General features: G+C 40.7%; 1 protein-coding gene across 2 annotated transcripts; it reads left to right on the forward strand.

Moving 5' to 3' along the window:
• The first annotated feature begins 1,729 nt into the window (after window positions 1–1,729).
• On the forward strand, window positions 1,730–83,288 carry sorl1 (sortilin-related receptor, L(DLR class) A repeats containing). Of its 2 annotated transcripts, none has more exons than XM_061046034.1 (48): window positions 1,730–2,080; window positions 16,286–16,402; window positions 16,996–17,130; window positions 18,914–19,075; window positions 20,888–20,955; window positions 29,104–29,284; window positions 40,812–40,913; window positions 41,653–41,822; window positions 43,507–43,699; window positions 44,120–44,237; window positions 51,084–51,157; window positions 51,466–51,554; window positions 52,126–52,304; window positions 52,940–53,126; window positions 55,291–55,419; window positions 56,576–56,661; window positions 57,575–57,747; window positions 57,863–57,994; window positions 58,652–58,743; window positions 60,843–61,089; window positions 61,548–61,686; window positions 62,044–62,217; window positions 62,358–62,471; window positions 63,073–63,195; window positions 63,473–63,592; window positions 63,804–63,929; window positions 64,300–64,410; window positions 64,670–64,801; window positions 64,962–65,093; window positions 65,267–65,401; window positions 65,772–65,924; window positions 66,142–66,321; window positions 67,300–67,428; window positions 67,658–67,784; window positions 68,749–68,918; window positions 69,722–69,834; window positions 71,457–71,561; window positions 71,864–71,930; window positions 73,148–73,230; window positions 73,600–73,690; window positions 73,779–73,969; window positions 74,063–74,182; window positions 75,196–75,360; window positions 75,548–75,722; window positions 76,456–76,562; window positions 76,977–77,169; window positions 77,293–77,505; window positions 78,329–83,288. In XM_061046034.1, exons 1-48 carry the CDS (start codon window positions 1,760–1,762, stop codon window positions 78,394–78,396), a joined length of 6,711 nt encoding a protein of 2,236 aa, XP_060902017.1. In that variant the 5' UTR covers window positions 1,730–1,759; the 3' UTR covers window positions 78,397–83,288. The 2 variants fall into 2 exon arrangements, with proteins under 2 accessions (XP_060902017.1, XP_060902018.1); XM_061046035.1 differs by having other exon boundaries at window positions 66,145–66,321.
• Window positions 83,289–144,179: the final 60,891 nt, after the last annotated feature.

Here is a 144,179-nt window from a genome sequence, read left to right on the forward strand (position 1 = left end):
TAACCCGTAATGAAATCTCCAGAGCTCACATTGAGGCAGTGGTGTTGGTGCAACATGGAGAAAACTTTGTTTTGCTTTGGAGATAGGGGAGGCTCAATCAATATCTCACTAATTCAAAGGTTTCGCCGGAAATAATGTGATTCTTTGAGGAAGTTTGTGAATGCAACCCCCGAAGAGAACAATCGATAGAAATAAAGTAGACTGAATCTTCCTTGCAGTAGAGAAACCGCAGGACTGAAACTGTTAGAGCTGCTTTGAGTTAGACTGAGAACGTATTTATTGATTTAATAACATTTTTGGATGTTCAAAATCTCATGCACTGATAGACCTTGTTGGCAGAATACTGTTGCTCTTTATGCCCTTTAAATATTTAACAGGCCCTTAAAACACATCTGAGTCAATGTTTTACAACTAATTAAATAGAGCTCGTCAACCAAAACCCAATAATCCTGCATGAATATACTGTAGCTCGGACTTATTTCCATGTACTTATATTTATTTAAACTTTTTTCCGTCAGGATAAGGAGTAACAATTTGTCCTGAAATTCAATATTTTTTTATGAATTGTCAATAAAAACTCAGACAGATGGAAGTTAAAGTCAGAGAAGAAGGAGGTTGAAGTTGTTTTGCTTGCGAGAGGTAAGATGGTTGATGTAAAGCTAACAAAGCAGACTTGTGTACATCAGTGTACTTCTAGTGATGAAAGACACCACAGAAAACTCAAAGTTCTTGGTCATTTTTTCAGACTACAAACAAAGGACTGGATGGATCATTTCACATGTTGTGGGTCAGTAGACACTCAGGTTACCCAAATATACGCTCAAAAACACTGTAAAAGTGGATTTTTCATAATATGTCCCCTTTAAGACATTTAATGAAATTCCCTGCAATCTTTTTTTTATCAAATATGTTTTCTAAAGTGAAATAATTCAAATCTATGCCATATAGTTAGCATAAACAAAATTGACAGCCTGTATAGTGCAATTTAAGAACGTGTGACAGAAAGTTAACTTGTCCTAATGACTGAGGACGACTGACTATTGTAGACTTTGCATTGACTTTGAATAGGCAATTAAATTGTTTTTGAGTGTATTCTCGATATCTCAGCTTATTATAGTATTCTCTGTATAACAATGCTGGTTTTCCATGATAACCAGTAGCTATATTTCAGTCATTTTCTTGAGAACTCAAGACATGAACTCGTTATCTTAGAAAAACCAGCATTGTAGCCTACTCAGAGAAAGCTAGATAAATAAGGGTAGCTATTGAGAGAACAATTAAAATGTACATGTTATCACAGGTAAAACAGAGTAAATACTGTATAATGCATGGATGAATGTCTGCTTAGGTCGTGCATATAATAATAATAATAATACTTATTATTATTGTTATTATTATTATTGTTGTTGTTGTTGTTGTTGTTGTTGTTGTTGTTGTTGTAGTAGGCTAATTGTTTTTTTTTACGTGTTGGTAAGCTGTCCTTTCAAAAATAAATCAAATTAAATTAAAAGCTTTTAATACCTTTTGTTATTTATTTTTTTGCGGTTGACACTGTGTCCTTTGTTCACTTTATAAAAGACGTGTTGTGTGGCGCAGTGGTGGCTTGTTAACTGCCTTTGTTTACCGCAAAGCATATGAAAAGAGAAGTCTCGTATTTCCCGACATTCCCATGGTCCAGAAACGCAGCATGAACCAGCTCCACTGCCAGTAGAAGGAGCCCTTCAGTCTTACCTAATCCAGAAGCGAAACATACACAAACATGGCGATATTACAAGCAGTCAAGATGCAGCCCTCTCTTCGCTCTTCGTTATATTTATTAGTCTTCTGGGTTGCTGGATTTAATGCGTCGACCCTTCGTCTTCACCCGGAGCAGCGTTACATGCTGCCGCAGAACAGAGGATTTTTCACAATAGAAGCAAATGAGGATTTACCGTGGGGAGATGGAGGAGGCGCCGAGGATCCGGAGCTGCCTCTGTCCGCTCGGAGCGTCGCTGAAGGCGGGTCGGACTCCGGCGCCTTCCCGCTGCAGCGAAGCCGCCGGAGCGCAGGAGATTCGCCCATGCCAAAGGTGTACGGGCAGGTAATGTAGCCTACATCCTAGTGCTTACTGCCCTCTAAAATATGAACACTGTGCATCACCTCGGGTTGCCCTTAGCTGATTAGGATGTCTTGAAGAAAATTACGCAAGCATCTGTGTTTTTAGTCATATCATTGCTTGCATCTTTTACTGAAGATTGTGTTTTTGGAGGGGAAAACATCGAAAATGAGTGACCTGTTTCACCTCAAAGCAACACACCCAGTGCACATAATATACAGTGGGTCAGTCGTTACAGCTTGCTTTTATGTGTTTCAGTTATCAGCTCAAACCCTTGTTTACCTATAGGTCGATAAATGGCAACCTGCCGTGGCATCTTCTGAAAGTCAGCCATAAATGACAAAAAAATAGAGAGTTATGTGGCTGCTACGTCGTGTTAATTCCGGCCGAAGTTACCAGAAAGCTGTGGAGATTCTGCCAATGTTTTCGGTTTTGTTTTACCAGGTGTGTCGTGTACTTCTATACACAAGGAACCCAAATAATGCGTTTTCATAATGGAAGTTCTCCATAGAGGGGCACTCGGGGAGAGAAGGGTGATGCTAGGGCCCGATAGGTGTGAAACATATGGCTCCAGCTGTTGTTTCCTTTTAACCTCTGTGACTGACAGAGTTGAAAAAGAATGAAAAGTTGATGTCAGGATACCAGCTTCACAGATCCCATACATGCAAAGTAGCTCCGGTGAGCTGCTCAACCAAACTCCAGTCAGCATTAAGGGGATTTAGTGGGTCTGCTTGCCCTCATGAGAGAGAACACACTTTGTTGAAAAAGAGTCAGGACAGTGGCTTTTGTCAAATCAAAATTGTGGATGTCTTTTGTGCATTTGGTGAAAACAAGAGCAAAGATGTCATATATATCTTGACACATACAGTACTGAAGAAATATCACAAAATTACAATGCAGCAGCTTGTGTAATTAATTTTCTGCTGAGATGCAAAATCATTTTTTAATGTGCGCCGTTAGAACTCTCCAAATAACTCAGAAGGCTGTACACTGTATTACATTGAAGTGTCAACTAATTCTGCAGCAGTCCACTGTCTGTTTAGCTGTGATGCTCTGCTACATGTGCTGCAGACAGTGTGTAGATGATCGTGAACTAAGTCAGGGTGCACTCTGCTATTCGAGGACACCATTTCTAAATTACCCCAGGCATATTTGCATCGGTGCATATCGAAAAACATTTACTCCTGATAACAATTTACCTGTGCGATGACCATATATGGTAATTCAAGCCGACCAACATGTCATTTGGCCTCAGATATTTTTAGAAGAATACACTAATCATCAAGCATTTTAAGCATGATACATGAATAAGCAAATTTCTGCAGGAGTGCATGTGTAAAAACGGCAAGTAAAACACAAGGGATAACATTTCACCTCCGAGTGGAGACAGAAAGTGAGAGACGCAGCAGTCATTGTCAAACTTCCTGAACTGTTCTGGGAACTTGTGTGATGATTATGTCATACACAAATTATGTAGAACTGTAAAGGGAACTGTTCCTCAAAGGTCAAGGTTCCTCTACAAATGTTTCAGTAGGTGTGGAACTACACATTCAGAAATACTTTAAACTTTATTTATACAGGAAGAATTGTGGAGTACAATATTTTTTCTAAGTTGACCAAAAAAAAAGATACTTATTACAACCAAGAGGCAACCTCCAGTGTTGAAAAATAAAGCTAATGCTGAAGTGCAAAAAACAGTGCATACCAGCAGACAACGGAAGTCTGATATTTGTAAAAGGGAAACCGAAAGATACAAATGGCAGCGTTTTTTTTACATTTGTTCATCATTTTTCTGCTGAACGTGTTTAATTACCTCGACTTGAGAAATTGTGAAAAGTTACAAAGACAGTACTAGCGTTACATGAGGAAAGACTTCTGTGCGTGCCCTCTTGACTTGTTGTTTGTTTTCCTTCATCGCTTCTGTTTCTCTTCTCGTTACCCGAGGCGCTGGCTGAGAGCCAATCAAGAGTGATTTCTCTCCCAGACTGGCTGATTCTACATGTTGAATCTGGCAAAAAAAGCTTCTGACAAGCCCCAAGCAGTACCAACGCTGCTGTTCACACCACAGCGACCATAACCACTGACTCTGTGACAGCCATGACAAGCCTCCACCTCCCAAACAGTCGGCCCATGTGTACCTACCTTTTAGGGCATTAAATTACCAAGCAATACTTAAGTTATCTGACAGGTCAAGGGTCAGATGAAAGAGTGAACAAGGGTGAAAAAAAAAACCTCTGTACAAATGCAGACAAAGCATCCAGCGAGAGCAAACAAGAAAAACAGTGTGGGTGTTTGTCACTGCATGAGTTGGTGTCTGTGGTTGACAATCCCACAATGAGCACTGTAGAGGAGGTGAAGTAAGCAAAGAGGAGGGAGGAGTGTTTGTCTCTCCATCACACATCAGGTCTCACACTGACTGCCTGTCTTGTCTGCTGACACCCAGCGTCCGAAACACAGCAGACAGGACAAACAGACTCCAGAGAGTCACATCAGGATCAGGTTTCTCGGCTTGTAAAGGGGGGGGGGACGCGTGGAGGTTGTTATTTAGTGCTTAGCATGTCGTGTGTGTTTGCTCGAGCTGGCTTGTTGTCGAGGGATGACTGGCCTTGTTAAGAAGCAGAGCACAGTGGTTATTGGAGAGATAATGTCTCGGTCTGAGTGGGGGCACTGTTTGCATACTTAATCATGTTGAACTAAGATGAGGGTTAACTGGTTTAGTGTGAGGGTAATGGTGGCTCAGAAGACTGCAATACAACTCGGATGAAATAATCTACATGCTTGGATTTAGTTGGAATGATTTCAGTGACAAATGTCTCCTCTATAGATGGATGTTTGGAAGGGTTTTTTTTTCACTGTCAAGGGTCCCTCTTTCTTGGGTGGGGGGGGGGGGGGGGTGTAGGGGGGGTTCTCAGGAAGCAGGAAGTGACATATCTACAGAAGTGGTGGACACAAGGAAACAGAGTCCGATTCAGTAATGACACTATCTGCTTTTGTATCAATGCTACGTGAAGTTCGACATGTTCACAATATCGACAACAGATCGGTCAAAGAACAAACTGGCAAACAGACAACAAAATTAAGCTGTTTTTATTACGTGCAGGGAGATTGACTATAAGTTGCTGCAAACAAAATTTTAAGAAACTTACCATGTTCATTTTGATTGCTGTAATGGCAGCAATTAAGGCCTTATGTTTTGTTCTCTATATGTCTTCAGATAAGATGTCTATATGGACTGTTGTTTATATTAAGTGTGATGAGATTTTGACTGAAAATGAGACAAATACACTTTGTAAATTTTGAGTTTTTGCAGTGTGTTCAGAACCCGCACTATGCATCTTTTCTCTTAACTCTTGCGTGCAGAGTCTTGATTCAAAAAGCCTCCTTAAAATTCATCACTGACTCTCACTCTTAGCACCCGTCTGAGTGTGTGTGTGTGTGTGTGTGTGTATGTGTGTGTATCTTGAACGCAGCACTTAGCTCCAGTATGAAAACATGTTTCTTGGTATTTGTCTGGTTGAGTTTGTGCAGCTGCTGTTGAGACATTTCAAGCGGGGCTGTCGTGTGGTGGAGCAACTTTAAGCCTACTTGTCATTCTTAAAGAAATGATGTTGATATCCACCGTTTCCCATTGATTGCCTTGTTTGTACACAATAATAATAATCTACACAAATAACAAAGAACCCCAAAGAGCAGGTCTGCTGTCACAATTTGAGCACAGAGGATAAATTGTGTGTCCTCCCTGTAGCCAGAAATATGCTAACAGCACATGCCAACTTACACATGCAAAGTGTAGAGCATGCCAGTCCTGCAGAGATGATGTCATTGTTTGAGACTGGGCTTGGCCGCCGATGCTCTCCTGACTACGATGCTATCCCCTCCAGCCACAGTTGAATAATGGAGAACTCAGAGCTGAGGAGAGGGGAGGGTGGAGTGGGAGAGTGTAGGCTAAATGCCCAGGCGTATTGTTGCTCTGTTCTGCTCCTTGGTAGTACCAGACACAGAGCCAAACTTCTCCACGCTACCAACAGGACATCAAAGTGTCAGAAGGGAGTAAAGAGGAATGCAGCATGAAGAAGTATTTCTTCATTCTGCTGTAGGGCTGGGTGACCCTGCAAAAAAAGATTCTCATTTTTCATATATGATTTGATAATGTTGCCACTTTGACGAGCATCTCGATTGGGACATAAACTAAATGGCTCATTAGAAAAACTTCAGAAGTTTGTTTACATGTGCAAGAGTTGGCTATCACATATTTTTATGCCTTGTTCTAGTTTTGAAGTAAAATCAACCAAATCAGTGAAAAAAATATGAATAAAGTGGTATGAGGTTATAAATCAGCATGTCAGGATGGGCTGTGAGCCGAGCTGCAGCTCTGAAATCATCTCAGCTTGTTTTTTTCTTTTGGATATAATTCTTTCAGTGTTCATCGTTCATGAAGTATTTTTGGCAGCAACATAATTATCTTCAGAGACATGCCCAGTCGTAAAAAATAACAATACACTTAAATCAAGCAGTCACAGGTAATAAATCGGTGTCCTGCTAAAACTCTTTGGTGGAAACAGGATGTTCTGAGGGGGCTGCCAGCTGAGCTGTCACTCACATTAGCTGAGATTATTATTATTTAAGATTTATTTTTGGGCTTAGAAATCAGAGAGAGAGAGTGGAATGATATGCGGCAAAAGAGCCACATGTGGAGTTCGATCCCAGGCTGCCCACTAAGAGGACTGTAGCATCTGTACATGGGTCACGCAAACTGAGCCCCTACTCAGCTTGTTTTTATTTAAGTCAGGATTCTTACGATCTTCATCATTTAGAAGATTTTAAATCAGACTTGAATTATTTGAAGAGGTCTCTTATTCTAAAGTAAAACAGTCCCTGTAATTGAAAACATTATCACATCACTTGAAAAAAGTATCTCTGATGCTCTTAGAGGGGGCTGCTGGCTGAGCTGACATAAACACTAGCTTAGCTATTCCTCCCGATTTCAAATTTTTCAACATTTTTAACAGAAGCCCAATTATCTGCAAAGGTCTCATTTCTCCCTAAAACTAACAGCACGTGATATTTAAAACCACTAAACACATGAAATAGTTTGTGCTTTGTAGTAAACAGTGGTGCCTCTCACAGGCTGTTCTGCCATGGATGTTAAAGCAGGGGGCTGCTAGCCGAGCTGCCACTGACTTGTCATGAATGTTCTGAAGATGGGATGGAATATGTTCTCCCTGACAGAAGTCACACTTTCCTTACTGACACAGTGGCACCTCAAATATGCGTTGCAGTGAGAAGTGGGCACATGCTCCATTCACCTGCAAGCAAGAAGTAACTGTGGACCAACTGGCTTTTTGCACTTTGTATGTTAGGACGTCTGATGGATTACATTTTTATTAAAAACTCTACAATCTACTATGATGATCGTTACATTGTACAGCCTGTCATTGTAGAGAAGAAATGTGATTATTTCTGCCTCCTTTTGATTCTTGTTTCCAGAAAAATCTGAAACCTGCTTTACAAAAGGTTCTTTCTCTAACTGTGCTGTAAAAAATAATATTTTTTGGTTGGATAAAAATATGCACAGGCTTGGAACGGCTAAGACTTGAAATGAGCTGCTCTTCCAGTGGGATGATGACAAATAGCACAGGCTGTTCATGTGCCCATTCTCACCCAGGGAAGGATTTTCTAGCATGTTCTAATAGGTGAGATCAGTAGCTTTGTCTGGAGTTTATTTAATTGTGTTCAAGTTTCACTTTGCTAATCCTCCGACGAAGCTCTGTCTGGCCTGCACTTGTCTGCTCGGTATGACTAATGCTGTGTCACATCCAGGCCTGGTCATGCTTTTTATCAACACTCTCATATGGCAATTAATCTGCTCTGTGAATATTAAACACATTTCTGTCCAGTGGTTCTGATTCCATCCCAAGTAATCAATACATCGATGAGGCTTTTAAACTGTTGTCAGGCAGCCAGTAGAAACCCCTGCAGCGACAAGACCAGAGGCCTTTTTTATTTGGATCCAAGCGCCGATGAGGAATGCGGCCAGTTCTTTCTCAGTCGCATGTTTTGGCTTGTTGTTTAAAGAAACGGCCTCATCGCCTGCCGGCCGGGGGATATGACACAAATAAGTGTGTTCGGGGAAAACACATGATGCCATTTGAAGGGATTGTAAACTGTTCATTTTGGCACCAGATGACAATTTCGTTTCAGTCTTTAAGGTTGTATTCTAGTAAGCTTGTTTAACCAAAATGAACACTGTATGCAAACAAAAGCAACGCCTGCCGTATTCCAGCCAGCTTATTTTGCCTACTGTATAACAGAATGCAAAGTTCTGCAGCATGCAACTTCTCAAGCTAGCCAACCTGTCACAATGCTTTACACTATACGCCATAACACAGGAGACTTGTGATACATTTTGTCATGTATTTTGATGAAGTTAGGCTGCTATGGCCATGGATGACTTATGTCCAAGTAGAAGGGTGTGTCATTAGTTGCACAATAATAAACTAACCAACCAAAATGATGTAATGGTAGACCAGCAACTCCCATGTTCTGCAAGTTTCAATTACGCCAATGGATTCTGGTGGCTTTGAGGAGAGTGATTTAACGGCTGTTTCTGGTTACAAAGAATAGCACCTATAAGATGAATGAAGAGTTTAATCTCTGTAGGAATCCTCTTCATAACGTTGTCACATTACACATGATCTCAGTTGTAAATACAAGCACATTCAGTGGCTTGTTTCTGCAGCCTGTCCTTAGTTTACAGACAATAGTAAGACAGACAGGTTTGTTTATTTTGTTCTTTGTTGCATGGTGGTTCCACTGTTAGTAAAAAAAAAAGACACTTCGAGGTTTGGCATTTATTGAAATTCTCTCTTTTTACCGTTTTATATTATGATAAATAGGGCTGCTCAGTAAATTTCAATATTTACATTATGGCGATGAGCATTGACAGTCTGAATTTGTTGAATGAATTTCACTTGTTTGCACCAGAACAATGTGCTGCTGCAAACAATTTAAAAGACAATTCAAATGTCATGTCTCAACAAATATTTGCTAAAAGCTTTAATCTCCCAGTTGGAGTTTTTGTGTGGTTTCCTTTTTTTTTTTTTTTTACAATGACAGTTCTTTTTTTTGCATTTGGGTATTTGAGCAGAATGAGGCAGTGCACACATGAATCTCCCCCTCCTCGCTACAGAGGGAACTATAAAGATGGCGATAAACTCGCTGTTCCAGTCTGTTGCCTCTCAAGGTCTGGCAGAGGAGCGACCCATCAGGAAAAGAGAGAAATCCTCCGCTGCTGCTCCTTCTGACTCGTTTGCTGTGTTTACTGAATCCTTTTCTGCTCGCTCAGGTGTGAAGGCTTTGCACACGATCGCTTCTGGTGACTTCTGGTGACTTAGAATGCATTATACATGTGAGATCGAGAGAGAAAGACAGAGACAGTGACAGTACAGTAGCCTTGATGGCTGTCTGTGATGCTCTTGACTCCGCCCCCCCCTACCCTCCCTCCCCCAGCCTCCCCCAGCCTCCCCCAGCCTCCCCAAGTGACCACAAAGCTGTCTCAGAGATTGATGGATGGTAGCAGTCTGGGTTTACACCTTTTTTAAAACCAGCCGCCATGTTGCTTTGCAGAGTATGTGAGGGGAGAGAAGAAGAAATAAAAACAGAGCAGCACAGGAAATACGTTAAACAGGAATTATAGCATGAAATCTTGTTAGCCTGAAGGTGTCCATTATTCTCAGATGAACGTACGGCTGTGACACAGCAGCTGTCCTAAATGAAGTCTGAGGTGGGAGGTGTCTGTTCAGCTGTTACTAGGCTACAGCTTCTCTTCCTTCATGTAATGTTTACAAGCCTGATCAAGGTAGTGGTTATATAGAGGAAGTGGCTCCATGCATGATCAAGCAACACTTTGTAACAGACTATCAAACTGAAACCCCACATCTGTGTTTCCAGGCATGGTTAAAGTGTGAAATGATGATTAAACAAACACAGCATTAGGATGATATTAATATAACAATATTTAATATTTATTTTAATTGATTTTAGGAAAATATGACCGTTAAAGGATGATAACGTCTCTATTTCAGTGTGCAAGAGTTTGCCTGCAGTTGTGTGAATGAAAAAAACAAGAAATGACCAATGCACCGGTGTATAAGGTGCTGTCTGTTTTTAGGTGTCTCCCATAGAGAAAACAAGGTTTATACTAGGGCTGTGCTCAAACAATCACCATGGCAATATATCGTCATGTGCTCCTTGTAAATACATGTATGGATGCAGATGTTACAGAATCAATACAGCTGCAAAGCTGTGATGACAGTTGACAACTGGCAAATTAGCTGCACAGACGCAGCCTCCTTTTTAGATGAGGTCTATTACACCTGATTTTACTTTTTATAGCAGGAGATGGTTTCAAGCTGTTAGCTAATGTTAGCTTATAGCTAGGCTAATGTACCCAGAAGTTTTACAAGTTTTAATCATTGGCTCATTTGAATTTTTTTCTTTGGACAATTCAGCTCAAAACGAACAAAAAATCTCATGACAGATGAACACTGAAAGGTCCTTTTGTTGCTGTGTTTGTTAAATGTATAACAGTCTGTTTGTTGCTCATGCGTTGCTCTGTATGACGCGGCTAAATTAGAAACTACGTTGCAGAGATACGACGGTCAATTTGAGTCTTCTTGACTGATGATAGTAATCTTAGACTTTTAGTGGGCAGCCCAAGAGGAAGCCAACATTAAATGGTAGTGCTGCCCTTCATTTGGAGCCACTACCTGTGAACAGAGGGGGCAATCATCATACAGATGGACCCTCCAAGCTTTGACTTTAATGATGCACTCTGCCGCAACCTGGCAAATAGTTTTTATCACCGTCATCACCATTCCCTAGATTCAGCTGCAGAGCCGCCGGCGAACTTCTTGGCCCCGCTCGCACCGCGACCCAATGAGGCCTAAAATGCAGAGATTTACTGCTGCAACACCTCGGCTGGAGAGGGAGAGACAGCAGTGGCTTTTTACTGAGGTGGCCCTGAGGGAGGAGGACTGAGGAAGATGGAGAGGAGGAGGAGGAGGCTGATGACTAAAGCAAGAAATGGAAAAGCAAGTTGTGTATCAGCGAGGCTGGCTTCATGACAGCAGCTCATATAGCCATCCCTTTGTTGAGGAAAAGGTTAAACTTGTGTCTTGCAGGCGACACTCAGTCTGGTTCCTGCAGGATGTTGGCTTTTGCAGACAACTTTAGCATCGTGCTAACGGGGAAAAATCAACACTTGGGTCGTCTTGCATTTAAATATCATCAGTCTCTGGTGATTTAGGATGCCTTCAAGGAGTTTTTTTTGTTGTGATAAACGGTTGTAATTTTCAATAAATACCCACTGCCTCATCCAGAACACAATATGTGCTGTTGCTGCTGTGCTTTTATAGATTTGTGAGGCCTCTGTGGGTGGTGATATTAGCGTCTCAGCCTTTTTCTGCTGCATGTTTTCTCCTTGCAAGATTATTGTTGAATCCAAACCCTGATGTTAACCACACCACAGGCCCAGCAATGCACGCCGCACTGCCAGCAGCTCTTCATAAGTGCTGAAATATTTCGAGCCAAATATTGTATTAAACTCCACTTCCCCCATGCTTTCACAATAACAACGTTTTGGCCCTGTCATCCACCATCAGCGCAGCGATAGTAGAAGTTGCAAACGAGAAGTGGGTCCAGGGTTGTCTGATCACGGCTGACAGGGGAAGCGGGGAGACATTTGCTGTTTACTCCACAGTGTGAAGAGCAAAGGAACAAAAAAAGAAAAGACTTTGAAGCAAAAAGCAGAGCTCCTTCAGACGCCTGCCCCCTCGCAGAATCATCAATAAAAGATAAGAGAAGAACGGCAGCACGGCGGGTGAGGCAGTGACAATGAAAAAGATGAAATAGCCTATTTCTTTTCATTGATCTACGAGCCCTGTGGGAGGTGCACTGAGCAGGGGAATCAGTATGTGTTCCAGAAAGTCATTACATTAGCCCTCCTCTACATGGACGGAGACCGGCTGAACTACGGCATATGCACACACTATGCAAGCCTGATCGGGCCAGGTGTTAATGTGAGTGTTCAACCACTCTGAATACCACACTAATTCCATGTATGTCATTCCTTGAGCTCACTCTGTGGTTGGTAAAAGTGCTTTTAATGACTTTGCCCCCTCATCCTGGAAGCTGCGGAGTCACCTTAAACTACAGCCTTTGAGGACTTAAAAAACAGGATTAAGGATCATGTACAAGTGGATGAACCTGCTTTTAATGCTGAAAGCTGCTAATGTTTTATTTGATGAAATGTTCTACTGTTTATTGTCTGTTGTTTCTTCTTTGGATGAAACGTCATGCTGCTGTCTAGGCCAGGACTCCCTCGCAAAAGAGATTTTGTTTGTTAATGGGAATATTCCTGGTAAAATAAAAAGAAGGCAACATTACGCCCATCTATGCATTAGTGATCTCCAGCAGCAGAAAAGTTATTGACCCATTCTTTGTAGCACTGACTTTTAAATATGAGTCAAAATGTGCTTTTAAACTTTCAGGTTGAGCTTCACTTGTGAACACAAACAGACAAACTTTTCACCCCGACTTTACCTGGAAGTTTATCCCGCTGCCTGCCTCCTTGTAGGTTTTTCTGTCTGAAGACACTTTGAGCTGATGTGAGAATTATATATTCAGGGAAATTCACAGCAAGCAAGTGGAAGGCGGTGTTGATGTTTATATTCTGCTACCGGTGCACAACCCGTTACCGGTCGTGCATATAATGTATGAATGTGACCGGTTGCCATCTCTGCTCACGTAATAACACCACTTCATTATGTTTTTTCATTCTAAATTCAAACCTGGGGGATTTGAACCGTAATGAGCTGTTCAAAATTCAAACTCTACAGTCTAGCAGTGCATCATACGAGGCTTCTGAAGTCCCAAAAATACAAAAATATATATATATCTTGTGTGTAGATATGAACATGGACAGCCTGGAGCAGTATGATCCTTTACGCTCTTGTTTACATTGTGAATGTGTCGATCTACAGGTGGCATTGATATAAATGCTAAAAATCTCATAATAGCGTCAGACTTTGTTGCTTCATCCACCACTTCCACATCGTTCTTTTTTATGTCTTGTTTGGCCTCCTGAGACCCCCCCCCCCTCCTGTCTGACACAGTCTCCCGATGTGAAAGACATGCGTGAAAAACCAACTCAGGAAGATTTCATGGGCAGCCTCCCTGAAATTTTCTAGACATTTTCAGATTTTCATTATTCAACTCCTCGGTGTTGAGACAAATGTAAGAATGAAAATGAGATTAACTTTCATATTATAAAAGTGAATGTGATAATGTTTCGCTCTGGGGAAGAAGGATGACTGTAACAAATCAGTGTGATCTGCTAACTGTCTCGAGAATAGATTTAGACATCAGTTCAGCTCAACACATGGTTTATATCTGAGGCTTCAGCAGACAGCCATGACTTTCTGCTTCACAGTAAAACCTCAGACATAATGCTGCAAATCTGTCCTGATTTAAAGAGCAGGGCAGCTAGACGAGCTCATTTCTCTTCCTTCATTTTAAAAGCATGAAGACTCAATTACTTTGTCTCTTCCATGTCCCGTCTGTCAAACTTAAACAATGAAGATAAAGATCAAGGAAGAGAAGCCTTCAGGGCTTCATGACAACTCATTACGGTTTGCAAACAAACACGGCTGACACCTGAGAGAACCTCCCGCTGTAGAGCCCAAATCTGTCAGAGCACATCTAAAAAACAAGTCGCATAACAGATAATAAACAAGTTAACCAAGATAGTGTTCACCTTGAGGGCTAATTCTGAGTTTAAAGCTGCACTCCTAAATAATGAAGTATGAAGGAACTGTTCACATCACTATGGTTAAAGATAATTGTGTCACTTGTAGATACAAACCATGCCCATAAACTCCACTCTTTTACTCTTTTCACACATGCAAAACTCCTGAACATTTCAGAGGGATCTGCATGTGTCAATGACATTTTCACCCAAATTTAACCCAGACATGTTGCAGCCAATTCTTTAGAACATTTCTGCAAGAAGTCATGGTTAGCACTCGGGGCGTGCGGAAAACCGATATCAATACCGTCACCGGTTTTACATTCTGCCAAGACATGGGTTTGTGCGATACCGTTATCACCGATTTTAAAACCACACTTTTGGTTGTAGCGCACACTTGAGCCGACACCAATTGCTAAACCTACCTGCAACAGTGACGCGTAAATTAAAGTAGCGTCAAATAGTGATTTGTGATAGACAACAGCTCGGAGTGAGTGCAGAAGTCTTCTGCTTGTTTAGCTCTGACACCCAGAGCAGAGCCAGCGGCCTCACACGCTCACTGACCAAACGGCACCGCCCACTCTTCGTGCCAGAGCAGGTGAAATGTTGAGTGAAATGTGGCACAGCAATCCTGTTTTCTCCCCTCTCCATTTTCAGCACATAACAGCAACATTAAGCCAGTGTGTTCACTCAGGATCAAGAGATTGGCTGTAAATACAGTAACTCCCTTCGGTGTTATTGAAAAACCTCTGCTAAATCTCAGTTAATTCAATGATAAACACTCCCTTCACAATACAAGTCCCCCGCTAACAACTGAACACAGTGACTTAGAAAGGTATCTTTCTCTTGTCTGATGCACAGAAATGATTATCACATCACAGGCTTGTTTGACGGGGAGAAGGGGGGATCTAGGGTGTGTGGCTATGCATTCATATGCACAATCTGTTTTCCAATCCGAAGTTATCACCAAGCTTTTCTTGTTTCTGTTGTTGCTAACCTTTAGTAATAAACTTAATTGTTTTTTAGAAATAAACACTACATTTAATAAAAAGGATAACAAAAATGACAAAGATGATTGGAAAGTACCAATCAGATGTCCTGCACCAGCCGGCGCTCAAAGCTTCCCTGCCGTCTGAGCTATTCCACATTTACCGTAGGATGGCAGAGAAAGCTCAGCTCAAATGACCACCGCCACGTTTACTGGTGACCGCACGTCACGTCACACATCCTGCTAAACAAGGGAAAGAAAAGACAGACAGAAGCAGAGAAGGCCGCAACGAGAAAGAGTTTTGATAAAGCAAGAGGACAAACCAGAGGAAGCACTCGTAACACTTTTGAAGTAACATTTGAGGGAGCGCTGAGGGGAGCGTGTGGGCTAAGACGGAGCCCTGAGGCGATGCTACTTTTCAAATCTTGCTAGCTTTCAATAATTACCACCCTGCCTTTAAAAGGAACCAATGCTTAATCCAGATACGGTGTAAAAGCAGCTGCAAGGCATTTAATGCTGCTTACTCAAGCTGTCCCTGTTTATGCCACACCACCAGCCCTTTATTACATTACATTTTCTAACAGTGCTGATAAGGAAGCTCCACCATCATTATCAGCTTTGTACATATACATTGAATCCACAATCGATTGCATGATTTAACGGAAGAAAGAGCAGCACAACATGTAAACAAACAGCGGGAGCTTCACTCAGTTAGCACCTCAAACAGCCCTGTAAGAGTGGGGTCGTAAAAGTTCTGCCTTGAGCTGACAATGTGAAAGGGGCTTGTGACTCTGTAGCTAAGACAGATGAATGAAAAGTAGCAAAAAGAGCTCTCAATTTTCACTTACATTTCCATGTTTCACAGGGATCTTTATTGAGCTGTTTGCATACTGCCTGGTCGATTCAAATTTCAAAGTCAAAATGTGTTTTTGCAACGTGAGCAGCTGTTGTTGTTTAAAATAAAGACTTAATTGTGCAGCACACCGGGAGCTGACGGGACAGTTGGAGAATAAAATGTTATGTTCACTCTTGTTTTATTTTTATCACAACACATTAAACTGTGCTGGAAGCAGGTTGTTTAGGTTTGCTTGACATCCTCTGCAGCTGGAGTCTCAATCACTATAGTGCACGATTGAGGTTAATGAACCTACCTTGACCTCAAAACAACAACAAGGCAGATAAAAAAAAACTGATTCATAGAAACATTCAGTTTGACTCCAGATTTGATTTTAAAGCTTTGCTCAACTGACCCTTCAGTCCTTGTTAATGTTTCGTTTCTTATTTGTCCTGTTCTCTCGCTTTGCACCAAACCAGTATCTCCGTGGTGAAGTGTGAATCAGCGTGTTTGCCTTTTTCCCTGATGCACATCTTTAATTCATCTCATTTTGTCCTGCAGGCCAACCTGAACGACTCTCATAACCAGATGGTGGTCCACTGGGCTGGAGAGAAGAGCAATGTGATCGTCGCGTTGGCCCGAGACAGCGCAGGAGCCACCGGGCCCAAAACCAGCTCGGTACGTTCAGCTAGAACATAAATGAGAGATTATCTTGTTGCCTGAAACTCCTCGCATATTGTCCATGTTGTCTCCCCAGTCTTACCGTCCCTTTTGAATTGAAACTCCATCAGTAAGTAACCTCAATAAGTGAGCAGTGCAGCAGAAGGTGTGTTTGCTCACACTCGTCTAACATGTTTCTCATGTTTCTGGTGATGTTTTGATTGTAGGGCCACAGATTGAGTCCTCCATCTGTCATCTAATAACACAAACACACAAACACAAGCACACACTTGTGAGAAACTGAAAGCCTAAAGCTCAGTCATTGAACCTGCTCCTCTTTATCTTTCTGTTCTAACTTCCCCACCGGCACTGCTTTTGATTAATTCCCTTCCCGAACTTACTTGAAAACAATGGAAGATAACAGGCAGACTATATCTCCAATGGATTATGCATTAGGGTGTTTTTTGTTTGTTGAGAAACCTTGGTTCCTGTTTTTACACATTTTGGGGGTTTTAATGACTGATAGACACACAACATTTGGAATTGCAGTTATCACAGACCACAAAGTGAAGTCATTGATTTTTTTCCCTCTTCTGCTTTTTCTCCTCCAGGTCTATGTGTCGTACGACTACGGGACCACCTTCACGCTCGTCTCAGAGAAATTCCAGCTCTCAGGGGTGAAGTTCAAAGAGGGAGCAAAGCAGGTCATCTCCCAGTTCTACCACAGTCCTGCAGACAACAGACGGGTAGGTCACAGTCAGGTCTGCAATGTAACAGTTTGAAGCAAATGAATTCAGCTCTTCCTGGTGTAAGGAGGGATTGCAGTGATAGTGAAAATAAGACTGGAAGAACAGTAGAGGAATCAGAAACTCTGGAAATACTCTGAAAACGTCTAACGTCAGGTATAATCAGTTGATGAGTGTGGAAAAACTATCAGGAGGGATATGAGGGCTGTTTCCGCCTCACAGAGACTCTGTCAGGATCCTTTCTGTAATGTTGTCAGACACTACAGTAAAAGAATCTGAGCTTGTTAGTGACAGACACAAGAACTGTAAGTGGACTTACTTTGATCCAGCATGCTTTGCCAACAGGGATTATGATGCAGCTTTGTTTCACTGAAGCTGGAGCACCACCAAAACTTTCTGTACCTTGTACTTTAGACCCCCAGAGAAATAAAATAATGATGGTATCAAAGTTTAAAATACCAGTATTCCCCTTTAATGCGTTTGCAGTGGATGTCTGTCTTGCTTGGAACTGGAATAGACGGAGATGCAGAAAGAAAGAGACGGATAGAGACAAAAAAACAACAATTAATAAGATCTATCTATATAGCTGCAATGTCAAAAACAATTAGGGACTGACCAATATGGAATTTTTGGGTCCGATACCGATATTATGAAGAGAGAAAAATGTGATAAATAAATATCGGTTGATATCTTCTTCAGATCTATCTGAGATCATAGAGATAAATATAGATATAGATACACACTTGTATTGTGTTGATCACTCAAATGCAGTTATCACACACTTGTGGAAAAGATTTATAATGAAGACAAGATGGTCACTTAACTGGAAAGTAGCTGCGCATGTACGTGCTTGACACTCTGGAGAGTGATGATGTTTGTTATAATCCATATAGCGCCCTCTGCTGGTGAAAGAGAACTGCTAGTTTAAAACAATGAAACTCAAATTAAAAGTTTGTTGACTGGTGAATAAATCTCGGAAAATCACAGCATGTCTGTGATCAAATTAGCCGATACCGATGGTCACTGCGTATGCCAATATCGGCCAATATTATCGGTCGATAATATTCAGTGATAATGGTGAAAGTATGTGTAGTATTAGTAAGCGCTAAGTATGATAATGAGATTGAACAGTCTAATAATAACATTGTTGAATTTGAGCAGCTCTAAGATTCACTGTAATATTTATAATAATGATCACAGATGAAAGACTGATATTAATAGTTTTAAGAATCTAAAAAAGTGCGAACATGAAATAAAACTGAATCAAATATTAATTAAGGAAATTCAACTGCTCCTAGAATTTCTTCTTTCTTGTTCGTAGATATTATTCAGATGCTATCCTCTGAACACTTGAACGGCCCCCTGATCCCAGCAGGCATGACTTAGGGAAGCTTCCTCTGTGCATTAGTGATCCTCCACCCTTGACTTTCTGTTCAAACACTGCAGTCAGAAATCACTGAAGCACCTGTGAAAGCCTTCCTGCTTCAGTAACTTGTGTTTTCTGCTTCGCTCTGCCCTGCTTATGGAGAACTGAGTGGTTATTGGGGAAAACAGTGACGCAGCACATCAAAGCGAGCTGAGAAACGTGGGATTAGCTCAGTGCAATTACATAATCAAACTGTGTAATGCCACTGGGGAATGCAAAGTGTTGATGGAGCACTGAGCTGTAAGACTTCCTAGCTTGAAAAAAATGCAATATTTCAGCTCCAAGTGAGGTTTAAAATTCAGTCGTATGTGTTTTTTTGTTTGTTTCTAATGAGCTTGTTTTCTTCCTCTCCATCAGTACCTTTTTGTGGACTCCACCAACAACTACCTGTGGAACACCTTTGACTTCTGTAAGAGTGTGCAAGGCTTCTCTCTGCCCTTCAAACCCACAGACCTGCTGCTCCACAACAGAAGATCCAACCTGGTGCTGGGCTACGATGGCTCACACCCGAACAAGCAGGTACAGACAGACCCGCTCCCCCAGTAACAGAAAGTGTATCATCATCACAAGGTGTACGCTAGATTCACATAGATTTATTAGCTAACCTTTTGTGTTACTTCAAGAATGACACCTGCAGAGCATCAACTGAAAGAATAGAAATGTAACAAATGTATTTTTGCTCCTACTATTTTTTTACAAGTTAAATCAAAAGATCTAAAACCTTTAAAGTCAAACCAAATGCTTGTTTCTCTCAATTATGTTCACAAAGTCGTAAAACCCATTTAACTCAGGTTAGTCATGATTGACAGCTCTGTTGACAGCGTCCTCAACTGATTTAGCAGAGGAGAGAAAGAGTAATAAAAACTACCACAGAAGTCATAACTGTGAGTGTGTGTTTTGAAATGACACAAAAATCTGTTCTGCTGTGGACTGTACCCACCAGAGTGATCTTTGACGTTTAATCTGTGAGTTAAATGTGTGCTTCGGTTAGCGGAAAAGGGGCATGGCGCTAATTTCCGCGGATCCAACAACCAGCTCTCTTCTGCCCGTTTTGAGGCGCTAAATTGGGTCACCAGCGCAATACATGTCATCATCGAACATGGAGGTATTTTGGCTTCAATTTTATTCAATGAAAGGAGACAAAGACGTGCTGTCCATATTTATATACGGTTAATAACACCAACCTAATGTTCCTTAGTGTAGCTTTTAAGTTTAAGTTATTAAGTTAGAACAATTCTGGTTTCATTAATTTAGACTTCATGATGAAAACAACAATCTCTGTTGGCTATCTCGCAGCCCTGTCATGCATTTTTCACGATAGGGAGCTGCTGTAATGAGGTCAACTAGGAGGAAGGTTGTTTTTATAGAGTTACGGGAAGTAGAAGTCATATAACACTTTTACCTGACCGTACTTCCAACCGACGGGTCGGGTGTATCAAGATGCTGCTTAAACAGCAGGAGTGTCTGAACAGGTTTTTGTTGGTTGCTGTTAACACTTTAATGTGCAGTTTCATTCAACCAAACAAAGCCTGGGAATTTGACATCACACTCATCTAGCCAGTACGACTAGATTCCCCCTGCAAGATAGTCTCAGACCAGCCACACGCAGGTATGTGTGTCCTGGTGTTGTGTGGTTGACAACACATTATAAAGCCAGCTTTTGTTGCCAGCTGCAGTCCAGACACACCTGGGTAAATAATGACTATGTTTATCCTGCTACAGGGATTTCAAGTTATAAAAAATGAGAGAAAAAAGCCATTTGAGTGTCTTATTTTTTCTGTAACGTCATAAATAATAGAAGCAAAAACAAAAAGTGGTGTTATTGTGTTATTGTTGCATTTCACTGCTCACATGTGGACCAAGAGGCTACTTTTCCATCAGTTATGCCCTCAAACTTCAACTCATAGTCACATTCTGATACAATATTTTTAAATTCAGATACTTCTAATGCACATATGTAATACATCAAATCATCAATTTCCTCATGATTGGGTCTATTTAGAAATGCTTAAGCTTCTGTGCACCTCATGAGCTGATTTTAGATTTTATGCACTTTTCTGATGTTGAATACAGAATAAATGGTAACTGAGAGCAGAGAGTGTCTGTGCCAAGGTTTCACCATGGAAGGTTTTTTTTTGTTTTCTTGAAGCACAATAGCGCCAAACGGCTCTTCAGTGTTCTCATGTCACATGTGCAAGAGCCAAAACGAAAGGAATGAGCATGACCTACATTTTTACAGTTCACCATCCCCCTCCTCCTTTTTCTTTTTCTTCCTCTTCTTCCTCCTCCTCGTCCTCCTCCTCCTCACACCGCATCTCTCCCCTCCTGCAGCTGTGGAAATCAGACGACTTTGGGGAGACATGGGTGTTGATCCAAGAGCACGTGAAGACCTACTTTTGGTAAGACACATCCACTGTCTCAGGATTGTATATATACTTCAGATGACAAATGTCCTGAACTCTGTGCTGCATTCAGGGCCCCCGGTATGTGCAGGAAATAGCAAATATAACCTTCCAGAAATTCCAGTTCAGCCCTTGCTACAAAATAATACTCTGCTTTCAGACAGAAAGGACCATGAAACTGTTCACAAATGGTATGGGTTAAAAATACTGTAATGCTTTATTACATGCATGGCTGTAATATATATGAAATCACAAGTTGTTAAAGTGTAATGATATATCAGTTTATCAGACCTCTAGGGCCTTATATTTATATTTTAATATTAAAAATAGGACTCTCTAATCAGATTCTGGTGCCAGTTCAGTCACTGCGTCACTATTTAACGACTCCTGACGATGGCACTCATGACTGTAATGACGATAACTTGAACAGAAGTGATCCAAATAAGAAGTGGATTAAAGTGAGATAAAAGATGAAAAAGAGAACCCACTTTACCTTTTGAGGGGCTTTTTGTGTTCTTCAGTGAATCATAAATAGTGATTAATCCTACATGATGGGCTTGCAGTACACGATCATCGCAGAATCGCTGAGTCATGATATTATATATGATATTGTAAACGTGGGACATCGTATTGTGTGGTACCCTGTGGTTCTTTCCTAATATTAATGTGATATTGATGAACGTTTATTGAAAGATTTCCAAAAACAACAACAACAAAAAATCAACCTTAATGCATTCTTATCAGCTTTGTTTGACATTAAAGAGTCTAGAGCCAAACGACGCTCCCCTGACAGCTGTAAATGAGTCAAAAGAATCCAGTTGGATTGGGATGTGTGTTCTTGAGAGGTTTTAAACACGTTTACACAACATGACGGTGAAACACTGTGTTTGTCTTTAAGGAGGGGCGAGTGAAAGGCTTCATTATTTGAGTAGCTGAACAGGATCAGACACGAGGGCTGACCTGGTTCATATTTACTTTATCAATTTCTCACTTTGACTGTGTGTGTGTGTGTGTGTGTTTGTGCGTGCGTGCGTGCGTGCGTGCGTGCGTGCGTGTGAGCTGTTAACAGGGGCTCTATTGCTTCTTGTTTATTCTCACAGCATTTAAAAGAGCTGGAATCGAAGGAGTGGCAAGTGCTCGTATGTGTTTGTGTCTCATTGCCTATAGTCAGCTCACAGATTCAGTTGTGTGTTTGATGAATATGTAATGATCAAACATGTCAGTTGTAACTGCCATCCATACTATCAATATGATGTAAATAATTGGGATTTGTGGCACGAGTCGTTAGACCGCTGTTGGTGCTCCGTTCAGCAGAAGAGTTAAAACACTGTTTGAAGCACAAACCGAGCTTGGATTGTTAAAGGATAATAAAGAATGACCAGGATAAAAGTCTGTTGGCTTTTTCCTCGGAAACCTGGTTTAAATCATTCCTCTTCTTCACAAACATCAAACTTTCATAACTACCAGGTTGTGACAAAACGAGTTCAACCTGACATCTCACACCTCTCAGGCTCATTAACAGAAATATAGACTGTTACACAAGAGGTTTCTAACAACAAAGTGTAGTGTTACTGGAAGTTAGTCTAAATGAAAAATGGGATTAACGTGTGGCTGTTTGACTCTAGTGGTGAGTAAAAAGATGTTCTACTGGTCAGGAGGCGGGAATCTTTGCAGAAAAAATGCACAAAAGAGCAAAAACAAAAGCAAAACCCCACACACTATGGCTGAGTCTACTGTCATTACTCTCTTCGCCCCGCCCTGATCCGAGCAAACCATTTCAGGAGTCAAAGCCAAAGAACAAAATTCCCCGTGAAACGACAGTTAATCATCAAACAGAAAAATAACATGACAAGTTGGAAGCTAAAGAAAAACACAAACCGCCAATGATGTGGGGCAATAACTGGGGAGGCAGTAGCTCAGTCTGTAGGGACTCAAACAGGTTCAAGTCATGGTGTGGACCAAGTATGGAAGTTGGTCTGGTACCTGGAGAGGTACTGCCCAGGTGCCCTTGCGCAAGGCACTGAACCCACATCCACACTCTGACATCTCTCCACCAACGCATGTCCACAGGTCAAGTTTGTGCATGTGTGTATTTTCAGGCCTGTGTGTGTGAGAAGCAGGTCTCTCAATGACAGAGTGTGAAACCAGAATTTCCCCCCAGGGATTAATAAAGTATATAAGAATGATATTTTAACTAGTTAAGTACAGGTGGCCTCACTCTGCTGGCTGCAGTAAGTGTAGGGGATGTAGGGGCAGGTGAAAAAAGTATGGAGGAACCTTTTCACAGAACATTTCAAACCAGTACACACTTTACACAACCCTCAAGTTTGGGAGCCTCTCCAGAAGTGTCTGTTTTTTTGAGGCTCTTAAAGGCCCATCCAGAATAAATGTTATATAACAAAATCTTATTGGTTTGATGCTTTAGGCGTGAGCACTGTGTGGTGTGTAGCTGCTTCTTTGAACAGACGTTGTGAGGTAACTCTTATGAACAACACAGAAGGACCACTGACAGGCAGGAGAAGAAAATAGGATTCTTTTAAGCCCTGCTTTTTCATTTAAGACTTCTGTGATGTATTTGTTTTAATTGCCTTAAACCTTACAAGATCTATTTCCTTCATGTGATGTTAATAATTGACATAATCGACGTGAATGTAACATCCTTGAGCTTACTGATTTCTGGCGTCTATAAAAGTCGGCCTGTTGCTCAGGTCTGATGAATACAGTTCGGTTGTGTTGAATTTCCTGCCTGAATCAAAGAGAAAAGGACTCTCCTGCTTTGAATGAAAACATATTGATTCATATTCTTTTTTTAAACTCAGATTGACAAAAGCTTGTAAATAGCTTAGCTGTTAAAGTAGTGAAAGTTGTGGCACTGCTGCCAGCAGCCACACACTGAAGGCAGTGATTGCATATCTACGTTCATGCCAAATACTTCCTCAGTCTGTTGCTTTAAATTGAAATGAAGGCGGGGCTTAAGACTCTACAAAACAACTTGTGAGGAAAAAAACAGCTCTAAACAAGGCCTTAGTGCTGATATCTGCTCGTTGATAAATTAGTATCAAGATCAAAATCAAAATAACTTTTTTTTCTGGATTCTGTCACCGATAACACACACACACACACACACACACACACACACACACACACACACACACACACACACACACACACACACACACACCTACATACCTTGTTTAAGTGAAAAGTGCCTGATTTGTTTAGTAATACAGTTAAAGCTTACTGTAGTGTTGATATTTGAATAATAAAACTGAGGAAAAAGAAAATCCCCCAAAAATCAGTTAAAATGTTTTAAAAGTACATTCATCCACAACATGGAGATATACACTAGACAACCAAAAAAAAAAGAATAATGAATCAGCAGTTACAGCACTCCTTTAATTTGAGAGAAGCCAACCTACAGAAGATCATTTCATTATAAGGATTATGGTAGTTGAATTGTTGCAGAGTTAATAGCAGAGAAAAAGAAAGAAGTGACAGAATGTTAAAAATGTATAGCCTCAAATGAAATCTCTGACTCTCTAAACTCCAGATAAACAAGTTGTTCGCCCTGGTAAAATGTGTTCTCAACACTTTCTCATCGCCCCAGTCGTATTTTATGTACACATGATCATTCCTCATTATTCATTAATAGACACTAGCTCTGAAGTCTTTAATGAATTCAGGAAGCTCTACTGAAGACAGCTAGGTCAGCCTTATTTATTAATGTGATCAGATAGTTAAAAATATCTGCTCACTTTTATGTAGAGGCTTTAAATTTGTGACTATGCATCCGATGTTTGTTAAAAAACAATGATGGCTCACTTTTTAAATCTCACAAGATATCATTTATTCCTCCTCACAAAATGTCCTTTATGTGTTCATCCACCAGGGCTGGAAATTAGCACCCGTCACCTGCTGAATACGGGTGTTTATTTTGCAGTGACGGGTGAATTTGCTCAAATTACCAGTGACGGTGGCTGTTAAATAACAGTGAGGTAACAGAGATATTTTAAAACGTATTCTTTTGAAAGAACAAATTGATTATCTTGCCTTTCAGTCGATTTGCAGCTGAATCAGCTAAATTAGTTAGCCTTTGAGAACATGGCTGCAATGGAAACTCTTACCAGCCTCTTTTTAATGATCTAATAAAATCACAAAGATATTCTTTTTTTATAGCGAGACAAAAAGCATGTCAGTATTTTCTTTAATAGTTGAAACATTTCCCTTCATAAAATAGCCGATTACTTGAGTACTGTTAGCCTTGATCTTATACGTCATTACATTATGCTGCCAGTTAAAAAAAAAAAAGTGGCAGGTAAAAAAAAAAGAGTAACTGGTACATTTTTGAATCCACCAGTCAGAGTAGCAGGTAGGTGAAAACGTTCATTTCCATCCCCGTCATCCCCACACCCTGAAATCACTCCAAAACTGATTTAAAAAGTCATCCCAACATCACAGCAGCCCAAAGACTGATGTGTATATTTCCCTGTAGCCTCCCAGCAATATACAGCCTCTAACAGAATCTGTAGTTTAAGCTTTCTCTCTCATAGATTGCCTGATTATTTAATCATTGATGGCATGCAGCGGTCAGCCAGCAAGACTTGATAGAGTCTGTTAAAGCTACCCCTCTGCAGAGCTACACCCGCCAAGAAAAACTGCAAATAATCTGGGGACAAAGGCAGCACAAATAAAGATTGATCTGAACCCGAACTCTAGCCCCCGAAGGCCCGCCGTGGCTCCATCCAATTTGGGTCTAATCCTGTTTGTTCTGGCTTTAGGAAGAGGGGGGGCCTCTGTCATGCTGCAGATCAGTCTAAAGGCTCTGCTACTGGATGCGTTTAAAACCCAATCTGATGTGTCGATCCCCCACCCGACTCTTAATCTTCTGATCTCAGCGCTCTGAGACGTGCTACAATCCTCTGTGTATACAATGAGAAGTACAATCCCCTTTTCTTCTACGGATTACAGATGTAAAGCAAATCCTGCAGAAGCTTCTTTGAAATGCATCGAGGCGAATAAAAGAGGGTTAACAAGAAAACACAAGGAAGGAGTAAACGTCATGGCTAAGAAAGTAAATGCACAGGTTAAAGTTGTCTTTTGGAGTTTATTTTTGTTTTATAAAGCAGAACTATTAATATGTTATAAGTAGGGATGTGCACATTTATTTCACTAAACGTCGTCTCCCCTTCTAGTTGGCACCAGAGTGGGTAAAAAGAATGATTATTTGACCTTTGATTGAGGTGAAATGTTTTGCTGCGTAACATAGCATAACATCCATCGACTGGCTGTAGCTCCGGTTAATGGGTCTGCTCTTCCAGCTCTACTACCTGGATGTAAACAAGCACAGTGAACTGGTAGCATCTCGCAGGACCAGCGCTGTTTGCTGTATTTTGATCTAAAAAAACAGAGACAAAAGTGGTGTCTCTGAACATCCCTAATTATTAGGACTGTTACTCAGATTCAAAACCAGAAAAGACCGGGTCCTGTCATTTCTATCTGTTATGTACTTGTTGTCCTTCGAGAGAGAACTTGGCTATTGGTGTCGTTTGACATTGACATGTCATGCAAAAAGATAATTTTCAAAACAAGGTTTCTAAGAGCCAATGAGTGGAAGCGTTCTTCATTGGGCACTTCAGGTCCAAACTGATTTGATTCAGATTTTCTTCTGATATGAGATTTTCCGACCAGAAATATTTACCTCATTCATTATCATCAATGAGGATGTTAGATTCTGTTCAGTTTAAAGTAAACCTGCACATTTTAAAAGGACAGATTTGAGGACATCTTGACTCTTTGTGTTTGTTTACCCTGCTGTGAATGTACTCCAAAATAAAGTACGGCAACAAGCGACCGTTAGCCGACAGCTAACGACTCAGATGTGTTGAAGGGTTAAAGTACGAGGACATTTTAACAGGCACAGTGTAAAGCGCCTTCCTTTCTTTTTAAAAACCTTGCAAGGACACCCAAATCAAATGACAAACACAACTGTCAGAAAATGGGACCCTAGCAGACGGAGGGGGGATTTTTTTGAAGTGTTTAGAGTGTGCAGAGATGAATCTAAAGGAAGGGACAGAGACGGACTGCCAATGGCCTTCTGTGCACTCTCAGCCCAGACAGCGTCCATCAGCTGAACAGGAACCTTTGAAAGAATGCCACAGAGGCCGAGCAGAGTGGAGACACACTGCTCCCTCTGTTCGGCTCCCCAGAGTCTGCAGGAAAACACACTGATTTAGAAGGCAAGACGATAAGACGCAGTGAACCTCCTCCATTCATTCAGGCTGACTCTCTGTGCAACTGTGTCAGAACAGCCTGGCCGTACACTTGAGGCCACAAATAGTTTGAACACACTTGTTTTAAAGGTTCACACATAGACATGTGCTTTTAATTTGGACATCCTGATGCTCCCCTTTTTGAAATTCTGCTATTTGATACAGCAAAAGAAATGACGAATGCTGTGCCATTGAAACAGCAAGAAGCAAGAATAATTCCGATGTTTTAGAAGGTGTAGCAGCAGAGTCCTCAGGCTGAATTCAGTACATGTTTTTCACAGACTGACACCTCTTAAGATGTTGGATAAAAGTCTCCACATTTAGATGATTTCTGAAATGAGACCTGGAGGAAAAGCCCACTGAATAGCAGGATTAAAGCTGAGTTTGTCCTGAATATCAAAACAGTTACCATTGCAGTGCATATCCAAAGATATGGATCTTCTGTGTGCTGTTTGGAGTCCTAAGCTCACCTTCCCTTAATTTCCGGGAAATGTGGGGGGAAAAAATCTCTCTATGGGAAAAAAGACCACTGGGAGTGCATGTGAACTCCTCACAGACAGAACAGGGGTGTGATTCAAACTCTAAACGTCTCCATGAGAAGTGACAGAGGCTGAAAATGTACGCCCTGGTAAGTGTTGTACGTAGTGAATGAAGGCAGAACGGTAAATCAGCCAACACACAGTGGAAGCACCAAGACCAAGAATACAACTAATGGAGCAGTATTCACATGGGCTATAGGACACCACCACAAAGCATCACCAATGGTGCTTTTACAGTTTCACAACACTACTGTGAACTTCTGGGATTTTGTCAGGGGCTGCATGTGTGAATGCAAACAGGCACATTTTTCACTCCGACTTTTGCACCCACAATTTTGTCCTGCCAGCTCCCCCTAGTACATTTTCCCTGTGAAATCAGGTCGAGCTGATGTGAGAACACAACAGGAAATATGGGAATTCACAGCGAGTTTGCAGGAGTTTTTGGTGATGTTTTTTAGCTGTTTGTCAGGAGGCTTAAGGCCTGCCTCTGCTCCATCTCTTTGACTGTTATTATAGAGGGATTAAACATTAGGTGAAGCATTTCCAAAATGGGGGGAATGCTTTTACAGAGGACGATGCCTAAATGGTGAAAGAAGCTACAGTATTGATGCTGTGATGACAGAATATTGTCAGGCTTGCTAAGTGTGAAAAAACATCAATAATCACTCATCATTCATAAACTGATTTAAGGATGACATTTGTGGGGCCACTTTCTGGTTTGACTGTGTTTAAAAAGCAGTTAAAGTTGATGTACGTAGTACATAGTATACTTTTGGTTCAATTAGATGGATTGATTAATGAAGATTGATTGGATTACAATAAAATAACACCTGCTTTTTTAGAGAATAAGATCTCGTAAACTTACCTCTGCAACAAAAATACTATGTTATTATACAGTTACACTTTTGTCCAGCCATAAATCCAATAAAATTCACGATTAATAACAATATTTCTGGTGAGTTAATAAAGCTACAGAGAAATCTTTAAGCAGTGAGACATAAACTACAGGCTTAGGTAGAAGAGGATTTCCTCTTTGATGTGAAGTAGGTCTAAGTGGGTTAGTTAGATGGAGGACAAAGTGTTAAAAATTTGATGTAGGCCTACTTTTACTCCATTAATTTACCACTAAAGTACTGTGTTTGGACAGATAGGAGGACTTACAAGAAATGTGCAAGAATACAAGAATGTTTTGGTTCCTATAACATCTGTTATATTTCAAGAAGGGACGGCTCACTAATTGTTCTTATGTTTTTTTGTTTTTTTTATCCTTCCTGCTTTCTCATCCTCCTGTATCTCTTTTCTTTTCCTCCTTATCTTTCGTTGCTCCCCTATTCTAGGGGCGTGGATCCCTACGACCCCCCGACCACAGTGCTGGTCCAGAGACACGAGCCCCAGGGTGTCTCCACCATACTGAGCAGCACCGACTTCTTCCAGAGTGAACTGAACCGCCGGGTGATCCTGGAGCAGGTGGACAGCTTCCAGCTCCGAGAGAAGTACATGTTTGCTACCACCACTCGGGTAAGTGACCGGGGGAGGGGGGGTTGGGCTGACCACTGAAGTGTTTGAATGTGTGCGTTAATAATCATTTTGATTCAACTTGGAAGGGTGAAGCATCGACCAATTTTGCGATCTTTAACTTGAAACCTGCAAATTATTATTTTAATTCTTTCTTTTTAGGCCATTTTTGCCTTCATCATATAGGACAGCTAAAAAGAGACGGGGAATGTTGGGAGTAGAGAGGGGGGGATGACATGCAGCAAAGGGCTGAGGTCAGATTTGCACCCATGGCCGCTGTGGCGAGAACTACAGACCTCAACACATGGGACGCACAACATAACTGCTAGGCTACCGGCGCCCAGAAACCTGCGATTTTTAAACTTTTTTTTTTATTGCACTTAAACCTCAAATTGCCTGTAGAGATGACCTTAATGGAGGGTTAAAACTATTGACCTTAGCTGCATATACCTGTACATGTGTTTACAACTAATTAGCACTACTTTGGAGTCAGCTAAATGTCTGTCACACAAGAATCCAAGTCAAGTCAAATTTCACATCAAATCTAGATACTTTTGCCTAAAGGCTTGGTGAATGTCTAAACCCAACAATAAAAACATATCCCATATAACCTCTGCTGAAAAAACTCGGACTGTCCTTTGTTTTATGTCACCAAAAACATCATTAAAAAAAAGAAAACAAGGCTCAGGGTATTTTAGGATTCATTTGAAATGTCATCTGTGAGTGCTGTTATGTTTTCTGTGGTTTCTTCTTGATTGCATAAACATCATTCCCCACATAAAGAAGTTACCAGGCACCTTTACACAGAGATGTAATGGAGCAACTGAAAAAAAAGTGTGTTCCTGCTGTGCACCGACATTCAGTTTGAAAGCTGACATTGTATTACAGCAGAGTTAAGCAAGTGAGTAGTCGGTTTCCACCTCAGCATAATGCGCTAAGTCGAACAGACGTTGGATCAATATCTGGCAGGCGGTCACACGAGGCTTCTCTGTGTTTGTCACTTTTTAGTCTCGAGTGTTTGTGCACAGAAAGCCTCAATCAGGCAGCAGACAAACAGACAGCAGAGCAGATGGAGAGGATAGTTTGAATCTCATGTCCTGTGTTGTTTCACAGGCTGCCCAGGACAGATTTCCTGCAGCTTTAGAAACGGTCGATATGCAAAAGAGAGGTCGGCTGTGAGTGATTCATCTGATCTGATCATTGCTATCAGATGGTTCATGATGCAGAGTTAATGTATGTAACTGTACGTTAAATCAGCAGGGGAAACAAAGGAATTACAAGCAGCATCCTTCATTGTTATGAAATCAAAACCAATCAACAAATTGCAAAAAAATGCATTTCCTTAAATAGCCACTTGAGGCTGCTTGTAAAATCCCTATCAAGCATCTTAAATGGCCCAACTTCAAAGTCAAATTATACATTTCTAGTGCCTGAAACAAAATACAATTTTTGGTCTTTGAAGCTCTTTTGAGATTTTTGCTAACGCTGTAGGAAGAGATTTACAGATGCTCCTTTCACCATGAGTCAGCATTACAGCCCGCTTCTTTTAATCACCTTGGTCTTCAGACAAGAATGACTTCAGTTTAAACACAACCACAACTGCTATGATTTAGCGGCTCTTTGCATGCTGCTTACATGCTTTAGTCAGTTCTGTTCATCTGTGCTTCGGTTAAAGATTGATGTTCCTCAGCGTTATCATTTTCAGCGCAACACTTAAAGCATTATATGAGTGATTTAAATGACTATGGCTCGGCTGCTCTCTGCTCTGGTACTCGCAAAGCAAGATCATGATATATCTATAAACTCTGAGTGTGTTGTCATCTGTTGGTGCAGATGCATGTGGTGCAATTGAGTGTGTACACAGCACACAGGCGGTGTTTAACACTGAGCTAATGAAATCAGAGCAATATAGACCAGCCTTTAATAAATCCCAGTGGCTAATGTGGTTAAAACTAATGAGTAAATCCTCATTTCCAATTACTTATGTGGTCCCATAAAACACAGAGTTTAACCTCAAAGTGTTTAGAAGCAAACAGCTGCTGAGTGTGTTTTTTCTTTTTTTTTTAAAGACTGCTCAGAGTTGGGGAAGAAAAGGCCTGGTGAAAAGAAGCATGTGCAGGGTTCTAGTAAGAGACATTGACCTGCTTTAATTAAAACGTTGGGTCAGTACCATCGACCTGCAAGTAAATATTGTCCAGAAAGGTTTTTTTTTTTTGGGTCATTTTTTTTTGCCTTTATTGGAGAGGACAGCTGAAGAGAGACATGATATGTTGGGGATGACATGCAGCAAAGAGCGTAGGTTGGATTCAAACCCACAGCAGCTGCAACGAGGACTAAAGCCTCTGTACATGCGGCACAGAAAGGCTTCCTACTGCTGCACACTATGGAGAAGCTGCTGGTCTCTGTTGCTAGCTACGGGTTTATACCAGTTTTTAAATATTCTACAATTCTACAATTCACTTAGCAGACGCTTTTATCCAAAGCAACATATTAATAATATATAATAAATATAATTTTTTTTTTAACCAAAGTTTGCTGTTGTTTAACTGTATGCAATAGACCAGTGGTGCTCAACTGGTCGAGCCTCAGAACCCACCAACCACTCCTTCAAGAAAAATTGCCACCCAAATGTCTTAGATGTTTCAATCAATCAATTATATTTTAAAAAAAAAGTGCAGTTTGGACCTCAGACAGTACAAAGTGTGATAGAACAAGAAGCTGAATGAAACCATCTTGTTAAAAAAGCGCTTCAGTTCATAGACTTCTTGACAGCATTTTTCTTCCAGACACACATTACCGACCCACTGAAAACGACTCCGCGACCCACTTTTGGGTCCCGGCCCACCAGTTGAGAACCCTCTGGATTTGACGGCTTGTACTTCAGTGGAAATATGATGTTATCTTGATCGAAATATTACTGCCCCAGATCACAGAGTGAAAGTGACAGCGGCAGGACAGGGACCCTGATACTATCGTTAGGTAACATATCATTAACTAGCGATTGTAAGCTAATTAGGCTCAGCTACGCTTTGATGATAAAGAATGTCTTGCCCTTCTCTTCCTTAACGACAGCGTTATTGAGCGAGCCACATGGAAAATCCATAGAGCTCAACTATTTCCCTTGATCGTGGTTTGCTCTCATTTGATTGTCTCCACTCTTAGAGAATAACGAGAGCTGCTGTGCTGAATCGCATCAAACCCAAAAACACATGGAGAACAAAACCTCCTAAAATAAGTCTGTGACCTAAAACTGATCCATCAGGGGCTATCTGACATGGGAAGACAGAGAGAGAGGCTCTGAGCACAAGAGGGCAAATTAATGCCAGTGCCAACGCTTGGCCGATTTGTTTGGATCTTTTCTTCCTCTGGTGTTTCTTCAGAGACGGTCGTTTCTAGAAGAATCCATCATTGCTGCTGCATGTGATGACAGAAGTCGAAACTCTAAACATCTGTGATATCCAGATACAGAGGGAGTTTTAAATTGACTGAACAATAAACAGGCTGATTCAGAGAGATGATGGATGGTTATTGAGAAGTGCCTTCAAACACTCCTCTAAATACTACTGACCTGTTGTTGTTGTTGTTTGTTGTTGTTGTTGTTGTTAGAAAAACACATTGAGTTAAGACCCAGCAGCAAGCTCTGATGTTCACAAATCAAGCCAATAAGGAAGTACAAAAAACTGTAGTACCTCGAGTGTCCACTTGAGACTGTCTGCAAAAACCAAGGAATTCTCATAAGGTCTCATATTAAAATGTCCACACACACACACACACACACACACACACACACACACACACACACACACACACACACACACACACACACACACACACACACACTGGACAGCAGGGTTTGCCTGTAGGTGTTGTGACTGACCCGCCTGTGCCCTTCCTCCTGTCTGAACTCCAGAGCTGATGTGAGCATACACACACACCATTATCATCCTCAGCTGAGACGCCTCCTCTGACAATGTGCAGAAAATGAGTGTGTGTGTGTGTGTGTGTGTGTGTGTGTGTGTAGAGGAATGAAACAGATACAGGCTGACCCGTCACAAAGCATCAGCTCTATTAGCCACTCTCTGCTAGCAGAGTTCTGCCGTGTTCATTAGCTATAAAAAGATGGTTCCTTTAGTGCAGTCCCACTTTCTCTCTCTGCTCTTCTGTCTTTGCTCTTGTGCTAATAGGATTAGAATAATGGAATATCACAAGCGCTTTTGGCAGCACCAAGCTGCTTAAGCTAATTAAAGAGCCAGAAATGGAGAGTTTTATCTAACAATAGGGATCCTGAGGAAAAGCGTGTTAATCAGACCTTAAAGAGCCCGGCCTTTCTTCCTCAGAGGGGACCCGGGGAAGATAACGGGCTAAGAAGATGTAATGGGGGTGTCGATAAGGCCCATCCCTTCTCCCCACTTTTATCTGTCAGCCATATTCCTTCTCATTTAGATCAGAGATTCTCTGTGAAGAACGTCTGAGACAGACAGAAAAAAACACAAAAAAAAACAGGAAGAGGGGATTGAAGGAGGAATGATTCACAGTCACAGTGCCGCATGCCTCCAAGCTTCTGAAGTATTTTGTTTACTTTCAGTTCCTTAAACAATCCAGTTAAGTTCCTCAGACAGCTTTGAATTCCTGGCAGTGCCCTCTTTTTATGTTTTGGTATTTCACAGGAAATTCTCAAGAGATGTAAGTTGTTGTTAAGAGCGTCATGCTCCGACACTGAAAATTCCTGCTTTTCTGTGGCCGCTCAATACAGAAAGTTTTATTTACTCCAGACACTTACAGTTTCAGTTTGAGTAAGTCACCAGAAAGAGTCAATAAAAATGTAGAACTGCTTTTCTTCAGTGCCTCAGGGAGGGTTTTTTTTTTACCCTGAGTGTTGCCTTAGAGGCTCGCTCACACTCCTACAACTTTATTTTAAATGCCTTTTTATAATGTTTGATGTCTGCTCGACTGTTTTAGGGCTGTTTCAGGATTCATCTACTACCTGCTAACTCGCATAGTACATGACAGAAACACTGATGTAATGGTGAAGCCCAGGCCTCGCTTCAGACTGGACGCTGTGGTTGGACCTTTAGCAGCTAAATGCTAAACCGTGTTCAAAAGTTACCCATTCATTTTGTCTCCTTGTTATTTATCCCTCATCAGAGAAAAACAATAACAGTACAACAATAAACCTTTTCTATCTTACCATTGAAACAAATGATACCAAACCATTCTTCTTTAAAGTTACAGACTATTGGAGAATGGGGATGAAGTGCGCTGGTTGACTTTGTCACATTTCTAGAAATTAAAGAATTAGGCATTTTGCATTTTTGATCTTGGATTCCAGTAGATTCTTATTCCTGAATACCTTTCTTGAATCTCAGTGTAGTTCTTTGAACAGACGTCAAGATTTAAGACCTAAATCTGAGCAGTAGAATCACAAAAAATGAAGGGTGGAGGAGTAACAAACATAATGGGAAATAGTAACTAAGATGTGCTCTCCACTGAACCATTGTTTCTTAGATTTACAACCATTCGTTGAACTTAAAGAGGGGGGGAAAACGACTCAGCTAGTGTGTTGATCTAGGAAATGTAGGCAACTGTTTGCAACCATTTTTACTTCCTAAAGAACCTCCATGTGCATGCCAAATGACAGAATCACGTTAAATGTACGTCTACATGAGCAGCTGAGATCGACTCGAACACAGATCTAAAAGAAAAAAAAAGATGTGTTGCCTTCATGCTGTAATAAAGCTATTTGAATAACATGCCTCACGCATGCCTGAGGTGCAGCGTCAGGCTAGTGGGTCATGAATATGTAACAGATGATGCCTGAGTCTTAGGCATGGATCGAGCAAACAGGGAGTCTCACTGCACTGACTGTGAAGCACATGAAGGTCTGAGAGGGCAGGACTGTGCAGCAGAAGGCACTCTGCCCCCGAGGATTTGACCTGTGGCATTTCCAGCTTGTTGTGGTATGAGTGCACGTACCTTTGGTTGTATTAAAATGTCAGCCTTTAAAGAAGATACAGCAGCAGTTAACATGCGCTCTTCCTCTGGGGCGAGTCATTAACCAATGTCACCTTGCAGCAGTTTGCTATGTGGGCATAGAGCTCTTACTGTGCAGACTTTGTGGGTTATTAAATATATAAATCCTGGGAAACATATGCAGGAGTTGGCCTTAGTTTTGCTTAAGATACTGGCAATGTACCATGGCTTTAGGTGCCACTACAACTTGCAATAGGATTTAGTGTTACATTATTATTTAACACAGGGTAACTAGCAGGCTGAGGCGTCGGTGGACCTGCATCTCCATCGTTCTGAGACGTAAAATTATCGTTTTTTTGTAAAGGAGTGTAGTGGCTTTGAAGACTGGGATGTCTCATCCCATTTATAAACATCCTACTCTTTCACCCTGCTCTGTGTGAAATGATTCATACAGAGCTGAAGTCTAGCTCTGCATGAATCATTTCCCCTGCTGTTAAATAGTTACAATAACACTTTAATGCTTTCAGTAGCCAATACAAGCTCTGTGCTGTGGCATGATTTCATCTCAGAAATGACTTCCAACAATGACATTGTAGCAGTTTCTGCCTGTTTTAACTGCTACTGGCTGAAGCAAACCTAAACTTTTTCTTAATCTTTAAGCCAGTCAGAGCCCAAAATATGAACAACTAGGACCCCATGATTCAAAAATACCTCAATTCCCCTCTAATCTACCTGTCCCTTGAGAACCACCATGGAGATACTGGTACACAGTCTGGACCTGCATGGCAGCACTGAGGGTTGCCGAAACATTGCCAACATATTTGTGCACTTTAGACAGTGTCATCTCTGCTGTAACCTCCTCTGCTGTCTGTTTTTCTGACAAAAACGTTACTTTAGCATCTTTATGAGACGCCAAAAGGACTTTACTAAAAATCAGTATTTGCAGACTTGAGAATTTAACTTGACCACCGCTGCTCTCTCTCTCTCTCTCTCTCTATCTCTCTCTCTCTCTCTCTCTCTCTCTCTCTCTCTCTCTCTCTCTCTCTCTCTCGATTCAATTCAAAGGGCTTTATTAGCATGGAAAACATCCGTTAACATTGCTAAAGCTTAAGTCGAAATAGAACACAAAATTGCGTACAATTAAAGAATACCAAAGATGAAATATTTAATTAACAGAGCTGTGCAGGTTTATTTATTCATTTTTTTAATATAAGAAGAAAGAAAATAAATTAATAATAATAATTTCATTTAGCTTTTTAAAATATGTACAGATGACTACAGATTACTTACAGAAATATAAAATAAAGAATCAAATAAATAAAAAATCGATCTCTCTCGCAGCAGCTTTAGGTAAAATAAATGTAAAATAAATCCTCTGATGTCATATTTCATTGTTTCATTTCAATCTTAGGTAACATAATTGCATGACCAACTCTCTGTTATATTGGCTTGTATTATTATTGAGTGTGTTTGCCACCCAGGCTGAGTTGATCCCAGGCCTGGAAACCACATCTCAACTCAGGGGTTTAAGATGTTAGTGAGGATCAGTATGAGCGAACAGGAGCACAGTGGAATGTGTGGCTCTCTTACAGTTGCCATTGCAGTGCAATCTGTGGTCTCTCCGGAAAATTATAAAAAATTGTCTCGCCACTTACATATGAAAATACATGGAAGACATTTTCCTGTCCGTTTTCCCCCTTGACTCATAAAGTCAACTGACCTCACTTTGTCTACGTCTGAGAAAGTCTATTTGTGTTTCAGGTGATTTCTTACCATAGAGACTTTTCACATGCCCTTTTTTTTGTAAACTCCATACAATCTATATTCTTTATTATCTCTTTGCTCTACCTCAAATGGCCCTCATCTCCGTCCCCCTCTCTTTCTCTGAGTGTTGTAGCTGCTTTGCTTTCACATCACGACACACAGTCGATCGCGGGCACTACGCTAGATAAATCAATAGACAGAACGGGAAAGGCTGAAATGCTCTGCTGGAGTCGAGGGATTCTCAGGCTCTCAGGGATGGAAACAAATCCTCCTTTCCAAGGCACACACACACACACACACACACACACACACACACACACACACACACACACACACACACACACACACACACACACACACACAAAACAGGATTGTAAAAGCCAGCACCAGTATGTTAAAATTGCAGGAGCTTTAAATTGTACACACAGTGACTGATATCTTCGATTGTTTTCACTGCCTGTGGCAAACAGCTTGCTCTCTCTAATAACTGATTGTCTTTGAAAACTGCGAAACAAAAGCAAAGATGCTAACAGCTCAAAAGAAAGGGTTACGATTAAAAACAGACCACGGTCCGTCTTCCAACTCAGCGGCAAGGAAGAGTGGACAACAGGCACGAGAGGAATGCAAAGGAGAAATCCTTCCTGCAACTTATCCCATCTCCCCCCTGTCCTGTTTTTCTAAACCATGAGTAAGCTATTTTACCTGCTCTTTGTAAAGCGCCTTGTGATAACACTTGTTGTGAATTGGCACTATACAAATAATGAATGATTAATTGTGCATTATCCTCATGTTTTTTTTTTTCTTTACAATTCGTCGTTTCTATTTTATGAACGACATGGGAGTGTGAGCGATCTGACTGCAAATGACCGTGTTGTAGAGGTCTGTCAGGAGGAGGCTTAAAGCCCGCCTGAACTCCAGCGTATTGCCTGTTGTTGTAGGTTGACTGAAAGTTTAATAAAGACTTTTCCAATATGGCAACCACTTTCAAAATTGCCCTTCAAAAGCCGATGAGTGACGTCACTGAGACGTTGTCCATGTTTATATACAGTCTATGGGTGACACTGTAGCACCCCTTGTCTCGCGCCCCTTACTCACAAATGTTACAAGCTAAACCTGATTAGACTCTAAGAGACTCTACTAAGAGATTGAATAGAATTTAAATTTGATGAACACATTCAGTACTGCTCTCAGATGCATTATGATGCCTCTAAACCCCTCTGACTTCAGAAGTGTGACACATAATGGCTTTGATAGGACATTGATAAATGCTCTTTTTATTAATCTAATCTTTATAAAAATTGAATTGAAGACACATAATGAACACAGGTTGTGCAGCTCGCCTCTCTGAATTTCAGTCTCTACCTTTGTTCAACTTCAATTATAGTTTTCTAAAGCCTCCTGCCTGTTGGATTCTCTCTCCTGATCTCTCTCTGTTTAACTCCCTGATGGATTTGTCTTCTTTCTCTGCCTTTTTATTCTCACTATCTCTCTCTCTCTCATCTCTCTCTCTCCTCTCTCTGTCTGTCTCTCTCTCTCTCTGTTTGATTCTCTCTCCCTCTCTCTCCTCTCTCTCTCTCCTCTCTCTCTCTCTCTCTCCTCTGTCTCTCTCTCCTCTCTCTGTCTCTCTCTGTCTCTCTCTCTCTCTCTCTCTGTTTGATTCTCTCTCCCTCTCTCTCTCTCTGTCTCTCTCTCCTCTGTCTTTCTCTCCTCTCTCTCTCTGTCTCTCTCTCCTCTGTCTCTCTCTCCTCTCTCTCTCTCTCCTCTCTCTCTCTGTCTCTCTCTCTCTGTCTCTCTCTCCTCTCTCTCTCTGTCTCTCTCTCCTCTGTCTCTCTCTCCTCTCTCTCTCCTCTGTCTCTCTCTCCTCTCTCTCTCTCCTCTGTCTCTCTCTCCCCCCTCTCTCTCTCTCTCTCTCTCTCTCTCTCTCTCTCTCTCTCTCTCTCTGGAGGGAATAGCTGTTGAAGCATGGAGCAGGGTGGTCTGAATTAATCGGGAGTAAAATAAATAACAAAGCAGCTCGGCTCTCTGTTAGTTTGGATCGAACAACATCACAAAATATATTTACGGCTGGGAGAGCGACGCAGAGCGAGAGGGGAGAGGAAATAGGAGAGAAAACTGTGAGACTGTTAAATTAGAGTACATAGAAGAGATTTAACAAGCAGAGAGAGCGGGTTTATCCACAGAGAGGAAACTGACACATTTGGTCTGTTGCTCTGACTGTAGATTAGGACAGGGAGGGGGTTTCTCAGGAGGGAAGACATTACTCTGACATTTTTTTTATCTCAATGTTATGTGTAATTGGATGGATTCACGAGTGGAGGAGAAAAGAGTATGAAGCTAAGCTACTTCATTATGTGCAGGAGTATTTCACCAACATGAATAAGTCATGTATATAAAAAGCATCACCTCGGCCCTCTTGATCACGCTGGAGATACCTGAATGTCTACTTCTGACTTCTCACCAGGGATGGGTCATGATTTGTGAATATTGGAATAAACTCAGACTGGATTTGTTTGCCTGATCCTGAAATGAGTTTGGTCTGCTGTTCTGAAAAAAACATTTTTTTTGGTTGAGGATTCAGCACCCATATAGGTTACTGAGGGTGAGCACGTTTTTTGGCAAGCATTATCAGATGGTGAAAAAAAAAAAAATGAGTCACTGGCAATAATTAGAATTTAATACTAATAATATCGAGAGATTTTCAAATAGTACATTTACTTGTTATTCACACCCCTAGTTCTCACGCTGGCTCATCCAGCCTTCAAGCGCTTATTTTGCTGGCAGGAAAAAAGTCATGGTTAAAAAATGTGGCCCTGTTCGTGCACATTTGATAACACTAAAAGAACCACGCAAAGAGGGAACTCAATAGAAGAAGAACAACAAGAGGGAATTAATGATATTTGTCACAGCTTTGTTTGTGCATTGTTGTTTTAACAATGTAAATTAGTCATAATAGGAGACAAAAAAACTTCAATTCCAGTGTATGAAATGTCACCATTGTGCACCTGCATTGTGGGTAGTCAATATTTCAGGGTTCAAAAGAAAATAAGAGTCACTCATCTAAAAACAAAACCTCATGTATATACCTCCTTCAAACACTCTGTCACACAAACACACACACACACACACACACACACACACACACACACACACACACACACACACACACACACACACACACACACACACACACACACACACACACACACACACACACAGCCACACATGTACACACAGACAGACATGGGATATGCTCCAGCTATGTCTGGTCTGCACACTTGTAATTCATAAAAGATCAGAGCTCGGCTCCCTCCAGCAGCCAGGCTTCTAATGCATAGGTAATGACAATGAAGACGTGTCCTCTGAGTACCTCTCTCACATACACGCACACACACACACACACACACATTATTGCACCCCACTGGGAGTCCTTTTAAGTCTGGCCTTTTAATGTTTTCTGACTCAGCTGTCGGGCTCTGTACAGCTGGGATATTAGGACAGAAAAACATAACCAGGAGAGTCTGAGTAACTGAAGTCTGGAGTCTTTAACCTCACTTATCTGGGGACAGCGCCGTCCAGATGTCTGCTTTGTCATTATCTTTGTCTCTCAGTGTCATGGGATTCTTTAATAAAGTTCTTTGCCTGTTTGTTTTGGAAGGTTTTTCATAAAGCGTGTGTTTTATTTTGAAGTTGGAGCAGCTGAGAAATGTTTCCAGATTGGCTGTCTGTGAAATGTTGAAGTGTTTGACATAAATGATGGGCGGCTGACTGAACTGTGCCGTCTCTGTGTCCTCTTCAGAAACTGTTTGGCAGCCATGAACCTTCATCTGTTCAGCTCTGGGTCTCCTACAACCGCCAACCAATGAAAAATGCCAGGTTCATGACCAGACATCCAATCACAGTGAGTCTCTTTTACACACACTGCAGCAATAATTCAGAAATGAAGAGTCTATGAAAGCTTAAGTGATACATTTACGATGAAGTAGGGCTTAATATGCACCACAAAGGTTGTTGTATTGGAAAGTGTTGCATTTGCAAAATTGTTTGAATTTGTATTTTAAGGCTGAAACTAATTTCAGAGGGAAAGAAAAACAACATCTGATTTAACAGTCATTTTGTCTCTGTGTGGATTTGCAACAAATTTGTACAGACATGACAACATGACCATTGCAGACGTACCGATAGGCCAGTGCTTCTTTTTCAACATATAACTTCATTAAGAACATTTGAAATTTGAATTGCAAAATCACATTGTGAAATACAATTTAAGTGCAGGTTGGAAACATGGCAACTAGCTCACATCAATGCATCTGTCTTTGTCCCCAGTGCCCAGTTTGTTGTCTGGACACAGACTTGGACTTGATTCTCTCAAAACATGAAACCTTTATGATCCTGAAAGCTTTCTAGGTTCATGTACCTGCTTTTGGTTGAATGTTCAAGATAAGTTCTCTGAACTCAGCAAACTGCGTCAGAACAGTGTGCTTCTTATTTCTAAAAATATGTGAAACAATCGACTTCTTGGTTTTGCTGGAAGAACCACCTACACCTCCCTGCACAGACTTTGTTTGAGCGCTGATATCCAGTATTTTCTCACTGTGATTGTCAAGATGATTCTCCTCTCTTCTTTCTTTCCCTAACAGGAGTACTACATTGCCGACGCTTCAGAGGACCAGGTGTTTGTGTGTGTGAACCACCTGAACAATGTCACACACCTTTACATCTCGGACACACAGGGCCTGTCCTTCTCTCTGTCATTGGAGAATGTGCTGTACTACAGTCCGGAGGGCTCTGGCAGCAACACACTGATCAGGTAACACACACACACACGCATCTGTAGCTAAGGTTAATCATTTCCCTGTTGGTTAAGCAAAAATTAAAATTCACAACGGCAAGTTAAGAAAACAGTCCAAATGATTTAACACTACTAAACACAGGATCACAGAGTCTGCAGGTAAATCACCTCTGATTGGTTTTGATGAGTCGGGCTAATGTTAGCGGTTCTAGCACTACCAGCCTTCAGTCCTCCTGGCAGGTAAACATCCACATGCGTGTGCTGACTGGTTTCACATTTCTCCGTTTGATATGCCACTTGAACCTGACACAGCCTTCATCTCTGTTGTCTGGATTGAAATACTGCCAGACTGCTCCGCTCCTACGAGATGCTGATTCACATCCAGGGAGTGGAGTGAGGAGATCAGCCCCATCTAGTGGTGGGTGGCTGCATTACAGCTTAGACACAACATTTAACGAGCATTGTGGGCCTACATTAATAATAATAAAAAAAAGAATAATTAGTTAAACCGACTTGTAATTCAGGTGCTAACTAGCAGAGTGCAGCGTTGACAAATGCTGTATTATTTGACCAGTTCAGAAGTTTTGTCACTTTTTGTGTATTCAGATCCTTCTCAAAAGTTTTGAACAACAAACACCAAAGATTTGATACAAATTGAACCAAAAAGCTTAATTATGTACTGTAATATTATCCACCATCCCTTTTTCTAATAACAAGCCATTTAAAGATTTTATACAATCCTCTAAACAAAATGGTTTCTCAGATTTCTTTCTTTCTACAGAGTCATTGTGATACAGTCAAAAGCTGCAGGAATAGTCTGCTTAGTTTTTAAAACTCCTATTTTTAGGTCATTAATTCCCTTCTGCCTTCATGAAAGCAATTCATCGTACCAGGATATAGAATTCATCTGATGTGTACGCACAGGACAATTAAACCCAACCACTTATGCAGATGTAATAATAAAGCAGCTTCTTTAGCATCCTCAGGAAGTGTCAGGAATGTGTCTATGTCCCATTAAAAACAGCTCATATCTCTGATAATCTAAAGACTCAGCAAACACTGACACATAATGCCGCTGTATCTAATAACAGACAATCTGTTGATGTGACGCTGTCTGACCTTTCCGCGCTGTATTCATTGTTCATCTGCTCTGGTTTTTTAGTTGCTTTGTTGTTTTGGCAGGATCAGTCAGAGTGTTGACTCAGGTGTTTGTCTGCCAATGATGATTTTGTCTGTTTGTGTGACACTATGTCTTCTCTAATGAAATTATCTGTGGATCCCCCCCCCGCCGTCTGTTCCTGTGCAGATCTGATCAAACATGTTTTTTTGTTTGTTTGCATACATGCTGATTTCCTGCTCTATTTGGGTTCATAAAGTTCAAATTTGAATTTACCTCTCTCTGTGGTGCAAAAATTTGACTCTAACAGCCAGATTTTTAAAATGCTGATGCGTATAATTTGCCTGTATTTGTCCTTCAGTGTTCTTGAACCAAGCTAAGATGAGCATGAACAGGGATTATGGCGATAACAAAAAGAAGCTCTATGCAAGACATGAATCAGCAAAACCTCTTTAAGCCATATTGAATATGAAATAACTGCACTTTTTTTAATAACAGATTTTTTTTTATTACATTTAGGAATATACAACCCTATCATCAGCCCCCTGAGCCTGCTGATAATGACATTTCTCCTCTGTCTTTCAGGTACTTTGCCAATGAGCCTTTTGCAGATCTTCACAGAGTGGAGGGACTGCGAGGAGTCTTCATCGCCACGCTCAACAACGGCTCGGTCAGCGAGGACAACATGCGCTCCGTCATCACGTTTGACAAAGGGGGGACATGGGAGCTGCTGCAGCCACCCGCTGCAGACAGCCTGGGAGGATCTGTGGACTGCCAGGTACGCCTACACTCTTCAATAATGTCTGTTTGCATGCAGAAGAAATTGCTTCCTTATTGTCACCCATTATTTTTAATGGTTGACATGATTTCATTGGTTATTTTTGTGGTCATATCTGTTAACGCGGTATGTTTGCTCTGATGCTGATGTTTTTACTCAGCTGTGCAGCCAAAGAAAGTGCTCGACCTCTTCTCAAAAACAATGTGGGGTTTCTGTAGAGAGGAATATGGCTCAGTTTGGTTTCTGTCTTGGGAAGAAAAAAACTTTGTTCCATTGCTGCGTCTGCTGCACATGTGCTGACCTGCTCACACAGTCGGTTAAAAGAAAAATATGTCTGACTGATTATTAATTTAGCAGGAAGCGCTGAAAGACAAGTGAGAAATGTGAAAAACCTGAAAGAAGCTCCCCTCTCTGTTTCAGCTCAGTAAAGGTTGCTCTCTGCACTTGGCTCAGCGCTGGAGTCAGCTGTTCAACATCCAGCTGAGGAGGATGCCCATTCTATCCAAAGACTCTGCCCCGGGACTCATCATGGCCACAGGTGGGACTACAAGCAGCAACACCAGGGGACCCATAAACACCTCTTTTCAAACCTCAAATCATGCAGTTCTCATTCATTTGCAAAGGATAAAGATATAGAGATAGATAGAGAGAAATGCAGCATTGAAACAAATCAAAATAACATAATAGATTAATGATAGCTCTCTTTTCTTGCACTCTGACCTGAACTGGTTTGAGATCACCATCCTCATTTAAACGTGAAACAAAAATGCTTCGATCTTGAGGTCGTGCTGTAAATAATTCTACATGTTTGGTGAAAATACACAAAGAGGAAATGAGCAAATTCAGGATACACTTTGCGGACTAGAAGCATTGGACAATTTTGGTATTGTCTTGTTTTCCCGTTGAACATTGTAAACAGTGTTCATCTCACCTCCATGGCAGAGAACACTAACTTAGTGTAGTTTATAAACGTGATACAGAGTGTCATAGAGATCTCCCGCAATGAATTTGATGGATTTTGAGTCCAGGGACTGGAGTTTGGAAGCAGCAGCATGTTTTCAGGTTATATCATTTCATCAAGGACTGATAGAAATACTGTTTCAATGAGACGTCTCTCGTTCCTGTAAAACCATCTGATATTGCTTGCCTGGAGGCGAGGAGGGGGGGTGGGGTCTAGGGAGAAGGGGCATCTGGTATAAAGTAAGCCTCCGATGTAATATTTACAAGATATCCAAGATGGCAGGTGAAGCAGAGTCCAATGGCACAATTATAGTTTGTTCATTTATATCAATGCTATGTGTAATTTGACGTAATCACAGTATCAACAAAAGAATGGTTAAAGAGCAGCTTCATTACGTGCATTCCCATTACACCTGTCGAGATATAAAGTAAGCATCATTACCCTATTCTGCACAGATCTGCTGCAGAATTTTCTGCTGCGTTCACACATCCACTCACCCTGATTTTAGCTGAATGTCGGGGGAGGGGGGGATTTTGCCATTTGCGTTCACACATACATTTTTTGGGGGGGATGAATTAAGTGCCTGTGATAGAACTGACAAAGAGTATACTTGTAGAAGTCAAAATCCTCTTAACACAAATGTTTTACAGTCAGGGATGACTCCATATGAGCACCAGACTCTCTTTGGCCTAATTTGAATCCACACTGTGCACAGAGGACAGGCACAAAAAGTATTTTTTAGGCAAAATAATTGAGTGAAATTTCAGAGATTTGCATCACAGATGGTGTCTGTAAACTTTTTTTAACTGTCCTCAATCAGTTTCATCTCATCCCTACAGTCCTCTGTACTTCTTAATATCCCTGAAACAAACACACAGAAAAAGTCTTGTTTTTTTTAAAATTTCACCATGTTGGCAGGACTTTGTCTGTCTGAGTGTCTCTTAGTCATGGCCGATGAAGGGATTGTGGGGGCCATCTGTCGGAGGGTGAACTCACTGTCAGAGCTGGAGCCAGGCGAGCTCAGGCAACTTCCTTTTGTTCTGATAAGGCAGATTAGTTTGCTCTGCACAGGAAACAAGCGATACAAACGCACAATTGTTCCTCTGTGGTAACAAGCTGAGCTTCCTTTCTTTCTTTCTCAGTAAATATACACTTCCTGTATAGCCCTTAGCATAGGAAATGCTGTTTTGGACCTGCAGAGAAGGTGCTGAAACTGTCTGCTTCAGTGTGTTGGTGTTTTGAGGTTTGATGTTTCATGAGCCATACCGATCACCCGTCCCCCATGGTTATATGATCCTGCTAGTTTACCATCAATATGTTTAATACCTTTAATAATAATTATTGTTATTTAAAGGCACCTTTCAAAGCACTCAAGCCGATATGGGATTTTTGTGTCCGATACCGATATTGATATTGGTGAGAGAAAAAATCTGATACCGATATATCGACCCATATCTTTCTGAGATCTATCTTCGATCTGTAGAGAATGATAGATATAGATACACACATTTATTGTGTTGATCCCTCAAATGCACTTCATCAAACACTTGTGATATATAATGAGGAAAAGATGGTCACTCAGCTGGAAAGTAAGTGCTCACATCGAGCATCACCACTTGACACCGCTTGAGAGTGATGATGCTCGTTGTAATCCATACAGCGCCCTCTGCAGGTGAAAGAAACTGCTAGTTTTATACAATGAAACTCAAATGAAATGCTATTTAACTGCTTGATAAATCTATTAATATCAGTGCATATCTGGGATAAAATGAGCAGATACGGATAGTCACTGGATATGCTAATATCGGCCCATATAATCGACCGATTAATCGGTCATGCTCTGATAAAAACAACAAAGTAACATTGCATGGATAAAATTAACATTAAAAGACAAATTTAAAGTGTATAAAAATCATCGTGTAGAGGATTAAAGAGACAGGATGGAGAATGAACAGAACATGGCAGTTTAAAAAGATGTGTTTTTAGAGTCAATATTATGGATGTGTGGTGGGAGGGAGTTCCCGAGGCGGGGGGGCAGAGCGGCTGACAGCTCTGGACCCCATGGTGGTCAGGCGGGGCGGGTGGTGCAGTGAGTTGAATGGAAGAAGAAGACCTGAGAGTGCTGGTGTGTTTGTATGCAGGAGTTCAGAGAGGTAAAGTGGAGTGAGGTTATGGATGGTCTTAAAGGTGAGGAGCAGAATGTTGAAGTCAATGCAGTGTTTAACTGTGAGCTGATGAAGCTGCTGACGGACAGCAGTGATGTGATTAATGGAGGAGGATCTGGAGATGATACGAGCAGAAGAGTTCTGGACCAGTTGAAGAAGTTTGTGGGTTTGGACTTTACTGCCGATAGATACCTGTTCAGAGTCTCAAATGAAAAGAGAATGAAAGAAATGTCAAAGTAATATTTAAAATATATAATTTATTTTAAACAAATTCAGAGGCAGAAAAGTTTTCCTGATCACTGGAAAGTTTATGCATGTTATCTCCATTATTTAAATACTGCAGCACAGTTACCACCAACTCTTAACAGACTGTAAGGTTTCCACTGCGTGTGGCTATTAGCACCTGTTTTTATGAATCAGACATTTTTGCATTGACACCGTTTTCCACTCTGGGGCCACATTTTCCCAGACAACTGCATAATGGCTCATTAAAATACGCTCGGCAGCACCGACCCACGTGGATGCTGTTTGCTCTGCTGCACAGTTACGGGGCTTTGCGTGTGTTTTTTGTGAATCACAAAAAGTCAGTTTATCAGGCGAAAAAGCTGCGCAGTCCTTTTGTGGATCAGGCCCCTCAGAGTGAAGTGGAAACAGTTCCTGTGCTCCGTTACTGAAGCCGAGTTTCTGCCTCCAGTCTCAACCTCCTCGCTTGTTTACAGCCGATGAAAAGCATTGATTTGTTGATACTCTTCAGTGTCTAGGAGACTGCTTCCCCTGCAACCAGCCAGTCCCTCTAATTAAATTCTTATTAGATAATGGGCATAGGGAGAAAGTGAGAGAGAGAGAGAGAGAGAGAGAGTGAGAGAGGGGGCAGAGCAAGAGAGAGTGAGAGAGTAGAGGGAGGGCTGGCAATTGCCGGCGCCATTCTTTCGTTATCGCTCTCAAGCAGATGGGATAATTACTGCTGCTGCACCCAGCGGGCACACGGCGGGTCAAACACACACTCATGAATACAGGCAGTCACACACCCACACACACACACACACACACACACACACACACACCTCAAACACAGGACTCTGACATGTTTACATAAACAACAGCCTGAATCAACTGCTCATATATTCCTCCACACACTTGACCAAGATGTCACATGAAAATTACAATCACAGTGTTCAACATATGGCACACATTTATTATTTATATATACTGTACATGTATCATCATTATTTAATACAGTGTATCAGGAAGCCCTGGTAGGTGTGGTTCAACATAAACTACCATTCAGACAATAATATGAAACAGACACGTGATGAACTGTTTGGGATGTAAAAACAGTAAAAACATATCAGACTGAACTTCACAGATGAAACATTAGGATAACCAACAATTCTACAATTCACTTAGCAGACGCTTTTATCCAAAGCGACGTACATCAGAGAGTAAGTACAACACAAGCAAGGATCTAGAAAAAGGGAACAATGTCAAAGAGCAAACGATCAGCTTTGAGTCCGATTGGACACACAGGTGCTGACAGGAAGTGACCAGAGGCAAAGCACAACATTGAGGGCAGTTCTTGAGAGCTCTAATCAGTATAGAAACCATCTTATAAGTCATCGTTATCAAACAAAAACCATCGTCACAACCATCATCATCATCAATAATATGGAGACCATCATCATTAAGTTAGTAGGTATTTATGAAAGAGCTGGGTCTTTAGCTTTTTCTTAAAGGTGCAGAGGGACTCTGCAGATCACATGGAGTTTGGAAGTTCATTCCACCACCGGGGGGCGACAGAGGAGAAGAGTCTAGTCAGAGACTTAGGACCCTGTTGTGAAGGTTGGATCAGACGCCTTTCATTGGCAGAGCGTAGTGGGCGGGAGGGAGTGTAGACCTGGATGAGAGAGTTAAAGTAAGGAGGAGCTGTTTTTGTCGCTGTTTTGTAAGCGAGCAGCAGAGTTTTAAATTTGAAAGCAAAGCATGAAAAAAGAGCCCTCGAGGAGAAAGGAAACACGATACTTCAAACCTGAAAAACAAAGAACATACAACAAGTTAGCTGAACTGATGTGGTTTAAAGATTGATGGTTCAATTCAGATGAATGGACAAAAAAAAAATGTGTTTCATTATGAGCCTTCAAAAAGAACCATTGAATCCAAACATCATTATTTACACAGCGCCAATTCATAACAAGTGTTACCTCGAGACGCTTTACAAAAAGAGCAGATGGCATAATATGCAGGAAGGATTCCTCATTTGTATTCCTCGCGATCCTGTTGTCCACACTTCCTCCCCACTCAGGTGGAGGTGGGAGCAGGCCGTGCATGAATGAGGACGGCGGTGGTTGTGGAGGAAGGACACATATCTCATTTGTCTTTGTTTCCATTTCTCCATTGCTCATTATTTTAGTTTGTTATCCTCTTCTCGTCTCAAGTTTCATGCTCCTCAACAAAATAGAAATGGAGAAAAAAACAAGAACTGAGAGTCTTATAAAATGTTGAACTTTTGCAATCCTACAAGTCCTGTCGTTACATATACATATGAGTGTATATCTTAAAAGATGAACATAACACAACCTGACCATGTTTTCCTCCAGTGTTTTAAGTTTTGACTTGAGTGAATTGAAGCTCGGGATCGACCCCTCTGTGTCGACTCTCTAAAGCTTTCAATGATGCTGCCTGTGATCAGAGTGTAAATACTGATGCTTTGCTACTCTATATATCTCTGGAAAACACATTTAAAGTGACCGCATGTGTTGATAGAGGCTGTGAGCCTGTGTAGGAACATTTGGTTTTATAGTCTGGAGTCTCTGGCTGTCTGTCTGATGATGTTTAATGAGTGTCATTAACCCGTTTTTTACACAGAGATGGGGTGTAATTCATTTTGGAGGCATTCTTACAGCCCTCGACGGAGACGCTATAACTGTTCTCCCGTCTTTTTAATCTCTGTTTCTGGAAGCTGTTCACCCTTAAAGATTTGATTCATACGATTGACTTCTGCGTTTACAAGCAGGCGTCCGTTAGCTGCAGATGTAGATCCTGCTGCTGATCAGCACATCAATTGTTCTTTAAGGATCGGAAGAAGCCATGCTCTAAATCTTAGTTTAGCGTGTTTGAATGTTACACCATCAGGTCGACACTTTGTCATTATTTCACTTTTTATGGCATTGAGTAAGTGTGCAGGCTCTTCTTCCTGGTGCAAAGAAATCCACTTCGATGATCCTTTGACCTTTCCTCTGGCTCCCTAACTCACGGCATCGATCCAGCAAGACATCGCAATATCTGCTGGATGCATTTATTCTCCATTAAATGCACACATTGGTGTTCCAGTGTGCGATAGAATAGAATAGAAGTTTATTTATGAAGCACATTTCATTACATGTAAGCTCAATGTGCTTTACATTGAAGATTGAAAAAAAAAAAACATAGGAATACGAGAGACAAAATAGCAGACTCAACAATCATGAATATGATACAAAAATCAGATTGGGGACAACAACAGAACAAAAACAAAACAAAACCAAAACAAAACAAAACACTTACACATACCCACATATCCACAAAGAGTAATGACTTGTATGCTTGAGAGAACAGATGAAAGTAGAGATAGTTGTGATGGACCTCAGGTCAGCAGGGAGTTTGTTCCAGAGAGAAGGACCACAGTAACTAAAGGCCCCCTCACCGCGATGATTTGCAATAAAATGAATGATAAAGATCAAGATATTTCACAAGAGCCTTGCACCATCTAGTATCATGAAAAACATATCTCAACACTGTCATGCTTACAAAACAAAAAAGCCGTTACACATCTCTGCAACATCATACTTACCTCTGCTTATGCAACCGCAAGCGCAAAGAATCATTACAAACTTTGACCTCTTATTTTGACACTCCAGAAACACTGCAGGATTAATAAGAAGGCTTGGGGTCTATTGTGCATGTTTTATTCCTTTGTGAATAGCCTGAGCAGATCATTCTTGGTGTTCTGTATTCTCCGTTTTAAGAGGTTTAATGTCACTTTTTATGTGACTGTTCTTGAAATTCTTGTCCTGGAAATGTCTTAACAATGTACAGTTAGGTTATTATCTGTGAGTGCATAGAAAGGTCACATGCATGCAAGGAACTGAATGCTTTGGTTTGACTTCTTGGGTTACAAGTTTTCCATTATGTGAAGCTAAAGCAGTGGTTAAATGCTGTCTGTAATGAGGGGAAACCCCCTGTAATGTGTGCATTTAAAAGCCTTTCTGTCCTCTGATTGCAGGATCTGTAGGCAGGAACTTGGCCAACAAGCCCAATGTGTACGTATCCAGCAGCGCTGGAGCCCGCTGGAAGGAGGTCAGTCCAAAATCTGACACAAGATGACAAGAAAAACACAGCTTGTAAAACTGAGTCACAATCAATTCATCGTCTACAGACAGTTCTGAGCTAACTGTATGTTTATCCTGGCTGTATGGACTTTTATGCTCTTTTTGCTACGGCTAACCTTTTCTATGCTTAGCATCTAAGAAGAGCAAAACCAGAGCATCGATACAGTTTAGATTGAACCACCTCTAGAATCCTGTTTCAAGAGCTGTATGTAGAGCTAAATGACCTGTTTGCTTTTTGCTCCTGATAGTTCCTTTACCATGCTTTTTGTTATGCAGGCTCTTGCAGGCCCCTACTTCTTCACATGGGGAGACCACGGTGGCATCCTGATGGCCATCCCACAGGGAGGAGCCACCACACACCTCAAGTGAGTCCAAATGACCTGAACAAATGCTCCTCCAGGACAACAATAACAATCACTTTAAAGCTGTCTGTACTCTAGCTATCCTTCTGTTGGTTCCTCCGAAATGAACATTTTCAAACATTAGACCCGGAGACGCTGTTTTTATGACTTGAAGCACCTCACAGTGTGCAAACAAGTCTTTGATTATTGAGCTCAGACAAATACTTAATGATATATTTAAATCATATATTAATTATTTCAACTTTGTTTTCATGCCTCTCTTTATTTTTAATGGTGTCTTTTAACCCCCCTACACTATTAATGCATCACACTGAAATCAAATCAATCCATTTTTTATAACTCAGTTATATTCCAATTTATTTTGCTGGTAAACGTCCATATGACCATCTTAAACTGTTTTTTTTTTTGTTTATTTGAAAGTATCTTCCTTCCTGCATGAAATAAAATTCTGGGGACTGAATTAAGCAAGAGAACACATACATGCAAAAAGACCAACAAAACCCATGAGAAACAGCTTAAATCTGTTGTTGCCTTCTATAAAAGACAGGTTACATTCTGTCCGTGTCCCCTGCAGGTTCAGCACTAATGAAGGCGAGACGTGGACGGACTTCAAGTTCTCCGACAGGGAGGTGTTTGTGTACCAGCTGCTGACTGAACCCGGGGAGAAGAGCACCATCTTCACCATCTTTGGCTCCTACGCTGACCAGAGACACAGCTGGCTCATCCTGCAGGTCAACACCTCCGACGTCCTGGGTAGGTTGGAATGTCAGAGGAAAGAGAGCATCAACAGCGGCCATCAGCTATTTATAAGATCACACCACAGCCTGTATCAGTCATGGACGTAGTCACCCGTTGGTTTCTGAAGCTGAATGACCGTGGTCGACATGTTGGAAATTCTATCTCTGAATTTTGATCGATCTAAAAACAGGCAAAGAAGTGGAGCTGAGGCGGGGATAAAGCCTCCTGGTGACAGCTACAACATGATCACCTGTCAGTCAACTCAGCCATCCCCCTTGTTATGCTAATGCATGCATAACTCTTAGACCATGTATAGTTTTTTCCAATACAGAATTAAGCTCTAGAGACCGAAAATCTTCTTTTCAACCCGTCTGTTAACATGTTTATTTTTGCTGTAAAAATGTACATTTTAATATGGGACATTCCTTGGCTTTTGCACCAAGCCTGAAGTGGACATCTGAGGAACTGCAGCTTTTTGCACTTCTGCATTGGCTCTAGTTTTTGAACACCAGTTAACTTGCAGCTTTTATTTTTTAATTTCAGCTCCCTTAAAAGATCTCAATGCAGAAATACTTTGAAAAGTAACTCTAAGTTCATTATCAATGTCAGATATCTAAAGCATAGTTTTTCTTCTTTTTGTTTTCCTTCAGGTGTGCCGTGTTCAGAGGCCGACTACAAGCGCTGGTCTCCGTCAGACGAGCACGGTAACGACTGTCTGCTGGGCAGAGAGATAACGTTTAAGAGACGAGCTCCTCACGCTACGTGTTTTAACGGAGAGGACTTCGACCGGCCAGTCACCATCTCTAACTGCTCCTGCACCCGGCAGGACTACGAGTGGTGAGAGACTGATGCACAAGACATCCACATACCTAGGTCATAAATGCTTTTTGTTGTTGTCTTGGTTGTTCGATGATAACTGTTCAAGGAGACATATTTTGAATAATCCACATTTCCAGTGTTTTTTAACATATATTTGGGTAACCTGAGTGTCTACCAACCCACAAAATGTGAAATACATCGATCCAGTCCTTTCTTTGTGGTCTGCATAAGTCTTACAAAACAAGAAAAATGCTCCGTTTCAGATTTGCTCTCCTTGTGACGTCACAGTGGGATTCTGGTAAACCAAAGCACAGCACAGATGTTTCATTTAGACCACAGGGGACTGTTTTAAAAGGTGGATAAGGGGTATAATATGTCCTCTTTAAAACCAGTCAGTAAAGGAAGCACATGTTTCATTAAAATGTACACTTTTTTAAATGACTGTTCACAACAGATAAAGCTCTGTGGTCTGTTTCACCAGTTCAGTCTGAAGTCAGGGTGTCAAATCCACACTTCACCCTACGTGTGAACTAGTCCGTTTGTAACTTAGTTGTGCCATTGATTTGTTACCATGGTGATGTATGTTTCATCTTGAAGGGTAGCGTGAGAGTCCATACTAACCAATATATTGGATACCTCTTGACTTCATGTGACCAATCAGTGAGCAGCATTTTTCTTATTTCAGTGTTTGTTCCAATGTTTTCTCTCATGACTGATTGTCTCTGAACAGACTAACAGCTGAGCATAATATCTGTACACAAAGAGTGATGATAATGTATGTAAACTATGACCCACTGATTAGGTGATAACTAAAGCCTACAACCATAATCCACAGCTGGAGTAAAATGACCACAGTGACGTTAAGTGGTTAAATCTTTATCTGCAGCGTTAAGTTATTTACTCTGGTGTTCTGTCTCAGATGGATGAAAATATCTCCGGCTCCGCTCATTTAAACAAAAGCAGGAGTAAGAAAACAAAGTCACCATAGAGTTCTGAGGGATGTAATCTATCCTCTGCTCCTCCTCATCCTCTCTAAGTTATCCCACCAAAAAAACATGTTTTTTTACGCAGGACTTAACGTCTACAACATGCCAGGTTTAAGATTTAAGTTTATGACTTCAGCCTACGTCAGGATTATCTCCGCTGGTGCAACACCTTCGATGTTTAAACTCCGTCCTAAATTAGAACAAAATTAGACAAACTTTAAACCACAGCAGTTGCTATAAATTATGCAAATGTTGCAATGACAGTAGGAAACCTCCCTGAGGGGGCCCCATCTGACAGCCCTCCCTCTTGTTGCCCTGCTAAGTGTGCTTTGAACATCAACATGTTCAATGAAAGTCACAGAAGGAAAATGAAAATGAATTATCTGTCTGGCAGAGAAAGCGACAGACGAGTAAATGTCGGGAAACGGGCAGACAAAATGGTGATGAACACTAGCTGGAGGGGCCCCCCAATGATTTGTTGCCTAGGGCCCCAACAGACTCTAGAATCACCACTGACTACAAGTGATAACGAGCATGCTTTAATAGAGTTGTGGGACGTATTTTCTTGTAATTATGGTTCTTTTTTTTTTAAATAACTCTGGAAACAGCTCCCCAAAGCCTGATTTCATGAAACTGGTTCTACCCGGGGATTTCCTGCTATTTTAGAGGTTTCCCATGAGACCAATATCATCATGCCTTCTTTGTCTGCTGAAATAATTTGCACTAATGTTTTTGATATAGTATTTATGGACATGGTAGAATCACCCCTAGATAGAAATTAAAGACCAACTCAGTTATTTTTTTCTAATTACTAGAGGTCCCCAGGTTGACATTAGTCCCGTGTAAATAAGTCTGTAGACATCACATGAGAATTACTTGAACATAAAAGTTAGATTTAAAAATCTTTGATCATTAGCTCCAGTGTGAGTTAGATGTCTTTCATATCAGAAGGTAGATGCAGCTGTGTGCCTGACTCTTAATTAAATCCACTTCTGACAGACCTCGACGTCAGATTCAGCCGTTGCTGCACATTTTTTAGTGCTCCTGGAGCTCCCATCACAGCTCATAATGAGCCTGTTTTAAAATGCACGTCAGGTGCCGCTGTTAATCACAGGGCAGAAGCTAACCGGCTTGTTTTTCTTTCTTCCCTCTCCCCACCTGTCTTCCTCCCTCCTCCTTCCTCTTCCTCCTCTCAGTGACTACGGCTTCAAGCTGAGTGAAGACTTGTCTCTGCAGGTGTGTGTGCCTGACCCTGAGTTTGTAGGTGACCTGTACGCTCCTCCAGTGCCGTGTCCTGTCGGCACCACGTACCGCCGCAGCAAAGGGTGAGCTGCTACTCCCTGACATCATATTTTAAAAAAATGTGCAACCTGAGATTCTGCCTGGTTTATTAGCATAATGTTGGCATCTGCTGCATTCATTTTTCATCCAGTTTTATTCACCATTTGCCCAGTTTTCTTGAATATATTCAAGTCATGGGCATCTCTTAATTGCCATGTTTAATGACCAGATGGGCTCTAAATCAGCCTCATGCCCCCAATATTAAATAACTTTTAAGTTTAAACTACAGTCTTTGCTACTTAGCTTTTAGGCCTTGTAGAAACTGAAGGATAAAACGCCTTTTTAACAAGCTGTGTCTGAGGGTTAATGAAGATGACTGGATTGTTAGTAACTCTGTAAGAAGTGTCTGCTATTAAAGGAACAGCAGTTTACAGAGTCAAAGTACCATGAAGATGAGGATTGAAATATAATTTTATAACTTTTTTATTATGAGCAAAAGTCTTGCAGAAAGTATAGCTGAATCAAAACTTACAAAGAGATGTCTTTACCTAAAGATGGAGTTGTTAAATCAATACAGCTAGTATGCAAGCGACCAGTTTTAAAAGGTAGTTTGGTATAGGAATGTTTTTAATTTTATTTTCCAAAAGCTATGCTAAGTAAACGCATAAACATTCATGCTTGAGTAAAACAAGTCACTATAAGTTACTTCACTTCTGCTACCAGATCATTCTAGCAGTATGAAGGAGGCATAAAGTGGGATTATTTGTGTTCTAAAGTTGATTAAATCTGTATTTTATGGACAAGACAAAAGAAAAAATATACATCTTCCTGAGGAGAGTTCAACTGTAAAGATTGCTCCAGTATATCATCATTTTAGTTTTATTTATTTCTGTCAAACTGCAGAGCTGTTCAAGGTTAAAAAAAAGTCAGACTGAAACCTGAACTGGAAGTGAAGAATTTCATTTTCTTGTTTTTAAATGTTTCTGTTCCTTCTTTTTCTTTTGAACCTTTAAAGTCTTTCTTGTCACATTTTTGCATGACTGTCTCTTCTAATTTAAAAAGCTGACTTGAGCTGAGAATCCCCCTTTGTCTTTGATTTGTCACTGTTACGGTGATGAAGTCATGTTGCTGTGATCAGATGTTTAAGGTTAGAGCACCACCTAGTGGTCCAACTGAGTACCCCTCCTGTTCCTCTTGCAGCTACAGGAAGGTACCGGGTGACAGCTGCAGTGGAGGAGATGTGGAGTCCAGACTGGACGGAGAGATGCTGCCGTGTCCAGTCGGAGGTAAACCTGCGACCATCAGATGATCCCTACAGTTATGAATGAGTCTGAAAATAAGATCTGGAAGATACATCATACCTTTTTTATGGCAGAATATTTTTAAAGAAACATCAGTATAATTAGCTGAAGTAGTTAAAGTCTCTAGAGCAATATGATTTATTCTAAGCGTAGTTTAGTAGACAGGTTAGTACAGACATATTATTAGAGTAGACTAAACCCACAGTGAGCATGGGAAAACTGTTCAATGTGTGTCTGAGGGGACAATTCACAAAATCCCTCTGCAGCTAAATTTGCAAAAGTAGGGGAACATAAGAAGACATTTCTTAAGTATCCAGAAAAGTTGGAATGCACCCCTTAGTGCCCGAAGCAAGCTGCCTCTTCCAGTGCTTTTTGCAGATATTTAAATTTAATTGTATCCCTGCATTTTATGGAAAAATCTGCATCCTCTCTATTAAAATATGCCTCACTGCAGAAAAAGTCCAGTTAAGAGATAAGAGATAAGATAATCCTTTATTTATCCCACAATGGGGAACTTTACGGTGTTACAGCAGCAAAGAGCAAAGATTGCAAACAAAAAGTGAACACAGTACAATTTAAATAAAAAAAGAAAAATTAAAAATGTACAAAAAATAGATAGATACCACAATATAGATTTTTGAAAATAGATTTTAAAAAAGTTCATAGTTGACAAACAACGCTATCTGAACTGGTACCTCCTGCAGCAGTAGAGACCGGAGGTGCAAGGCATACATGAGAAAATTAAACTCAATTGTCATTTTTGCAAGAGAACATCATGACTACAGTTTTTTTTTTGTAAATTGAATCATGAGAGACACAGTAGTGTAAAATGTAATGCAGTCCTTGGTGCTATACATGGGTGTCTCATCTGTCAGTCGTGTCTCCTGTACTTTCTCAGAGAGTAACGAGTTCATCCTGTACGCGGTGAGGAACTCCATCCATCGATACGACCTGGCCACAGGAGCAGACCAAGTCCTGCCTCTGGCCGGACTCAGAGAGGCCGTGGCTCTGGACTTTGACTACGACAGGAACTGCCTGTACTGGGCTGACATCTCTCTGGACACCATACAAGTGAGTGAGAAGCTTCTCCTGCAGGACACTTTTCTTTGAAGTTCAGGAGCTCTTGTTACTGTTAATAGAATGATATGAAAGATTTACCTGCCTCTCTCTGACCTCTCTCCTGCAGCGCCTGTGTCTGAACGGCAGCACGGGTCAGGAGGTCGTCGTCAGGAAAGATCTGCAGAACGTGGAAGCTCTTACCTTTGATCCCGTCAGCAGGCTGCTGTACTGGGTCGATGCTGGAGCGCAGAAGATTGAGGTATTTTTGTTTAAGCACTGTATAGGACTCCATATAGGATACCATATAATATATGTGCTGCTGTGGACACATCGGCAGCCTGTTCTTTAAACAAGGTTGAACGGTATTCATTGGTGATGATCCTGTTAATACATTACATCTCTTAAATAGAAGAAAAACTTAAATATGTGCCCTTCAGGAGCACTCTGTCATTTTTATGTTGAGGTTGTGAGTCTGTGAGGTTATTATGTGCCTCTTAAAGGTTCATAATGATCACTCCATGTTGATGAAGTGTGCATCCTCTGTGAGATACCTTTGGAGTGTCACAGGAGGTCGTTTCAAGCAGGTGCAGTGGTTATTCATGCTTAATCACCGCTTGTGGACGCCAGTAAAGGCAGAGACCATGGACTGGCCTGGTACAAAAAACAAATACATCTGATTAGTTAAAGTCCTCATGGACACACACTGTGCGGGGGATGATTTTGATTTGATGAACGATAAGTGTTATCCATAGTTAGTGAGTGAGCAGGCATGTGGGCTTTATATTTGTGTGCAGCATGCAAAACGTACACTGCATGTCATACGTATATCTCTTCAATAACTTCATGTCTTTGTTATTTAAAAAAAACAAAACTTCTATTAACGAAGCTCTGAAAAGTATTCTCTTCACTTTTGAAGGTGTCTAACCCTGACGGCGACCTGCGTCACACTCTGCTCAACTCGTCCGTCCTGGAGCATCCCAGAGCTCTGGTTCTGCTGCCTGGAGAGAGGTAACAAACATCTCTCTTTCTAACAGCTGTGTTAGTGTTTCTACACCGCAGGTCACACCTACACGTTCACTCACTGATGGCAAAGTGACCATCAGAAATAACTAATCTCATCATACACACTCATATGCTGCTTTAACCAGTTGATTGAGCTTTAATTTAAGGAATCAACACAGAAAAAAACAAGACTTTGTCATTTTAGTTTTTAAAAAAAAAAGACAAAATGCAGACACTTTTAAATTCTAAAAGTCAAAGAAAAGATAAAACTTCCAGTATGCATGAACATCATTCACGCTGTTGTGGTGAGCACACTAAGGATTGAGGCTTTAACCTCCACAGCTGTTTGGCTAACCCAGACTTTAACCTCCTTCCACTGAAACTTTCAACTCAACCCCACCACATGCCTTTGAGGAAGCGATGACCAGACTAAAAGTTCTCACACAAACTCACATGCACTATAACCAAGGCAGTTTCACTTCTGCTAAACAGAACTTCTGCTTTTCTTTAAGATGAGTTCAGCTGAGTAACTCCTCTATGGTATTCATGTTTTCCTGTATAGTCTTTGTTTCACCGTCATTCCTCTTTTCTTAATCCACAAAATTCACTTATTTTCAGCCTCATGTCACCTGCTTCCTCTTCCTCTCCAGTATAGTGTCTCGTATTCCAAACACAGAGCTAATGAATTGAAACTCCATGTACAATACAAAGGTTTCTACTTCCAATGTTTTATGCTTTTATGAATAACTGTAGAGCTGGGTGATAAAACAATGTAAAAACATGACAGGGTAAGATTTAAATAATATCTAAGATAAACTTTGGTCTTGATATGAACAGATCTAAGAGTGAAAGTAAACAACAAAACAGCCAGTCTGAAGATTAAGCCTGAAAAACAGGTGGGAAAACATTTCCAGCCCGATTCTTACTTACTGTGCAGCTCGTATCACTGTGTCTTTGTAAATGTACTGAAGGTAGTTTTATCTTATCTTATACATCTTCAAACCAAACAAAGGGTCACCTTTTGATCCAGTAGTACCAAAACAAACTGCTGTTTGACACCTCGGCCACACCGAATCCTCCGCTCTCCTACAGCAACACACATCCAATCCCTCTCCCCTCAAGATTCAAGATTCAAGATTTTTATTTGTCACATGCTCATACAGATGTGCAGTGAAATGTAAAGACTGTTCCGCAAGGCCATGCAATAAACACTCAAATTACTAATACACATATATACAGTAATATAGAAATATAATGTAAAATTTAAAAATAAATATTTGAATAAACAAAATATAGAATAATGTAAACAGTGTGTCAGTGTGTAAAGTGTCCAGGGTGTCAAAGTGCAATGTGCAGATTGGAGTGTGTGGTGTGTGTGCATCATGTAGGCACAGTTCTGTTTTTATTCATGAGGTGTTTTTAACTGAGGAGAGTGGAATTAACAGTCCGGACAGCCTGAGGAAAGAAGCTTGCCTTTGCAAAAAGGACTTATCAAATTGGAAGGCACCATAATGAAGCATTAAGCGCAAGCGGTGGACAAAATCGTCCTTGTCTCGAGCTGCATTGTTGTGTGAGCAGAGATTTATTTACAGAGGATAAACTGGATTTCTGCTGTATTTATCTGTAAAATGTCACACCTTCCTCTTTAAAGACAAAAAAACAAAGTCAGAGCTTAACTTTGTTGCAGCTCATCTTGAATCCCCCAAAACACCATCAAAGAGCATGGAAGATATGTTTTTATTTTTATTTTATTTTATTTTTTAACACTTATTAATTACTGGGTCTGTTTGTTTTCAAGAGATGGAATAACTTAACTTCCAGTGAAATATTCCTGGTGAACGCTGAAGGAATATTCTAAACCATTAGCTAAGGTTGTAGCAGTAGCTCAGCTCCCAGCCCCTCCTGACCTGCTGTGTCTAAAGAGCGGGTAACAGATACTGAATTTAATGAAGAACTTTTTGATTAAGTGTTTTGACTGGTTTCATTTATCTTAATAAAATCAGAGAATACGTGGGTGAAAAGAATTGTCCATGCGCGTAAATAAACTGTACTCTAAAGATGTAAATGTATGTCTTTCTGTTAAATCCCTCTGTGTCGTTCCACAGTCTGATGTTCTGGACCGACTGGGGAGACCGAGCAGCCGGCATTTACCGGAGCTACATGGACGGATTCAATGTGTCCTGCATCGTGTCTGAAGGCGTCCGCTGGCCCAACGGGATCACGGCCGACGACCACTGGCTGTACTGGACCGAGGCGTACAGCGACCGCATTGAGAGAGCTGACTTCATGGGGGGCCAGAGGAGCGTTCTGATGGAGGGGCTGCCCCACCCGTACGCCATCGCTGTCTTTAAAGTGAGACCCTAAACTCAAATATATGTTTACAAACTTTAAAATGCCTTGTCCTCTATTGGCCTGCCCACACTACTTTATAGTAAACAAACATGAAGGACGGGAGGAACTGATAATTATCACGTTGAAATACCTTTTCTAGCTGGAGATGAGTAAAAATGAATTTGCTGTCGGTTTGATTCCTATTTGGCTATCGTTTCATTCACAATCATCGACAATCCACAGAGTCTAGGCTCGACTTTCCCTGGGGTTCTCCCCACTCAACAGGAAGTCGATGCAGCCCTGTCATTCTTCATAGCTGATCGAATCACTCGAAACACATTTAAAAACACAGGAAATCTGACAAAATCATCTTTAGAACCATCAAAAAATCTGAACTTTGCTAACTGTTGTCAGAAAGGGGAAATCAGAACTAAATCTTCATTTTAACATTAACATTATTTTGGATGCTTTTCTTTCAGAATGACCTGTACTGGGACGACTGGTCCAGAATGGGAATCTTCAAAGCTCCTAAAGCCGGCTCCCAGAGCAACGAGCAGATCGTCGGCAGACTAACCGGAGTCATGGACCTCAAGATCTTCTATAAAGGGAAGAACAGAGGTGAGGAACAGAGAGTGCAGCGGAGTCCGAAAATATTTGACAGAGCAGCAAAAATATCTGTGTGAAAATCTTTTTAGTAACAAGGTCTTTAAATTTGAAAAAAGAAGTTAATAGGAAGAATTGAGCCATCTCATTACTGCGTGCAGAGTTCTGAAACTGTTTTAAAACACACTGGATTCACAGGCGAGGGGATGTAGAAAGTCTACGATTATTTAATACATTTTTTATTTATTTTAAATGATTGAACGGCACCAAAAGTTTAGTCTAATATTGCTAAGGATGAAATTTGTGCAAATGTCTGTTGATCCTCATTAGGACATGGTCAAACTCTTACCTCCTGATCTTTTTGTCCACCAGGTCATAACGCCTGTGTGGACCAGCCGTGCAGTCTGCTGTGTCTGCCTCAGCCCGGACATCGACACACCTGCGTCTGCCCAGACGGAGCCCCGACTTTAACAATGCCCGATGGAGAGCTGCAGTGCCAGTGTCCCAGCGGCTACCAGCTCCAGAATAACACCTGCGTGAAGACCGGTGAGATAAACGCACCTACTTCAGAATCCAGATGGTCTCGTGCTACAATTTAAATGATAATGTTGAAAATGAAGTTTTTTAAAGAGATGCTCAGATGAATAATCTGTTGCATGAACTCTTTTTCTCTTTCCTCCTCATAGAGCACAGCTGTTTGCCCAACCAGTACCGCTGCTCTAACGGCCGCTGCATCAGCAGCATCTGGAAGTGCGACAGCGACAATGACTGTGGAGACATGAGTGATGAACAAGAGTGTCGTAAGTATTCAGCCTCATCAGATTGATCAAATTGATCAAGAATTAAATCTTTAGAGTTTAGCAAATGGTTTGTGCATGGCTCTTTCAACATTTGCATCAATCTATGGAAGATTGCATAAATTTGTACATTTAGTTTTACTCTGTTTTCACTTGATCATGATGCTTAAACAACTTAAATCAACTTTTCTTTGATTTTCCATCTGATTTCATGAATTCTCCCAAAACTGTACTGGTGAAAAAAGATAGTTATGACTATTACAAAGACGTCAAAGTAATGTAGAATAAATAAACAACAGACAATGTACAATATGAACCTTACCTGTTGAGACATAAACAAACAATAACCTGAAAGAAAACACAAATACCTTCAGTCCCTACTTATACCTCGGGGTGGTTGGACACCTGACCTCTTGTGACCAAAATAATTATTACAACAACACCACCACACCCACATACAAATGCACCACACACAGATTTTTCACCTTTTATACTTCCCACCTCAACTGTTCCATAAAAAGAAATGTAGTATTTGTCACTCTTAGGAATAAAAGAACATCATGTATAAATGTTTGTCCTCGTCTGTGTCATGTTCACCCTTCAGCCACTACGACCTGTGACCCATCAAACCAGTTCCGCTGCATAGCCTCAGGGTCCTGCATCCCTCTGGCCTTCAAGTGTGACCACGAAGATGACTGTGGAGACAACAGTGATGAAGAGCACTGTGGTAAGAAAACCCTGGGAGATATGGAGGGTTTAATACATTAACTCTTCTTTATAAAGCTTTTCATTCAGAGAGTTGTTTCTTACAGATCAAACTTTAAGTAGTTATTCATCTGTGTGTGTGGGGTCTCAGTTATCCAGGTCAGCGTAAATCGAAGCGAAATCCAAAAGGCAACTGGACTCGGTTGAAGATGCTACCCCTTTCATAGCCAAAGATATACATGTTGTTTGTGTAGTTAGATCAGCGACAGCACTGACTTTGAGTTTGATGCATTTCTCAGAGTCTCACCAGTGTGGCCCAGGAGAGTTCACGTGTGCACGAGGTGTTTGTATCCGTGAGGCGTGGCGCTGTGATGGAGACAACGACTGCAGAGACTGGTCTGATGAGGCCAACTGTACAGGTAAACACTATAACATAAATCTGCTTTGTTTCAGGTTAAATAGAATCACTGTAGAAGTTTTTGATTTTATATTCAATCACACAAAGAAGCAGAGAATGACTGGCAGGAAGAATCTTATCGTTTTGAAGGGGTTTAATGCATTTGTCTGAAATATTGTCTTTCACTTAACAGCTTCTCCAAGTTTTTTTAATCTCTCTGTTTTTGTCCTAAGTGGGCCACCATACATGTGAGGCCAGCAGCTTCCAGTGTCACACGGGTCACTGTATACCACAGCGCTGGGTGTGTGATGGTGATGACGACTGCCAGGACGACTCTGATGAGGATCCCCAACATTGTAGTAAGTACACACACACACACACACACACACACACACACACACACACACACACACACACACACACACACACACACACACACAACAGACAACAGTGTCATTATAACACACTCTGCTGTACTGTGAATACTAAGTGTGTGTGTGTGTGTGTAGCATTTATCAGGTAATTTTAGAATAAACAGAAAATGTTGTTCTGGTGACGGTTGAATTATCAGACGTGTTGCAGGTTTGTATGTTTTCAGTTGACTTATTATTATTAATAAACATGGCATGCGTTTATTTTCATCCTTTTACACACTTTTGTGCTCTTTGGGCTTTAGAGCTTCACAGTTCTGAAAGTGATATCGTCGTTTTGTGTGTGTTTTTTTTTTAGAAGGAACTCGCTGTAACGGCTTTCTCTGCTCCAATCACACCTGCCTTCCTGCCACTGCTCACTGCAACGGCATCCAGGAGTGTCCAGATGGTGCTGACGAGCACAATTGTGGTGAGTGATCCTGTTCGTTGAGCAGAAACACCAGAAACAGATTAGTAATAAATCTGGAATTAAAAAAATCCTATCCCATCGAATTAACAGGGATGTGATTTTTACAGATTCAACTTTGAATTCTGTATTTTCTGACTTAAAAGGTTGGCCCAGTAAACTTAATTTATCCATGAGGATGTTCATTGGTGTTCAGCTCAAAGTCAACCTGCTGATTTCAATGATCTTGATAATAAAACATGTTGATTTGTTTTGTCCACAGACCCGCTGTGTACCCGCTACATGGAGTTTGTGTGTAAGAACAGAGCTCAGTGTCTGTTCCAGTCTCTGGTTTGTGACGGGATCAAACACTGTGAGGACGGATCTGATGAGGACGCAGCCTACGCTGGATGTGGTGAGGAGCCCTAACATGTCTTAAGTCTATCACTGTACTGTCTTTGAGAAAGCTTTCAGTTGTTTTTCTTCTCCTTTTATCTCTGCCTCTAAAGCCTCTCAAGCTTAATATACCAAAGGGATTTGTATAACTCTCTTACATTCCTCTGTTTTTCCGTCAGCCACGCCCTCTGAGTTTGGTAAAGTGTGTGACGCCTACACCTTCCAGTGTGCCAACGGAGTGTGTGTGAGTCTGGAGTGGAAATGTGACGGCATGGACGACTGTGGCGATTACTCTGATGAAGCCAACTGTGGTGAGGAGGAAGAAGAGTTGATGCAGAAATTCATGAATGATGTTTATTATTTAACCATCAAGAATCCGTTGTTTGCACATATTTATACTCACTGTGGTTCCCTTTGATGATTTTAACTCTTGAACATAAGTGATAAAGTACAGATATATTAAGTCATGCTCCGTGTGTCGCAGCTGCTCCCACGGAGGTCCCCGGCTGCTCCAGGTATTTTCAGTACGAGTGCAGAAACGGACGCTGTATTCCAACATGGTGGAAGTGTGACGGAGAGAACGACTGTGGGGACTGGTCGGACGAGGCCCAGTGTACAGGTACTCACTCTGTGATTAGGCTACCCGGTTGTCAAGAACCGTAGAGCAGTTGTTGGAACCATTAAACCATATTATTATTTATGAAAGCCTTTTGTAATCTCTTACAGCACATCAATTAAACACAACCTCCCTGGCCTGTTACTTACAAGTATAACACCATCATCCATCCCACAGCTTCCCTACAGTTAAAGACTGTCAAAATTTACCTAGCACAAACCCCTCAACTGTACACCCTGTACTTATTTTGAAATTGAACTCAAGCACATGCTGCATTTTTTACTATTTATATGTTATGTAATAGTTTTTAATCTTAAATTGGAAAAAATAACTTTTCATCTCCAGTCACTAAACTTCTATTTTCTTCCTGAAGGTGGCGTTACTCCTCACACTGTAGCCCCTGGCCCCTCCACATGTGCCCCTAACCGCTTCCACTGTGGCTCTGGAGCCTGCATCATCAACACGTGGGTGTGTGACGGCTACGCTGACTGTCCTGACGGCAGCGACGAGCTGGGATGTCCCACAGGTAAACGTCTGTCTGCTGATGAGCGGAGATACGTAGAAGCAGCGGCAGGATCATTTCTTAAGTGTACTTTGTCGATGGTATTTGTCTCTGAAGACTGCATCTGTTGGGATTTTAATTATAGTTGACCAACCTGAATGAACATTTGTAAAAATCTACAAATAAACTGATAGAATAATTCACTTCAATCAAACAGTAACTTTCATCACAACTCTGTCAGCAGCTAACGGCTCTGTGACGGTCGCTCCAGCACCCACCCATCCCGCTCCTCCCCCGCCCTCCCCCAGCCGGTGCAGTAAGGGTCAGTTCCAGTGTCGCAGACCCCCCCTCTGCATCCCCGACTGGCAGCGCTGTGACGGTCAGATCCACTGTCAGGACCGCTCTGATGAAGCCCAATGCCGTGAGTTTGTGAAAACAGTGCACCTGTGACACCATCACACACACAAAGACGCACACAAAGACGCACACAAAGACGCACACAAAGACGCACACAAAGACGCACACAAAGACGCACACAAAGACGCACACAAAGACGCACACAAAGACACACACTGATAACGATGATGAGGCTGTGCTGTTGTGGTAAATTACTGTGGATTCAACAAACTGATCAATCTGATAAACTGACCCTTACATTGTAAAATATGAGATCATGCTTCACCTTAAAACCAGCTAAATCCTTACTCACACAGTATTAGTATTACCTGGAGGTCTCTGCTTCTCTGGTAATATAACACCAACTGTCAGTGTTTGGTGCGGTGTATTTTGCACTGGATGAACAGAGTCTGTAATTTACTCAAATGTACTGATGTTTCGAGGTGCTACATGTCCTCCACCTTGTCTCTGGGGTCAGAAACAAGGTGGAGGACTTCAAGATAAAGATTAGAACTTAAGGTCATATACAGTTTACAAGTTACCACACAATAACACAGTTTGTATTGAGCCCAGCACTAGCTCAATCTGAACACAAGATCTGAGCTTCAAATAACATTGTGTAAAGTGACACCATCACATATTCTTTTGCAAAAGCTAGGGCATCAGTCTTTTATTTAGTACAGCTACACATTTGTTAAGGATTTAATTATGGTAGAAGCTCCTGTGAACACACAGGCTGCAGGTTTCTGTTTGCATATTCGTGTGTGAATTGATCTGAATTTAAAGAACACAATTGATAGAGCATCTCGCACAAGGCTAAGACTGAGACTGAGGCCCTTTCATTGTAGGTGTTAAATTAAATTTTATTTAGTGACTCTTAATTAATGACATGAATTAAACTCTAACATTTTAGTAATATTTGTCAGTGCAAACAGAAATAGTGAGGGTTGTTTAGATGTATTCCAGTAACATGGAGTGATTTAAACCCTTTGTCTGTCTGTAGCCACTCGTGGTCCTCTGTCTTGTGTTAACGGGACTCGCTGCTCTGATGGAGAGGCCTGCGTGCTGGACGGTGAGAGGTGTGACGGTTTCCTGGACTGCTCCGACCACAGTGACGAGGACAACTGCACCCGTAGGTCCCCGATTCTCTAATAATAACCAAAATGTGTTTAGTTCATGAGCAAGATGAGAGAAAAAAAAATCAGCTGTAAAAAAAAACCATCAACCTCCAGATCCATTGGAAATCCTGGAAGGTAACTTGATTATTTTGACAGCAGTGTAATACTGCCCCCTGCTGGCTCTCTGTGTTTATTTCAGGCTTGTTACAATCCATAAAAAATCTGTTTCTCTCTTTGTCCCAGTCGATTCTCTGGCTTATAAAGTCCAGAACCTCCAGTGGACACGAGACTTCCTGGGTGCCATCACCTTGACCTGGTCTCGCCCCAAAAGCCTTCCTCTAGACTCCTGTTACTTCCTGGTTTACTACAGGTGAGACATTCTGCAACTTCATCCTGTTGTTTTCCTTATAAATTGGTTAAACATTTTTCTTGGCATAATCTGTTCCACCCTGCAGTTACACAGAAACCACTGTTCGACACTCATCAAAACCAGTTTCTATTAAGGACTTGGTTCCACGTTTTTCAAAACCTGAAATGTAGTAACATTTAACCCAGAGTCTCATTGGTTCTATAATGAAACGTTATATCTCAAGTCGTGTCCTGTCATGTAAAGGTCACATACTAAACTCTTTTTCAACCAGTTTAAATTATTCTCAGAGCTCCCCAAAACATGTCTGTGAAGTTTCTTTTTATAAATCCACCCTCAAACTCCTTCAACTCCAGCAGCTGCTGGGACAGTCATCCTGCCCAGCTTAGAGCAGACGTGGGGAAGCACATCTAAACTTTGAAGCAAGTCCCGTTAATTAAAACAATCCAATGTTAGAAATCTGTGTTGAAATCAGAAGGATAAAAGCTAGTTACCTAAATAAATGAGGTGACGTGAGATAAACGTTAAAATTTTATTCATGATCTGTTCAAATGTAACGTCAAGAAACAGAAAACTTCAGTTTTGGAGAGAAACCTAAATAATTACAGCTGTTTGTTGTTTTCTCAGCAACATAAAATGGATTTTAAAGATGTTTAATATCTTTTCTTATATATATTACTACCTGTTTAACTTTCTAGCACAAGCTCTAATCATCTAATGATGCATCAATATCACTACTGATACAAATAGATATAGAATAGATTTATTCCCTTGTCAGTACACATAGTTATCTCTTCTTTCCACCAAATAATAAAACAGTATCAACAGTGGTATCGACAAGGACTCGGCTCGTTAAGGAGTCTTGATAATGGTATCAATGTAATTAAAAAAATTAAAGATCCCCATCCCAAGTCATGTTTCCATGATGTGACCCACATTGTGTTTTTTTGTTTTTGTTGTTTTTTAGGCTGGTGGGCACCCAGCAGTGGACCATCATGGACACCCACAGCAACAAGACCATCTACCAGCTGACGGTGTTGAAACCGGACACCACCTACCAAGTCAAGGTGCTCACTCAGTGTCTCAGCAAGCTGCACAAGACCAACGAGATGATCACAGTCAGGACGCCTGAGGGATGTGAGTATCAGTATTTATACAGTTTTTAATCAACGCCAACACTTACATGATTTCCATTGCATTCAGCAAAGTCAACACCGTACAGTTGATGTGCAGCTGTGTAGCTCTTTTTAGCACCTCAGCCTACGGTTACGTTGATAGCTGTGAAGTACAGACCCATGACTCGCGCTGCCCTCCTCCTCTCAGAAGTCTTTTCAAACAAACCAGAACTTGACGGGGTTTATTTACTAAACACCATATGTATAACACTATATCACCATTTTCTATGATAGACCTGATATTTAAAAGTTGTGCAGTCAGCCTGGTCTGAATTGATATGTATCCCAGCAGGCTGCTTGCAATACATAATGTATGGGGGTGACTTTATAATCACATAAGGACACGTGCAGTGGGTGATGGTGGCGGCTGCCAGCATTTTAAACTGGTTTATAGGATGCAGTGCAATTTTTAGATAAAAAAAATAGTTAAAAAGTGCCTCTTATACACCAGATTTTATGTTAAATGATTTTAGGAAAGTTCAAAATTTTAATTTACACTATTTTTTAAGTTGAGGAGATAACAATATAAGTGTTGGATAGTAAAAAAATATCGGTTTGACGACACTAGACTGTTAAATAATCATATCATAAGCTCAAATACATTGACTATAAGAAATGAAAACACTGTAGGCTACATTTAAAGCTTTCTAGTATGAGTTTACTAATGTCAGATTAGAGAGAGAGAGTAGAGATTAGCTCAGTTTCACCCTGAAGATGCGTTCACTCTTTCATTCCTTTCATTGTGTGTGTCTCTGTATCCTGCAGTGCCCGACCCGCCCAGGAACCTGCAGCTGTCCTGTGATAACGACGAGGACGGGAAGGTGCAAGTGTCCTGGAGTCCTCCTGACAAAGGACACGGCCTCATCAGAGAGTACATCGTAAGTCCTTTTCATAAGCATCAAATCCTTTGACTGTGTATAAAGATGGACAACAAGTCTCCCCCCTACTGGTTTACAAAATTTGAAACCAAAATACTCCCTGACAATGTTCATTCAGCGCCAGTATCTGTGAAGTCTGGTGGAGCTATTTAGGCCCCGTCCCTTCCTCTAAACAAAACACACATTAAAGTGGTGCACACCGTACTGCAGGAGCCGCATTTGTCAACAGAGCTGTCAATCATTACATCCGATTTTATACAATAAAAAAATAAAAAATTGGGGCTTCTCAGAAAGAAAAAAAAAATTGGACATAAATCAGCATGAGAAGAAACTAACTATGACGATAGAATCCTCAGTTAAGCAAAATGTATTTGACGTGTATTTTGATTTTAGAGTTTGACCCATGTCCCATCTGTTAACATGGAGGAGGCGGAGCTTATGAGCTTTACTGCAGCCAGTCAGCAGGGGGAGCTCCTAGTGTTTTGGATTTGGATTTGGATTTTGGGCGGCTGTGGCTCAGTTGGTAGAGTCGACGCCTCTTAACCGGAAGGTCGAGGGTTCGATCCCCAGCTGGGCAACATGTCCGATGTGTCCTTGGGCAAGACACTTAACCCTGAATTGCTCCCGCTGCTTCAGTGGTGGTGTATGAATGGGATTAGTTACTTCTGATGCATGATACTACATAGCGACCACTACCATCAGTGTGTGAATGTGTAGGTGTGACATGCAGTGTAAAAGCGCTTTGAGTAGTCGGAAGACTAGAAAAGCGCTATATAAGCTCAAGTCCATTTACCATTTACTTTGAGTCGGGTATGGCTGCATCCAGGCGCTCTCTCGTCTGTGTTCTCTCGTCTCATGTGCTCTGGCGCTCCGCTCCTCCAGAAATTAACAACGGCAAGTGCGCTGGGTCAAGAGTGGTAGCAGTATGATTAATTCAAACATTACCACACAGTGTTAAAAGAAGATAAGAGTGTAGAAAACGGTGAAGAAGATGGAGTCATGCGCCCGAGGTTTACAAGAAGCCCAAATGAATGTATGAATGAAAAGACGTTCAAATGAGTCACGCCGAGGGGAGAGTTAGAGCGCCGTTTTTTTTCAACAGCTGAACTGACGCTGCTGATTGAGCTGTGTGTTTATTTATAACTAAAAAGCACATAAACATATAGAATGGCAAAATTGCTTATTTTTTATTTAGTCTTGAATGTATAAGTACGACGGAGGACTAGAGCCACGCTACATTTTTTTTTTAATTTCGAGATCAAAGTTGTAAATTTACGAGTTTAATCTCGAAATTAAAAAAATATATATATTTTTTTAACATGACCCTAATTCTCCGTCGTATATAAGCACCTAGTATGTTTGTAATATATCACATGTACACTACATATATTTTTATTTCCGGAGCGTTATGTTGAAAATTAGAAGCTCAGGGGGCTCGGCTTCAGGCACACAGACGAGAGCACACAGAAGAGAGTAGCCAGGCTGCAGACTTACAGTCTAGGTTACTTTTGGGGAGCTGTCATGCCATCCATCTTTTCATTCAATCAATGCAGGAAACCTCTTTTTGTTGCCTCCTCCTCACTGGGATATTTATGTGTCACTGTGTTTTTATCTGATGTCAGGTTGAGTACAGTGAGCGAGGGGGTCTTGAATGGACGTCACAGAGGTGCACCACCACCAACACTGAAGTTAAAGAGCTGCAGCCGGACACTATGTACAGGTTCAGGGTAAGAAAATAACACATGCACAAACAGAGTGTTCCTGTTTAAATGGCTGTCTCATTAAAACCATATTAGCTAAAGCTGTTATTCCTCTTTCATCAGAAATGTGTTACACTGTGAAACAAGTTGACAGTCAAACAGTAAAGCTTTTAAGATTGAATATTGACGCTGGTTAAAAGATCTGATCAGTGAAAGTGTAAAACAACATGATTATATAAAAATGTTACGGCTGTTTTTGATGTGGACTTTATTGACTTCTTTCATTACTGATGCATGATGGTTTCTGTTGCTATGGTGATGTTTCTCAGGTGGCAGCAGTGACGAGTCGAGGTGTTGGAAACTGGAGCGAAGTGAAATCTATCACGCCTAAAAAAGGTAAGATGAATGCCCTGACACTTTCCCACACACTCAAACACTGCCCCCTGCTGGTGGTAAACAAGTACTTGAGATTGTGCTGGTGTGACGTGAACGCTGCTGACGTTTCTGTTTCTAATGCCTCTGTCTCGGCCTCTTCTTCAGAGGCGCTGTTTTTCCTCTTTTTCAGATAATATTGATGAAAATTATAATGAAATCGTTTTGTCACCATGCATTTTATTTCAAAGCATCAGCTTAATTTAACGTTGAACATGTGGGCGAGTAGTTTGCAGATAGATATCGTCATCTGTGTGGACAATTCATATACATCATATTAATCCTGGTTTGTGTTTACCCACACGTACACATGCATAAAAACAAACACACACAACCAAATGCCAAAGCCTGGTGGAAGACCATTCCCACCCCACCCTCCAATTAACCTTCCCTCCTGCTGACTGGAGTTTCTACAGCTGAGAGACCGTGCAGCAGAGAGGTCTAAGGGCAATTTATTTAACAGCAGGTGCCACCAGTGATTTAATGACAGTGTTTGTGGTGGATCTCTTTGCAGCAGTAACACCAGAGAGCCATATTCTGTTCTCATGTGCACACATACAATAGGGACCTGGGAACAGTCATTAAGCAGGCATAGTAAGGGGCAACATGGAATCTCCTTACTGATCATTTCTGAGAGTGATTCTGTGATTTGTAACGAAAAAGGACTACACTGCAGGATACTCCCCAAACTCACGCCCTGGAAACATCCTGAGTTTTTCAGGAGATTTCTACAAGTGTGAAAGCCCTATATGTGTAAAAGAACCTATGCAACCTTGTGAACAGAATTGACATAAAGGAGATTAAAATAATTCAAGCCTATATCTAATTATAGGTGTTAAATAAGTGCATATCTTAAATGAATGGGTTAGCAGTCAGGATTTTATAGAAGGTGCTTTTTCTTAAGACAAAAAGGTGGAAGAAATCCAAATTAGCAGTTTCCAGCATGATATGATTAAATTCCTACATTTTTAACAAGTACTTTATTTATTCATTTTCACTCATTCAGATCTGATCTCTTTTTCACACATGAAGAAATCATGCAGGTTTTTAATTTGAAGCCCATGGAGGGAGTCCTGAGTTATTGGTTTACAGCAGAATAAAGTTAAAATCTCTGAAGAAGAGGAAGTTGTCATCATTTAGACAGCTCTAAATCTGTTAGTTTATTTTTGTCTCCTCTGCAGCTCTGCCTCCGCCCTCTGTGATCACCGACACTGTCACCAACGACTCGCTGAGCTTCTCATTCAGCTTCAACTCTCAGTACGAGGTGAGAGATTTTCTCTGTCAGGTTCCCAAAAATGATGGACAAACTGAAAAGAAAATGTGTTTTTACTTTCCTACTTTAAATTTCCAAAGATAAGACATAAATAATATGAGACCATGAAAATGTGCTGTGTGCTACTTTAATAGAAAAGGTCTCATCGACTAAACATTTTCCATAAAATATAATAATGTGATTATTTCAGTTTATAAAAAAGATGTGAAACGTTCTGAATAATGCAGATCTGTTTGATGTTTGTTGTCATTGAAATTATCTCCAGAGTTGAGAACATTTCTCCTGTGTGTCTCTGTCAAAGCTTTAGTGCTCTCTGTGTGTGTTGAGACAGGACTAACACGTCTCTGGTGTTTCTTACAGGTCAAACAGTACATTGTGATTCTATCATGGCAGTTTGACTCCCATGTCAAGGAGAACAAGAACTACACCGTCACTGAGAGGATCCTCAGAGGTGATCATGGTGGAAAACAAGTTTTAATCATGTTTTAATCACACTCATTTATCTGAAAAATAATGTTGATGCGTGTGTGTGTTTCCAGCTACAAACCTGACAGAAGGGACGGTGTACGAGGTGGCCGTGTGGGCTCACACCAGTATAGGAGACAGTCCCACTGCTCTGTCCCATCACCAGACCAGCGGCACCCAGCCAGACCGGCCCCATTTCAAAGCCCGGGCCCTCAACCAGACCGCTGTGGACTGCAGCTGGAACATGACCGGACCCCTTCCTCAGGTACAAAACAAAGCAGATGTAGACTTCCAGTGAAAAAGTCAAATCTGTTAATACATTTTAATGAAAGCCAAGGTTTGTGTGTGTGTGGTTTAGGTGTACGGTGTGTTTTATGCCACCTCCTTCCTGGATCTGTACCGAAGTCCTCGTCAGCTCAGCACCTCGTCTCCCAGTCTGACGGTCACAGTGGACAGTGATGAGCAGTATCTGTTCCTGGTGAGTCCAAATCCAAACTGGAATCACAGTGTCACAGAGTCTCTATGTTTCGACAATCTTCTGAGCTTTCACACTTATAAGTCAAAATGTTAAATGCAGAAACGACTGTGAGCTTTAAGATCTCAAAGATTTAGGGATACGAAAGGAAGTCAGAGGAGAAGTGTTAATTATTGGGCGTGAAGTTTGATGAATCCTGGTGAATATTGGATCCATGGGCTGGGGGTGTTCTCTGACACCACCACAGTTCCTCCAAAAAAGTAATAAACTTTAAGGGGTTAAACTGCAGCTCAGTGTCTTCCAACAGTTTAAAATAGCATGAGAACAGAGAGTGATGATCGACGACATCATCAATCCAAAAGTTGAGTCTAAATTGGTTTTAATGTTAAAAAAGTAAAATAGAGAATGGTGCAGGATGAATTAAAACTCTATCTTATAAAAACTATGATGTGAAATAAGATCACTTAACAAGAAATGAAGGGTTGGCTTGTTAATTAACTTTTTGTATAATTAAAAAAATGTATCCCTAAAGAAAGAAAATAATCACTAAACATTTTGAGCTCTTTTAACACACATGAAGAAATTCATGTTTGCACTTTAACAAAGTGAAGAAGAAAGTTTGTAGAGAACAGTTTGCTCTCAGTAAAAAAAGCCATTATACTATTAATTAAATTGTACACCTAAGATTTGCAAACATTTTTGATGGCATTAGACAAAGGCAATCTTGCAGTTAAAGAACAAAATTAGGAGGGAACGGTTTACTGAAAATAAGAGGATGAATGAATGTTCAAAAATGTGTTTATAAAAAATCTTACCAGCTCCCACAAAATCATTGTATATATATATTATAGAGAGATAGATAACAGCAAAAAAAAATCATTATACTATTTATTAAATTGTAAATCCAAGATTTGAGAAAGAAAAATCCAAGAAAATGTTGCCTCTGTTTGCGTCTGTTCCCTCTATGACTCGTGTATGTTATAATCGTGACTGTAATGTGTGCTGTCTGCCTGCAGGTGCGCGTCGTCTCCCCCTTCTTGGGTCCTCCCTCTGAGTACGCCGTGGTGAAAATGATCCCCAACGAGAGGCTGCCTCCCAGAAACCTGCATCGAGTCAGAGTGGACAAGACACAAGCCACGCTGAAGTGGCAGCCGCCATACGACACTCCCAACGCACCTCTGGTACGACTCATGTTCCAGTGCTCAATGATCAAAAGTTCATTATTACATCCACAGCTTTACAAATCCTGGTATTCTATGAGTTTGTAAAAATTGTGTTTTGATGCACTTAATACATCATGTAACCTGCCTTGTGTCTTTGTTATTGTGACTTCCTGCCCTCTCTCTCTCTGGCTTTGTGAATCTGTAGACGTACGCGATCCATGTGCGGGACGGGATCCGTAAAGTGGAGCGCGACTACAAGCTGACCACGCAGAACAACACGGTGGAGTATCTTCTGAAAGGCCTTGAGCCCGGAGGACGATACAGCATCTCTGTCCGCCTGAGAAACATGAGCAAGGAGGCCAGCTTCACTCTCAGCACAGGTACACACACGGCTTCATCTCAGCCCGTTTGAAACATAAAGACTCATCGTGCAACCCGTGGGTCACAAGTTAACAGCGCTCTCTCCCTGCTGTGCTTTTTTCATGGTAGCTGTTCCTCTTGATGTCTTCTTATCAGTCCCTTCAGGATTTCTTTTTCTGTGATTAATGCAGCCTAAAATGTCTGATTTCACTTTTGTAAAAGTTAAGCACAATTAATTAAAAACTGCTGAATACTGAACAAAACCATATTGCATCCCGCCTAGTTGATTGCTATATGAAAAAAAGTTCATCACATTTTTCATGAATGAAATTGACAGCTGTTTGAAATGCCACTGAAATGTGTGGCACAATGGTGGATGATGTTAGCATTGTTAGCACCTCCAGCCTTCAGTCCTCTTGCAGGTTAACGTCTGCAGTCTGTGCTGAATTTGTTTACTCTATGCTCTGGTTTAAATGGTTATACTCTAGTTTAACCTGCACTGCCATCCGTCCACTGTGCTGGTTTACCTGGCAATATAGCAAGGAGAGCAGGGAGAGCAGGTCCATTAACTGGAGCAACTGCCCCATCTAGTGGTGGGTGGCGGTCTAACAGCTTAGACACAACAATGAACCGGCATTGTGGTCCTACATTGATATAAATATTTATAAATGAATGTGACAATGTTTAGTTGTCTGATTGCACACATCAGAGATTCTGTTCTTTTTTTTAAAACATATTTTCCCTCTGATTCAGTTCCCCTTCCGGCTCCCGAGGCTCTGAAGATCCTGACTGAGAACGACCATGTGTTCCTGTTCTGGAAGAGTCTCGCTGTCCGAGAAAAGGGCTTCAACGAGAGCAGGGTGAGACAAAAATGACAAAAACATCTTCCACATTATTTACACAGTCATAACTCTTTCTTTCACACAACTTCTAGGTTTCTGTAAGGTTTCTACGCCCTCTTTTTATCAATCAAACTTTGCACAAATGGCTATCAGAATCAACTACTTCTTTAATCAATCAACTAAGTTTAATATGTGGATGATGTACTGAAGAAAGAATCAGTTCAAACTTTCATTTTAAAGCCTAAACATAATTTGACTAACATGATTGTGAGCTAGCTAAAGCCTTTAAGTTGTTATGATGCATAATTTAACTTTTTTTTTTTAAAACAACATCCAATCACCATCAAGCAGGATCAACCAAAACTGTCATCTGTTCATTTCTTTTTACTTGCCCCTCATATTTATCATAAACATGTTTCATTACATTTTCAGGGGTATGAGGTGCATGTTTACGACAGTGTGACCAACCAGACGTCCATCCTGGGAAACACCACAGAGACATATTTCAGAATCAGCAGCCTGCTGCTCGGACACAACTACACCTTCTCCGTGCAGGCGCGCTGTCTGCTCAGCGGTCAACTGTGCGGAGAGCCTGCACTCCTGCTTTATAACCAGCTGGCAGCAGGTACGGCGATATATACACAGACAAACTCAAACATTACTGTAAGAGCTTGTAAATAGCAATAAATAAAAAATTTTAAAAAAGATTTCCCATTATTCTTCCAACATTACCTTCTCACCTCCCCAGGGGCGAGTGATGGCTCCCGCGCCGACAGCCACTCAGGGGACATGGCGGCCGTGGTGGTTCCCGTCCTCTTCCTGTTGCTCCTGGGAGTGTGTGGCGGCTTGGTGGCGCTCTACCTCCGACACCGCAGGCTGCAGAACAACTTCACCGCCTTCGCAAATTCGCATTACAACTCCCGCCTGGGCTCAGCCATCTTCTCCTCTGGGGACGAACTGGGTGAGACGTTTGAAACGTTTCTGTCGCTGTGTGTATTTCTTTAGGCAGCACACAGCGTCAAGAGAGCGGACACTTTGTTGATGCATTGGCAACACTGGGGGCCTGATGCACAAAAGGATTGCATGGCTTTTGTGCGAGCTGAACTTGTGTAAATGAGATCAGTTCTGTCAGCGACTCATCACATGTTTGAAGATGATCCGGAGCTGTTGTTTCTGAGTTGCCCTAACTTACTTCATTCAGGGAGGAAGCTTTGTTTTAAACTGTGAAACTTGTAACCCTTTTTTTTCCGAGCGCAGCCTCACAATTAACTTGAAAAAGTATTCCCTTACCTCCTATCTCATAATCTATTTGCTGAGGGAATTGAGCTCCGTAAGCATGAGAGCACAGCCCCGCGCAGACTTTAGGGGAAGATTTATTTTCTCCACATTCAGACTGAAAAACAAGAGTGAACTGTAGCAGGAGCAGGCCAACTTTTGGGTTTTTTTGCGAATATCATTAAACTTTATGCTTTGGGAATTAGACTTTGAGACAGAGCAGATAGTAGACACAAATGATGCAGTTTGTGGTGCCATAAAGCAGCCACAAAACTATTCTGTGCTTTAAACTTTGGCTCTCTCTGAAAGAAGGTCGATGCAAGCAGAGTTGAAAAGTTCATGAAACAAATCCAACACTCAGGAGAGCGAGAGGGAGCTGCACATTTTTCTGTTTGTTAGCACAAGCGTCCTCTTTGATTTATGTACATTATGCCACTGTGCTCATGTTTATTACATTTGATGAAGTGAACATGTTCACAAACATCCCTCTCTCTTCCCTTCCTCTCCAGGTGATGATGATGAGGATGCTCCCATGATCAGCGGCTTCTCGGACGATGTTCCCATGGTCATCGCGTAGCACCACATCCCTCCCTTACCAGTTTTCTCTTTCCTTCTCCCCCTTTTCTCTTCTTCCTCCCCCCCTTCACTCCCCCCGTTTCTTCCAGTCAAATGGTACGGTACACAGTGGAAAAGGTCGAAAAAACTTTGCCGCCATCCCAAAAATCCGTCGATAGGAAGCCATCCCGATTAGCAGGAAACATGAAGAAAAATGGAAAAGTGTAAAGAGAGAAAGAGATATTTTTCAAATATACAATGCACTTTTTTTGGATGCGCAATAACTTATTTTTTATATTGTTAAATATATATATATATATATATATATATATATAGTATATATATATATGGGGTCGAATGAGGACTGTCAGGAAGAGGTGAACACTGAAGAAACTGTGAAGGATTTGAGTTTGTGGAGCTCGCCCAGGGAAAGAGAGACCCTATTTGTAAAGCAAACTCACCATCCATAGGAGGGGTTCATTGCTTAAAGCCAAAATCAGCATCCAGAGACTGTAATATAGAATGCAAAAAAAAAACAACACACACCATGAGAAAAAAAAAAAGAGAATAAGACAACATGCTGTATACTATATGTACAAAAAGAAGATGGAGGAGTATCAGTTATGTTTCGTGTTCATAGTACAGTAGTAATATAGCAGTATGTAACGTTGGTGTCATGTAAGAAGCAGTTTGATTAGTTAAAGAGGAACTCTGTCGTTTTATCCTGGGCACTATCTTCTGGTGGTTTTTAGGGGCTAAATGACTTTTTGAAATTGATTCAGTAGATGACGTCAGCCAGTAGTATTGAAAACAGGAAGTAAGGCTGCAAAGAAATATTTCAAAAAAGCTCCAATCAAAGTGCTTGTTTTTGTCGCTGACAGTAACAGAAATAGTCCCTACAGACTCTTTTTCTGAATGAGTAAGATGATTTCCCTGTAATGAGACACCTCTGTCGTATCTCTCCCTTTAGAGCCAGACGAGTTCATGGACAAACACAGTACGTTTACTTCACAGGACACAGGAGGTAGTGGTCTGCCTCGGCCTCTGCCTCAGTCTCTGTTTTTGATTTGTTGTGTGATCTTGCTTCTTTGAAAGGGTTGGCTTTAATTTAACAAAACAGAATGATACAAACTTACAAACTGTGCCAGCAGTAAACCTGAACTCTTTAAGTCTATGTTTTTTTTGTGAAATGTTGTCAGACACTTATAAAAACAATCTGAGCCTGCAAGTGCTCAAAGCTAAAACCTTTAGTGAGTGTTACCTTCAGCTCTTAAAGCCCACTTTGCAGCTGCTGGCTAAGTCAATGTACAAGAACAGTTCCAAACATTTCGGTACATATTTGTCATTTACCCCTCAAATCTATTAAAATAGTGACCAGAAAAAAAAAACAACAGACCTCCTCTTTAACAGCGGATCATTTGAAATCATTCACATCTTTTGAGTTCTTCGTCTCTGTGAATGATCACCAGTCCAGAAACTGTTGATTCATGTAAATTCATCAACTAAAGACTCATGACACCCAGCAGCTCAGTGTCTGCTTCGACCAGTGGCACCGTGTAGTGTCCTTATAGATACACCTTTATTTTCTCACCACCAGCACACTGTTGTACGTCTGTATGTAGAGAAAACACGCGTACCATGATGAAAGAATAATCATGGCTTTTAGGTGGGAAAGACTCCCCATCAGAAATATTTGTAAATATTGGCTTTTAATGTGTCCTCTCCTTGTAATGCTGCACCATATTATTCTGTCAAATGTGTTCTTTTTTTTTTTCTCTCGAATTGTTCAGGACCACACATTATTTTGTCCCCCTGCGTATTGCCATAGCTGTAGTCATAGAGGAAGTGGGTTCTCAGGGAACTGTGTCGGAGTGGACACCCGCGCAGCATCACCATCAGCATCATGGCTCAGGCAGCACTGTCCATCTACTGATGAAGAGGTACAGAAACATGGTGGAGGTACTGGATCGGCTGTGGGTGGAATGACGGGGCAGACGCAGATTATTGTCAGGGGGGAGTTGATGAGAGAGTCAGGATTTAGATAAGAGTTAACTCAAACAAACCTTTTTGCTCACTTTTAACTGAGCTTTAGTGTAAAGTCAGGTGTGAGAATCCAACAGCAACACGCCTTTCCACAAACGGTTTGCTAGCAGCTTGGTCAAATAAAGGTTAAATATGCAAGTTAGCTTACCAAAACAGACCACTCCTGATCTCTTTGGAGGAGCAGAATTTGTTTTAACAAGGTAAATAAGTTGAATTCAGGTTCCAGACAAGTAGATTTTTTTTTTCTTAGAGCTGTGAGGAGTTTTGAACTGGTTATGAAAAACACTGAAATTCATGCTGATGTTGATGATGAAAATCATACAAAACCATCAGCAACAAGACTGATACTTTCTTTATAGTCATTTTGAATGCTTGTAGCCACTGCTGCCAAGGGGTCGGTGTCAGACGAGGTGATTAACAACACGCTGCGGAAACAGACTTTCATTATATTTTCTAAAGATTCCCAGGGACTGACATGTTTGACTGTTCAAAGATACCAGGAGGAGATTTTTCATCACAGAACACCTCTTACAAATGGACAGGACACGATCAGCTAAGTGATAAGAGGTGTTGCTCTGTCCACAGGGGGGCGCCACAATCCATACAAACTGGATGTTCCTTAAATTTTTCGCAGCAAAGGGAGAATCTTTTGTCAAACTTAACGTCAAGGTTTCTCTTTTCAGTCACATCTAACAAAGGAAAGCAGAAAGCACTGTCACTGTTGGGCAGCTTTGCTGTGAATCAAACGAAATGATTGCCAGACCCCGTTGAATGGCAATTTCCATTAAAGCTTTTTATGAGGAAGTTTCCATGTGTGCTGATTTTGGCGCCCCCCTGTGGACAAAGCAGTGCATCTTATCTCTTTGCTGATTTTGTCCTGTTCACGTTACAAAAAAATTCTTCTTTAACAATCAAATGTATCTCATGGAGAATATTTACCAGCAAAAAATGTCAGCTAAGGCTGTGTATGCATTGTTCACTTTGTCTGACACGCACCACACAGCACGGGCTTCAAACATTAATAATTACAGTGAAGAAGTAACACAGTCTTAATGCTGATGGTCATGCTCTCATGTTTCATAACCTGCTCCTCACAGGAGCTCTAAAGTGAATATCATTTAGTCCAAGTTGTAGCTGGTGTTAGAAATGATGATGTGACCTGGCTTTAAAGGACGCTGTTTCTGGAAAAATTTGATTTTTTATTTTTTTTTGCTTTGAGTGTCCGTTACTGCATGGAGCGACACTCCTCAAAGTACATAATGTGAGAGAACATGATTTTTATTTGTTTTGTTTCTTATTCAAATGTGCCATTAGTTGGTCTTTGCTCAGTAGGAGGACAGAGATGATAACCTGTGAGGGAGGGGTTTTGTCTCTTTTGATGTGATGAATCTCACTGTTGCACGCCCATAAACTGATCAACTCAAAGACGTTTTATTGAGTCATGCTTCTGTTCGGCCCCCTGCCCATATAGTGTAGTCTTATCACCTGATATTTGTGGTCTGCCTCTCAGCTTGAGCCATTTGAACTGATGGTGTTCTGCTTTTTAATGACCTTGTTCTTTGTTTTGTTTGTAAAAAAAAAAAATGTCTCCATGAATGTATTTTGTATCTTTTTATGGTACTGTCCCAGCTCATGATGCTAGCATCACCACCTGTGAAGTCAATGCACTCTCTCTGCTTCTAGCCCCCCTGTTTTTCTTTTGGTTGTTTCTCTGTGGGCTGGCTTCTGCAGACAAATCTCAGCTGTTACAACCCAAACCCTCTTTTACTCACCCAGAGCAACAAACCATTCTTTGTCTGATTTTTTGTGTTCATAAATTTTCATTGCCAGATCTTTAACCGGTGTCTGTACAGAGTTTTAAGGTTTCCTCAAGACGTCACTTTGATTTCACGCAGCTTCTCATTTTGTACTTTGTTCTGTTTTCTTGCCTTAAAAAACAGAATTTGTGGCATTAACGGTTTTTTTTTTGTTTGTTTTTTTTGGCTCTGTGGAGATTCTGATTATTTTGTTTAGCCACATAATGCCTTATTAAAAAAACATTGGGTTTCTATGTGATGACATGTTTGTAGAGCTAATGTTACTTTCATTATCGGTAGATGTGCCAATTTTCGTCACAATCCATGGATTCATTTTTGAGTACATAAAATGTAAAAAAAAAAGAAAAAGTGTACTCCTTTTAAACAATTTCCCAGAGCTCAACGTTATGTTTTCAAACTTCTCTGTTTGTCAAAACTCCCAGAAATCTTTATTTATGCTCTTTAAAGACAAAGTAAAGCAGCAAATCTTCTCGTGTAAGAAGCTGGAACCGATATGACATATTTTCCCCACAGGAAGTTACTGAAACAGCAAATTGACTAAATAATGTTTGCAATTAATTTTCTTTGAATCGATTAAGTGAAAATCATTGCAGCTTTGTTTGTATGATAATACACGAGTGCACACACATGCATGCACACACACTCACACACACAGCCTGCACACGAGGCTCAGGAGGCTGAAGAGGAAGTTCCTTTTAGGGCATTTGGTTGATTTTGTCAGATCACTGCACCTTCCTGCATCGGCTGCTATAAGCCAGCCGCTAAGTCTCTCTTTTTAGTCCGCTTTTACACATGTACAAAGTTCAGTCATTGGTTCTTAAATGACTGTTTTGCTCCCCACTTGTCTTAATGTTGCCTCTTAATGTCAAATAGTTTGCTTTAAAAAAAATGTCGTTGGGCACAGAGTTTGATCATGTTGAACTTGGCCATGTTTGGAGATGTTAATGTCTTGCTTGCTTATCTCAGAGGTTGCAGGAACAATGTGATGTTTGGAGAAACAGTGTGAGGTGTTTTAAAAACCACTTATACTGAAATAAACTTTATGAAAATCAAACTGGGATCCTTTTTTTTATTCTGGGAAGGAGGATTTGTAATATCAATGAATGGAACTTTTCTCTTTTTCAGTATTGAGGAATGTAAAAAGAAGTGTCATGTGTACCATCACCTGTATAAACAAATAAACGATATAGGATACCTTAAAAGTGAAGCCAAAACATTGGGAGCGCCCCCTACTGACAGGCTGCAGTATAAGTCATAAAACCCATCTGCTCCATGTTAACATCAAGGCCAAGGATCAAACTAGAAAATCTAAAGACACTTCAAATACATTTTTCTCAAGCATGGTTTCCGTTGCTATAGTAACAAGAGTTCATTTTTCTGAGGCCTTTGGTTTTAGTACATTTTAGGGTGCCAAGAAGGGGTTTTAAACGCCTGGAAATGACATCTCAATTTACGTGCAGTGACTAAAACTTGCCATATAAGCTTCTCTGCATGACTCCTTAAAAAAACAGAATATAAATCAAAACCTGTCTGCTCACCTATAAAGCTCTTAATGGTCAGACACCACCATCTCTCAAAGAGCTCAGAGGAGTGTATGACCCCTCTAGAACATTACGCTCCCATACTACAGGCCTAAAGGTAGTTCATTCTGTGAGGCGACATCCCTTTTCAGGCAAACGGGGACGCTCAGTATTTCAATGGTGGCTCATTCTGTCAGGTGAGTAACCTCATTCATATAAAGGTAACTCATTCTTTGAGGTGAGGAATCTCCATCATATACTGTTAAGGTAACTCATACTTTGATAGGAAGAGAGCTCACTCTTTAAAATGCAGTTCATTCCTTCAGGTGAGGAAGCTTTTCCCGCAAAAGAGGACGCTCATCATTTCAATGGTAGCTCATTCATACTGTATAAAGGTAGCTAAGTGTTTGAGGTGAGGACGCTCACTATTTCAAAAGAAGTTCTTTCAGTCAGGAGAGGAAGCTGAGATCTTTTTTTTCCGCTGGTCCAACATGACAAAGACTTCTGTCACATTACAAAAAGTGGTCGTTTCCATTTCTGTTAAAAAGATATTGATCAGTGCAGCATTAGATCAGTGTTTTTTATGCACACAGGGGACTGAGACGATTACTGAACAACAGCAGTGACTCAGTGATGACTTGCTTAGTTTCTGGCTCTCAAATCTACATTTCCAGTCCGCTCTTTGTTTGAGGACAAAGGGTTGTCTGTTTTCATGCAGGTTATTGAAAAGACTCGTACAGTAATTCCTTTCTTTCTGAAATATTCCCAGCTAAATGGCCTATCACTCGGGATCGAAGAGCTCCTAAGAGCTCACACAGAGTTCAGATGGGTTCATTGTGAACTGTTGAACTGTTGAGTAAGACAATTGGAAGTCAGTGCAGACGAAGCTGGAGGCTCCTCGTTAAAATATATATCACTCCCACTCACATTTACTGAAAATATCAGCCGTATGAAAAGATTTAACTTTATCGAGGCAAGTCTGTTTTCTCAGCAAAGATGGCTGCTAAAGATATCCCAAACTTTATTTAATGCAACTTTTGGAGCTCACAGAAGAATAATTTTGTGCCTCCAGGTCTTCAGGAATGTTTCACTTTGGAGAGGCAGGTGGTGTGCACAGATTAGATTAGATCAGATTAGGAAAGTGTCAGAAAGGTCCGAAAGAGTTTGAAGACAAAAGACAAAAGAGTATTTTATATTAGTATCAGTATTGCAGTCCTAAACAGTCAGAGACAAATGAACAGTAAATATAGTAAGAGGGCTGATATTCATCTTTACTGTTCACTCCTTGGTACAAATCAAGCTCAACCCATAGACTGAATAAGTGAATGTGTGTAACCTCCATAATGGTATCATTTAAATATAATAATACTGAACAAGCTTGAACTAAAGTCAGTGTTTAACATTTACTCATATCAATGTGTTTTATGATATAGCAACAAACCGTCACGTTTATAAAAAAAGGAGTGAAAAGTACAGTAAATTTATTTTTTACAGACTGTAACCCAATAATGATTCAGGAATATTTCATTTTTTCGGAAAAATGTGAACAACTTTTTTGCAGTGTTCATTTGGGAAGACATTTTAGATTTAGTTTTAGTCTTTGTTGAAGTTCTCGAAATCGGTCTTTGTCTCAGGGCCGGTGTTGAGACCACTTTTTGAAGGTCTCGGAATAGAAAGCATTTTTAATCGTTCTCGTCTCGGTCTCATACTGGGCGGACTCTGGATTTTAAATCAAGATGGGTCAAGACCCACCACTGACAGGCTATTTGTCCACGTCATTACTGTGATAAGGAGGAAAACACCTCATTCTAAAAGAAGGAATAACTTCAATTCATTTTGATTTTTTATCCCCCCGGTTACGGCCGCAACCTTCCCGTTGTATACGGTCTAAGGAAGTGACAGGCTCGCTGCACACAAGATGATGAGATATGTATGGTCTTGGTCTTGTCTCAGTTTTGCCCTGCTTTGGTCTCTTTTTGGTCCTGATCCCTAAATGTCTCTGTCTTGTCTCTGAGCTCTCTGATCTCGGGGTCTTGGTTATTGTGGTCTTGAATACAGCACTAGTCTTTAGATGAAAATGTGAGCGGCTGTGGCTCAGTTGGTAGAGTCGGTCATCTCTCAACCTGAAGGTCGGGGGTTTGATCCCCAGCTCCTTCAGCCACATGTCCAATGTGTCCTTGGGCAAGACACCTAACCCCAAGTTGCTCCCGCTGCTTCGCTGGTGGCGTGTCTGTGTTAGACACTTTACACAGCAGCCTCTGCCATCAGTGTGTGAATGTGTAGGTGTGACATGTGATGTATAAGCCCTTTGAGTAGTCAGAAGACTAGAAAAGTGCAAAACAAGCTCCAGTCCATTTGAATATTAGTTTTAGTCACTTTTGCCCTTTATACTTTAAGTCTAGTTGTAGTCGTCAAACTTAATATATTTCAGGTCAGTTTGAGTAAGAAAACAATGATTACATAAGACTCAACCTCACAGACTGTTCTGGTAATAAACCTCTTTCTTCTCAGTTCTATGTAGTGTAATGTAAGGATGTACGCTGTAGTTGCAGTAACTCTGCGTTAACGTTGTTTTGCTTGCAGGTGTGTCATGTGTTCCAGGTGCAGCTCACTGATGACTGATTGTGATTGGTTCACCTGTGTGAAGGTGTGGGCTGGGTCTATATATGATACATGTTACTCTGCCCTCTCACAGATGAACAGGTTTTCATTTGATTCCTTATTGTTTCTGGACTTTTTTGTCTGACAAGGAAAAAAATATATATACACAAAAAGAAAACAGAAGTCTTAAGTGACCAAAAGCTGAACCTTTCACTCAGACGGTTAAAGGGACATTTTTTGTTTTGGCCTGGGAAACAGTTTTTTTGGTTGTTGTCTTGTGATAATAAGCTATGTATGTGATGTTCAATATAAAATGTATAATGAACTTAAACAAAGCCCTACAGACATGATTTAGTCCTGTACAGCTGGGGGCAGCACCTTATCAGCCTGACAGGTTGCAGACTTGGTGACTGGGTGCTGCTGCTGATGATGATGATGATGGGTGGAGGAGGGAGGGAGGGAGAGAGAGAGAGAGAGAGAGAGAGTGTTTGCTCAGAAGAGATTAGAGGTAGAGGTCAGGGGTTGTAGATAAACAGTCCTATCCTGTCTTGGTCAGGAAGTGAACACCCACACAGAGCTCTGTGTTTGATAAAATGAACACTCCTGAAATAGCCCCCTCCTCTGTGAACCGGTTGGACAGTATGAGAGGAACATGGTGGGTTTGATGTTGCAGCCGGTCAAAGTAAAAACCAGGCTGCCTCCAGGCCCCTCAGATGGGCCTCAGGTTGCTGAGGAACACGGAGCCACTCTGGACAACAGCAGCTCAGAGTCAGACCAAACACAGCTGTGTGTGTGTGTGTGTGTGTGTGTGTGTGTGTGTGTGTGTGTGTGTGTGTGTGGTGTGTGTGTGTGTGTGTGTGTGTGTGTGTGTGTGTGTGTGTGGTGTGTGTGTGTGTGTGTGTGTGTGTGTGTGTGTGTGTGTGTGATTAACAGCCACCAGGGGGCAGGAGAGACTGTGCTGCAGCTCCATCATCTCCAGTTACGTTTCATCAAAGATGCATTTCAGTCGGTCTTGCTGGATCTGTTCTGTTTTATCACCGTCTGCAGATCAGTGTTTATAGCTTCATAAAGGAGCATATTGTCACAAAATTAACCCGAGCTGATATTTGAGCCGTAACGTCAACTTTGGTGTTGCTTTTAATCAGCACTTCTGTAGGTCAATGTTTACAGGTTTTTGCAGAGAGCTGACCTGCAGATGGTTGTGTTGCTCCACCTCATGCAGGGATACATTTTAAACATGTACACTTTTAGGACAGAGTTGCTTTAATGTGAAATTGGACATATTCTTTCTCTGTATGATTGTGTCATTAAAGTTGCAAAGTTGATCATTACTGTGCCCATGAAAAGGTCGTGCCATGGCTTAAGGGACCACGTTCAAAATCAAATATTTGAACTATTATATTTAGAATATTCATGATCCCTAGAAGACAAATCTCACAGACTTTGGTGAACATTAGACATTCTTTATCTTCATCATTAGGACAGTTTATTGTGTAAAAAACTGTAGATTGTGACTAATTACCTACAAGAATGAAGAAAATTCCATCAGTGGTGGAGACAGGCTTTTTTGACTTAGGTTAGTCAAGTCTTAACTGGCTTACTGACTTCTGTAGGGATGGCTTGAAGACACGTACACACACACACATACATACACACACACACACACGCACAAATGGCACTTATTTACCCTTTCAATCTCCACTACTCATATCTACTTTAACTGCTTACTTTAAACGTTTTATCTGCCTAAACTTCAAAGTTTGTATCTGTTATTTATGTTATGACTATTTAAATCCTCAGGCTGTTTCAAACATGGACACAGTATCAGTGACGTCACCCATTGGTTTCTGAAGAGGCAATGTGAAAACCAACGATGGTGGTTGCTATATCGGAAATGAATCCAAACTAACTTTTGAGTAATCTACAAATAGACAAAAATATGGAGCTAAGGCCGGACTTTCCCTACATTCATGTTGTGTCGGACACATCGGAAAAATGAGTTTTCAACATCAGTGCCCGACATGCCGACTTGACATCATATTCATCATTTCTTAATATTAAGATACTTTTTTTTATTAATTCACGTATTGCACATCAGCCTTTTGCTTAAGAATAACTTGTAACAGTGACATCCCACACATCTTCTTCTGCAACATCCACACTGTTTGTTGTTGTTATAACATTATTACTTTCAAAAACTAAAAACACGTGAACACACTGAAGTCGCTGAAGAACGACATCCTTACTCGGAGACTGGGACCATCCAAGGAACCCATGAATGCAGCATTAAGCCTCGTGTTGAAAAGCTACAGCGCGCCCATCTGTCAGTCAACTAGACCACGCCCCCTCAATCTTAAAAATGGAAAATATATTACTTTTAGCCTAGCATCAGATCAGATGGGTTATGAATAGAAAAACCAGGCTGCAAACGTGTTTATTTCTGCTGTAAAAAATTACATTTGATATAGGACCACATGGGGGTTTATTGATTTCTGCAGACAGCCTCAAGTGGACACTGAAGGAACTGCAGTTTATACACTTTACAATTGGCTTCTTTTTCAACACTGAAGAGTACTGCTTGTGTAAATCAGGCTTATATCTATTAGGCGTAAAAAAAAAAAAAAAAGAAAAAAAAAAAGGTTTTGGATGCAATTGTGGTCTGTTTTGTGTTTTTGCAACACACTGCAAACACAAACACAACACATCTACACACAAACACACACCCTCAGACAGACTCTCAGTAGGTGACTATAAGCTAAACTCACCAGGGAGCTGTTGGTTGCTGTCTAATGCACTCAGTAGTCAAAGGTCAGAAGCGGTCAGACTGCAACACACACACAGTCATGCACACACATGCACACACACAACACAACAAAAACAAACCACTCGTCTCTCTCTCCAAAGGTCAAGAGTTGGTCAAGAGGTTCCTGTCGGTTTGTGATTGGCAGGCGGACAGCGTGAGGTGGGGAACAGGTGAGAGACAAACAGGAGCAACAAGAGACAAAGAATACAGAGCAGAGAGTTCAGACACAGCGTCGCTGCAGCATCATGGTCCAGTCACGGACACAATTAGTATCAGTATAATTATTCATTCCTGCCTTTTTGGAGCGTTATAATGGTGTCACCATTTTTGGGAAATGTCCTGTGTATGATGATACTTCACAAATATACAAGAAGAAATGTTTTGCAGTGTTGAACAGATTTCCTGTTGTCTTTCTGAAAGTCCGGTGGGAATTTTTTCTTGGCAAGAAAACGAGAGTTAAGAGAAAGGTTGTGGTGATGTGGGTGTATGGCAGTGTTTCTATTAACTGCATTTGAACCTTAATTTCACAAGGCAGCTTCCACTGAGATCAGATCCTCTGTTGTAATCTAACCTGGACAACACCGTCACAATGCAGCATGTATACAGAGACCGATCAAAACACTGCCAGCCTCTGTAACCACTGCAAGATGAGAGTCCAAAATCATGCATCATCACCGATTCAGACAGCACCGCCGCCGTGCGCTCTCCCCGTATCAAAACACACCAGGGTTAGCTGTTGCTCCTCCAGTTTAACTTTGACCTTTCTGTGATAAAATGATTCAAGATGAAAACAAACACTGGAACCTTTGAACTTAATCTATTGCAATCTGTGTAACTTTTTTTTTTCAATGGGTGGTTTCTTACCTGAAGAGAATCACATCATGCAGATAATTAATAGATTATTTTGATATAATATATATCCTTGTAAAAATGAGTGCCCAACATCAACCCAAAATTCAGCAGTGCTTGTCCACTTCTGACCAACTGATAAGCCGTCGTTCATTTCCCCCATCCAATGAATATTTCCCTCTGACATGGTCCCTTTGCTCACTTTGGAAACTGATTTTGGACCCCATGAAGAATAACGGAGCTCTAGGGCAGTGGTTCCCAAAGTGCCCAACCTCCAGGGGGGTTGCGAGAATTCATCCAAAAACATAATTGAGAAAATATGTACTGTACAAAAAAGTGTGCCACATTCTAAACGACAAAAAGTGCAGAGCTCTTCCGACTGGTGATATCCAAAAATCAACCCAAATACAACAACGATTTGACAGCAGTCCCTTGTGTTTAACCCCCCTATGTTTCATTTTCACTCAGTTTTGATTGGTTCTAACCCCCAGAATATGACACCCTGTTAAATGTAAAGTTATGATATTGTTTCAATAGCTGTTTTCACACATGCACAAAAACTCCTGAAAATTGCTCAAAATATTTTAAGTGAGAAAAATCCACCATGAGTGAGTGGTGATGATGTCTATATCGTGCGATCAGTTAACAACTGCTTCGATCTTTGTGCATGGTATAAAGCTGCTTCGAAAAAATGTGTGTCGCCAGTATGTACTTTTCCAATCACACAATTCATTGATCAAGGCAAAAACTGTTAAAAAAAAATGTCAGAAATGTGTAAAGGAGAAACTTTTTGGGGCAGTGTGTCTGAAATGTTCTAGATATATTCATGAAAGCATGTGTTAGCATAGCTAATGTTTAGCTTTATAGTATGTAAATACTAGAACTTATTTCAAATACATTTTTAAGTATCTATATTTTTATCGTATATGCCACGTCTTTCTAGTGCTTTAAGTTTCTTGTATGTACTGGATTATTTTATCTCTAACTGTGGTGTTGTAGTTCTACCTTGCAGGTGATTATTTAGAATGGCTATTATCTCTGTGTGACAGTCTCTCAGTCAGGCGGCTGCTTTGGGCTGACTTCACTCTCTCTCTCTCTGTCTGCAGGAGGAATCACTGCTCTGACCTTGTCAGCCGCTCAGACAGAAGCAGGAGGCGTCTCCTCGGGGATCTGTGGCTGCCTTTCTGCCCTTTAGAGAGATTTAGAAGACTTAAAAGTTTCTGCAGCTTGATGGGTATTGCAGCACAGATTTATCTCTGCAGATGAACAGAAAGAGAGTCAAACTGCTTATTTTTAGATGAGAGATTAGATTTTTACTTTTTGACTTCTTTAAACAAACATTATTGATCTGAGTTATTAAAAAGATGATTTTATTTTATTTCAGGTGAAGTTCAAAAGTTTCAAACTTGTGTTTCATACTCAGTTTTCTCAGCTGAGATGTAACCACACTGCCACACTGCCAGCTGCAACTTTTTTAACCCTGTTAACTATAACACCTCCTTCTTCTAGAAGCAATTACTGATCTAGAAAGCAAACGTTGAATAGTTCCAGTTTTTAAATCAGTGATTTCTGCACCTGCTGAGTGACACTGAGGGTCAGTGGGCAGGGTTGTGATGTACGATCATGCACCTGTAGTTCATTTGCAGATGAAAATAAAGGAGACAACAACAGGGGCAGAGCTAGACTTCTGTGACTGTAGGGGCCCAACTGGGACTGGTGCATGGAGTTTCTGTGCACACAGACACAAGAATTAAAAGCATTTATTATCTCCACTAAACATATCTACTTTAACTACTAACATTAAATTATTAAGATGCTGCATTCTCTTCTATATTGTTTTAACTTAGTAAAACACATTCTTTTTTAGATTAGTTCTTTAAGGATACCAAAAGATGTTTGTCCAAAGTGAGAGTTTAAAATACTAATAAAAGGAAGTGTACTACCCTGCAATGCAATGAAAGCTATTGGCAGCCAGTTGCAACACAGACAATATAGTTGATTTTTACTTAAGTGAAAAGTTAAAGTTTTTACAGAACGACCCGATATCAGGGGTGGTCCTGGCCATGCCTTAACACCTCTTAGGGGCACACTCATACTAGGCAAAATTGTCTCGTACCGTGCTTTGCACCCCCCCCAATTGTCCTGCACTCACACTGCTCCAGGACTAACCGGGCCTGAGCACGTTTAGCAGCATCACCACTCATATCAATAATGCTACACACTGTGTGTTTTCACAAGTTTCCACAAGTGGAAGTGCACATACCTGGTATTATTCTATTATTGTATTTTTTCTGCCTTTATTTAACTGATGTACATATGTTTTATTTTTATTTTTATTTTTAATAATTTTATTCTTTTTTTTCCCTGTTTTCTTGAGCTGCTGTAATGCAAAAAATTCCCCCATAGGGGATCAATAAAGTTTATCTTTATCTTTACCTCTTGTACATAACGTTGTAATGCAACTCATTGTGAGGCGTGAGAAAAAGAAAAAAACGAAAGGGACGCTCATGCATAAACTGTACCGTGCCCAAGCACACCTCTTCTAAGGGCGCGGTCGCACTGGCCATCCGTACCGTGCTGTACCCAAGCACGATTGCCCCCCCGCAGCGCCATTCCCCCGCTGGCCGGCACAGCCCGCGGTCACACTACACAGGACTATCTGTGCCTAAGCACGATTACCTCTTGTTCATAATGTCATAATACAACACATGCACGCTTTATGTTATTATGAAGCGCTCAGTTTACAAACAAGCGGACGATAGAGAGAGAGAGAGAGAGAGAGAGAGAGAGAGAGAGAGAGAGAAAAAAAGAGACGCACAGTCGAGTCCACGTCTGCACATCAGAGAACAACACAGAGCATGACAGCTACTTTACTGACTTTGCAGCTTATTTTAAACCATTTTAATCAGACACAGCAATAAATAAATAAAATAATAAAATAGGCCGAGTCCGTGCGTGAGTCCGCGCGGACGCCCGCACATCGGAGAACAACACATGAGCATGACAGCTACTTTGTGGCTTGTGTCATTTTAGTCAGATACAGCCATGAAACTCTGGATTTCTCCATAATGAAGGCTGTCAGCATTGTGCACCCGCAGGCTTGTGCTCGTGCATGAAGTGTACCGTGCCTGAGCACGATACGGAGCGGTCACACTGGTCAAACGAACTGGACTTTAGCGTTGAAGCCTGCTTGGGCACGGTACAGATGGCCAGTGTGACCGTGCCCTAAGCGTGCCAGGACCAAGTAAGTGTACTTGGTCACTTGCTTGAGCAAGGATTGGAGGACTCACACTAGTGCAAACTGGACTTTAGGGGTGAAGCATGCTTCAGCATGGAACAGATTGCCTAGTGTGAGTGCGCCCTTAGATTCCTCCCTGGACACCAATCATCTCACCCATCATGCAGCCAGCCACCAACGAAAAACACGCTTATTTTGTTCTGAATTTGACTGATTTTACTTTTCAGGAATCGAGGTGTTACCACTTTAAAATGGCAGCCAAGCCCCCCTCCTGAGTGACGGGAGAAAGGTTATGAGTAATTTTTGTTCAGATATGAGATAACTGACAAATACATGTCTCTACCTTGATGTTATTTTACATTTATTGCTGACAGAGTAGTGGGCACCCACGTCAAACGTGTGTGTGTGCGCACACACAGCTTAACCCCTCTCTTCTCCTCCACCAACAGTCCCACTGTTGACCTTTCCAACAGGTATTTGGCAGCCCACTTCAACCACAGAGGCACCGTGATAATTGAGTCTGGATGACTATCACTGTCCTGCTGCTGGGGGGCTTTTTATTGGATGAACATCCCGGCCAATAGAAGAGATACGGGTTTCATCTCTCCTAGCAACAAGACTCATTGGCTGTGTGTAGCCACTAGCTAACTGAGACACATTTAAAAAAAATCCCTTTTGTCTTGGATGACATTAAACTTGTTTTGGTCCTTTCATCAGCAACAACAGTATGAATAAAAGATATCAGATGACAGCTGGTATTTTCATGTGTTTCTCTCTTTCCATGTTAAATCGAGTTCATCTTTCATTTTAATTGTGTCTTAACTGCATACAGCAGGGGAAGAGAGGGATCCTGTTACATGACACATTCAGTCATCTATGTGTTGTTCTTCCTCTCGACTAATGACAAATCATTTCACTACACTTCCAGGCAGGAAAGAGAAAGATTCAATTTATTAAATGGGCAATCCTTTAGGCCTAATATCCAAAACAAGTTTCAATAATTCAAAATGAAACCTGACTGACTCTTCGAAGTTTGAGTTCAAAATCATATGTTCTGATTGTATTGGCTAGTTTGAATTCAAGTTTTTTTTTACACTTCAGTTTAGCTCTTAATTTGCTTTTTAATTAGCTAGTTTGTTAGTTTAGTTTACTTCAGCTTTAATTTTATTGTCCCCGAGGGATTAATTTGTTTTGCAGTCTCATAAATAGGCACAAGGCACATAGACTCAGACATTAAAAATATCGTAAGACATTTTTCTATGTTGACAGTGTCTCTAAAAATGGCACACATTGAGTCTGTTCAGAACGGAGAGGCTGTAAAAATTATAAAGATTTTATTTGTTTGTCAGAATCCCTACGTGTACAAGTCGTTCAATCTCTGACAGTCTGACTTTCCACCTTGAGCGTGACTTGAGGCTGACTTGAATTCTCCATGAAGATACAATAACTTATCAGAAGAGATATGATCATCATTTTCTCGTACCAACAACTTTATAACATATTGATTTGAAAATTTGTTTAGTTTCTGAAGTAGACACAAAAATGTATCTCTAAAAGAATATTTTACAAAGTGAAGCGCAGGAGAACAATTTTACTTCTAAATTGTAAATTATGAATCTATAGGTTCTTCATATCTCACTTCTTAACTTTAAGACTGTCGGCTACATTCACTTCTTTTTTAAAGGTCCCATATTATGCTTTTTCTGGTTTTATATGCTCTTTACTGTGTTTTCCAAGTGTCCTGTGCATGTTTAGGCAAAAATTCAAAGTCAGCGGAAACGCAGCTTCTCCTACGTCCTCCTGTTAGCTGTAGCATTAGCCGCATGTAACACTCGGTTCTAGCCCCCCTCGATAAAAATTTGTCAGTGTGATATCACTGATCTAAGTCCATTGGCTCGTTGTGGCAAGCCCTGCAGCTCATGTTGCACGCCCGTTAACTTCTGTAGCACGCCCACGATATGCCGTAGCCTGCGGTAGCACAGTAGTGCTAAGGTGCTAATGTTTTTGCTCACCTCGGACGGAGCCAGTGGCTGCATTCCCAATATGGTAAAAGGACATTTCCGAGAACCGTGCTGAGCAACTGACCAATTACGGCAGAGCCGACAGGCCGACCAATCAGATCAGACTTGGCACACTTGGGACTCTTAACGTGGGCACTTCAGAGCCTTAGAGAGAGAGTCAGAAGCGAGCCGGTGCATGGAGCGACAGAACATGAAAACAGACACTTTTTTTATAACTTTAGCTATTGTGAACATACTTTAGTAGGTACATAGATTAAATATATGAACCCCAAAAAGGACATAATATGGGCTCTTTAAATCTACATTTCTAACATATTCGAAAAAATATATATATAATGCCCCTAAGACATAAAGGGGCACATTATCATGGGGTATTGTGCAGTTAAAGCTCCTTATGAAGATAACAACGAGTGTATCTCACAGCGTGCAGTTAACGACATAGACACATCATGAATACATGTCAGTGCATCTCGCCTCTGACCACACAGAGGTGTTGCATTACTGCAAGCCAGCGCCATAGCTGTGTGTGTGAAGAGACCCCCTGCAGCTTCAACCAATAACCCCCCCATCACCACGCTGTCAAAGGGATGGAAGGATGGAGCCACCGAGGGAGGCGTTAAACCTCCCTTATTGGCAGTGAGGAGGGGAAGACTACTGTAGCTGAAGATGAAGATGTACAGCGCAGACTCCCCAGCGTCTTCTTTGGAGGATGTGTTTGATGTGTGTGTGTGTGTGTGTGTGTGTTTGTGTGTGTGTGTGTGTGTGTGTGTGTTTGTGTGTATGTGTGTGTGTATGTGTGTGATGTCCTCTTTTCATCTCTGTCAGCATGTTCAGCTTCAGCAGAGAGTCTGTCTGTCAATATGAGCTCTCAGTTGTATCTCACTTCCATTTGTAGAGAGTAAGCACTCCTGAAAAAAGGAAGAAATAATCAGAAGATAATTGGATTATTCCTCAGGGATATCTTAAGATAGATTTATTAGAACAAACACATCATCGTTTGCTCACAACTACGGTTGTCAACATAGCAGATTTGATATCATTCCAGTTCAAATCAAATGATCCTGATAGCTGTTTGGTTTCCACGGTCAAAACAATACTATAACAAATCCTAGGCATCCAATAATGGGTACAGTCTCGTTTTCAGTTTAGGTAAAACGGTGCAATTTATGAGGCTTTTACACTCGATCAAAACTCATCAAAAAATTCTTCACTCCCACTTTACCTTGAATGTACTGCCACTCATTTTCTGAGTGAATTTTGGGCGAGCTTGATGTGAGAATTCAGCAGGAAAACAAGTGGAAAGAGATGATGTCAACTATCCCTCGTCTGTGGCCGACAATAAACTGAATTGAACTGAAATGAACATGACCGGTGCGATCTCCGTGCACATAATGGAGAGTTTTCATTATGTTTGAACAAGCAAGTCAGTGAAAATTCAGAGGCAGCCTTCCTGAAATGTTCTTGAAATGACTTCTTATTTATTTATTGAATTTATTTGTGTGTGTTGGGATGTTGCTTTATCTGTCTTCTACTCTCTAAAGGCCTGCAGTTTCTGCACTAGAGCGCAATTACACTAAAAAAAAGACGAGTTGTTAAACACGCCGTCCCACAAAAAAATAAAAGAAGTGATGAACAAAATATGAATAAGAAAAGCTTACAAAAACACACTAAAGTCACTTTGGGTTAAACAGATATAACATAGCATCGTTATATGATGGAAAAAAGAAGATGGGGTATTTTCCAGAATGTGTGATGCTATCAGAGACTTTAACACCATGTTCCTATGCTTTTTAACTTGTTGCACACCATGAGTGTGTTATCTTTCAACTTGTCACATGTGCAGATATTCTCCTTTCTATCTGCAGTGTGAGAATACACCCCTCCTCATATATCCTCTACCCCCCCTTCTCTGAGAACAAGGCCCCCACTGGACAAGAAGGACACATTTGTTCTCAACCTTGTGCCATGCTTCTCCTCGCCATTGTTCTGCAAGCCTACTGTTAATATCCGTTGCAAATCTGCTTACTTTCAGATTCCATCAATACGGGCGGGGCGGACAAAGAGCGGACTATAGGGCTCGTTCAGGGCCCGGAGAAAGGACGCAAACAGAGGTTGTCAGTGTGTTGGTTGACTTAAGGAGGCCGCTGACAATGGCAGCAGTGTGAGGCAGCGTGGTGATTGATCAGTCTGATGTGGTGCTGTGTGGGATGGATGTCGCAGGCAGAATTAAACAAACAATAGGTTTAGAGGAAGTGGCATGATTTAGATGATGGGATTTAGGAAGGATGAATATGAGCCTGATTGGATGTGGTGGGTCTATGTGTCCTCTCTGTACTTCATAAATTATTTCACACTGCGTCAGGATTAACGTCAAAAGAAACAGAGACAGAGGCATCTTCTGTAGATTTGTTTTTCAGGCCATGAGTAAAATGAAAACCTGCAGGTTTGGTTTAGAATCATGTTTTAATGGTGGAGGTGCTCTGGTAAGAAGAAATAATAAATCATTCACAGCCAACGGATGGAATTGATTCACCATGCCAAGTCAGGATGAAAACGTGTAAAAATAGGAGCAGGCGGACAAAGTAAGAAGCCAACAAATCTGAGGCTGTCAGGGGACTTCATCATTACATTACATTTAATCTCAATATTTAGCAAAACCATGAAATATAATAGATACTAGTGTATTCATCGCTGCTTTCAGCCACTACAAATAATATAATGGAAAGTGTTCAAGGTTTGTCGATGTATTATACTAAGCAATGATTTACTTTGATGTTTAGTGTTTTTTAACTACTGCTCTGCTTTAATGCAACACTTGTTCATGTGTATTACAAAAAGTTTTGCACAAATTTTCATGACAAATTTATGTCGCCTACAAGGTGGCGTTGGCTTAGGCAGGAGTTATACTTGCTTTAAACTCTGTGTTTCAGTGTGCATGACGGCTGGAGCGATGGGATGACATCTCAAACCCTCCAGTCGGAGACTACAGGTGGATGCTGGTGTGGTAGTGAGGCTGAGCATGAGTGCAGCACTGGTGCTGGTCAGAGCTGGCAATGAAAGAGCAGAGGGAGAGACCGGACATCTCACAGCTTAAACAGATCGTTAATTGGAAGGAGGTGTTGTCAGGTGATTGTGGATAATGACACATGTGACGTTTGAAACCAGTGCAGCTCGAGCTGACTGCCTGAACTAGCTTGCAGGCATCAGCTCATTTATGTTCATGAGGCAGCACCATAAGTACGTGAGTGCAATGTTAAAAACGTATTGTGATTTTGGTCATAACTTTTAGCAGCTGTTTTAAAGTGTATATTTAATACCCTCGGTATATGGTACTCATCTGTTTTAATGTACCCTATTGTCTGTTCCAAGGAAGCCTTTAGCTACTGTTTCATTGTTTCTTTATGCATCTGTGCGAGCTACGTTTTTTAGCCTTTGTTTCAAGGTATCTATAATGTCTGTTTCAGGGTACCCTTTACAATCTATCTTAAGGGGTCGCTGGTAGAGTAGTATTTAGTGCACGCGCCCCATGTGTGGAGGCTGTAGTCCTCCAAGCAGGCAGCCCAGGTTGAATTCCAAACTTCTCCACTCTCTCTCTCTGATTTCTGACTCTATACACTGTCCTATCTCTACAATAAAGGCAAAAAAAAATCTATTTGTAGGTAGCCTCAATGTGTAAATGTTACCCTTCGCTAGTGATGGGCGAATGAAATTTTCTTTGGGACTTTGTGCCAAATAGTTGCTGAAAATGTTTTGAAGCTTCAAACTCAGCAAACAGAGTGACATCCGGTCAGGTGTTTAAGTTGAAGCAGCTCCCTAAATGATGGTCACTCTACAGCACTTTTCAACCTTTATTTATACTCGAAAGATCATTGAGGGGCAAACCATCATTTACAATGACATCGTGTTATTACAGAAATAATTACAGAACAGACATTAAATCAAAAAGAAAAACAGGGGACAGATAATACAAGACTGCTAAAATCAGTTTAAAAAAGGCTAAAATGTACTAAGATAATTAAGCGAGTACAAAACTACAATAAATAAACACACTTATGTAAAACAGTTACAAACAGAGACTTAAAATCAGGTTTCTAAAATGCCCAAAAGGTAAAAGTTAATTTCCCTCAAGAAGATGCTGTATGTTGTTCCAAGAGTCCTGTGCAGAATAAGAAAAAGCAGATTTTCCCAGTTCTGATCTGACTCGAGGAACATTCAACAGTAACATATCAGAATATGGGCAGAGGTGTTTTTTTCACTCCTGCATTTGCTTCAGTTTTTAACACGAAAGCTTGCTACTTGTTTTGACATATCTCAATTTAAAATGTTAAGGAACGAAGGTGAGACTCAGTTTGTTCTCAGGGTGAAACATGATGCAACATTTCAGTCCCGAGAGGAATCTTCAGCTGATAAAGACCTCATGTGAGACGTCTCTCTGATACGTCCGAAATGTATCAAAACCTTCATCTTCTCCTCAAGCCCGAGATCACAGCACAACACACATCGCTCCTCTCCAACCTTTTGTCAGCCTCTCATTTTGATCTCACTGTTGTGTGAAGACTACAGACAGATAAGCTTCAGAAATGTTCTGTTATCCTGATAGATGTGTCTTAGATGATAATACTTTAATCCCTTTACATGCTTTCCCATCGTAGCAATGTTGGTGAAAGTGTCCTTTCAAATGAGCACATGGCGCACAGCTTTGCACTGCAGGAAAAACAGCATCACTAAACTTGAGTCCTACCTTTTTCTCCTTGGAAGTAGATGAGGATGGATTTTGTTCTCCGTGCTGACACGACTTACTGTAAACGCTAATTTAGACGCTGACAGAGCGCCAGCACTCGACATGTTTGATCTCTTCTTCAGCTGCATCATTACATTAAGAACTAGGAAACATCTTTGATCCTAATCTCTACAAAGAAACACATGAAGGCCAAATGAGACACTACACAGTGAGAGGTTGGAAATATTCATTCTATAAAGTATATTTCAAGCACATGATTTATTTGATTCAGGTTTCATTTGCAGATATTCATTTGAACTTTGCCTTCTCAGGGTAAAAAGGAAACAGATGATTGGGTGCAAATGTACCATGAACACTTTTTGTGAAGAGTCTGCCCAAACCTAGAATTAAAGGAAAGCTTAGAATCACAGCTTTTAATGAATGAAGTTAATGTCTGTAGACATGTCATTTAACACCTCAATAACATTATTTTAGAAATATTCTGCAGTAATTCTTGACATGACCACTGTGCTAGCACTGGTTAATTTCCCACTTCCACTCACTTTAAGACAATAATTGAGTGGATAAATGTAAATATGATGGCCAAACTGACTGTTTTACAAAATGATCAACATATACCTTAAAATTTGGTGCATGTGGCGCATTTAATAACTATTTTTCTCATCTAAACATTTGGTTCCGCCCTATACCAGTGTTACCAACATACCAGTATAAAATGTTGGTGGAATGCACCGTCATGACCACAAGTGCAGTCACCAACATCATTTACTGCACATCATTTGAAAAGTTGCCCCCCCATTCTTTGTGTATTGCAAGTGGCCATTTCACTGCACAAAGTGTGCAGGAATTTAAAGTGGCGCAGACCAGACTGGCACTTTTTCCTCCCTCATTAGGTCATAATCTATCATTTAAAGAAGATGTTGGTATACTGTTAATAAAATAAACCCTTGAGGAGTGCTGGTTTGATCCTCAATTCAAGATAACAAGTGATCAGCGATAACAGTGTAGGCTGAGAGCTGAACTAGCTTACCGTCAGCTCGCAGGATTGCAAACTAGAAGTTGAGACAACAGATGGTAAAGAGCTGCACGGAAACTGCCTGTTGAGGAGTTTGCTGAACAAAATGCAATCTTCACATATGAAGACAATTTAAACATTTTTTACCCTCTGTGAGACCCCCCTCACACCGACTGTGTGTTTCAACTAATATTGCATATTTTATGGTAATTATTCATTTCACATTTGAAAGTTAAAAAAGTTGTTTATATCAGCAGGTTTTATTGTTAAGGCTGGACACTTTGTGTTTGTTATGTCTTATAATTACTGACTTGATGTGCAAAGTTTTGCACATGAAAAACAAAAGAAGGATATCTTGATCTACATGTTTCATAGCAAAAGGTTGCTGACCATGCTGCTGCATCTGACCAGATGAAAACTCTGTGACTTTTAAGAATTGAAATGCACATGTTCCAGTTTGCATCCTTTGGTTTAACTCAACTATTGCTATTGGCCGGCACTCTCATATGACAGATTACACTTACATACAGTTAAATCTTCTCCTTCCCGTCCTCATTTTGTACAAGCGTATATTTTAGTCTTTGAACATAGCAGCTAGTACAAGACTGTGTGTTTAGATCCAGCTGATAAAGACTGACTTCCTGTCTTTCAGCAAAGCAGCACTTGGGGGGGCCTTTGGCAGCTAAAGCCCACAACAGGAACTAAAGTGCCTGTGTTACTGACTGTTGGAGGGTAATCCAGCAGGCTGTAAACTAACTCTGGTTGATACATGATGAAAACACCTCCTAAACCAAGAGCAAACCTTTGATCCTTACCAGAGGAGAATTATTAGTCAGTAATTGTCGGGACTCTAAAATGTGTCAGAAGGTGTATTTATCAAACTGTGTTTCCTGATTAGAAAACGGTACAACGCTGATTCAAGCATCAATATTTGCGTTGATATTTCGAAGATGTTTCCTCTGATTATTTGCAGCCCCAGAGTGACTCTGTGTGGGAGCTGCATGGGAAATGTCTTTATGGACATAACATGGCAGGTTGAACAGAAACAACAGTGTAGGAAGTATTAGGAAATTAGTAGCCTGTAAAAGATGGCGGCTATCTGTTGACAAGCTACATGTAAAATCTAGTTAGCTATGTGTGTGATCAGAGGTGATTCTAGAGGCTGTTGGGGTATAGGCAAAGATTAATTGGGAGGCCCTCCAGCGTTCATCACCATCATGTCTGCCAGTGTCCCGACGCTTCCCCTTGTTCCTCTTTTTCCTCTTTCTTTTTCTTTATTGACTTTCATTGATAAACTCTGGTTTTCCTAGCAATAATGCTGCAACGCTTAGCAGTGCAACGAGATGGGGCCCCCTTAGGGAGTTGTCCTACTGTCATTGAAAAATTTGCACATTTTGGTGTCACTGCTTTGGTTTAAAGTTTGTGAGCCCTCAGGGGGCCCCCTACTGGTGTGGGGCCCCAAGCATTTGCCTACCTTGCCTGTTGACGAGTAGCGCCCCTGTGTGTGATATGACTGACAACATCCCCTCTAACCGGCAGAAACAGGTGATACCTTATTGATTCATCAAGCCGGGTGTCCATGTAGAAGAACTGTGAACTGTTTTAGTATAAAATGTGGTTTATTGTAACGTCTTTTGCAGATACTGAAGAGAATGTGGATCAATGCACATTACATTATTTAAATATCACCCTTGATTGATGTTTTTTCTGTGGACTGTAATTCCTTTGTTTCTTTGAAATCTGTGCATGCTTTGCAGGGCAGTGTGACCTGGCTGTGCAGCTCCAGAACGATGGCTCCATACGTGTGAGCGCTCATTGTGTCAGTGTAATGAGGGAAGTTCTCCCCAGTGATGAACCCCTCACGCATTTAATTTTAGACACTGTGTGTGACCACTGCCCCGCCTCACAGACAATCTCCTGTGGTTAATGAAAACATAACAGACTGTTTAGCTGGTCCGGGCAAGATCCCCATCATCTCCCAGTCATACCAGCCAAATCTAACCCCCTCACTCTCACCCAAACAGTCCCCCTCTGTCCCCCAGCCTATCTGTCTCCCCTCCGCCTCATTTACAATGCTCCCCTGTCGCCCCCCCCGGCCCTACACATGCCTGAATGTCAGCCAAACCTATTCTGCTCCTCGCCTCCATATCCTCTGGGCTTCTTCTTTCTCCCATCACTCCTCAGCCTCCATTCACTTGTCATCCGCTTTCTCACCCCTCCTCAGGCTCCCTCATCCCTCAACCCACAAAACTTTGCCCCCACGAAGCCCCAATTTGTCCTCAATTTGTGCCACTCCAACCTCAGCTCCCTCGATGTGCTGCTACTTCTACCCCGATGACTCCCCTTTCCTCTTACATATCAATTTCTGCCTGTGCTATGTTTTCCCCTTCCTTCACCATCACGCTCTCTCTGTTCCTCCCTTATCTCACTTCACTCTGGCTCTGCTGCCTTTTCTAGTTCCTCTGTTTGACAATTCAGAAGATCACTCCATTTCCCCCCGACAGTCTGGTCTGGGGAGGCTGCCCTGCCGCTCTGAATACAGCCTGGGAGACACGAAGGCCTACCAGCTTCCGATGTCATTACTGGAACACAACACGCTCAGACAGGCAGACGCGAACACACACGCCATGCACATTTCTGCACACTCACACTCGAAAGCATGCACATAGACCCAAACACACACACACACACACACACACACACACACACACACACACACACACACACACACACACACATTATGGAGTGTAGTGAGGGAGTTGTGTATTGTTGTGAAAAATGAACTTAGCAACAGTATTTATAACTTCAAAGTATTTGCTCCTACCACAGATGCAAGATACTCGGAGATAAACATATTTTGCTGCAACCAGCAAAAATGAACATGAGTGAAAAATTGCATCATCAAATTGGAGAGAAAATTCCATTAAAAAGGACCATCACATGCATTAGATATTGTGTACACAGCACACATGGTTGCAACAAAATCAGCTTTGCAGCACAAAGGAATATTAAGGATTTAATTATTCAGATATCTTAGAAATCAAATTGCTTGTGATTAAAAACATAAAGGTGTTCATCCAATGATAAAGGAGGGTGGGCAGCTTGGAATCAGAAGTATTCTGATTTCCGTTTGTAGAACGAGGAGTCTTCATCCACTTTTTCAATGAGCATTTGCTATCCACAGGGAAACTCTCAACATTCATTTTATTTCCATTTTGATCTTTTTTTTCTACCTTTTCTACATTTGGGAAAACTAATGTATTTCATCAAAGTTTGTCAGCACTTTATATATTTTTACTCATCTGCTTGTGAGAGGAAGGTGAGAAGCTCCTTTGTTAATAAAGGTTTAGTTGAATATTTGATATTGATTGTGTGTGTCCTCCAGATTAATTTAGGACCACCATTAGTTGATTGAAACATTTGCTTTTTATCTCTTTTTTTGTCTGTTTTCATTTCTTACCATTGCATTTTTCCATTTTCCACTTCCTTCCTTCCTTCCTTCCATTTTCCACAAGCGCACCTGAAGGCCTCTTCCTCCAACAAGTGTTGGTAGTGTGGATTGTACCAAGTGCGACCTTTGGAGGGGGGAGAGAGCAATGGTGTTAGTGTTTGTATTACCTTCTCGACCAGTCTTTGTATAACCAACTCCAGCATGAAAAACATGGGGAAGAATTATAGGAAATCTCTATTTATTAATGTTAAGACAGATGTTGCAAACATTGTCAGAATCTTTGATTGGGTGTTTAATTTCCCCCTCCTTAGGTAGCCTAATGTAGTCTAACCAGGAAGTATATAAAGGATGTGTACATCATAAAAACAACCTCTCTTCTATAAGCTGTGGACCCCCTCTTTGTCAGTGAGTTTCTTTTGATCTTGAGCTCATGTGTTCGTTTGAATGTAGGTTAATGCAAAGCAGCAGAAAAGTGGACTGTTGCGGCAACGTGGAACTGCAACTCCCTGATTTGTTGCTGGGTTCTCAATCCCCACATTGCACCATCTGTAAACGACACCTCTGATATAAACATGTTAACAGCCTGGTACAATAAATGGTTATGGTCTCTAAAGCTTATGGTGGAGCCAAAATGTAGTTTTTTTTTTGCTCTTATCTGCTAAATGATGATGAACAAATAAAATTGTTGAGACGCAGGGTAACACATCATGTATATTATTGTACTTTCAACACTAAACTAGACTCTTGGCTTATGATGCTTAAAGCCAAGGCACCATTGAGGTGTGTGAGTGGAAGTAGAAAGTTGTTGGTGTGTGTGCAGTTTGTGTTAATATGAGTCTCTGGTTTGGATTTTGTATATTGTATTTTTGTTTTGAATCAATGGTACATTTTGTGGATTATTTTATACGATATAATGTTGGGAGTTTATAGGATTGTTGTTGGCTTCTGAATAGTCATGGAGAAATATGATTTTGCCTTGCTGGACCAGTACACTACCAGTGCAGGTTCCCAAACTTGAGCTGCACATATCATGAAGTGAAAACCCTCAATTGGAGAAAAAAACAAAACTCTTTCACTTTAAAGACATATCAGGTGTTGATCATGCAGGGTAAAAAATCAAACATTTGTCTCCTCATGGGAGGGGAAAGCAGAGCAAAAAAAAAAAAAAGTTAACAGTTTGCAGAGTAAATCATCTTTGTTTTTATCAGTTTCTTTTACAACAGCTGAATCACTTCTTGAACACTTTATGTTTGTTGCTGTGTTTTACACATACCTCCACCTTTACCCCTCCTCATCCTCTTTTGTTCTCACACGATTTCACAAGACTTTCTCGGAAGAGCCTCCACAGATGCATCATGCTTCAGTTGATGTGATTAGTTTTTAAGCTTATAGGATCTAGATGAAAGGAAACAGACGGAAGCCTTCTGTTGGCTTTTCCCACTGACAGTTGAATAGGCACTCTGTGACTCGGAGAGCACCACACACTAAATTTGCTGTGGCAGGCTCAGATGGCGTATAACTTAGGATGGCCACCTCGCAGAGAGGCCCAGAGATACAGTGATCAGAGAAGTAGTTGAAGAGAGGCAACCGAACTCAGCAACTGTTGCACTCTAAAGAAAGGTTGTCAAAATACTTTTCAATACCATGTGTTTTAAAACGATTCCATCTGTTGTTTTAATCATCAATAGAATAAAAGAGGACAGAATCTTTAAAAAAAAACCTCTAGCCGTTCACAAACATTGGAAACATTTCAGTCAGAAACCTTCCTGATGTATCTGTGTTGTCTCTCCTTCGCTCATAGCAGCTTTGGGCTAAACATATGATTTAATAAGTCTTTTTAAAGCTTTGTTACTTTTCGATACTGTCGACCAATAAACTAAACAAAGATTGTATCGTTTAAATACATGAGGTATTAAAAAGTGTCAAACTTGAACTCTATAATTTTGTTGTTTTCAATATATTGTTGATATTGTCCAGTGTATAGGTTAAGCTAAAAAAAAATGCATTTTTATCCTGGCTTTAATGTGTTAACAGTTTTGTGTTGGTATGAAAGGCTTTTTGATTTTCCGGTGCAGAGCAGTTGGAGACAAAGAGTCAGTAATGTATTTACACGGAGCAGTGGGCGGGAGACGAGCAACAGGATAAAACGGGGGTGAGGATGAGAGACAGCGAGAGAGAGAGGAGGAGTGCAACATCAAGGGAGAGAGAGGGGAAGACATTCAGAGTGGTGGGAGGGGGATGCATGGGGTGGGGAGGTGGGTTTAGTGCAGTGGAGTCAAGCTGCCGTCTGGCCTAATGTACCCGCCGTGTGATTGGCTGGGATTGCTGGCCTGCATACCTGATACCAGGCTCTGCTATAATCGTCCTTTTCCTGTAGCCGGGCTTGGACAACGCTCCTTTCTCCTTTTATCTCGCCCTGCTCCGCTCCCCGCTCAGATCAGGTTGCTAAAAGAAAAATGCTGCCTGCCTGCCACCAACTCTCCATTTCTTCCCCCCTTGCAGTACCTCTCTCTTTCTCTCCGTCTCTGTCTCACATTGCTGCTGCAGCCCTCTTTTCCCTCCACCCTTCTGATTATGTCTCTGTTGTGATGGCAAGAACCTGTTTCTTTCCCTCCTGTGTTTGTACATTGGAAGCTGACACAAGATGGCTGCCCAAGGATAACGAGACAGGAGGCGGGAGGCCCCCTGGAAGCAGGGCCTTGAGTTTGGAAACTTGATATTAGAAATGATGATGACAATTACATGAGTCACAGGTATAGCAAACAGTAACAGGTTCATTGTTTGCTCCTTTTTTTTTTTATAAATAGGGACAGTGCACATTAAGGAACATGAACATGTCAATATTGCCATATTGTATCCATAGGCTAGTTTCCATCTGTAGTCCCTTGGCAGGTTGATGATCCACATATACAAATGTACATATAAAGACAATGACAAGCAAAAACCTAACAAAAAAATAATATCCAACAACAACATAAACTGCCCACCTTCAATGTGGATCTTTTTTGCATATCAAGCTGCAAATAGTTTTTATTTTTGGATAAATAACGTCTTAATTTTAATTTCCTACTTTTACTATGTAAAAATGTAGCACTTTCTTTTGTCTATATAAATACCAAGTAAGACATCCTCCTTAAGATACCTCCTTCTGGGATCATCTTTAATAACTCTAAATCTGCAAATCCACATAAACTCTGTAAACTCTGGATCTATAGTGTGTTATTCCCATGGGACACCAGGTCATCAAAAGCAGATAAACTGAAACCAAAGTTGTAGCCAAACAGTAGTCTGTATTCGAAGACAATGACCAATTACTTTGCTTGGGAATAAAACACCAAAAAATGTGTTCTCCAGATTCTATAGAAATAACACGTATCCAATTTGGGGCACCACAGGGGTGATTCCTGGGACCACTGTATTTCTTAACTCGCATGCTTTTTAACTCATGGATGCAAACTCCCTTGTATTTATAAACCACTGTGGAACTCATAGCAATGTATAGAGTATTTATGGACAGCTTACAAAAGGACACTTGGAACCCCCTCACAAGTTTTACTTTAGTTACTTTGTATATTATCTTGTTCAGTAATAAAATGATATATATCCATGTTCAAAAGCAACCCTGACCCTAACCCTTGATATTTAAAGTAATTAGTAATATAGCCATGCTGAGCTGATGCACTTGTGTTGCTGCATTTCAGAAACAGTAAAACTTTGTTTAAAAAACCCATGCATCCCTAGAAGTCTGTTGTCCAAGTGTGCAAGAAGACCTCTGCACCTGCAATACTGAGACGGCAACTAAAACTACCTGTTAAGGGTTAGGAAAATATAGTGGTCATAGAAAGATTTTTTGGTTTTAGTTTCAAAAGGATTTGAGACAGGTGAAGATCAGATTCACAGAACAATGTTTCTTAAAGTTCACCTTTTGAAAGTTGTGAACACTTGAACATGTTTCTGAAGTAATGATGTAAGATGTCATTGATTTTGTTGAGCATAGCTGACTTTTCTGTTCCTTCGTGTATTATCAGCGTTGTCCTACATTGTCCTGTCCTACCTTCCCCTGTGTTAAAGCAGAGGAGACACACAGCATTGTAGGGGCCAGGTGTTGCTGTGTGTGGATTCTCAGTGTCACTGTGCACAGTGGTAGGACAAAGACAGTATTGAGGAGCCAGGCATGGAGCAGGGAGCAGCACAGGATACTCTTACAGACCGGCTAGTGTTTGTGCCAAGTTCTCCCTTCATACGCACAACAGACACTGTGTTCAGTTTCTCCTCACTCCCAGCTTTGTGCTGTCTGGCTCTCTTTCTCTCCCTCCCTTTCCCTCTACCTCCTCCTCTCCTTTTTTTTTTGTTTAGAGCAGGTTGCATTGGAGTCGGCATCTAGAGTGTAGATGAGAGGCCCAGATAGCAGAAGGTCTAAGAACAGACTTGGGTATTCAAATCCATTCTCTAAACCTGCGGGACACAAAGAGGTGGAGGGTGGAATAAACTTGAAAGAAACGCCGTCCAGTTGCACTTCAAGCTGCATGACAAAAGACGGCAAAGAACCTGACAGAGGACATGGTCTTAAAGTTTGAGGAGGGTGACTTCTCCCTGAGTTTGGTCTCATTGAGGAGATTGAGGTCATAGTTGTTGTTTATATTTCTGTAAAACAGGTTTGTGCTAAAACATCCATGAAAAAGATCAGATCTTGTTACACTGAATGCAGTGAGGTAAAGGTATCACATCTGCGCTGTTAGATAAGAGAGAGGCATCAGACACCCGAATGCTAACCATGGCAAAGAAAGGAAAGAGATAATGTGATTGAACCAGAACATTTAGACAAAAGTCCAGAGAGCATGAGGAAGCTGTAACTGCTGGCATTGATACAGATTCCTTGGGGGCCCTGGCACTCAGCCATGACAAACGTAACTTGTTGCATTAGCCTGGTGCTCAGGCTGAACGGCTGTTTGGGTCAGTGATGGGCATGAGTCACCTTTTTGGAAGTAAAAGTCAATGCTCTGATGGTTTAAATAATTAATAATTAAATTTTACAGTCATAGCAAGGCCAACCCAGCTCTTGGAAGCAGGTTTCCTCTATTGAAAGTACAGGAACGACTCTGTTTCATTATCTTTTATGGTTATTTATTAGTTAATGTAAAATCACACACTTACGGAACCGCCCACCTGGTGGCAAAAAAGGCCTACTACGGAGAAGTTGCCCGATTCAGATGCCAGATAAAAGTTTTAACCGGTTTTATTTCATTTTTTTACGGAATCTCATCTCAAATTTATCCACCACCCCCTTCCCGCCACTTTTTTTATTTTTTTATTACCAGTTTTCTATGCCTTTCTTTGTGTGTCTGACCTTTTAACAATATCATCAGCGGATCATTTTAAAAAGATGCCCAATTAACAGTGGAGTGGAATCGGCTTGTTAATCATGTAGTGTATTGCAATGATCTGTAACTAAGATGCAACCAGCCTCACAACACTATTTAAACAGCGTTTTTAAGAAGCTGTTGCTTGTGCTATAAACACCTCCAGCTATTTCTCCCTCACCAGCCATCTTGCTGTGCATCAGAGATCTCATTGTCTCTTCTACTCTAACTCTACTCTTTTTTTTTTTTTTCAAGGTGGATCTACTTCCTGTACTGCAAACAATACATTTGTTTGTGCTGTTCGTTCTTCTGTGCCCTTCCTTTCATCAATCCTGAGCTCTTTTTCAGTCCAATCCCTAAACACTGTGAGGGCTACATGGCTAGCACTACAGTATGAATGAATGAATTGTAGAATGAATCTTAACTTCCTGTGTGGCTGCTCAACATGGCCCATAACTTATAGAATATTTCAGACACATTTTAAGAAAACATTCCCTTATATACAAAACGAATCAAATACAAAAATGATACAAAGATAGAGTTAACAATTCAGCATGAAAAAAAACCTGGAATAACACAATAAATACCTGATACAAAAAGAGAGAGTGAGAGACAGAGAGAGAGAGACACGCTTTATGCTTTCAAATGTGTAAACCTGCTCATTCATACCCAGGGCAAAGTAATGCTTTGTAAGCTCCACACTGGGAGCCTCCTACTGTGCAGAAGTTGTGTGCTTCCTTCCCTTCCAGGCTTTATAAATATAATTAGATATTGCAAATATGTGGTTATCAAAATGCTGTTTCATTGTATCACTACCCTGGAGCATACTTGTTGGTACATGGTCAAAGAGTATTTTTCTTAGGTCGTCATAAGTTAAATCTGGTTCCACCACGTGGTGCAGACGTGTGCAGTAAGAATACTTTTACACAAACCAAAAAGGAATAATCTGAAAAAGTGTTTACATCAATATTGACCCGTATGACAAACGACATAAATCGCGCCTCTCAATTATTGTGAAATTTGTTTCAGGTCGGAGCAGGCTCTTCAGGTGAGGTGTTTCCATGAAGCACTTTCAATCTGATCAGCCCATTATTCCCATTGTTAGAGTTGGATGTGAACATAGCTGGTGACACCACGAGACCTCTGAATCACTAGAATGAATTTAAAAAGTGGGCGGGTTATTCAGGGGTCTAAAATGAGGCCACGGTTACACTAAAACATTTGTGCTGTGATGTGAAACCTCGCTCCCAGACACCCGACCTGTTGAACAAGTCAGGTTCAAAAGTCACCCGTTAGGCAGTGGGTGATACACAGTAACAGGCCCATAAACTGATGTAGAGATGATGATTGTGTGTGTGTGTGTGTTTATGTGTGTTTCTCCATCTGTCTCTGCGGGGTGTGATCTGGCTTTTGGATGAAAACAGTGAAAGATGACACTGATGTGATAATGAGAACCTCGCCCCACGTCTCTTGGAGCATTTTTTTTTTCTCCTGGCCTCCACAAATTGCGGTGTCATCAGAAAACAGACGGTGGTGCTCGGTCTGCTCGCACCATATCCGTAAATAAAGCTTTTAATTAGCTTGAGCTCTGCCAGACTGTCTGCAACACCTGCACGTCTCACACATTAAACCCCCCCCCCCCCCCCCCCGCCTCCGTTATATAGCTCTCATGTCTGATTTTTATTCCTCAGTCTTGAAGCAAGATAAAATGAAAGCTTCAGAGACCGAAATGCACAGTTCAGGTATGAGGATGAGGATGCGAGAAATTAAGGTGTTGAGCTACAAAATCCTGATGGTTCACTATCATGAACCTGCAGGATGAAGAAAGCAGAAGACAGATTTTCTATGATCCGTTTTTTTCAGCCTGATCTACTTCTACAAACCATCTTTACTCCCCAAATGTTGTTTGTATTATTCATCTCACTTGTTTTTAATATCCCTCTTCTTCATTAATTATTTCTCTTCAACTCTAAAGTTTGAAGATCTTTTTGCAGACTTTTTGCCTGATTCCCCATTCGGCAAAATTAAGCAAAGTCTCGATTATTTCATGCTATCCTGCCAAATTTTCTTGTGGTGTGGTGTGAGTTTAGAGTGATCCAAACCTCCCGGGACAATGTTGTAGCCGAAACAGATTTAAGATGATAAATATTAACATTTTTGATCAGAACTCCTGTTGTGAACGATACAGCCAATTGGGAATCAAGCTGACTGAAGAAGGAAGAACTACAACAACCGCCGTGAGTCAATTTTTACCCAGCTCGCACTGTAACATGTACATCTTTAGTTACCGTCCCCACGACTTCACCCATTGTTATTTTTTAATTCTTTGTGAATTATCAGTAAAAGAAGTCCAAAAATATCATGAATTCTTCCTGCCTGTCAGTCGCCATGTTTGTGTGCCCTGAAGTCTGACTGCTAGATTTTGTGCGATTTCCAGATTTGAGAGTCAGGACTTTGGATGTTGTTGGTGAATTAATCTGTTAGTGTGTGGTGTGTTGTTTCGGTCTTTTCGTTGCTGTCCACCAAGCAGCAACCCCCAGTGTTGAAAAATTAAGCCAACGCAGAAGTGCAGCAAACTGTAGTTCCTTGAGCGTCGCATACACACCTATTCCAAAAGGAAGGTAGCTGTTTGTCAGGAGTCTTGAGGTCCGCCTCTTTGTCTGTGACTACATGGACTGACAGTTAACTTGTGTCAGCATTTTTAACATGGAAACTGTCATCAGCTTCACAAGTGCGCTTCAGAAACCAATGGGTGACATCACTGAGAGACTACATCCATGTTTTTTATTTATTTATTTATTTTTAAAGATTTATTTTTGGGCTTTTTGTGGCTTTAATGGAGAGATAGGACAGTGGATAGAATCAGAAATCAGGGAGAGAGAGTAGGGAATGACATGCAGGAAAGGAGCGACAGGCTGGATTTACCTCCATACATGGGGCACGCACCACCCACTGCGCCACCAGCGCCCCGACTACATCCATGTTTTAAACAGTCAAGGCTCTTCACATTCTTAAGGAACAAAACTGTTACATCTTTCACTGTTTGTCATCATGTGTGGGCTCTCTGACATCTTCAACATTTGTAAAGATTTTAAAAATATTTTTTTGTGGGCCAGGATTAGGCTGAGAAATGAAGTTGTTAAAGGGCCAAACAACATTTCACCAAAATGGCTTTGTGTTAAATGATAATTAAATGCAGTTTTTTCCAATGCTTTTCTTTGTCATGTTGTTAATTTTTAAATACGGTTCTCCCTAAAGAACAATGTCTTTAGATCTAGACCCTTGAGATAAATAAAACTATTATAATGTTGTTTGAATATTAACAAAAATATATTAAAAAATGATGTGACTGTGGAAACCTCTTTTGTATTTAATTTCCCTTGAATATACAAACTGTGATTTAAAAACAATCAAAATGCCAAAAATTTGAATTATTATAGAGATTAGGACATCATTGGCTGAGCGTTGACAGATCTCTGACAATTGGCCATGTCTCATCTCAGCTGACAAAAACATTCTTTTATTTGTTAGACATCATTTGCCAAAAATAAAAAAAAATCCAAAGTTGAACAAAGGCAATAAAGAACATAACTAGAGTTGAGCTGCATCTGCAAAACTTTAAAATGTTATCAACCTCCAGCTTTTAGCCGTGAACTCACTGAAACAAAAGCAGCGAGGAAGCGCTGTTAGTACGGCTTCAGATCAGAGTGCATACACACTCCAGAAAGCGCCTTTATGAAGAGATAAAATCCAGATCTGAGTAAATCTTTCATGGCAGGGACGAGTGCAGGTTGGCAGAGTGTCAGGACGTCCTGGGTGGTGCCTTCATGTGCAAGCAGATCACCTGTAGAAAACTCCTATGGCATCTTAAATCTTTTTGTACCGTTGGGGGTTGAAGCTTATTAAATATCTATAAAAATGGGCTACGTATTTTTTTTCCTGATATTTTTGCATTCACAGATAAAAGTTTGAGTTACGGTATTTGAAGGATGAATTGTTCCGCTGTGGATGAAAAAAAAAGAAGCTTGCAGCAAAATTTGCAGACAATGAGTTTGGGTGAATAAAGGCGGATTTGGGTGAAAATGGGTGTGAAAGATTTTGTGTACGTGTGTGCATTGTGGCATATGTTCATCTGCATCTGAGGCATTCACGTATACTGTGTGTGGAAGTGGGTGCAAGTGTGTGTCTAAGATAATTAACCGTCCACAGAAGCGTGTCATTCCTCTATTGTGTGTCAGAGCGAGCAGCGGGGGTCCAGAGGAGGAGCGGAAATGCTGATTTAGTCTCACATTAGTCCGTGGGCTCCTCTTTCTCCTCGCTTTCCCTTTTGATTACACCAGCATCCTCCTTGGGTGTTAGCTCACAAATGTTACCTTCCTACCACCTGCATGGCAAGCTTGGAACCCCCCCCCCCACACACACACACACACACACACACACACACAAACTCACAAACACAATGAACTTCAACCTTCTGCATCCACCACCCATAAACTTTACCACCAGCAGACTTCTGTCCAGTTGGCCGGCTCGATGCTTGGTGGCCTTTTCCAGAGGAATTCTTAGGGTGGATTTTTTTTCTTGTAGATATTCCACGCCGCTTTGCGCCCTCAGATTTCACGCTGCAACATTAACAAGAGCTGACACACTGGATTAAAGGCAGACAGCAGGAATGCCCGGGCCCTTTGTGCAGCGTGGACCTCGGCCAAGAGCCTTCGCTGTGAGGCCAAGAGAGACCTGGGAAAGAGAGCACTCCTTGGAAACAAACACAAGACCGGCCAAGAGGCTGGAATGTACCTGACGGAGTAAATCCCCCACTGGCCCAACCTGGTTTGGACCGGTCATTTGAGTCCGGACAGGTGAACCTGAAAGAGGTCTCAGTGGGCAGAAAATATAGAGGACTCAAGTCAGAATAATGCAGGAAATAGGACTGTTGGAGACATCTGAGGAAGGTCTTACCTGTTATGGCAACATGATCCCACTGCCAACTCGTCAAAAACAGCTCAGTCAGTTGACCTACGACTCATAATAAGACCTCCAAGTGTTAGTTCTGCACATAAAAGGCTACTGAGGACAAATAAGTACAATGGGTTCAGTCTTTTACATCAATTATTGAGGACGGATGGATGGATGGATGGATGGATGGACACTGATCTCAACTGGGACATTTTGGGTAATACTAGGAAATTAAGAGCAAATGTGATGAGTAGATGATAGTATGAGTATAACCTGGGAACCTCTGGAAATATGGGAATTATACCCCAGCATCAGAGTTCGGTGTGGTGAGTTTGCACTAGATAAGTGAAGCCTGTGGTTGACTGTAAATGTCTGATATTCCTGATTTAAAATGTCTGGGACAATAAATAAAGAGCTGCCATCTTCATCAGGGAAAACATACACAAAATTGCAATGCAGTGTACTTTGCGTTTGCAGATTACACTGCCTTCATGTACACGTTCTGTTAGCCATTGTTTCCTTTATAGACGACATCTAGGCAAGTCGGCCAAGTGTAGTGGACAACCATTATTCTTTTCAAGATTTCTACCCACTCCCTTGTTCTCCCCCCTGAGTGTACACATTGAAGTAGCATCTGACACCTGCTCTAAGGTGAAACACACAATAAACCTATAAGACAACCAAATATGAATACATGACCTAATAAAGATAGGGTATTGTATTTTTAAATGTATTATCTACTGACAAGCCGAAAAAAGGGTTTGTGGAGTATTCGCAAAACAAATTACCAACCCAACAGCGGATGTGGCTCAGTTGGTAAGGTCGGTTTGTTGTCACTCAACCAGAAGGTTGGGGGTTGGATCCCCAGCTCCTGCAGCGACATGTCTGATTTGTCCTTGAGCAAGACACTTAACCCAAAGTAGCTCCAGCTGTTTGGTCAGTGGGGTATAATTGTGATAAGTCATTTCTGATCGTCACTTTACAGCCTCTACCATCAGTGTGTGACTGTGTAGGTGTGACCTGCAGTGTAAAAGAGCTTTGAGTAATCAGAAGAATAGAAAAGCTCTATACAAGCTCAAGTCCATTTACCATTACCAAATGACTGAGATGCTGATACATATTGCAATAGTATAATCAAAGCTTGTGTTAGCTGAAATATGGTCGGTCATTTGCCCTGGAAGTCTGACTTTATAAAATACAGACATGGCCGATTCTCACAGAATCAAAACCACAGACATCCTGCATGATTATAAAAAAATGATCAGAGGTCCCCAGGTAAGACTAATCCAACAAATACTTAATGAGAAACTGTTAAACTCAGTCTTTAATCTGGCCTGAAAATGAGAGTAACACAAACTGGGGGTTAAAAGGGAGAGATCAGACGGAGGAGGGGTTAGTTGTCACACCTCATTTTGGCGAGCTGAGTGTTTGTATTGGTTGTCCTGTTCCGGATGTGTTCTCTCCATGCTAATAGCCTTCAGATGCCATCGACTCACTGGGCTCAGCAATGTCACCCAGCTTGCCCACACACACACTCACACACACACACACACACACACAAAGACAGAAACAGTCTCACACACACACACACACAGAGGCAGGGAGAGGAGAGAACTGACAGTTTCATGGCTTCAGATATTTCCCCCCAAGAGATCTGTCCAAACAGATGACATAATCATACCTAAACTACTGCTGGCTGCATTCACTCCTCTAAGCTGTCCCCTGTGAGTGTGTGTGTTTGTTTGTCTGATTATGTGCCCTTATGAATCCCACATGTGTGTTTTTGCATGTGTCCGTTTTACTATGACTGACAATCATTTTCAATTCAATTTTTATTCAAAGAGCCGACTTGATTTCAAATCGCTGCAAGCTTGATATAAACAGTTGAGTCTGACACCTACAGAAAACTCATCAGTAAAATACCTACAAACTGAAAACTTAATGAATACCTACTAACTTAATGATGATGGTCTCCATATTATTGATGATGATGATGATGGTAATGACGATGGTTTTTGTTTGATAACGATGACTTATAAGATGGTTTCTATACTGATTAGAGCTCTTAAGAACTGCCCTCAATGTTGTGCTTTGCCTCTGGTCACTTCCTGTCAGCACCTGTGTGTCCAATCAGACTCGAAGCTGACCGTTTGCTCTTACTGACATTGTTCCCTTTTTTTCTAGATCCTTGCTTGTGTTGTTCTTACTCCAAAGCGTACGTCGCTTTGGATAAAAGTGTCTGCTAAGTGAATTGTAGAATTGAAAACGGCTACAATGATATTTGATATTTGCAAGTGTTTTCCTCTCACACTGTCACAGCAACATAAATGTTGTGAACATTCATTTGAGTATTTAAAAATACTTTCCCAAGTAACCAGTTACTTTTATAATGCAATAACTTAGTTAGTAACTAAGTTACTTTTCATAGCACTAACTAGTTACTCATTTTCAGTAGCTTGCCCATCACTGCCATGCACTAATGTAAAAGTCTAAATGAGACAATAATGCAATCATGAGAAGTGCAAAGAAAGTCATCTGATAAAAAATGTTCATTTGTTCACTTGAACTTTGAAAACAACATTAATGGATTACATTATCAAAAAAGTTTTCAGTGTCAGAAAATGTAGTGTGAGTGGAACCTTCAAGAGGAATCCCACAGTCTGATATTGACAATTCAGTTATCAGAAAAAATACTTTAATTTCTAACTTTTGCCATGTTGTGAGCTCTCTGCTGTGGTACATGATGAGGGGAAAACGGGCCGTGTGAGAGACTGATGCCGTGTGCACTGATGCTCAACCAGACGCTCCTTTGGGACTTCACAGGAATTTAGTTTAACCGTGTTTAGTGACGGAGACACAGAGGCGTAGATTGGATAAGAGGTGGAGCGCAAGTAAAGAAACAAAGAAGAGAAACATGGAGAGAGAGAGAGTGAAAAAAGAGAGGTGAAACAAGGAGGACGTGTATGAATGGCAAGAGAGAAGAAAAGTTTTTTTTCTTCCAAGTTATTAAGGGGCCGAAGAGAGGGGAGCCGCTGTTGATGGGGTCTTGGTGCTGGCAGACAGTATTCAGCATTTTGAAAAAAACAACAAAGGAGTTACAAATGGTCATTAATTCAGCCTCACTGTACTGTATGATTAATAAAAATGACTACACATAATGTGTTGAGCTATATTAGAGACTCTGAAGTTGTGTTTGATCCAAAACATGGAGGTGTTTTTTGTTTTTGTACAGTAGTATTTTGTGCCAAAAATTGATCTTAAAGAGTTTCCCATTGGAGGATTTAGTTTTTTCTACCTGCAGAGAGCTTATTTGATAGACATTTTTTTCACGATGAAGAAGTCCTGAGCATGCTTTAATCTGCACACAGTGACTGAATATACAATATCTGAACAATTAAAAAAAACAGAAGCTACCTTTATGTTTAATAAGCCTTAACATTTTCACTATAATCTTCCACACATTTTCTCAGATGTTTATAGTCTGACATTTTTTTGTCAGTGTCTCTGAAAATCATGAGACATCTTGTCATCTTCTTCAGTTTTTAATTACTTGCTGTAAAATGTAGAGCTGTTAGCTGCCTTTGGACTCTTACTGAAAGCAATAGATTCTTAAAACAAAGTATTTTTACCTAAAGTATTGATGGCTAAATTATTGGAAATCTCTTCTACAACTTGCTCACAGGGAGCATAGAAGTAACAGAAAAAAGCTAAAATGTCATTAAAAGAAAAAGCTGCAGAACATAATTATTTGATGTCTGTTGGTGCATCAAAAAGAAAGGATATTGACATTATGTGCATGTTGTTGTTGTAATGCTGAATTAACATTTATTCTCCAAAAATACTCATGCTACAACACATAAAATGTGCAATATTTATTTGTACAGTAGCATCTCTTTTGCAATGTAATTTATGTTGACATTTCACTTCAATATTGACTATGATGAGAAACTTAAGGTGCAATAATATCCAAAGGTCCTATAACACTGAAGTCTGCACTCTTTCTTAATACTTATCTACATCTTTTCATAACTTTTGTAACTGTTATGAATGAACATGTGTGGCTGAATGTGATGAATTATATTATTTTCTGTTTTAAAGAAGCACAGCAAATGTCATTGTTCAACATGAAATGACCGTAAAAGCATTAGATATAACATGTTATTCGATTTGTCCAGTTTGTATTTCAGATTCTCATCATGCAGCAACAGAAACATAGCACAGAGGCTAATTTTAGTGGCTTAATTAGCATAAGGTTACACCTTATTTACCTTACATCAAAGTGGCTATGTCCAAATTTTGCAAAACTTAAATCTTAAATTTATTTTTTATATATTATTTAAATCAACCCCAGTATAGCTGTCAGGATTCATATGACCGCTCTATAAACATGTTTATTTCTGCTGTTGAGTTGGGTTAGGGTTAGGGTGACTCTATGGGCATTGACTCAGTTTTGGAGCCAGCCTCTAGTGGCCACAGGAGGAACTGCATTAAGATGATTGATTGTTAGTGCAGCTATGTGGAGTGAAGGATCATGTGTCCACTGATCCTGTGCTAGAAGGACCTAGTTTGCCTCCATGTTCGCCAGAGACCTGTCTATATAAACATTCAATGTGTGGGCATAAAATGTAAAAGCTTGAAGAGACAAACAAATCCTTCTTATTGGTTTTATTATATTCATCACAGGGGACGGCATAATGAATTGTTTACACACATACACACTCTCACACTGTCACCTACCCGCTCTTTGAACACAAGTTAATTTCCCACAGGGCCAGAAACACACACATAATAATTATGAAAGAAGCTACAGGTAGGCTGTGATGTCAGAGCCTGTTGCTAGGCAGACTTCTCTGCAGACGTGAACTCACACATCCAGCAACTGAGAGGGCTCGGCCTATTATCTGGATTTATGGAATGTCAGAAAAAGATTTTCTAACAGTATATCATTGATTCCAGGATGATAGAGATACTCATACCTAGAAATGCAACCGAAACTTAAACATAGAATAATTCTGATCTTATTGTGGTGAACTCTCTGGATGTATATTTCATGTTTGGCTTGTAGCCTGGGTTTGTCAGTTTTAGGTCCTCTGTTAAGTTTTTTTTATTAAGGTGTTAAAGAGGGTAGCAGAATTCTCTCATGAGATTTGTCTCAAACATTTAGACACATTTCATGTCACGTCTTCATTTTTTGCACAAAATCATGAAGAGAAGTAGCGATAAGAGTACCGACAAGAGTCACTATAAGAATCAGTAACCAACCATACATATACCATATTGATAAAATCCTAAAGATACTCATCCCAACTGATCGTTGATAAATGAATAAACCTAAAAATATAACAAGGTGAACGAGTAAACAAACAGTAATAATAGTAATAATACATTATATAGCCCTTTTCAAAACGCTCAAACACACTTTACAGATTTACATTAATTGTTCTATTGGATTTAAAATAAAAAAATTGCAAAACAGATTTAAACATTTTCTAAAAACGGTGACCTATGTGAAGAAATGTAAACGAGAATATTCCCCTCATTTTCCTCAGGTAAAACATGGCAAATTTCAGGGGGGAAAAACGAGCTCTTGTGACCTAAAATAGGCCGTGTTTTTCCCATAAATCCCTGCAGTTAAACATGTAGCAGAGTGAGGTAGACAAGTGGTTGTTTGGATAAAGTCCCTGTGGGTCTCCTCTGTGTCTGTGGTGACTGATAAGTGGCCTGTGATTGGGCTTATCTCCATGTGGGTGGGTTGAAAAGGCACATTCAGTCAGGCGGCCGAGATGGAAAAAAAAGGGGCTACAAAACACCAGCGGCAAACATTGTTTATGTGGTTCCACACAATTTGTTATAAATAGGCCCTTTATGATAAAGTCATGAGGAAAATGCCAGGCTCGTGGCATTAAATGACACACACACACATCCCGAAACCACACATATACAGATTGTATCAGACATTGTGGTTTAGCCCAGCTTTAAACAACCAGGGAACCTCTCTGCAAAAGAAAAAAAACAGCAGAAAAAAAGAAAGAAAACAGTCTGCAGAGGAGTGAAGGTGTCAGCAGAAGAGTGGGGGTGACTGCAGGAGTGGATGTGTCTGCAGCCAAGCGCAGGTGTGTGCAGAAGAGTGGGGGTGTCTGCAGGAGTGTAGATGTTTGCAGAAGAGTGGAAGTTTCTGCAGGGGAGTGGAGGTGTCCGCAGATGAGCTGAGACGTCTGCAGCATGCCAGACTGCTGCTGCAGTTGTCTGTTGTTGACCGTCAGTGACAAGATTGATCATTTCCATATAGTGGTTTTGAATGTATGTAAACACTGTTGCTATAGGTCGATGTCAGCACACTGCAGAAACAGCCTTTGTTTACATTTTCCTCAGCAAAGATTCCAACTCAGTGACATGCTTGACTGTAAAAAGACAGCAGGATGAGATTTTTTATAATTCAGCAAATCTTACACCTGTCCTCTAACGCCCTGACGAAGGCCATTAGGCTAAAACACGTGGGTGTTTTCCACTCTTTTCCTTTCCTTTCCACCTTACCCTCTTCCACTGCCTGTTACCGCTTCAGAGACCGCTCTACTACCAAACGGAGGTAAGCCGGTCCACTGTTGTGTTTCTTTCTTCAACTTGTCCCTTCTACAGTGCACCTTGTGTTGCCCATCACTCGACACAGTGATCACACCAGCTTCCATTCCTTTTACCTGTACAGAAGAATTTTACCTGTACGGAAGAAGAAGAAGAGAGAAGAAATTCCTTTTCTATAAAGAGGAGAGACCAAAATTCAAATGCAAACCCAAAAATTCCTCACAGGAGCTTTAAAATGTGATGTGGAAAAAAAATGCATTTACTGATATCTGCAGCCCCTGAGCAGGCACTGGAATGAAATTATTATTTAATAGATCTAAAAGAATGTTAAAAAAAATAATAGAAGCGATTAAACTCACTGTATAGGAAATCTTATTAGGAAAATAACTTTCATCTTCAATAAGTGCAGCTAGTCTGCCTTACAGGCACTCAAACACTTCCCCTCTGAGTAATTACAGTGTCACATAGAATAATATGGTCATTAGTCATTAATTAGAAGAAGTTCAGGCTAATTCTTGAAGGAAAACTTGTCATGCCTCGACAATGATGATGAACAGGCAGTGGGGGCCTCTCAGACAGGAGGATAATTAGCTTGATGCCTCGCCTCTGCACATGATCGACCAAGAGTTTTCGGATTAAATCACACTAACAACATTCATTTATTCCATGTTTCAGCCTCCATTCTTTTAACTTGTAGATTCAGCCGTCTGTAAAAAAAAACTGTCGGGAGCCACCTGGTCGAGAGGGCGCGATTTCCTAACGGGCGTGTTCATTCATTCTGCAGCCACCGGTGCTTGTGAGGCAGCGCTGCGTTTCATCTGAGCGTCTGCATGACAGCCTGAATGCGGCCCTCCCTCAAACATATAATAGGGTTTTATTTGCCCCTTGAGAGCTGATGAGGAAGCCCAACATGCAGCTGCAGGGCCACAGGAGTGCCAGCCCCCTTCCCTCCCTCCCCCCTCCCCGCTCTGATGAAAAAAAAAAAAACTCCTTGGGAACTGTATGAATAAGAAAGATGTGTGTGTGTGTGTTTCAGTGTGTGTGTCTGTGTGTGAACTTGTATTTCTTTATGGGTTCTACCTGCTTCAATATGAAAATGATCCATCTTTACTTTTTGAGGTTTCCTGAGGAGATTGGAAACCAGGGTGAACAAAAAGGTGCACAGCCTCAAACACCAAAAAGAGATTAGGATTATAAACATAGAAAAATATATAAAGCTCACATATTAAGAAAAAGAAACACAGCAAAAGTAGTTTCTTTGTTTTGTGCAGGTGAGCACATGTTGCTGGTGCAGATGTGGCCAGTAGGACTGGGTCATTTCCAGTGGACTGTTGTAGTTCCCAGTTAGAATGATTTCTGTGTAAAGGTGAGGATCAAATAAAAAACCAAAAGCAGAAAAAAACAGCATGCACAAGGAGTCTGTTTTAGCTCTTTGGAAACTTCAAAATAAAAGCACATCTGTACATCATACGCTTGTAGAAACTTCCCAGCATGTTTTGGGCTTTTTTTTCTGACTTTAAACATGCACATTTCAACGTATTGTTTTGTTGTCAATGTCAGTTTTTGGGAACGTTATTTAATGCAGGTAAATGTCATTTTGTGTTAATAATTGAGGAGAACAATGGCTGTGCTTTCCCAGTGTGTATGTGCATCTTAAATTCCTGCAGTAAGTGTCATGACAGGATGGACATTGAGAAAAGCTTCCTCCTGACTCTCCACCTGAGACAGTTGCTGCAGTTTCTTTAACCAAGTGAAAAAACCCCTCTAATAAAACAATTCATGCATTTTGAAATGTGTAACAAAACAAACTTTTTAGCAGCCCAGCTGAAGCAGGGCAGAGGTGTTATAAGTCTGCAAATCGAGCTGTACACAAACACAAGTCAGGAAGAAAAGTCTCTCTCATCCACTGTGTGTGGGGGGCGGGTGGAGAGGCGTTGGAGGGGGCAGCGAGCTTAGAAATGGAGGGAATGTTTAAATCCCACGAACAGCGGGGCTGATTTGAAGTTAGGGACCCCGTGCTGACTGTTCTGAATGGAGAGCTGCATACCTTGCAGACTGGCGTTTGTGCAGCAGCGCGTAGAAGAAGAAAGAGACGAAAAGGAAGGAGAGAGAGAGAGAGGGGGTTAGGGTGGGAGAGAGGGAGAGAGGGAGAGGGAGGGGGGTTAAGGGGAAAAAAGCATGTTCTTGAACTTGGCTGATAGCATCTGTAATTTCCTCCTCCACTGTTCTTCTATGTGTATCAGCCACTGGCTTATTACTGGCTGACCCTGCCTCGCCTCTGATCCTGCTGTTGTGGGCCAGAGTGTTATAATGAGAAAGAGAGAAAAAGGGAGAGAAAGAAAGGGCAGAGAGCTGAAAATTGTGTTTCTTCACATAGTTTTTTTATAAGAGCTTTTAGTGTACCACAGAGAGTCACATACCTGCTCTAAAACACACAAGCCCGAACTCCGTATAAACTCACTGACCTCTTCAGATCCAACTTCATTGACAAAATGTGCTGACACAAACATTCAACTAACTTGTACAAGTGTGTATTTTTACAGCATTTTGATGTATTCTTGCCTTTAAGCCAATGCTTAGACGTTAGATTTAGACACACATAAGCATGCAACAAGTGTTCATTTGAACAGAGAACATTTGAATCAATGGCAAAGTCAAAAAGCACGTAAAGAGAGTCATCATCAAAATTATAAGTTTAACCTGAATATGAGCATCAGGCATCAGTGATCTTCATCTGCTGCAAAGCTGTTTGTATGAACTATGATATTTCTTCATTTATTGTATTACCACCTGGTCAGAAGCGAGTGTCACTATAGAACAATCAAGCCTGTGTATACTCACTCTACAATCAAATCTTAAAACTACCAGATAAAAAGCTGAGATTATCATCACGGTTATATGAAGACATATACATTTCACAACTTTGATAACTTCCTTTTTTACTCTGATGCCTACCTGATGTCAAAAATTATTAACAATCTTGCACCCCCTTCCCCTGGAGAATACCAGGCCTAACCCAGCTGTGGCAGAGCTGGTATGACTAAATCATCCCCTAGGGGTGACTGGGTACTAAAGGTCAGAAAGAACGACATTTGGCCAATCTGCCTTTTTTGATTTACAGCGGTGAGGAAAAGGAAGTCTATACAAGGAGGAAGTCTATACAAAGCTTTGTAGTGTTAAGCTTGAAATCTGACTGAGTGGTCAAGTTGTCATATGGAAAATGAACTCTCTTTACCTTTTAGGGGGGAAACTTGATTTTTGGGGTTATATTTCATTTAAATATCATCCAAGTTTAAGGAAGGAAAGTCTTTCTTGTCACAGTCATTAGGGTGGGCCAATAGAGCAAGTGAGTGGGCCCATGTCCTTAAGGCCCACCAATATCTATGTGCCTATCCTGGAGGGCACCTTGAACACTTTTTCCCCACTGTGATGGAACACATATGGCACTTATCAAGTTTTCACACAGAACGTCCTAAATCAAGTTTTCTACATTTGAAGGCACACATTTTTTAGCTATTTCATCATGTTTTCATCTTGTTTAATCTACCAAGTGATTGAAATTTAAAGTGTTGCTGGGTTAGCTTAAAGATGCAGCGTTAGTTTTGGCCGTGTGAAAGCCATATAGACTCGGCCTCTGACTGAACTATAGAGCTCCTATGTCCCCTGCAGCCACAAGCAGCTCCTGTATGCTCGTATAGTTTCAGTTCCACCAAATCCTCCCCTCAGACAATGCTGCTCCGCTTGGCTAATGTATTGTTCAGCCTGTGGGAACCAGCTTCCTATATTAAGAATCTGTAGAGAGAGAGAGAGAGAGAGAGAGAGAGAGAGAGAGAGAGAGAGAGAGAGAGAGAGAGAGAGAGAGGGGCTGGTCGATCTCCCACTTTCCACAGACATAATAGCATTCTTAGAGTGAGAGAGCAATGAAAGACAGTGGGAGAAAGTTGCACACTCTTCACACTTCACTGGTCCTTGCCCCCCTCCACCCCCCCCCCCCCCCCCCCCCCCCTCCTCCCACCTTCTCCCCTATCCTCTGCTCCCCCCCTCCTACCTTTTTCCTTCCCCTCCAGCACACACACTTTTCTTCTTAGGGGATTCTTTTGAAATGGGACAAGGGAGGAGGCGAGATCAAAGGAGGCCAATTGCCACACACAGCATTCCCAGCCTTGGCTCTGTACGTACTTTACACACACACCAAACACACACACACACACACACACACACACACACACACACACACACACACACACACACACACACACACACACACACACACACATACAACTCCTTCATTTCCAACATCTATCCATCCTTTGTGATGTTGAGGATATTGTACAACATTAGGCCTACATGTTTCCTCTTTTTCACTGCACTGTAAAGTCTTTAGAATCATGTACCTGATTACCAAAGGTGAAGGTTATTGAGGTTGATAAAACAAAACATTTGATTCATAAGCATTGAGTGTAAAGATGGACGACGTGTCTTCACCTCCACACGTTGTACATAAGTGAAGCCAGAATACCCATGCAAGAGGCGCTGACATATTACACATTTGCAGAAGAGGGCACAGTTCCTCAAAACTTTGTGAACTGTTAATCTGTTTAAAGCGTTAACTTCGATATCCGTTAATTACTAACTGAGGTTAAATTAATGCAACGTTATTATCAAACAAACGAATAACAAAAACATCAGCATTTTCCCATGTCAGTAGATTGGAGTTCTTAAGAGGCCATGATGAAAAAATACAAATAACAAATAACACACATCTGTATATTAAAAATGGGCCAGATGATTAATCCAGTAAAAGATTGAATCCAAACACATTACATCTATAAAGATCTGCAAATTAATTTAAAATATGTCCGCCACTGTTCCCAATTTTCGACTGTATTCTCTGTATGTACCATGACCTTTACTTGAGCCACATTATTGATATCCCGCCCCTTCCACTAACCGAAACAAATATTTTTAACCTAAACAGATAAAACATCAAAGATCCCTCGGGTGGGTACAGTCTGCAGCAGAACCGATTCTGGTGTTGGTTTGAAGCGGACACTCAGGATATGAAAAGTTGAATGACTGTGTTAGTGTTTGTTATGTTTCCTCTCACTGGATTCTGCATTTAGGAATATAAAGACTTTTAGTATTTTAATTATCTGTTAATATCCATGCAGTTTTAAATTAATATTGATGTTTTCTCTGTTTGTTCTATTTTTTCTAACTTGTGAGCTATGGGACTCTCCTGAATTTCCCCCAGGGGATGAATAAAGTATTTATCTATCTATCTATCTATCTATCTATCTATCTATCTATCTATCTACCTATCTATCATCCTCTAACCAGATAATCCGATGCACAAAGCGCTGCAGGAGCATCATTTGCTAACCGAGCTGTCAATCATGATTCTATACTCCTTTTTATAGCATCAAATAAAAATAAACACTTGGGCATTAGTCAGCATGTTAGGAACCAACTACGACATTGAAGTTTGAATAAAATGTATTAGATGCATATTTTGATTTTATACTTCGATCTTTATCCCATTGGTTTACATGGAGGAGGTGGAGCTTATAATCTATACTGCACCCATACTTTTCATTGGCTCCTACACGTTTACCAAGGAGACTGAGGTCCATCGATGAGTTTCTTCTGACTGTCCAAAAATCTATGTTGAAGCTCAGGGGTGGCCAAGCATTTTCAGCAGCAGTGCCAAAGCCTTGAACACATGCCGCCACTTGTTTAACTGTCTGCCACATTGCGGTAAAAAAAAAAAAAATTCATCAAAAAGGCTGGCTTTTGGTTCTGACAGGAAGATGTCTTCTATCACTTTCTTTTCTATTGATCTTAACACTTTACTTTTTCATGTCCTGTTGTTTTACTTTCAATTGTTTTAATTTTTGATTGTGCAGCATTATGTTCAACTTTTGTTCTTTTTAAATGTGCTCTATTTGGATTTGACTGGATTTGAAATGTTTAACTTCAGAATGTATGGTCATCCTGATTCAATTTAACACAAATTTCAGAAAGGTTGTACCTTTGAAGAGTATGTTTGTCACTGTGACGTCTTCATGTCCCTCTAAAGAACACTTTCCTGGCCATTATTTCCATGTTTTTTATGTCAGCAAGATTTTTCAAGAGCACTTTTATCCATCTGAGGAAACAACACCCTGCAAGATCAATTAGTGGACACTCTTCTCTCACTCTGCCCCTCATGAACCTGTTTGTTCTGCAGACATGAGGAGGGTCTTAAGATATACCATGCAGAGGAACACACAAAGAGAGAGAGAGAGATTCTCTGTCATTATCACAGACCTACTTATTTTTAGGCTTTCTTTGAAATGTATTTTAAAAAATGAAGTCATTACGTGATGCTTACTGATGGACAAAATGTGCACTGGACTTGTTTTTTTTTGAGGTGCGATTCTAGTTTTTATTTTGTATTTTAAGAAATGTCATGGCAAAGGATTCCACTATCTTTTCCTCAAAGTGGTTTTCCTCTTACAAAGGAGAAAACTGGGAGGAAATCGAAGATCAGGTGTCTATATTTCTTTACCTTGCCTTTCTTTCTGTCAAGCAAAGCTCCTGCACAGCTCTATTTACACTTCTAACCTCTATCAGGGCATCAGATGAGGAGAGGAGCTAAAATAAGCCTCACACCATATAAGACCCAATATGCTACCTGACTGCATACCTCAGTCAGAGTGTTTCACCTCAGCTTGTAAGAATACTGCCATCAGTTTCCGGGGAAATGAGAACTGCAGATATACAACACACATAACGGATTAATTTAGAGGCTAATGTGATGTCTGACTCCAACTCTTAGTAGGAGGCTTTGTGAATCCGGCCCCAGTTTTGTCACATCTTCATTCTAAAACTGGATTTAATCTCATTCTGGCCTTACATCGCAGTGATTTCAAAGTCACAGACACATTTCCAAAGTTAGAAAAAAATCCAGAGAGTTTTGCTCCTGTGATATGAGACGTTTGGTGTAAGGTGGTCATAAATCTCTCAAAGTGTTAAGGCAGTCCTTTTCTCATCTTGGCGTAAAGTTAAAATCAAAGAGATTTGATTTTATCACAGGTCTTTGCTCTTGTCTTGTGCAAATTGTGTTGTTCAGTGATGTGACCATAGACAACAACTAATACAAGTGGGCTCACCAGCAACAAACAGGAAGCTGCAAACTACTGAACATGGTGGGAAGGCAAAGAAACAAGGTTTTCCTGGACCGTGCAAAAGGAGGAGAAACTGATGGAGTTGCAAGACTACCTATTCCACATGTCTTCCTCTTTGTACCACGATGGAGAAGGAAAAAAAGATGGACGGAAATTACTTCGGCCCTCAAAATCCCCGGAGCTATATTTAGCTAGGTAACTAGCTAGCTATAGCTCCGGAGATTTGGAGGCTCGAGGGTTTTCGAGGGCCCAGCTAGCTGGCTAATATATAGAAATACATAGCATACTCACCAGGGATTTCAGCCCTCAAGATCCCCGGTGACATCTCTGGTTCTAGCTGGGAATATGAACTCAATTATTTTCCTTCTCCACTCTACCGTGGTACAAAGGGGAGGATATGTCAAAGAGAGAGCTCTAAGAAGTAAATATTGTATACGTAAAGTTACCTCATGGCCAAAATAATTAGGGAAAGGTAATTGCTCAATGCTCCCTAACTACTGAATTTAAAATGTAATCATAATGAAGCACATTTTAATCTTATCACCCTAAATTAAAACGTTTGCTATTTTATTTTCAAAACTTGGTCTTCTGCTCCTAAGTGACAAAAGTCATCAAACGTTTTCATTAAAAAGGGGAAATCAGAGTTAAATCAAATGCAGGTAAGTCATACCCTATGGTCTGTTCATCATTAGAAATAGAGAAATTATTTTTTAGTGACTCAGCCTTTTGAGTTTTAATATCATTTCAGGTGTGAGGCAGATCAGACTGTCATAAACACCATTAATGTTCCAGCAACAAAATCCTCTTTCCAACCTGCTTTTATCCATTACATTTCTTGCCATGAGTGCAGCAATGACTAATGGCTCAATAAGTGATTTTGACATAGTGATAAATTACTCTTAGTCACCAAACTATTAGCTGAAAGGTCAGGCAAGTTTTGAGAGCCTCCAAGATGAGATTTATTTTTAAAAACAGCTTCCGAGCAGCTTGCTGCATAATTTTCTTTGACCTCTGCCCTGCAGTAAACTGATAAGCACTACGGGAATATTTTCAATCAGGCTCACACACTGTGCAGAATAAGAGGCCGTTATTATTGGAGGGTCGAGGGTAAAAAAAAGGGGAGGGGGGGTTTAGCTGTTTTTGCAGAATGGAGGGCAGTCCAATGTTTTTAGGGTCAAGCAAGGTTTCTTAACCTTTTATTCATTAAAGGCAAAAGAAACATAGAAACTGAGAAACTTTTACCTTTTCGATTTAGAGTAATTGAGTGCAATCTGTCTGAGTCACAAACCTGTGAGAGAGAAAGTGGGGAACGACATGCAGGAAGGAGCCACAGGTCGGATTCAAACCTGGGCTGTCCCCTCTCGAGGACTAAGCCTCTGCACATGGGGCCGCTAGACTACCGGCGCCACTTTGCAATCTGTTTTTTAAACATACTTTGTTAAATCACGATTTAAACATATATATTGTTAAAATCAACTTTCTCCATAAAATAAAATTGAAACAACAAGACAGAGAAATGGTAGCCCATACAATGAGACTGTGCTGACTGTTATCAGCTGTTACTACAGACCTATCGGACGGACCGTTTGTGGGCGCCGCCAGCTTGCTGTGGCCGTGAAAGCTGTGGTGGCATCTCAGTGTCTGCTGCTGTACGTAGACTGTGACAGCGACATGGATTATAAACTTTAGACAGCTGTCAAAGGAACCTTCATCAGGGGATCTTAATATTATATAGATGATACATATTATGTCAACAACAATGTGAATACATAACGGTGAAACAAAGAAAATGTTTTTCCTGCTTGTTAGAGCAGCTGAAAACCCCACAGGCTTGTCTTAATGTCCTTCACCTTGTTATGAAAAGTAAAGTTACAAAGAAACAGGTTATACATCATGTTATAAGTGGAAATGCTTCACTTCTTTTCCCCCTGGATTCATCGATGGGGCAATAAGTTCTGATAAGATCCTTTTACAACCCGACTTCCAAAAACTTTTCCTTTGATTGAAAAAATTGCAGAGCGTTCAAGATTCAAAATGTTTATTGTCCCACCATATATAGAAGTACAATCGTGTGAAATTCTTTTGCTGGGAGCTCCATTTAAAAGAGTAAATATTAAAACTGTCACGATTCCTGTTAATTTTAATATTTTATTAATTTCAGTGTTAAAGATTCCTTTCCTGTTTCATAAGTATTGATCTTCCCTTGTGTTGTATTTTCTGTTCTTATCCCTAGTTGAAGTTTCTACTGTTTCCTGTTTTATTTTGTCATTTTATATCCTCATGTTTCTCTATGTATTTATTGGTTTTAAAGATCCAATCTTAACGTCCCCGATCTGCCCGGCGATCGTCGGGGACGCCCCGATTTATTTCAAACATGTTTAATATTTAGAATTTAAAATCTTAACGATTACGTCATGAAAGGGCCAGGCAGAAGTTGTGTGTGACACGAGAGACAAGGGAGAACTGTAGTCATGGCGACCAGCGGCACAGATCATCAGTGCAGCACTTTTCTGAAACTTGTATCCATATATCTACGATTGTATCTACTTTTCTATATCCTACAACAACTTCCACTTCCTTCTCTTTCACCAATCGTCGTCCTTTGTTTTTTTCAAATGAAACTTTATTAACAATTGTCAACGCTCTGTCCCTATTTCACTCGTACAGTGTGAGCACGTCAATCTCAAGGTCTGGTCGGGCGTCGTAAACGATTCAGTCATGCAGTATGAGCTGACATGCCACCCCGACTTTTATACAATCAGGGATATATGGCACAGTGTGAGCCAGGCTTAAGAGACATCAAAGTGTCAATCTTAAGAGTATTTTGTACAAAGTTCCACATGTTTGGGGCAAAGACGCTAAAAGCAGATTTTTCTGATTCAGAGTGAACCAGTGGGACTTGAAGCAATAGACGAACAGTAGAACGAGTATGATACGGTCCAATGGACCAGTTCAGCATCAATGTTTTATAAGGAGGTGTACGACCAATCAGAGATTTATAGATAAAACAGGTGTTTATCACGCCTCTGTGCCAGAGAAGAGCAACCAACTTTGTTGTACAAAATCCAATAATGTGTGTTATATGGATCTCTGGTTGTAAATGTAATAGCAGTGAGACAAACAGTTAGGACCTACTGTTCAGTAGGCGCGCACAGTAGCCGATATTTGTTCCTGCTTCGTCTCATTCCTTCAGTGTGGAAGTGGCGTCATTAGGCTGCCTCATGTTATTGACACTCCAACTCAGATGTGATTCACATTGCATGTAAACAATTGAAAAACGTAATATTTGAAACAGCTGCATCCATCCCCACATTTTACATTTAATTTCATTACAATTACATTAAACAAAGGATGAACTAGATTGCGCTAAAATTCAGTGTACAAAGGCGCTGTTGACCGAGTGGTTAGGGTGCGAGCCCATGTACAGAGGCTGTAGTCCTAGTAGCAGACGGCTCGGGTTCAAATCAGACCTGTGGCTCCTTTCCTGCATGTCACACCCCACTCTCTCTCTCTCCCCAATATCCGACTCTATCCACTGTTCTGTCTCTCCAATTAAAGGCATAAAAAGTCTAAAAGAAATCTTTAAAATTCAGTGTACATTAGATTTAAAACAAACAGGTTCAATGAACAATAATCACATAAAAGTAAAAGATAAATGAATCACACTACAGAGCAGGGCGACAGATTCATCAATTCCTCCTATGTGTGAGAGAGAGAGAGATGTGAAGATGAAGACAAGGATCTATTTTAGGAGCAGTTAACAGTGCAGACATGTGACACACACACACACACACACACACACACTCTGTCAGACGCATGAAATTGATGTCACACTTCATGTTAAAGGAGAAAAATTCCCTCAAGCTGTGACAACAATTCAAGAATAGAATCAAGGACTCCTGAGCTTTATATCAGGAACAGATTCAGGTTGTTTTTCACTTTACTCCAGCAGAAAATCATCAAGTCCAGAATACGTTTAATTTTCTATTACTACAGCTGACGTTCACGTGCTCAAAATAATCCATGAAGCCCACAGACCTTATGCAACTAAATATGCTTTGTTTCCTGTATCAGACTGACATTTACATGAAATGATAAAAAAGCTTGACTTCATATTTTAATTAAAACTGCCATAAATGAACTGCCTCTGTGCGAAGAAGACTTTTTCTGCAACTGTAAAACATGCAAAGGTATGAATGTTCTTCAAATTAAAAGGGATTACTCTCATCAGTGTTGTCTGAACATTTCAAAGCAATCTGCTTTTGTTCAATTACGAGATTTTTCTTTGCACATTCAACACGTCCAAAATGTAATTGTGTCCTAAAGTTTAAATTTGAGATTGAAGTCGTAAATTTACGTAGTTAATTTAAGATATTAAATTCGTAAATCGATTTAAATTAAAGGCTATGGTTAAATGAATCATTCTGAAAAGGTCGTATCAGAAGAAGAGCAGCCATGGGCCTGCGCGGGGAACCCTCCAAGACATTTCCTCTACAGGAGCTACATAAGAGACAATCTCCTCCCAGTCAGTGTGGTTCTTTCTTCAGGAAAGCTCCAGTTTCTTGCGGTATCTTTCGGTGTTCATAACAACAACAACTCATAACAATGTAATGCTGATGTGCCAAAAGTATTTCCTTATTTGTGAAACCTTTACTAAAGTATAACTTCACAAGATTCCTTCATGTTCCTCGTTTCCGTACAGGCGGCGGCGGCTCTTCTAATGGAACTAAAAAAGACTTTATTCTCATAAGTTTCCGAGTTTATTCTCTTGAATGTATGACTTTAACCTCGAAATCTCTGATTTTTTCCCCCTTAATGTGGCCCTGATACCCCTACGACTTTATAAAAATATATGTTTAATTTGTCTTTCAAGAGATGAAAATACAGTAACGCTTTAAACAATCGACCATCTCTGTTACTAGCCTGGTGTTGCTGCACATTTTTACAAATAAAAGCAGGTCTCAATAAGAGCCTTTACACATTTAGTGTTTTAATCGTTTGTGAGTAAAAATAAAGAGGAAAAGCAGCAAGACACATAAAATAAAGATGTGGATAAAGACAACATTTTACGGTCAGATCATAACTGCCCAACATAATGACACAGTGTACAACTGAACGATGATAAAGGAAGATGCCTTACATATGAAAAAGGAATTGGTATGCGTTTTGACATTTTAGATAATTTTTTGCATATCGTGCCTTCCCACACGATGTCTGATTTCACTCACTGTCGTAAGAGAAGTGTTAAATATTTTGTAGTCTGTCGTTGTGTTTCGGTTTTAAATCTTGTCTAATCTTGTAAAAGGTTTAAAGGCTTCATTCTGAAACTATCTCTGCTTTAGGTATAATTTATTCTCATCGCATTTTGATGAAACTGCGATCATAATCCACACTGACGGTTATCTCTCACTACTTCTGCTCTGCCTACAACCAGGCCTGACTCTAAAAACTCGAAAGCTCACAAACAACTCAAACATGACTTCAGAGTAAACATTTATGATGGAAAAAGAGCAGGAAGTGTAGCCATCATAGTTTTTGGACTACTTTATGGATAAAGTCGGGAGACGGTATGAACTACAGCGCAAGCTAGGTGATAAAAAAATGATTCACTGTGGTTGTTGTTTCCTCTTTCAGTCAGTTCCTAATCTGCTATCCCTTCATTCCATGCATGCTCAGCTTTCCTCGGGCAGCTTTAATATATATCATCTCAAACCACTTTTCTAAAACACCGGTAAAACATCAATGTCAGAAAAACAACTAAGTTTGAGAATTTTGAGAATGTCTTTTTTTTTTTTTTTTGCATTTAGAGGATGATGCAAATGATGATTGTAACATAATTTCTCATCCTTTTGCATATTGGGGTAATATCCGTAAGTTCAACACATTTTCAAATCCTAAATACAACACTTTATGGGCCGTGTGATGTTAACGAGAATGTTCAGAAGAGCCTTTTTGAAAATTCTCCACAGAAGATGAAAAAAGAAGACTGCACATGTGCAGGTATACCGTACAGCTCTGACAATCGACAGAAAGTCCCCTGTGTGCTGATGTAGTAGTTTCATACCTCACAGGAGAAGGGCTTTAGAGAAACCCTGGTGGTTGAAGGTGGAGAGCATCAGACTTAAATGCAGGCAGTCATGAAACCAGGTCTACTATGTGCATTTTTTTTGGCCAGTGACTGTGATGCTCATCATTTCAGCCGTGATAAATGAGACGCATCTTTACATCCCTGATGGACTTAAGCTTGTATAGCGCTTTTCTAATCTCCTGACTACTCAAAGCGTTTTAACACCACAGGTCAAACCTACACATTCATACGCTGGGTTAAGTGTCTTGCCCAAGGACACATGGGCCATGAAGCTGCAGGAGCTGGGGATCGAACCCACGACCTTCGGTGAGGAGATGACTGACTATACATAATTGGTGAAAAACTCCCATTTGAAAAAGTTTGAATCTTCTTTACAACAGAAAGATGCTCGCTGTGGAAAAGGGATCGGAGAAGAACACATAAGATGATTCCTTGGCGTATACAGTATATCAGTGTGTAACGCACGGTAGACTTAACTTGACATTGGAGGAGAGGCATCTTTGAAGGTAATGTCTGTGAGCAACAGGGAGAACTTGGAGGCCAACATGGCCGACAACGAGCAACAGATTCCCCATCCTCCTGATTTAGAAGGTATAAGGTTGATTTTTTTAAAAGTCATTTTAAGGTGGTCTCTAAACATAACTCAGTTATCTTAGCACAAAAAATGTCTTCAGAAGGAAGCTTTTACTTCCTTCACTTTTACTACAGCAAAGACAAATAGTTGGTCCTTTTCTTCTAGACAAGAATCTCCAACTTTACAAGAGTTAAGAATTAACTTTTGCCATCTCGGTTTAATTCTCCGTGTTTGCATTTTGAGCTTCCCACGTTCACCGCAAGAGATCAGTGCCAATTACGCAATAAGCTGAAAGATGCGGTACATCTTACAAAACAATGGCGCACATCAAACACATTGTACTTTCATCATTCAGAGCAGCTCAAGATATGTGTGTGAGCCAGGGGGGAGATGGTGTTAACGTGCAGGAAGAGCCATCTCAGCTGTCTAGACACTCTGACAAACAGAAAACCCGGAGCTAGCCAGAGGAAGTCGTTTGGAAGAAACATGGCTTCCCAGTATAAATAGGCTGTACGGGGCATGTGTACTGGCAGATTAAACCATCTTTGAAGTCTGCCATACATCAGTTGAAGCTGCCTTCCCCTGCTCTTTAAGCTAATAAGCTTAAATCTTCCTGCAGCCACAGCAGCGACGACGAAGAAGAAGAGGAGAATAAACCTTTTAATCCCGGCTTTGATGATACATTATGTGCTGCTGGAAAGAACACTCAAAGTTCCCCCTGAAACTTAAAAGTGACACGGCTTTTCTGGATGGAGGAACCAGCAGAAGGGAGCGTCCACATGACAAAAGCATCGACAGCTGGAGGGTTGGGGGAGGTTTAGGGAGTGGGTAGGGGGGCATTTTTCTTTCTCCCCCCCCCCCCCCATTCTCTGATTGTCATATAATCACTTGAATTTCAACCCAGCCTCATTCCTCTTACATGATGGCGGCAAACAACACGCAGACACAAGCATAAACTCAACATGACCCCGCTTTCTGCGTGTGTAGCACTTTCCGCAGCTCAGCGAGCGGAGATTAAGAAGCAGCAAGGGGGCTGAGGTACTACAGAGAGAGAGAGAGAGAGTGAGAGAAAGGAAGGAGGAGAAGCAGAGAGAGATATGAAAAATAAGGAAGAAAAAAAGCAGGATCACAGAGTTTTAGAGGGAGGAGGAGAGGAGCGATGAAAAGGGTGAGGGAGAGAGGGAGAGAGAGAGAGAGAGAGAGAGAGAGAGGAGGTAAGGCCATGGAGTTCAGACTCAACTGTCATTTTTCCAGCAGAGCGAGAGACAGAGCGAGAGAGAAAACAGAGGAGTGCAAAGATCTGCTTTCTGGTTTCTATGGCAACAGCAGGCTATTATCCTGAACTGTCACTTATTTTGAAGGGATCTGACTTCATCAAGGGATGAAGAGAGAGAGAGAGAGAGAGAGAGAGGCAGCGAGAGAGGATGGACGGAGAGGTCAAGCCTCCTGTTTACCTGAAGGAACAGAGAGGGAAGTGTGAAGTTAAACAAACTGAAGTGAAAACACAAATCACTGCCTCTTTTCAAATCAGTCCAGCTGATGAATGTCACACTTCCTACATTAACTAATGATATCTCTGAAGTGGACTCGCTCAAGGATATAACTAACGATAACAAAAACTAGCACTTTTGTAAAAAACACTTTTGTATACTGAAAGAAAAAGAAAACCGTGGCTTTACAAAAATAATGATAACTAACACCGAATTGTAATGAAGCCCTAAGGGGACAATTCAATTTAATAGTACTCTATTTTTCTGTGATAACGAGTACATTTCAGTTGTTTTCTCGAGATCTCTACTTATTGATGATGTTATTAAAACAACGCTGGTTCTCCTGAGAGACGTACATTTAAAGGAGCAGGTAATTCCAGAAAAAAGTGATGCTGCCTATAAAACTTTGTTAGATCATGAAGCCTGATGTTCCTCACTTCTGTGGACTTGGAGCATCATTCACACACAGATCTACGTCATGACAGGTCTGCCCCCTCTCAGCATTGCAACCCTAAACGCTAATCACAGCATGTGCAGTTTAAGCATTATAATGGAGCGATCTGGATTCAATATGATCACTTGAAACATCCATTCCAGCCACAAAAACAGGTGTCCTCTGTTGTACTCAAGTTGGGTGTATGACAACATCTGGGAAAGATTGCAAACATAGTTGTATGAATAGTCCTGTGTTTGCATCTATAATGTTGCATATTAGGCGCCTCTCAATATGCGTAGTGGTGTGCATGATGAGCTGGATGGCCTCAGGTCATGTTCCCTGGGTGTCTGAGGTGGATCAAGGGCAAGGCCAGGGTATCCTGGTCCTCAGGTGGAATCTGATTGGCCTCTGCAGGTGCCACCCTATAATCCAAAATGAATTAACTGGGCTGTGTTGCAACAGGCTGCTTTCTTTGCATTTCAAAGTGGCACATCGTGAGTATAATACAATTAAAAAAATAATAATTATGGATCATGATAAATCAGAGCCTCTACTGTGAATAATCCTGATTACCTTTTGTAATCGATTGACAGCACGATGAAAAACCATGAAAGCCTGCTCCAATACATGAATACCATGTGTTCATATTGAACTGTTACTGTACAATGCATACTGTGTGAATGAGTAAGCCTGTGCATACAGTAGCTTAGAGAAACTGTTGCTGTGTAACAAGGTGGAAATGATTATGGAACAGGAAGAAGCTGTTCAATTTGAAATGGATAGCACTGCCCTTGTAGAGTACATGGAAAATATCACTGCCTGCTTCCAATGCAGAGAATTCAGCATGAGAAAATGAAACATAAAGAGTTGTGTATTTTTCAGCTCATTGTGTGTTGTGAAAAAGAAAAGGAGCTGCTTGGAGTAAAGAAAAAAAAAAAGCAAAGTGGAGAGGATGGGTGGAGGCGGTGGACGAGAAATAAGATACGAAGAGGTGGAAGGTATTTGGGTTCAGATGGAAAATCTCTCCCTTGTTTTCCTCTCTCTCTCTCTCTCTCTCTCCCCCCCCTCACTCCCCTCCACATCAGGCTCCTGAGAGGGTTTGTGGGCCGGCCAGGCCAGACCTCCAGGTGGCCTCTCCGGAGTCCCGCTCCGCGCTGCAGGGACTGGGCCGAATCCATGCCATGCACTACCACGAGGTCAATGGGTTTACTCTGGCAGTGGCGAATGGGCATCATTACAGTTTCATTACAGCAGGAGCTGGCTCAAATGAAAACTATAAATACAATCCAGAAGAGTCTCACAACTCCTCGAAAGCCAGAAGGGGGAGAGCATGAGGAGAGAAAGGGTGAAATAAATCTCGATGGAAGGCATCAAGGACATCTTTTCACGTACAGACTGGTTGTGGAAGGGCTCTCCAATATTTCTTGTTAACTCTGAGGGGATTCACAAAGCAGATAAAGAACTGAGTTGTTACAAAACTTGTTGCTTGTTACAAAGTAACTTAGATCTGGCCCAGATAACCTTTTCCTTTAAATGAATGTTTTAAATGAAAGATATAAAAACTGTTAGTAAATCTGATTTCAAAAGGTAGTTCATTCCAGATTGTTAGAAACCTATACAGGCCAGAGATACACTTGCTTCTTAACCTTACATTTGCAAACACAACCACGTGTGTCATGAATGCAATTGTTACCATATTTGGGTTTGCACTACATTACTATTGGAGAGTACCTCTAGAGCAGTGGTTCTCAAGCTATGGTATGTACTTGGGCTCCCTGTGGTGGTACGCAAAGAAATCTCCACAATATAAAAAAAAAACCTGTTCAGCATAAAACAACATTTTTTATTTTTGTTGTACTCTTATCTTATCTGTCTTGTATCTATTTGGTTGTATTAATATCAAACGTGTTTTCCCCTCTAAATTAATCTAGTTTTTGCAACAAACAACTTTAATCTTCTCAATTTACGCTCACACACAGACATAAACAACAACAGGAGTACGCCTCACGTTTTGAAAAGTTCCACTCGATATTCCGTTATAGTTCAGTCCTGAAACAACAGGAAGCAGCTGTAGGCCTACATTAACAGACAGAATATCTGTTAATGTAGGCCTACATTAACAGATATTCTGTTAGTTATTAGAGTTCATCACACAATCGGTGGCAAGCAGCTGTACATCTACATTTTTAAAACGGAGCCAGGAGATGATTCAGTTTTGATGCATGTATGGACAGTCGCTCACCCTCTCTCTCTCTCTCTTGCTCTGAAGCTGATGTGATTCTGCTCTCTTTTAATGTCTTAACACTCCGCAGGATTCGATTCGGATTTTTAAAAAAAAGGCAGTTTTGCTATGTTGAATGCAGAGATTTATAATGAAGCGGCTCTGTTTGCACCGAGCCTGCGGAGCGCGCGCCTGCACTCTCACGCACGGTCTCTCTCTCCCCCGCTCTCTCGCGCATGCAGCAATGTTACGAGTAAATGAAAAATTAAATGAGAACAGGTCGGAAATATACCTGAGCCCAGGTATCGTCTATTAGTGGGAAACACTGAAGATTAAATATTCTCAAACAGGTTGTTGGTATAAAGTTGTCATTTTTATTGTGCTGCACTTTTTTTTTGATTTGGGCAAATGTCAGAGTTGTGTTAGTTTAAGTGCCAGTTCTAGCGCTATCCCTTAGTAGTCCTATAGTGTGGCTGCCAACAGTCAAGAATAAATAACCTCCTGCGTAAAATGTGTGTAGAAATAGGCCTACAGTGTATTTTAACGTCTATCATAATGGTGATACTTGGAGAGCCAAATATTTTCGGAGGTGGTACGCAGTCTAAAAAGTTTTAGAACCACTGCTCTAGAGGTCACAGCTGAGAGCTCAGGCCGTATGCTTCTACCAAATATTCAGGATGTAAATGTGTAAATACATCGCAACACTAGAGAAGGTTACTTATGTTAATTCTGAGATCCGACCTAACATCATGCTAACATCAATAATCAATAGTAACATCAGATGGGCAGGCGACTGATGACCAGTGGTCAGAACATGCCCAGACTTGTTCCATTTAGTTTAGCAGGTTTCAACGTTGTCTTATAAAATGTAACTGATCTGTCGCAAGCTAGTTTGGCGCTAATGACACATCGTTCAAATGTGCATACGTGCAGACTTTTCCTCAAAACGTTTTGCCATTGTTGTCGCTGCTGCTGCTGTGTTGACTCTGTCTCATCCCCTCTGCCTCTACACTGAGCCTACTGTTCATTTGCATCATGCAACCACATTGAAATATTCCGAACATGCATTAAACCAATACCACAAACGAGACCACAAGAGACAAAGGGCAGCCACCATGTGCATGTGATATTTAGGGCCGTGGTCATGCAAAGCCTTTAAGGTCAGAGATAAAAACATTCAGGTGAAAATGATCAGGACGATTATGCAGGTAGGCAAGAACCTGTTTTAAATTATCTTTTAATTTTGAACTGGTGGTGATCATAGCTGCTACATTTTAAAGCAATAGAGGGAAGATAGAAAAAAACCCTCCATGACTGTTTAAGAAAATCAAAGAATCAGAGTGATTGTAATTGGGGAAATAACTGAAGTTGAAGAAACATGATGTTGATCATTATCACCAAACAAATGAGAAAAGTAAGGGACCAAAAACTGAACCTTGAGGAACACCATGAAATGCCCAGGTGAAACATAAAATGGAACTCTTTACAGTATCAAATGTATTTTTGTTATTGTAGGGACTTCTCAGAAGGAAAGGTGGTATAATGCTGTTCCAAGCAGTGGTTATGCTAGCTAGCTGGAAACATACAGGTGCAATTCAGTCACAAGAGCCCCAATATAGTCTCTGAGTTATATCTTTACAATTACTACACTTTTACATTTTGCCCTGGGGATTATATAGTGACCAATTAGGTGGGTGTTAAGAGCTTTTTCCTTGCTGCTACTTCCGTTAGATGTTTTGAAAAGATAATGATTATAGAAGGTTTAACAAAAACTAACTGGTGCAAAGAAAGAAAACAAGTTATGTTTTCACAAGTAAATGTCTCTGCCTCAAACACGAGCTTACAAACCTGATCAGACTCACTCAACCTCCAAAATATTCCTGTTTTTTATGTCTATAGTTCAATTTGTCCCCCCCCCCCATTTTATAAAGAAATATTTTTGTGAATTGTAACCATGAAGTATTTTTTCTTCAGAGACTCATCTTTATTGTCAATTCTTTATTGTACTGCAAATCGTAGTGCTAGTATTGTTTGTAGTCAGCAAAATGTCTCAATGTATTATTTTTGCTATCTTTTGTTGTATTATTATTATTATTATTATTATTATTATTATTATTTATCTTCAATTCACCAATAGAAAAAGAAAGGTAACCCCATGTAATTGCAAACTCTCCATGGACATTGCTGATTTTTTAATGGTCAGAATTCCCTGATTTTTAAACTTCATCCAAACTATGTTTCAAGATTTACTTCAGATGCCTGGGAAGGATTCAGGGATGAAGATGTTAAAGGAAAAATCTCCAAAATTAATAATTTGTACTTGTTGAAAAGCTGCTCTGAGCAGGCCTTTAACCTGCTCTGATGTGACTGATGAAGCTGCTGAAACTTGAGCTCTAAATGTCAAAAGTTCTACTACTGCTTGACAACCATTCAAGGTATCATTATAAACAAACTCACATGATGAAACTTTGTCTTGAAAGTGATTTGCTCATTAATGGTTGGGCCGAGAAGAGGCAATATGTGAAAAGTCAATGTGTCAGCATTATCAAAACTTTTTAAAGATGAATAAAATGGATACCAAGGCAAGGCAATAAATGACGAAAATGACCCTGATCAAATCCAGATGTTTTTGAAAAAAAGAAAAAGTTTACAATGAATGGACGCAGAATGTGAAAAAAAAGTGACAAATGATTACTTTAATGGAACGCTGACATATAAATGCACATGCAGACGTAAACTTCATGCTGTGGTTTGAAGAGAATTATTTTTATAACAGTAACTCATCCTAAAAGTGCTTTTATAAATCTTTTGACATTGACTGAGTCAAGCTGGATTGGGCCCAAAGAATTGTGTGTGTGTGTGTGTGTGTGTGTGTGTGTGTGTGTGTGTGTGTGTGTGTGTGTGTGTGTGTGTGTGTGTGTGTGTTTGATTGATTAAATGATTGATTGATTGATTGAGTAAATGTTATATTTCTGTCTTGCATAAACAAAATGCCCAGCCTAAAACTGGCTTACATGACACCATCATTAAAATAAAGAGACCAGAAACCCAAAGTGGACACTTGGCAATAATAAAAATAATGAAATAAACCATCCTGAAGTTTTATACAAAACCTGAATATCTATTCAATCTTCTGTTAATACACTTTTCTTTTATAGTGCGCCTGTGGAACTTAATTTTTTATCATCCATAAAAACATAACACAAATGGTTGAATGAAAACAAACCGTGGTTAAATAAGCTCAAGGTCTCCAACAGCTCAAACTGCGACTATAAGCTGACAAGGTCCTGACACTTCTGACATCTGTTCTTAATTGTCTCAATAATATAATCTACGGCATATCCAGCATGTTGAAATGTTACTTTCAAAAGTGTTAATAATAGAAATCTCCATTTTCATCTTACATGACACTGTGTTAATTACCATCTTATTATTAAACAAGTTGTCATTGATAAACTCATAAACCCTGGTGGATACTATTGAAAACATGTTCACCATGGCAAGATCCTAATTAGCTGTCTCTTCAAATCAAAGTCTGGTAACATTCAGATGCTCCATAAATCTTTTTGTCTATTGTGACATTCGGAACCGACGCAGTAAGTAATGCTTCATTATTCACATTATATAAAAGTAAGAGCTCACATTTGAGTCTTTTCTCTGAATATCATATTAAATATAACCGTGACATGAGGTTTGTGAAGCTTTGCTGTGTGATTTGGACTTCCTACCTCACACGTGTTGTGATGGCCCTGACAAAGCTTGGACTTGATCATGAATAATTTAATTAAGTTTTGTCGTACAAAGAGGAGACTGGAAGCTATCATTTAGAATTGAGCAAAATGATTGTTATGAACATATTTCATGGACAATGCACAAAAAAAGAGTGTTCTGAACATTATATGAAAATTAAAATGGTTCATATTATTTCCACTTAAATGTTTTGGAGGCAAAGTTTAAGAGTGGGACAAAATAAGCCGTCTGAAACGTTCATTTATAAGAGAATAAAGGTGATTTATTTCAATGAATAAAGTTGAAAGACAGTAAATGTAATATTACTGCATCACAACAATAACTCAAATCTTATAAAATAATTTGTGTAGATTTTAGATCGCTGCCAGTGTAGCAGGAAAAATGTACTTGTCAGAATCAGAATCAGAATCAGAGTCAGAATCAGCTTTATTGGCCAGGTATGCTTACACACACAAGGAATTTAACTTCAGTGAACTGTGCTCTCTTATGTACAAGTATAACATTTAATATCAACAATAAACATAATAAGCACAGACTAATATGTACAAGACTAAATACGAAACAGTGCAGTGGTGAGTAGTGCAAAAGATGCTGAAGTAACATGATAATAATAAATGCAGTTATGTGACAGATGTGTTAATTAATACATGTGATGTCCTGTAATGTGTTTTATTCACTGCATCAGCAGATATTTCTCATCAATCGATTCAAGACATTACTGTAAACTTGTTAGCTTGAAATCAAATTATTCTCTTTCACTGAGTCAGAGGATTATGGCTTATAGAAAGTGTAATGAATTAAGTAAAAGTTCTCAGTAAAAATAAAATTGAGAAAGACAAAATGTTTAAATTTCTGAGTAACAAGAAGTCTTTTCTAATTTGAAAACGCGACTTCATTAAATATCAGACTTTCTACATGAATCAGTGAAGCATGTGACAGACACAACAAACACACCATCTCCTCTCTCCTTGAGATGTAAAAAGAATTTGATGGAAACTTGAGCTTTAATGAAAGGAAACCAACATTTTTAAATATTAAAGAGTCATACAATTTGAATTTGAATTTATTTATTTAATAGGACGA

This window comes from Labrus mixtus, chromosome 9 (assembly GCF_963584025.1).
Source record: "Labrus mixtus chromosome 9, fLabMix1.1, whole genome shotgun sequence".
Lineage (NCBI taxonomy): Eukaryota > Metazoa > Chordata > Actinopteri > Labriformes > Labridae > Labrus > Labrus mixtus.

Excerpts from the sequence above, each read along its gene's own strand:
- sorl1 (XM_061046034.1), top strand. The coding sequence starts at position 1,760 with ATGGCGATATTACAAGCAGTCAAGATGCAGCCCTCTCTTCGCTCTTCG. Across the intron at positions 62,218-62,357 it reads TAACACCTGCGTGAAGACCG|AGCACAGCTGTTTGCCCAAC; the intron begins GTGAGATAAACG and ends TCCTCCTCATAG. Across the intron at positions 63,196-63,472 it reads CAGTGATGAAGAGCACTGTG|AGTCTCACCAGTGTGGCCCA; the intron begins GTAAGAAAACCC and ends TGCATTTCTCAG.